Source organism: Leucopleurus acutus (assembly GCF_964270905.1).
Source record: "Leucopleurus acutus genome assembly, chromosome: 18".
In the NCBI taxonomy this organism is placed as follows: domain Eukaryota; kingdom Metazoa; phylum Chordata; class Mammalia; order Artiodactyla; family Delphinidae; genus Leucopleurus; species Leucopleurus acutus.
In genome coordinates, this window is record NC_139160.1 from 52560729 (window position 1) to 52704907 (window position 144179).

Below are 144179 nucleotides of genomic sequence, written 5' to 3' on the forward strand. Positions count from 1 at the left end.
GTGCCACAAACTACAGAGCCCACACACCCTGGAGCCTGCGCGCCACAACTAGAGAAGCCTGTGCACCTCAATGAAAGATTCTGCAGTCCTCAGTGAAGATCCTGTGTGCCACAACTAAGACCCGACACAGCCAAAAAATAAATAAAATAATAAATAAATAAAAATAAATCTTAAAAAAAGAAAAATATTTATGAAAAACTTTAGTTATTAAAATTATAAGGCATATTTAAAATTTCTTTTTGGTTAATTTTAATATTTGGTATTAGAGGAACTCTAAATTGAGACTGTTATGAACGTTTATTAAAAATTCTCCTGAAAATTTTGGCTATTTATTTTCCCATATGCTCACTCTGAGAATGACTTAGTTGACTCTGAAGATACTTTTATTTCTAATAAGTTATCAAGTCCATATGCCTTAAAGATATGATTTTACTTATTTGTCTGATAAACAAAATGAAACATTTTTTTCCCTGAAGAAACGAGTCATTGGTAGTCCTTAAGACTGAGCTCTTTGAACTGACATTTTAACCTCTCTAAGGCTAGCAAATAGATTGTGGGTGGAATAAAAAGTACATGTTTCACAAATGACTTTTGTCTTCCTTCATTGATCTGAGTACTTTAGAAACCAAAAATACCTTTTGGATATGCCATATGTATACGACCTAAGATGACTTTTCCATAAAGCAGGGACTACATTGCACACACTAGTCTGGACTTCTCCTGAAATGTATGGAACAGACTTTTTGAATTGCTTACTATCAACATGAATCATTATGCTACCAGCTGCCATTTACTGAACACTGACTATCTGTAAGGCACTACACAAGGTATTTTGTTATCTTATTAAATCCTTACTCCAGTCCAGTGAGCTGGGTAATTTCATTTCCATTTTACAAATGAGAAAATTTATATGCAAAGAGAAAATTCAACATGGCCAAGGTCAGTTGCTATATAAGTGACAGAGCCAGCTTTCAAATTCAGGTCTGCCAGGGGTAGTAACTGTGAAGATTTATAACATATAACGAAATATTATTCAGCCTTAAAAAAGGAAGGAAATTCTGACACGTACTACAACACAGATGAACCTGAGGAAATTATGCTAAATGTAATAAGTCAGACACAAAAGGACAAATAATGTACATTCCACCTGTATGAGGTACTCAGAATAGTCAAATTCATAGAGACAGAAAGTAGAATGGTGGTTGCTAGATGCTAGGGGGAGAGGGGAAAGGGAAGTTAAAGTTTAATGGGTAGGGAGTTTCAGTCTGGGATTATGAAGAAGTTCTGGAAATAAATGGTGGTGATGGTAGCACAACAATGTTTGACTGTATTAATGCCACTGAAATGTACAGTTAAAAAGAGTTAAATGGTAAATTTTACGTTATATATATTTTACCATAATAAAAAGTAACTCATGAAAACTCTTTAGCAGAGTTCTAGCCCATTATAGAACAAATACAAGGTTGAGAATCATAAAAGTCTCTACCTATAATAATAAATGGAAGTGGGAAGGGGAGATCATTAGTGAGATGACATTTAAGTGGTCAGACCTAGTTCTATTTATATTTAGGATAAATGAAGGAAAATTTCATAGAGAACTACTAGATATTTCCTAAACCTCATTTACAATGTGTGATATTTTGGTTACCTTTTGGCATATTTCCTTGTTGATATCAAAAATTCTTTAAAAAATAAGACAGCATCCTAAGAATGGATGCTATGCACCTATTACATAGCAATGAAATGAAGGCTTGAATCAATTATAGTCAATAAATCAATAACGAGGGCCTACTTTATGCAAGGTCCCATGTTAGGTACTGAAAGTAGACACATCTTATCCTCTACAGCCAGCCTGAAGGCAGGGGAAGTACAAAAAGCTGTAAAAAAGGGAGGTGAGCAGGCCAAACAGCTAAAGCCTTTTGAAGGGAGCATTGAAAGGAATAGACAGAGAGATGGCAGCCTGACACTTACAGGGACAAACATGCTCACTCTCACTCTCTGAAACTAAAGGTCAGGTATGAAAATATATTCAAATAGACCAGATGATGATGGATAGTTCTGCACCAATTTATTCCTCCTGACCCTATTTTAGAGTATGAGTCCCCCTGTCCCCACCTTTGGCATTTTGAATACACACATAAGAGAAGGAGGCAGAAAGTGAAGGTTTGGTTATGGTTATGGTTATGGTTACCCTTTGTATGGGAGTAGAGACAGAAAGTGGGCCGAGGGTATTTCTGGGGTTCTGGAAATATCCCATTTCTTAATGGGTACTGGTAGCATAGGTTCAGTTTATGGAAAATCTTTGTGCTGTACACTTAGGAATTTTACTTTTCTATATGTATGTTTATTTCAATAAAAAAATTGTTAAAAGTGAAATAAAAACCAACCCAGCAAATCCCCTTTCCTTCACTGATTTGTGACCTCTGGTAAATTCCTTAAGATTCTAAGTCTCAGTTTCCTGATATGTAAAATGGTAATAACAATAGCACTCACAGCATATGTTTGCTGTGAAATATAGTGAGATATATATGAAGCACTTAGCAAAAATGGCGGCAGCTTTCAACAAATGTTAGCCATTATTATGATAATTACAATGGCTGACAAATATACTATGGAATAGTTTTATTCCTGGATAACAACAACTGATGTACTTTCTATGGTTACACAGATTGGAGCTATTACTTATTTTATGATGACTCACGTAGAGCATAAGCCCAGTCACTTGGCCTAGTTGGGAGGCCTAACCAGCTTCTGTGTTCTTTTAGGTAGTCTCTATCTTCCCTATATTGTAATATTTATTCCACATTTTAAGTGTAAAAGGTATTAAACATCACTTTTTTTCTGGCAGTCACTGGAAAATGAAAGAAAGGAAAAGGGTCTTCAGAAACAATTACCCTTTTTATTTGTATGGTTACATTTCCTTTGAACTTCAATATAACCTGTGAGACAGATAAGGATCTGATATTAAAGATGAGTAAACCAGGGGCTTCCCTGGTGGAGAAGTGGTTGAGAATCTGCCCGCCAATGCAGGGTACACGGGTTCGAGCCCTGGTCTGGGAAGATCCCACATGCTGTGGAGCAACTAGACCCATGACCCACAAACTACTGAGCCTGTGCATCTGGAGCCTGTGCTCCACAAGAGAGGCCGCGACAGTGAGAGGCCCGTGCACCGTGTGCCCGCCGCAACTAGAGAAAGCCCATGCGCAGCAACAAAGACCCAACACAGCCAAAAATAAATAAATTTATATGAAAAAAGTCCAATAAGCCCACCAGAATGGCTAAAATTTAAAAGTCTGAAACACCAAACTTTTGGCAAGGTGGTGAAGCAGCCAAAGCTTCCATACATCGTTGGTCTAAGTGTAAAGTGGTACACTTGGAAATGGTACACAGACTTGGAAAAAAGTCTAGTGGTTTCTCATAAAATTAAGCATACACCTACCCTATTACCCAGTAATTCCACCAAAGAGAAATGAAAACCTTCGCCCACAAAATGATTTGCACAAGAATATTCCTAACCACTTTGTCCGTAAGAGCCAAAAACCGGAAACAATCCAAATGTCTATCAACAGAGCAATGGATAAACAAACTGTCCTATATTCGTACAATTTATACAATGAAATACTATTCAACAATAAAAAGGGATGCACTACTGATAAACACAATAACAGGATCAATCTCCTAAACTTCTTGCAGAGTGAAAGAAGCTTTGTAGACTATATGCTGTATGATTCTAGAATAGGCAAAGCTCATTCGAAGTGAAAAACAAAAACGAAACAGTATAGCGATCACCTGGTGGGTAGGAATCAACAGGGAAGGGTCATGAGTGAACTTTCTAGGGTGACAGTAATGTTCTTTCCCAGTGGTCAGGAAACTTTCTCTGTAAAGGGCAGAATAGCAAATATTTCAGGCTTTCTGGGCTCTGCCTCAAATACCTAATTCTGCCACTGTAAATGAATGGCATGGCTATGCTACCACAAGACTTTATTTACAAAACAAGAGTTAGAATGTAGTTTGTTGATCCCTGCTCTATATTTCAAAAGTGGTTTGGGTTACACAGATGTATGTACTTGTCAAAACTCATCTAATTGGCCATGGAAGATTTGTGCATTTCACTATATGTCAATTTTATCCTATAGGAAAAAAACCATAAAGAAATATTGAACTCTAGGCTGATGATAAGCATGTGGTTGGCAGTGAGGTACACTGATATCTGCAACTTATTTTGAAAGCTCAAAAAATAAGATGGAGGGGCTTCCCTGGTGGCGCAGCGGTTGAGAGTCTGCCTGCCAATGCAGGGGACACGGGTTCGAGCCCTGGTCTGGGAGGATCCCACATGCCGCGGAGCAACTGGGCCCGTGAGCCACAACTACTGAGCCTGAGCGTCTGGAGCCTGTGCTCTGCAACAAGAGAGCCCGCGACAGTGAGAGGCCCGCGCACCGCGATGAAGAGTGGCCCCGGCTCGTGGCAACTAGAGAAAGCCCTCGCACAGAAACGAAGGCCCAGCACACCCAAAATAAATAAATTAAATAATTAAAAAAAAAAAAAAAAGATGAGTAAACCAGCTCAGCAGGTTCAGTGACTTACTTAGGAGCCTCATTGCTAAGATATGGCATAGTTGGGACAAAAGCTATTAGAAAGTTATGTGGATCATTCAGGACGTAAATGAAGGCGATTAAGGTGAATAGTAAGAGAATCTTTGAGCAATGGTGTCCAATGGAACTTTTAGTGATGATGCAAGTGTTCTTTATCAGCATACTGTCCAACACGGTAGCCACTAAACACTTGTGGCTAGTGTCACTGAGGAACTAAATTTTTAATATTATTAATTTGAATTTAAATGGTCACATGTAGCTAGGGGCCACTGTATGTATGTGCAGCTGTATTGTCTCAGGAATCATGGTAAAATCCCATGGTCGGGGCTAACTTTATGTGTTTAGGTCATCTTATATCCCAACCTTATATGAATGGACACGTATGTATGTATGGGGTTGAGATTGTTTGGTGTTTAAGCTTGCATGCATACAACTAATGTTAGGTATCTACTCAGCTTTCAAAGACTGTATTTTTGGAGGGTCCATTTATTGTATTTTGAAAAGAAGATATTTTACTTGTTTCCAAAGCAGCAACCCCTGAGAGAATTAGCAACTATTTCAGAATTAATCCTTTTTGGTGGCAGTACATTTGACTATAATATTTCTTCCAAAGAAATTTTGACATGTTCAGTTCCTTTTTTTTTTTTTTTTTGGCTGCATTGGGTCTCCGTTGTGGTGCGCGGGCTTCTCATTGCAGTGGCTTCTCTTGTTGCGGAGCACGGGCTCTGGGTGCGAGGGCTTCAGTAGTTGCAGCAAGCGGGTTCTAGAGCGCAGGCTCAGTAGTTGTGGTGCACCGGCTTCGTTGCTCCGCGGCATGTGGGATCTTCCTGGACCAAAGATTGAATCTGTGTCTCCTGTATTGGCAGGTGGATTCTTAACCACTGCTCCACCAGAGAAGTCCCATATGTTGAGTTCTTGATGTGTCAGAGTTCTAAATTTTTGATTTTTATTTGTACTGTTTTGGATGGCTATTTCTTGCTGGATATGGTGGGAACAGTCAATGGAGTATTTTGGATTGTTTTATGAGTTACTGCATTTGAACCAAGCTGAAAGTGGAGTGGCAGTTTCGCAGACAGCACTCTAAGGCTGCATTCACCGCTCTGAGCCTCAGTCTCCTTGTTTTCAAAATGAAGCGTTGGTGATCTGGAAGGTCCCTTCAAATGCTAAAGTTTTATGGCTCCATGAAAACAAACATTTGGATTCTCTCTTTTCCAAACAATTGGATTCTAAAGAAATTTCAGGGGCCTATAGTGAGCCAAATCATCTGCCCCATTCAAACCAAAAATAAACTAAACTTGATTTTCTACTCTATGTGCTATATTTATGTGTATGTATGTGTTTTTGTAACATTGATGCTTTTCTTCTTAAAAGTCAGTATCTGGATGGTATGGTGTGAATGTTTGTGTCCCACCCAAATTCAAATGTTGAAAATCTAATGCCCAAGTTGATGGTATTAAGAGGTGGGTCTTTGGGACGTGATTAGGTTCAGAGGTGGAGCCCTCATGAATGGGATTAACGTCCCTATAAAAGAGTCCCTAGAGAGATCCCTCACTGCCCCTGCTGCCCTGTGGGAATACAATGAGAAGTCAGCGGTCTGAAACCTAGAAGAGGGCCCTCACTAGAACCAGATCATACTGCACTCTGATTTTGGACTTCCAGCCCCCAGAACTGTGAGAAATAAATTTTTATTGTTTATAAGCCATCCTATCTGTGGTATTCTGTCGTAGCAGCCCAAACAGACTAAGACGCTAGATAAAGAAGATTTGAGCTTGGTGTCTTTACCCTTATTGGGGAAATAGTGCCAGATTTCTCAGTGATCATTCTCTATAAGCAGAATTTACAGATATTTCATGGGAACTTTACATATTATTGACAGGTGAAGTGGGATACATTATAAATATTTTATTTATTCTAGGACATAACTTCCAGATATAAAGGGAATTCCACCCCTCCCCTCGCCCCCCTTTTTTTCATTATCTTGGCTTACTTTGGCTCTGTTAGGCCCTGAGTTTTTCCCCCGATTTGAATCTTAAGGCCAGGTAATGGCTATGAATTTTTTCCTAGTTCCAGAAAGGCAGCATCTGGTAAGTCACTCTGCCTAATTACTGTCATCATTTTGTCCCTTCAGATGTTGCATGCCCTTTATCCTCAGTACTGAAATCAGGCAACTTTGTTATATGGTGACCCTACTGTTAATGTTGTATTATGTTGTTAATGGTGAAGCAGCATACTGACAGCAGGCTGTTTAACAAATAAGGCCTTGTTCCTCTTATGAAGAAAGCAAGAGCATGATCTTTAACATGTCAAGAACACCTTGATATGTAGGAGCCATTTTTCTTTCCTAGTATTTTTTACTCTCCCACAGCTCCCACACACTTATAGTATTTGTCTTCTTACACGATGATCACACGTTAGTCAAGAGAAACCTGTCATAATAGGCAATATACTCAGTGCCAGCCCTGCGCTTCTGTGACGAAGGTGATTATCAGGCTTTCAGAGAAGAAAAGGAAACAAACAACAACACAAAAATGTCCTGCTTTAGTATGGTCAAAGAACAGCCTTCCGTATTCAAGGTAAAGCAAAGACCATTTTAATAACTTACAACTTAGCCCAATTTAAAATGTGTAAAATCCTTGAGGTAAAATGGCTGTCGATTTGCTCACATTTGTTGCTCATGACCACACAAAGGGAAAATGAAAATGCTGAATAAAAATATTGTAGCTTATCGAAATTCAAACCTTTTCTAATTGTTGCCTGGTGGTGCCTCTATACACAACAATACTTACACAAAAATAAAGCTGATAGGAAATAACTTAACATGAAAATTTATTTTAATTCTCTAAGCTAACTCTCTGGTACTTCCTCCCTTTCTCTCTTCTGTTCCCCCCCACACCCCGTCCTTTATTATACAGAGACAATTTCTGCTTGTAGCATTTAAATAAACAGGTGATAGTCAGTTTTCTTTGTAAACTTGGTTAGGCTATAGTCTCAATTATTCAATCAAACACTAATCTAAGCATGGTGTGAAGGTATCTTAGAGATATGACTAAAGTCCAAAATAAGTTGATTTTAAGTAAAGGGGATTAGCCTCGATAATCTGGGTGGGCCTGATTCAATCTACTGAAAGGCCTTAAGAGCAGAATTGAGGCTTCTCTGAGGAGGAAGAAGTTCTGCCTGTAGACAGCAGCTTCCAGAGTTCCAGCAGCCTGAGTTACAGATTTTGGACTTGCCTAGCAGGTCCCCAAAACAGGGTAAGCCAACTCCTTGCAATCAATCTCTTCATATCTATCTGCTCTTGGTCTGTCTCTGGTTGAACTCTGACTGATAAAGAACGTTAGCTATGGGGCTTCCCTGGTGGCTCAGTGGTTAGGAATCCGCCCGCCAATGCAGGGGACATGGGTTTGGGCCCCGGTCCGGGAAGATCCCACATGCCACGGAGCAACTAAGCCTGTGAGCCACAACTACTGAGCCCACGTGCCACAATTACTGAAGCCAGCGCACCTAGAGCCCGTGCTCTGCAACAAAAGAAGCCACTGCAATGAGAAGCCCACGCACAACAACGAAGAGTAGCCCCCGCTCACTGCAACTAGAGAAAGCCCACGCGCAGCAATGAAGACCCAACGCAGCCAAAGATAATAAATAAATAAATATATATTTTTAAAAAAGAACATTAGCTATGTTTTAGAGTCTTTCAACATACTGGAGGAGAAAAAAGAGACAAAGGAAGTAGATACCTGATTGTCAAGTTGCTCGCTTTACAAGATTTCCTCTCTAAAATTGTAGAGCTGAACAGATGACAGGAATGTCAGAACCAGTTAAATAAGGAACACCATGTGAAGCTAAAATGAGGTTCGAGCCTACAAACTGCTTAAAAAAGTCCACATACATGGTAACAGAGATAAAACTGCGGTAATAATTATGCTTATTTTCATTTACTAAAATGACGATAGTGTCTTGTATTTTCTAAAATCTACTTTAGAATTTAATATACAGAAAATAATGGCTCGTGAATTTTTATTAGGTAGAGATAGAAATCTTCAGACAGAGAATGTGATTTTACCTCTTTTTGATCATTCTCTAGATAAATACACAAAATCATACATATTCCAAATGCAACGAACTGTTAGGACCTGTGGTCACACTAACCATCAGTAGCTACTTGAGGAGTAGTTCTGTGTTGTAGAGGAAGGGATATAAAAACTAAAAATCACTGAAGAAGTAAGGAAAATTTGGAGCATTTGCCTACCTGTGATTTAGGCCAGTGTAGATGGTCATGTGCAGGCAATGGCATGTCTGCTGCTCTTTTTTTTTTTTCTTTTTTTTTTTGCAGTACGCCAGCCTCTCACTGTTGTGGCCTCTCCCGTTGCGGAGCACAGGCTCCGGACGCGCAGGATCAGTGGCCATGGCTCACGGGCCCAACCGCTCCACGGCACGTGGGATCTTCCTGGACCGGGGCACGAACCTGTGTCCCCTGCATCGGCAGGCGGACTCTCAACCACTGCGCCACCAGGGAAGTCCTCTGCTGCTCTTTAATTGGTGGGAATCTCAACAAAAATCCTACACATGTATACACAGTTTAGCATACCTGGTTAGAGGTTCAGAGGAGGATAGGGAGGATAAGAAATTGGTTTACTTCTGGAGCGAATGCCTCTGCTTCTGGGAAGGTAAGAGGGATTCCCAGTGGGAAGTATGTCCAGGCAAAGGGGTCCCTGTGACTTGGCTTGACAGCATCACTTTAAAGAACAAAATCAAAGTCATTCTTAACAGGAAGGCTGTAGATACATTGTGTCCACATGAGAAAATGGTAACAATGGAGGGTACTGAGGGTTATTCTGGAGATGAAACATCAATTATGTGAAAGGGCAGTTGTAGTCATTGAACATAATTTTGATAATAACATTCTATCACTTTATATCTTATAAAAAAAGAGTTGCCTGCCAACATTTCAGTTCTACTACAAGGATCAAGCCATCAGGCACAGCAATTGTCTTCTGACAGTGTGCCCTGAGGGGGATTCAGGATGGAGAAAACCAGAAAACATTCTGTGCTTTGAATATACTGGCCCTTAGATAGTTAAGATGCACATCTAAGGAAAAATTTCAAAGGACCCCAGATTCTTGCATCTTCCCATACGTAGATAAGCGCTAAAATCATTTTAACTTGAGATGTCTGTTCTTTGTGATTAGCAGTAATCTTTTTATGCTTGACTACATGTTTTTCCCAGCAAAAATAGTTCATAGATATCCTGGCTCCGCCCTTGCCTCTTCGGAGCAGTTCCTCAGAGCTATCTGAGAAGCTGTCTCAGAGCTGCAGTCCTCAGAAAGTTCCCTGAGTAAAACTTAACTCACAACGTTTTGCGTTTTTCTTTCAGTCGACAATATTGGTACTTGTCTAAGTTGGGCTCTCGAGGAAGCAGATGCTGATATGAAGTTATGAGTGCAGGAGCTTTATTGGAGAGTTAACATCTGTGAGAGCAAAAAGGATTGGGTGCGGAGAGCTGTCACTTCATACTGCAGAGCTGACAAATCTCAGCTAGTTCAGCAGGGAACTCTGAAGCAGAGATTGCCCCTTAAATGGGTCCAACGTGAGGCAAAAGTGGGGCTAGACTACTGCCTTGTTTAGTAAACAGCAGGGTGCAACCCTGAAGCCAGCATGACCTCAAGGTAGAAAGCCAAGCCAAGGAAACATCAACAAAACTAACAGCTGGATGGCGCTAGGCAGAGTGTGCTTTCATGACAGGGAATCCAGCCATCTTATCTCCATGTCTGTCACACTGGCAGTGTGGCACTAGTTAAATTTTTGGTGGCTGTGTATTTGGAGATGAATATTGATTAAGCCAGAACAAGAGGTGTTAGTGAAGTGTACTCTAATTCTAAAATCCCACTTGAGTTTATAGTGGTAGACCACCACCAATTCCTTAGGTAACTAGACTTGTCATCACCAAAAGATAAAATATCAAATTGTCGCCACCAAAAGATTAAATATCAACATCTCAAATGTTGCTTAAGGCCTCTAGAATGATAAGAATATCATTACCCCCATATCTTCCCCAAAAAGTTGCTCCTAGTGGGACAACTCAGGGCCTCTGCTTGTGATGGCCCATTACAGGTCACACTGGCTTCGTGGAGAAATGGGCAAAAGGAGCTCAGAGTAGCTCTTTGGAGAACAATGAGAATCTCTTATTTCATACAGATCAAGGAGGTGGCATTTAAGGAAGTCAGATTGGCTCTTTGTGACACATCACTTTTTTTGGTCTTCTGCAGAAGTTTCACAGTAGTGGTGGACAGAAAGAGACAAGACTTGTTTTGTTTGTTTCTTTGTTCGTTTTAAGGGTGTATTATACCATGGTGCCTAATATAGTGGAGGCTCTGGAGTCTGTCACTACTTACGAGTGATTTGGCTTTGGACAAGTGGCTCTCGGTGCCTTAGTTTCCTGATTTGTTAAACCGGGATTGCAATCGTGCCTACATCATGGAACAGTTGTGAGGATGAAATGAGATAACACGTGTAGTTCCTGGCTTGGGAAGGGCTCAATACGTATCAGCTGTTATTCTACTTATCTTTCCCCTCTTTCTCTTCCTCCTCTTCACTGAAGACCCCCTTTCCTGTTGAATTTTGTCACCTCTCTAGATTAGCAAAACATTTACAAAACTTGGGAGGAGAGTAAAATTGAAAGAATTTGTTACTCTAACAAGATTTAGGATGTTTGCTTTTTGTCAGGACATTGGTTTTCACCGGTATGTTCCCATTACTGTTCGGGTGTGCTAGGTGTAAAGAATGGCCTCTGTCCTGAGCAGCAGTCTATTTGAAAAACAAATGGACATATAAATGATTAATGAAAGTGCAAGTGCATATAAAAGTAAGTTCTAAATGAACCGTACAGACCATAAATGGTGTAGGAATCTAATTTCATTTTGCTGAACTGGGGGTTGTTTTGATCATTGAAAGGTGATACCATTTGGGGTGAAATTGTGAGAGTGAGCGCTTGTACAGTAACACAATGAAATGTCATGTTTATTATCTTAGAGTCTAAAACACATTAAGTTAGACCTAAAGAAAGTTTAAGGACATTTAAGTATGACAATATCATTGCCTCTTATTGTTAGCCTATTAATTAACACTCTCTAACCACCAGATGTGTCAAGACGGCAAAAATACGAAGAACTGCTCATCTATTTGAATAAAGCAATCAGAGGAAGGCTTACATTTTTTCAGCTGATCTCTCAATGAGTTTCTCTCTTTATTGTATTTTTGCTATTTTAATTAGGTGATCAGGCCCACCCAGTAGCCTTCTTCATTCCAGGAATCTCCTTTGGCGATTCAGGAGGGAAGTTAAGTAAAAAAGATAGCTGAGCCAGGTCACGTGGGATCATAGTTTTCAGGGTATAGAAAGCAGGTCTTTGGGTTAAAGAGTACGCTGCCCCATCATACTCTTCTACTTGCTAGAGAAACATGCTTTGCACCCCGTGGGAGATACTCACACATAGTAGGTCATGTGTGGTTAACCGGATACTGAGATCGACTGACAATGTTACACACGGAGTAATTCCTTACTGTTAAACCCTTTGGCATTATTGATATGAATATGACCACAGGAGTCCTATATTGTTTCATTATTTTCTTGTATCCTTCCAGCAACCTAGTGCTCTAGAGGCTAGAGGCCTCTTTCCTCGGCGAGATACATGAGTATGGCTGAAGAGTCCCTGTTGGAGTCTTAAATCTCTTACTACCAGGAAGGGGACAAACAAAACAAGCTGACAAGACATCCCTTAGCTCACTGATGATTCTGAATAAGAGTTTTAGGAAGGTCCTAGAGACGGATCTCTGTGCCTTGTCCTAGGCTGGGTGAGTAATACGAGGAAGTGTTGGGAAACAGGGTGACCTGTCCTCAGGTGTTCTAGGAATGCGTCCCCGCTCTCCTCGACATCTGTATCTGTGCGCTGTGACTGTGCCTGCGCGAAACCCGTCCAAACAAAAAGACCAATCAAAGACGGTGATGTTTTTTCCCCTGATCCTTTTGCCACCGCCCACTCCGGACAGGCTGAGAACCTAGATTGCTCCCTGGGACTTGCCTGACTTTTCCACCTCCACCCACCCAGCTAAACACCGCCCCCCGCCCCCCGCCAACTCGCGACGCGGATGGGACGGCGGAGGACCCAGCGAGCATGCGCGATCATCCCGAGCATGCTCAGTAGCGCTTGCGGTGCCTCGGACCTTCGGCCCAGAGCTGCGGCCGACGCGGAGGTTTCGGCGGCTTCTGCGGCCGTGACGGGAAGTGAGGTGGTGCGGCTGGGCGACCGCGGCGGCACAAACAGAGGCGGAAGGGTCGCTGCGGCGACGACGTCGTCGACCCGGGTGACCGAGGGGGCTGAGCGCCGAGGGCACTCGCCCGCTCGGAAGCCGGATCCCGAGCCGGGCAGGATGGATCATCACCAGCCGGGGACTGGCCGCTACCAGGTGGTGAGTTTCTGGCCCCAGCCCGGGCCTCCTGCGCCGCCGAGGACCCCGGGATTGCCCCCCGCCGTGGCCCCCAGAGTCCCTTTCCTCGGGTTATTCGCGGAATGGAGGACGTGCTGGCTAATTTATTTTTGGCTCTTCTGGCAGGACCTTGCTTCCTTCACACCTCTCGGATGGAGCCTGCCTGTGGCTCCTTTGAGACCTTTCTTTCCACACCCCAGTCTCCTTCGAGGTCCCCATCCCTCCGCTGTTAGATACCCCTATGCCTCCCTTTAAAACTTGTATCTGTTTTATGTCTCACTTTCTCGATCATTTCGTTATGCCCTGACCCTGACGCTTCAGAGATATTCCTGCGGATTGTATACTGGAAATGAGTTCACAATACCTGCTGGGAAGGTGTCGCCGTCATAGATGGAGTCGGTGGGGAGGAGGCAGGTGTAAGCCCTACGTAGGGTGGGAAGTGGATTTGGTAAAAAAAAAAAAATGTGGGCTTGAAAATCGTGCAACTGTAGAGAATAGTCGTGGGGCTGAACTTGTTTCTCAGTTCTAGTTAACCTTGTCATTTTGTCCTTTTCTGTTTTGTTAGAATTAAAAGTGATTGCCTTCTGTTTTCTATCACTTTTTTTTTGGGTAGGAGGGGAAACAGGAAGTTTTACTTAAAAAATGCTAATCTTGTTTGAAAATTTTTCTTTAAATACAACGTTTTCCAGCTTAACCGTATAAACCTTTGTATGTTGAAATGAGTGAAAAGTGCCCCTCTACGTTTTCCGTGTCAAATTTTCTAATTTTTTTTTCTCTGATACTAATTCCGGTGGTGTCATTGGAGATTCCTACGTAAACCTTATTTAAAAAATGGACCCAGCAATAGTTGACTGTTTCGTTGCAGCTAGGTAGCATGTTATTCTGTAAACTTTGAGGTGGAAATTTAGTTAAACCTATTTACTGAGGGAGAGGAGAAAACCATTAATATGGAGAACCGACGATGCAATTTAATAGTACTGTTTGTGAAATTTACAAATATAGATATGTTAGTGCAGATTTCATGTTTCAGATCTATTTGCACAGGAGACACTAAGTTGTGAAGTAAAGAATTTCTATTAATAAGTGTATTTTGACATATGCAAAGGCTACTGAAAGATGAAATCCCAATGTATGTAATTTTGCTTTTTTTTTTTAAGATAAAAGCTCAGGAGGCTTCCACTTCATCTGGTTTACATCCGGTAAAACCTCCAAATGATGTATATTCTGAATTCTGTGAAAATTTATCAGTATTTTTGGAATGGTTTGGAAAATATTGCCAGTTTGGGAAGGCATTTTTCAGGTTGTTAGTGTATACACATTTTATTTTTTAAGGCATTCCTATTTTTGCAGATGTTAGTAAAAATAAAATGCAATAGGTAAATATTGAATACCTATTGCATTTACTAGTGGGACTTCTTTTCTCTAATCTCTTTTCTTTCCTGTTGCCATTTGTTTCCCTTAATGGTGTTAACTGATTCGAATTCTTTCTCTTTGGGGGTTTTGCTTATCAGAATCCACCATGTTCACATATGAAAATCACTGCTCAAAACTTTTTTTTTTTTTTTTCGGTACGCGGGCCTCTCACTGTTGTGGCCTCTCCCGTTGTGGAGCACAGGCTCCGGACGCGAAGGCTCAGAGGCCCTGGTTCACAGACCCAGCCGCTCTGCGGCATGTGGGATCTTCCCGTACCGGGGCACGAACCCGTGTCCCCTGCATCGGCAGGCAGACTCTCAACCACTGTGCCACCAGGGAAGCCCTCAAAACATTTTTAATTGATGTATTTGTGCCTTGAAGTAATTTATTATAGTGTCACATTTGCTTTCAGTAGTTATGATTATTATTTTTAAGAATTCCTAACACCAAAATGTTGGAAATTGCTGTCAGCTTTAAGATATTTTCTTTTTCTCTACAACTCCTTTCAAAATAAGTGGACAGTATCATTTTTCTTCTTTTTTTAATAAATTTATTTATTTATTTTTGGCTGCATTGGGCCTTCGTTCCTTCATGCAGGCTTTCTCTAGTTGCGGCGAGCGGGACTGTTTGTTGTGTGCGGGCTTCTCACTGCAGTGGCTTCTCTTGTTGCAGAGCACGGGCTCTAGGTGCACGGGGTTCAGTAGTTGTGACTCACCGGCTCTAAAGCGCGGGCTCAGTAGCTGTGGTGCACGGGCTTAGTTGCTCCGCAGAATGTGGGATCTTCCCGGACCAGGGCTCGAACCTGTGTCCCCGGCATTGGCAGGCGGATTCTTAACCACTGCGCCACCAGGGAAGTCCCGACAGTATCATATTTTATTGCCTTTTTTTCCCCCCCAAACTGGAGATGTGTCCCACAGAGACTTTGGATGGGTGGAGGCATTCCTTCAGAGCAGAGGGCAAAAATCTGCCCTTCTAAAGATACTTCTTGCTTCAAGTAGGTAGGACATCAATTTGTTTTCCTTGTAATGTGAAGTGTTTGAAAATCTTAGTACAGTTTACATTCAGATTTTGATTCCAATTCCTGTGTAATTACATGGTAATTTCATCTGTCTAGAATAACTCTTAGTTTTGTTGAGAATGGCCTGATTAGTAACTTTACCTAGGTATATGCCCCCCACCCCAAACTACTGGAGATGTGTCCTACATAGACTTTGAATGGGTGGAGGCATTCCTTCAGAGCAGAGGGCAAAGGAAAAAAAAAAAGCATCTGAGTTGGTTTGCAGCAAGCTAGGGACCAATCTACAGCTTACAGCTCTGGCTTGTATAATGAACACAACTGTTGTGTGGCTGACTTTAACTCAATTTTGTTTTTTTTAAAAAACTCTGGAATGATTAATAACAATGGAGCAATAAACAGGTTCAGTTGTTGAATGTTTAGAGCTGACTAAGTAGGAGACAGGAAAACATGCTTGGTGTTGAAATGGTACACGATATTAATTTTCCACTTATTCATAGAGTTAAATTTTAGCTTTCCGTATTGGTAAGTTAATGGTGATGCCTAGGACCATCAGAATGACTTACTACCATTAACCAATTCACAAGCTTTATGTGGAAACTACTTTTTCTGTGATCTCTCCTCCATTGTTAAAAGCGTCCAAATTTTGTTAAGTGATAACAATGTACAGAGCTACAAATACAAAAAGCCTTGACTTGTTACCCTTCTAATTTCAGAAAAAGCCAGGTAGTTCCATTGTGTTATGGGAAATTCAATTTTGTCTGGTAGGAAATGGGCAGTGTTGCCAAACTATGAAGTAGGTGACTTGGCTTGGAACTGTTATGCCACATTCTAACTTTGATGTTCTCCCTTTTAAAGGTTTTGTGTATGTGAACCACCAAGCTGACTACTAAGCTTTCAGAGGTATTCTGTGTATAAGTTAAATTGGCACTGTGGATTGTAGCAGTAGTTTCCCAAACTGTGTCATTCAGAATGATGATAATAGATGGTCTTAGAAGATTTATAATATATATTAGCATATAAAGACATACATTTGTACATTTAAAACCATGAGAGCTTCTGCCGTAAAGACGGTGATTTGGATTTGTTTAACTTAGCTCTTCCTAAATCTTGACCACAGATTTTTAGAGAAAACTTTGATTATATTAACATTTCCAAAATGTTAGTTTTCTATAAAAATAATGAACTATCCATACTGTGATGATATAGATACTTTGCTGTTATATATGAATTAGAGTTGCCCTTGATAAATCAGCTGGTAAGGAGGTTGACTATTAATAGTTAACAAAAACCCTCACATCTTTTAAAGTTATCTGGGCTTATATTTAGGTTGTGCTGATTACAATTTGTGAGCCCTTGGCTTAGTTACATAGCATTTTGAAGCCTCAGTTTCCTCATATTAGTACCTACCTCATTAGGATTATTATGAGAATTATATAATGTAGTGCAAGTAAAAAATACAGTGTAGAGACTGGTACATGTAAATATTATGAATAATGTAAGGTAAATAAACTATGAAATATTGTATATATTTCAGTTTTTGCTAGTGACTATGTTTTTGTCTCTTGTTTTATTTAACAACATGAATATCAACCAGTTCTTTGTTGTCCATGTCAAGAGCAGTGAAAAGTCTTAAGATCTGATTTTACCGTGTTTACAAGCTGATAGTCTGTTAATTTTTCATGGTTGCTGGCAGAAAAACAGGAGACTCCCAGGTCAGAAACAAATGACATTATTACTCACAGCCCTGCAGACTCATGAACATCAGCATATTTGTGCTGGTTTTCCTTGTAACCAGGTCCCATGAGGGTGATGGGTCTAATGGAAGAACAGAGTGGATCACAGCTAAGGAACTCAGGACCAAGGGTCTAGCACTTTTTTTTTTTTTTTTTTTTTTTTTAGCAAGCTGCAAACATTGTAGCAAATAACAAACAAGCTAGTTCACCTCTCTCTGAGAGGCAGTTAAATGCTGTGGTAACCTTGACCTTCTTTCATACTCAGCAAGAATGTGCAGGGACACTCAGGCCCATAGCAGCCTGCCTTACCCAAGAGTACATTTTATGGATGAGATAATATATGGTGATTTTTAGGTGCAGTTGTTTACTTTTGTTTTCCATTTTAAAGAAGTATTTCAGTCTTTTACTTTATGATGCTCCCTAGTTTTGCCTTCCTCTCTTGGCCCAGCTAGATTCCTTTGATCATCACTTGTTTGTTTCCTTTGAACTTATCAATATCCTTTATCTGGTTTACATTCTTACCACACCTCTTTTACATCATCAAGTTCCATTGCTTAATCTATTAGGTACTTTTCAGTTCTCTTCTTGCTTAAGTTCTTTTACGTTGACATTGTGAACGTTCTCCTTGAAACTCCTTCCTCATTCCTGAAATGAAGGAGCTTTCTACTCTTTACTCCCCTGACTTTCCTTCTCTGCATGAACTCACTTTGTACTTACTCCTCAAATGTTGATACTTTCTATGGCATGGACTATTGTAATAGCTTGCTTAGTGCTTTCTTCCTTCATCTGACCATCCTTCTGTGTATTGTTTGCGCTGCATAAATTGTATTTGTAGAATATAAATTTGATTTTCATTTCTTTGCTTAAAAATCTTCAGTGGCCTCTTACTGAATATCCTCCCCTGCCACTTTAACATTAAAACTTTCAGGGAATTCACTGGTGGTCCAGTGGTTAGGACTCTGCACTTTGACCGCAGGGGGCACGGGTTCGATCCCTGGTCTGGGAACTAAGATCCCACAAGCCGCACAATGCAGCCAAAAACAAAACAAAAGAAAAAACTTTCAAATATATACAGAAGTTGAAAGAATTGCAGTTAACTTCCATATACCATATACCAGTTGTAGGGTCTACAATTCCCAACATTTTGTTGCATCTGTGTTATCGTATATCTGTCAATCCTTCTTCTTCTTCTTCTTATTTTTTGAGCTTATTTATTTATTTATTTATTTATGGCTGTGTTGGGTCTTCGTTTCTGTGCGAGGGCTTTCTCCAGTTGCAGCGAGCGGGGGCCACTCTTCATCGCGGTGCGCGGGCCTCTCACTGTCGTGGCCTCTCTTGTTGCGGAGCACAGGCTCCATACGTGCAGGCTCAGTAGTTGTGGCTCACGGGCCCAGTTGCTCCGCGGCATGTGGGATCCTCCCAGACCAGGGCCCGAACCCGTGTCCCCTGCATTGGCAGGCAGACTCTCAACTGCTGCGCCACCAGGGAAGCCCCTCCATCTTATTTTTTGAGCTTTCAAAATAAGTTGCAGATATCAGTGTACCTCACTGTCAACCACATGCTTATCATCAGCCTAGAGTTTAATATTTCTTTATGGTTTTTTTCCTTTAGGATAACATTGACATATAGTGAAATGCACAAATCTTCCATGGCCAATTAGATGAGTTTTGACAAGTACATACATCTGTGTAACCCAAACCACTTTTGAAATATAGAGCAGGGATCAACAAACTACATTCTAACTCTTGTTTTGTAAATAAAGTCTTGTGGTAGCATAGCCATGCCATTCATTTACAGTGGCAGAATTGGGTATTTGAGGCAGAGCCCAGAAAGCCTGAAATATTTGCTATTCTGCCCTTTACAGAGAAAGTTTCCTGACCACTGGGAAAGAACATTACTGTCACCCTAGAAAGTTCACTCATGACCCTTCCCTGCCCACCAGGTGATCACTATACTGTTTCGTTTTTCACATCGAATGAGCTTTGCCTATTCTAGAATCATACAGTATATAGTCTACAAAGCTTCTTTCACTCTGCAAGAAGTTTAGGAGATTGATCCTGTTATTGTGTGTATCAGTAGTGCATCCCTTTTTATTGTTGAATAGTATTTCATTGTATAACTTGTACGAATATAGGACAGTTTGTTTATCCATTGCTCTGTTGATAGACATTTGGATTGTTTCCGGTTTTTGGCTCTTACGGACAAAGTGGTTAGGAATATTCTTGTGCAAATCATTTTGTGGGCGTACGTTTTCATTTCTCTTTGGTGGAATTACTGGGTAATAGGGTAGGCGTATGCTTAATTTTATGAGAAACCACTAGACTTTTTTCCAAGTCTGTGTACCATTTCCAAGTGTACCACTTTACACTTAGACCAACGATGTATGGAAGCTTTGGCTGCTTCACCACCTTGCCAAAAGTTTGGTGTTTCAGACTTTTTAATTTTAGCCATTCTGGTGGGCTTATTGGATTTTTTTTATATGAATTTATTTGTTTTTGGCTGTGTTGTCTTTGTTGCTGCACGTGGACTTTCTCTAGTTGCAGCGAGCGCGGGCTACTCTTCGTTGCTGTGTGCGGGCCTCTCATTGCAGTGGCTTCTTTTGTTGCAGAGCACAGGATCTAGGTGCACGGGCTTCAGTAGTTGTGGCACCTGGGCTCAGTAGTTGTGGCTCACGGGCTTAGTTGCTCCGTGGCATGTGGGATCTTCCCGTAGCAGGGCTCAAACCCATGTACCCTGCATTGGCAGGCGGATTCTTAACCACTGCGCCACCAGAGAAGCCCAGGCTTATTGGATTTTGAAGTATAAATTTCTGTTCTTAACATACAGGTTCCTTGAATGGACATTTCCATACCTATACAATGCCACATCTTAGCAATCCCACCCCCCTCCTCCCCGCCCCCTTGCCTGTCTTAATTTTTATGCACTAACTGCTGGAGTTCAGCAGGGTATACTTATTATTAGCTTCAACCATAATGTCTTCTCTCTTACTTACTTCCCTGCCTTTACATGTGTTTATTTCTCACCTAACGTTCTGTACCACACCCCTGTGGTTTGTTTGCCTTATAAAATCCTGTTCCTAGATGTAAATACTCCTACGAAATTATAATTGGAAGAGGGAGGCAGGGTGAGTTTCTTGCATCTGTCATCTCTACATCACGGCAGAGGAAAAGTTGAGAATCACAGCATTAGAGAACTTGTTACACTGAATTGTGTTTTTGTGTATCTTTGTGTACCTTCTAGACTGCTGCTTTTCCTCAGAGGTGCTTCAGGGCTCTGTGAATGTCTGATTTTTATTTCATCTTTAATATAGATTTTAAACTTTTAAAATACTGTAACTCAGGAAATTCACTCTCAGATGTGTTTAAAACCAAGTTTCCATAGCTTGAAGATTAGTATTATGTTAATTTGTGTTGCCAGGGTAATTTGGTTTTGAATGGACCCCACATGGAAGTTTCTCTGGCTGTTTCTGTGCATGTAGCAATAGTAACTGAGAGTGTGTCATTAGTTTGATTGAGTACAGTTCATTTTAAAAAAATTATACAAACGAGTAAGCTACTTTAGAACACCTGAACGGTGCTGAGTCAGATGCTAGCCATCACTTAGGCATATTTGAACAGTACATGATCCAGTAATGGTGTAGTATTTGTGCAGTAACAAGTAAATGCATTGGAATTATATCCTGAAAATAACATATTATAGATAGTTTATGTATGTATCTTGTGTTTTGAGTGCCTCTTGTCAGATTTATACTTAAGATAAGGTATGGGAGCAGTTTTTAGATATCATTATTTTTTGTTTGTTTGTTTGTTTGTTTTGCGGGTCAGCGGGCCTCTCACTGCTGTGGCCTCTCCCATTGCAGAGCACAAGCTCCGGACACACAGGCTCAGCGGCCATGGCTCACGGGCCCAGCCGCTCCGTGGCATGTGGGATCTTCCCGGACCGGGGCACGAACAGATATCATTATTGATTAACTGTGAAACTGAGGTCCTATAACTCATTTATTCAATATTAATTTATAAAGTATCTCTGTCAGTCAAATTCTGTTTTAGGTGCTGGTGAACAAGACAGTTAAGTTCGTGTCTTATGGCTCATACTTTGGTGGAGGGGAGGCAGATAAATAAGTGAGCATAATTTCAGATAGTAATAGGTGGTTTAAAGAAGGTAAAGCAGGATGATGGTATAAGTAATACATTTTATCGATAATAAAATAGCAATAATAGAATAATAATATCTTTTTGCATTATGTCAGGAATATGCTGAGAGCTCTGCTATGTGCTTTACACACATGAGCACATTTATTCCATAGAATAATTCTGTGAAATAGGTAATGTTATGATCTTCATTTTGCAGATGAAAAAAATGAGACATAAAGAGGTTACATATATACAGGCATGTGTGTGGATCTAGGTGTGATGGATCTGGTATTCAAATCTTGGTGTTTTAGTTTTATATTGCTTTGTAACAAACTACTCAAAACACAAGCATTTTATTATGTTTCAAGATTCCTTGGTTTGGCTCTGATCAGCAGAGCGGTTCTTCTGTTCCATGTGATGTTAGCTGGGGCTCCAACCATCTGGGGACTTGATTGGGTTGGAACCTCCAAGATGACTCATTCCCTTCGCTAGCAGTTGTTGATGACTGTTGACTGGAAGCTCAGCTGGCACTGTTGAATGTTGATCATTTCAGTTCTCCTCTGTGTGTTCTCTTCATGTGCCCTCTCAGTGTGACCTTGACCTTTCACATCACAGAAGGAAGAGGAAGCTGCCATTCCTCTTAAGGCTTCAGCTTAGAACTCCAGAATGTCATTTCAGCTGCATTCTGTTGGTTAAAGCAGCCGTAAATCCAGCCCAGGTTCATAAGGAGGGGAAATAAACTCCATTTCCCAATGAGGGAGAGGCAGTGCATGTACATGGAGGCAAAAAATTGATGGTGGCATCTTTGGAGATGGTATGCCTCACCAGTGGGTTTGACTCCTCAGTGGATTGGAATCAGGATTATTAGGAAACTCTGTCCACTCTGCAGGTGTGACACTCAGGCCAAGACTTGATTGAAATGTTCTAGCTGATGAGTATTTCAGGTGTGATGAGGGCCTGTGGTGCAAATGAGCTTGTTGGTTTAAGAAATAAGAAGAGAGCTGTGTGCCTAGAGCAAGGTGAAGGGGGATGGCTCAGTGGAATGGGACAAAACAAAGAAATCAATTTTATGATAGATTTGATAGAAGAATGGAACTCTCGTTTGTAATTTTTGTTTCGTGAAAGCAGTCAAGTCCAGTTACATACCTTGCAAGGTGCATTGCCAGATGAAAATGTGGGGTCCCGGCCTTGGGTAGGAAAGCCAGTCTCCCCTTCCGAGAGGCCTGCTGTCTTAGCCCACAGCACCCCCAAGGGATTGCAGCCTCCATGCCAGGACTTGCTAGATACTGCTTTACTTGGGAATGTATCATGGTGACGCCAGCCTGGGATGGGCATAGCTACCACCTTGCCGTACTCCTAGTCAGGAGGTGGTGAGTTGAACTGAGCCAGGGCGTTCAGCTGCCTGAGAATCTTTCCTGGGGAGGCAGACTGCCTGTGAGCCGAGGCACCAGGTCCCTGGCACATGCTTTTTGTCCCATTGGAGTTCACTTATAAAACTTGGATTCAAAGATAAAATTATTAAGAATTGAAAGGTGACCATAGAGCATTAAACCCCAAGCATGAGGCCCTCCTGAGACAAGGTTCCACGTGACTGCACTGGCCATGTGTTTGTGAAGAGGGCCCTGAAAGGAATCTCACTATGACGGTGGTAGTGGTGGTGGTGACGATCTAGAACCAGGGGTCAGCAAACTTTCCAGTAAAGGACCAGATAGTAAATATTTTAGGCTTTCCAGGTCATGTGGTCTGTGTCACAGCTGTGTGCCAGATCTGCTGCTTTAGTGCAAAAGTATCCACACTTAATATGTGTACAAGTTAACATGGCTGTGTTCTAATAAAACTTCATTTACAGAAGCAGATGGTGGGCTGGATTTGGCCTGCTAGCTGTAATTTGCCCACCCCTGGTGTAGATGAAAGAGGAATGCACCTCATAAAGGCCTTCAGTTTGGGCCTGTTGCAGGATGCTTCTGACAAATTTTTATTTCACTGAGTCTTGAAATAAACCCTTAGGAACGTGGTAAAGATTGTTTTGCATCACTTACTTTTTGTACCTGGTAATCAGGCAGGCACTTGGTCTATCACTAGAATTGGTGTGGAGACCCCAGTTAGAGTATAAAATTTCCTATGAGAACAGCAAAGACAAGTTTCTCATGTCTGATGGAATCTTCATTCTGTTGGAGTGGTCACCTCATTGAGGCCATTTAAAATCACAATACCCCCTTCACAGTACTCCCTAGCCCCATTTCCTGCTTCATTTTTCCCATAGTACTTATCACGACCTGATAATTTCAAATCTTTTACGTGTTTAATTCCTACCTCCTTCTTTCCCCTGAGTGTAAGCTTCATGAGGACAGGTATGTTTTGTTCACTGCTGTATGTTCCAGTATCTGGCATATGGTGGGCACTTAGGAAGTATTTGATAAGAATGACTGAATGAGTGGTGCTAGCTCAAGAGCAATTCCATAGACTCAAAACCTTGCTTATGTTATTTTATTCTCTTATTTTTATAAGAATTCTTTTTTTTTTTTTTGCTACTGAGACTTGGGCTCTCTCAGATTGTGTGTGTGTGTGTGTGTGCATGTTTTGCATTACCTTACAGCTTAACAGTATGTTGCTTAGTGTCTGTGTCTCTCTCCTCCTTCCTTCTCCCCTTCTCCCTCTCTCTCTCTCTCTCTACACACACACACACACACACACACACACACACACACACACACACTTATTTTTATAAGAATTCTTTTTTTTTTTGCTACTGAGACTTGGGCTCTCTCAGGTTGTTTGTGATATATGATTGGCCCCATAGGGTTGTTCAGTAAGGAACCCATGAAGCCATGTGCAGTGGTCCTGCTTAGTACCTTCATTGACTGTGGAGTTGTGGGTACTGCTTTGATTTTTCTCATCTGCTTTATATTGACTACTTAGAGACTATTTTCTTTTTATTCTTTCCTTAATGTCACACCTACATGCTAAAACACTGTCTGATTATATGTGTATTAATAATATATTATTTTAGAATTTTATACATATTCTACATGTGTAGGCCTGACTTAAATTTAAATAACTATGGAATACATTCTGCTGACCTTATTAAATGTAAATTTACTCAAAAGATCCTTGTGATTAAGGCTAGCCTATCTACCATTTGGTTATATAAATCATCCTCTATGTTTTCATGCCATGTTGTTGTTATGGTTTCTTCCAAAAGTTTGATCACTTAGCTGGAATTAAGGTGTAGGTAAAATTCTTGTTAAAGACATGCCAAGTGCAAGTTGGGAAATACTGCAAGTAGTCTAAGATTTACTATCAGATTATTTCAAGGTTTTGACTTTTAAGATTTGAATATCAGCGATTTAGTATTTTAAAAGTTTAGAAATGTGCTGTGGTTTAGTTTGTCTATGATGTTTCTCCAGACTTACCCTTTACATTATGTAAAGAAATTGTGCTATTTGGCAGAGGCTTTGAGAATAAGGAAATAAACTGGATAGTTTTACTTCTTTACTAATTTTGAGGCTCGTAGGACTTGTAGCCTGTTGGATGTTAGACTGAAGAAATCCAATAGTTTTTAGAGAACATTGTTCTCGTTTGGGTAGGGCATTCATTTATATCAGCATGACTTTTTGTGTGATTTCCCCACAAGGGGAAGGATTAACACTGGAAATAACACTTGAGACCCTTTTAAGTTTTTGTTTGTAACCTTAGAGAACAACATGAGCCTCCGCTAACCTCACCTTGCTTACTTTGTTACTGCCCTGCACGAGTGCCGTGTCTTGAACTGTAAACTGTGATACTTTTGTTCTCTTGCCCTGCTCCTCTCCAGGCACCACTCCCGACCATGATCTTCCCTGCCTTCGGACTCTTCTGGCTTTTGAACATGTGATTGCCCTTTTTTCTTTTCGTTCTGCTTCCTCCGGGATGAATTTCTATTCTTTATTCAAATCTGTTCAGATGTTCTTTTCTCCAGAAAACCTTCCCTCACCGTCTCCATTTCCTCCCTTTTTTTTTTACCAAGTTCAGTGTATTCTTTTAACACTGTGCGCTTATCCCTATCATAGTCCTTATTCCATGGTATGTATTTTGTAGGCTCAGTGGGAAGTAGGGCTTAGGTCTATCTTGTTTATAATAGTATACAGTGTAGTTCTGGGCCCATTATATAGTGCCTCGTAAATACTTACTGAAGAAATAAATGAATGCTGTTTCTGAATGATTTCAAGTGTATCCATGAGGTTACTGATATATTTATAAAGTGAACAGTTTTCCAGAGTTCTCTTATGTAAAAGTAATAGTATGTTGCCCAGCCCATACAGTGTTGATATTCTGAATATCCATAATTAGGGTATGTACTTTGCTTTTAGAATAGTACCGAGAAACCTGTTTAGATGAATTCTGGTAGTTTTACATAATTCCTCATCTGACTGGTGACTTGCATTTGCCAGATAATTAACCATGGGTAGGTTATTTGGCTTACTTATGGAAAAAGGAAAATAAATTGTTTCCAGATATTGTGGAAGTAGTTATGATCATTTTCTTCAACCGTCTCATTTTACAGAAGACTGCCTGAGGGAGGTTCTGCTTAAGGTTATGCAGCAAAGCTTGGAGGACAAATTTTATTCTATTACTTGTAAACATGTCAGCTGAGTTAAAAGGTCCTGGGAAACAGAACTTTCATTATAGTTAACTTTCTTTAATTGACGGCGATGCCAGACATGAGGAGTACGGATGGTATAGGATGAGCCTGGTAGTTTCCAATCTTGGCTTCTCACTTACAAGCACTGTAACCTTGGGCTGATTACTTAACCTCTGTCTGCCATAGCTTCCTCATCTATAAAGTAAGGATAGTATAGGTACTTCCCTCATAGAATTATTGTGAGGATTAAGTGTATGAAAAGCTCCTAATATTTGGTTAAATTGATAATTAGTGTTCACATTTTATGACTTTTATTTCTTTATTGATTTTAAATTTTTTAATTTTTATTGAGGCATAGTTCATTTACCATGTTGTGCTAGTTTCAAGTGTATAGCAAATATATATTGATATATATATCAGGATATTGAGTATAGTTCCGTGTGCTATACAGTAGGTCCTTGTTGTTTACGTATTTTACATATAGTAGTGTGTGTATGTTAATCCCAAACTCCTAATTTATCCCTCCCCCACCCCCCTTGTGTATCTGTTGTTAATTCTTTGCAGATCCTCTGGTCATTTTTCAGAATTTGCTTTCCAGCTACGTTTTTTTTTTTTTGCATGGTCACATGCACTGGATAAGTATTAGTTCCTTTATTTTGTTCTTTGAAGACATTCTTCCTAGAGCCCTCCATCCTCCTGTTTCTATCTGTAGTATTTATTCTCTAGGCCTAGTACACAGCTGTCATACTGAGACTTCCCTTCATCACTTTACTATGTTGGATCGGCTATTTCTTGAATTCCATTTGATTTCCATTTATTTGGGATTTTCTTGTATATCTTTTAAAAAATTTCTAATTTAATTTTTTTGTGGTAAGAGACCGCACTCAGTATGGTCTCATTCCTTTTCAATTTATTGAGACTTGTTTTATGGACCAGTATATTATCTTGGTGATGTATTATGTGTACTTGAGAAGAATGTATATTCTTGAGTTGTTGGATATAGTGTTGTATAAATATCATATCAAGTTGGTTCATAGTATTGTTCTGATCTTGTGTCTTTACTGATTTTTGTTTTTGTTTTTGTTTGTTTGTTTTTGTTGTTGTTTTTGGCCACATCACACGGCTTGCAGGATCTTAGTTCCCTGACCAGAGATTGAACCCAGGGCCCGCCAGTGACAGTGCTGAGTCCTAACCACTGGACTGCCAGGGAATTCCTTGCTGATTTTTGTTTTTGTGTTATTCTACTAGTTGCTAAGCAAGGGGGTGTTAAAATCTGCTGTGGTTATGGAGTTGTCTATCTCCCTTTAATTATCTCAATTTCTTGCTTCCTATGTTCTGAGATTGTTGTGAAATGCCCCTCTTTATCTCTGGCAGTGCTCTTTGTCTTCAAGTTTGTTTTATTTGATATTAATATAGCCATTCCTGTCTTATTTTTTTTTATTTCTCTTCTTATTTTTTTCATGGCATATCTTTTTCTGTTTACTTTCAACCTGAGTTCTTAATGTGTGCCTTTTGTTGGTGGCATATAGTTGGATTTTGCTTTTTTATTCCCTCTGACAGCTTCTGCCTTTTAACTGGAGTGTTTGTATTTAATGTAATTATTGGTATGGTTGGTTTACTTCTACTGTTGTATTATTTGCCTTCTGTTTGTCCTCTTTTTTTTTTCCTCTTTTCATCCTTTTCTGCTGCCTTTTGGATCATTTGATCAAAATAATTGTTTTAGTTTCCTTTTCAAAATTTCTATTGCTTTTTTAAGCTATTCCTCTTTATATTATTATTATTAATTAATATTAATAATATTATTATTTATCAATTATTAATGTTAATATTATTTTTATTATTTTTGTGCTTGCTCTAAGATTATAATAACCAGTGAAAAGTTAGGTATATATATATAAATATATATATATACACACATATATGTTTAACATTAATGTCATATGACATCATGTAAAAAGTAGAACTTTGTGACTGTATACTGTGTACTCCCTTCCCCCTGCCAAACTTGACGCTATAGTTGTCATATGTATTACCTGTACATTCACTGAAATCCCCAACAAACGTTATCATTTTTGTTTTAAATAGTAACACATTTTTTTTTCTTTTAAACGTTGAGCTTCCTTTAATTTATTTATTTTTATTTTTGGCTGTGTTGGGTCTTCGTTTCTGTGCGAGGGCTTTCTCTAGTTGTGGTAAGCAGGGGCCACTCTTCATCGTGGTGCGCGGGCCTCTCACTGTTGTGGCCTCTCCCGTTGTGGAGCACGGGCTCCGGACGCGCAGGCTCAGCGGCCATGGTTCACGGGCCCAGCTGCTCCGCGGCATGTGAGATCTTCCCGGACCGGGGCACGAACCTGTGTCCCCTGCATTGGCAGGCGGACTCTCAACCACCGCGCCACCAGGGAAGCCCTAGAGTTGGCATCTCTTGATTGCCTTTTCCCTGTGGAGTGATTTATATTTCCTAGTATTTTGTATTTCTGGTAATTTTGGATTTATACTGGATCTTCTGAGTGTTTTGCTATGGTACTCTGGAAAATGTAAATACTGTCTCCCATTCTGTGTGCAGTGGTTCAGATCTAAGCTTAATTCCTTAGGCCTTTACTCATCTGTTTTAGTTCAGTCCTACACATGCATGGTTCAAGGGGTAGTGATTTCCCCTCACTTTCTGGCCTGCCTGGGCTCCATTTGTTGCATGCTTCCTCTGGCTAGAAATAGCAAGGGTTCTACTGAGGTTTTAGTAGCCCAAGACGAGGTGTCTCTCCACAACTATGGTTCTGCCTTGCAGCAAAGCTGCAAAAAGAACAAAAAGGGAAAACTCTTTGTGCAGGTTGCTTCTCCAAGGTTTAATTTCCCTCCAAATCCCTATTTTCCTTAATGTTCAGAATGCTCAGATAGTTGTTTTTCATATTTTGTTCAAGGTTATAGTGGCTGTCAGCGGGAGGGTTGGACTGTTGGGGGCTTATACTGCCATGCTGAAACTTGAGCCAACTAAAGGTTTTTGAGGTTTTTGTTTTTCTACTCCCTGTATTAACTTTCCTTCTAATATTTTTGTTTTGTTTTTCTTTCATGTTTCTTTAAATTTGGGTGTTCTTTCTTTGCTTATTTATATTCTATAAGCTGTGTTTGTGTGTTTTTGACTTGTTAATCAAGGCTTGTGTCACTTCTTGGCGAGCCAGCCTTTTCATTGGGGACCTCCCAAATGTCAGGGTCTGCCATTTAGTTAGGAAGCTATGGCAATAGTTAGGTAAGCAATAATGGTGGCTTGGATTAGATAATTAGTGGCATTAAAGAGAAGTAGATGGGTGAATTCAAAGGTGTGTGTAGTGTATGTGTGTGTGTGTACTTGAATCAGCATCAGAAATACTCATAAGGGTAATCTTGTGGAAGGGTAGATTACTACCTGTGAATTTTTTTTGGAGGCATCTTGACATAGAAAGAGTCTGAATTTAGAGACAGTAAAATCTGAAATTGAATCCTGTCTTTGCCCCTAAGTGTGTCAGTTCAGTTATTTAAAGTTTGTTCCGCCATACTCACCTCAGAGGATTGTTGTAGGAACTAGAGTAGATGCTATACATAAAGTGTCTTTGTTTTGTTTTTTTAAAGTAACATTTATTGGGCCTTTACTATGTCAGGCATTATTCTAAGTATTTACAGGTGTTATTTTTTGTAATCCTTGTGAAAGCCCTGTAAGAAAATAGACTCCATTTTGTAGATGATAAAAATGAGGTCCAAGCAGGTCACAGAGTTGGTAAGTGCTGGAGTCTAGATTTGAGTCTTAAAAAGTTGATTCCGAAGCCTTTGTACTTAACCAGTATGCTTCATATCCTTAGTCCAACATAGGTGGTTGAGGATAGTCTCAGAACTGTTCGTGCCAGTATTTTGTTAGTTTGCTTATTGGTACATGATATATTCCTATGTAGTGCTTTTCATTGACTTATTAATTAAAAGCAAAAATTACTGTAGTATGTAATGAAATATTTTTAAGTCCTCTTTTATCAATGTTTAGCATGCTAAAACATTAAGCATACTAACATTTATCAGTGTTTTAGTATGCTAAAACATTTAAGGCTTCTTCTTTAAAGGAGAATCCAGTCTTTCAAAAGATAAAGTTAAAAACTTAGTTTACCAGAGTTTCTACCCCTCCAAAACTATTTGGTAAATTCGTTTTATTATGTGTGCTGAGCTGGGTTTGCTGACAGTTGGAATTTGAGTACCATAAAGAACCACCTATGCAGTTTCTCTCTGGATAGTATTTTCGCTCTGGTTTCTTCAAAGGCACAAGTTATAACATATTTTTGTCTTGTGCATCTTTGCTCCTAGTGCAAATCCATGCAGTAATGAATTCACGTGTGTGTAAATTTTTACTAGAAAAAGTCATGTCAAGTGTTGTGGAAAATCTTGGTGTAACAGTGTTTTTTTTCTTTTTTTTATTGATAAATACCTTTAGAAATATGGCATTATAGTGATCATTGTAACATGAGAATAAGTATGCAGAAATAAATCAGTTTAGGGACACATAAATGTCAACTTTTTGAGAGAGAGAGTGTGTGTGTGTATTTGTATGTGTATTTAGCTTTTGATATTATGAAATTATTCAGATTATGTATTTACTTTTGTCAGCCAGTTTTTGAGGGTTTGCTTTGGCATGTAACACTTTGATGGATGAACCCTTTAACTATTGCTGCCAATGGCATCTTGGCATTTTCTGTGCTTCCTGGGTGACTAATCAACAACAGCATGTCTTGGTAATTGATTTTACTGTATTTAGTTTTGCTTGAGGATTCCGTTCTTAGCTTCTCTGTGTTTGCTGAGGAAAGAACAAAACTAACTCTGAAGAAGGTTCGTATTTCAGGCCTGGTCCTTGCTGGTGTTGGCTCCCTGGTTTACCTGTGATACAGTATGCAAACTTTAATTTTCTTTATTCCCCCTGTTGCCACTCTAGTCATACTGTATTATGCCCTTGCCTCAGAACTCCTAGTTGTTAGAATTTAGAAGTTCTAGGGACTGATGGGTTGGGATTTGCACCTATTTCCTGCACCCATACTGTATTAGGCATTTAGTAACCATTGGTTGAGCGACTGATAACTGGCTGACTGACTGAAAATGAATGAATTGCAGAAAGAAGATGAGGCTCGAAGACTCAGTCAGAGTTATACAGGAGGTGGTATATCTAGAACTCAAATTTAGATTTTTTGGCATCAAACTATCTTCTATTCATTTAGCAACTACTTGATTATCTTAAAGAATGTGAAATCAAACTAGACAGTACACTATAGTAATTTTTTAAACGACAAATGAATGCTTGTGATAGTAACTTTAACAGTATTACATGGGATTAGTTGTCTTATGCCTTTGCAAATGAAACTAAATCAAACTAATTAATGACGTAGACTGGAGCTTCAGTGTACTCTCTGTGTAAGAGGCAGTATCCACAGCTCTGGATTCAGTTTTTGCTAAGACTCTTTAAAGTTGGCAGAGGAAAGTAAGGACCCCTACAAAAGAAACAATGAATAGTCAAAGGTAGGAGGAAAACCAGGGACTTCCTTGGTGATCCAGTGGTAAAGAATCCTTCTTATAATGTAGGGGACGCGGTTTTGATTCCTGGTCAGGGAACTAAGATCCCCCATGCCGCGGGACAACTAAGCCCACGCGCCACAACTACTGAGCTTGCGTGCCTCAACTAGAGAGCCTGCGTGCCACAAACTACAGAGCCCACGTGCTCTGGAGCCCACATGCCACAACTAGAGAGAGAAAACCCTCACGCCACAACTAGAGAGAAGCCCGCGTTTTGCAACGAAGATCCCGTGTGCCGCAACTACAACCTGACGCAGCCCAAAATAAATTAAATAAATAAATAATAAAATAAATCTTAAACAAAAAAAGGTAGGAGGAAAACCAGAGGGACTACTTCGCTGGCAGCTAAAGAAAAACCAATTAGAACTACACTCAACTGTGTTGAATGTACACCATACCCTCCGTATTCTTGGGTTCTGAAATCTGCGGATATGGAGGACAGACTGTACTATGCCATTTTATATAGGGATCTAAGCACCTGTGGGCCTTCAGTATCTGCAGGGTGGGAGTGGAGGGTCCTGGAATAAATACCAGGATATCCAGGGACGACTGTATTCAAGATTTTTGATAGGATGAGTAGGTTCTTGGATCTAACAATTAGAAGGTCATTGTTCTTAGTAAGCTGTTTGAGTGAAAGCCAGATGGTAATGGATTGGGTAGGAAATGGGAATTAGAAGTGCACAAATTTGTTTTTTTCTTCTTCTAGGATGTTTGTTATTGAAGGAAAAGAAGGACGAGATGAGATGGAAATAGTTCAAAAAGCACAAGATAAAAATTTAAATTTTAGCTGTGGGCAGGTTTTTTCTAAGTATGGTGTGAATAAAATATACATGTGGGCAGAGAGAAAGAAGTTAGTGGAGAAAAGAAAGGAGAGACATATCATAAAGAAAAAACAAACAAACAATCCTTTGGGAGGCAGGATCTTCTCTGTGCAGTTATTTGGCATTTAGGAGTAAAGAATATAAATGGAAGCCGTACGCTAAATTTAGAGCTTCAGGGGAGAGAAACTGAAGGAGTTTTTGCTTGAAATCCTGTTTTCCTCTGAGAAGTAGGAGGCAAAGATTTGGACTGAGAGTTCCATGGTTGGAAGTGGGGGATAGAAGAGTGGCGGAGCTGAAACGCCTGCCATGGTGATGACTAGTTCTGATGGCCCTGCTGGAATTGGAAACTAAATTTGTACTTGGCGCCCGTCTATACAGTTATGGGATTTGCTTCTCTCCTTCTACCAGGAGATAGTAGACAGACTCACCCCAGATTGGGTGTTGGTGGGGTAGCTGTGGCAGAGGATATGGGAACTAGGAAATTGAGGGTGAGTGTCATGCAGGTTTTTCACTTTATAGTCCAGGCTACATAGGATGGAAAGTAAACCAGGTGGCAGCAAATGGAAGGCCCAAGGAATAGACTAAGTGGAAGTAAGGGAGTGAAAAAGGCCAGGAGGTTGTGACCAGGAATTAAGAGGTAGAAATCTAATAGTTTCTAGTAGAAGCAGTTCTAGATGACTCTCAGGTCAGAGAAGTAGAGAACTGATGGAGTTACTAGACCATTCAACTTTGCATATTATTGCTTCCTGTTTCATAGCTGGAGTGTTAAGTTGGTTTAGCTGTCTTGTATTATAGTAGGAATAAAGGTAGAGGAGATGATATTGGAGGTAGGGGGCTGGCTTGTAAGTTTTACTCATTGGGGAATGATTTAGACCCTTGTAAATACTAAGAACAGGATGAGAGAAAGTCTGGCAGGCTGTATAGACAGTGTGAATTTCGAGAAAGGCTCTTGATCTAGCATTGGCTGTATCCAAGAACATTTTCTTTGTCTTCTTGTTTCCAGATAAGGGGTGGTGGTGTGAGGATTAACATTTCGCATTTGAGAGGCTTTTGAGGGATGTAGTGCCATCCAGGGAAACTAGGATTTTGATTAAATGTAGAGAAATCATTTTGTACACTGACTGAAGGTGTAGAGGTTTTTAATGATCATATAGGTCTCTAGTGATAGAGCGGAAGTTAGAAGATGGGATTGTAGCGTTTTAAATTAATCTGTTTGTTAATACAACATATTTTTTTTCTATTTTTTTGCCATATAGCATTTTGTTTTTTTAACTTTATTTTAAAATAATTTTAATTTTAGACTTACAGTAAAGTGTGGAAAAAATAGTACACAGATTTCCTGTACACCATTCACCCAGTTTCCTCAAATGTTGACGTTTTGTCACATATGCTTTGTGATATTTTCTTTGTATATATGTGTATATATACACATACGCTATATTTTTTTCTGAAGCATTTGAAAATGAGTGGCAGACATGTTATCCCTTTACATCTAAATATTTCAGTGTATATTTTCTAAAAACGACATACTTTTACAAACTATTGTGCAGTTATCAAAATCAATGACATTTATGCAATACTGTAATCTATAAACATATTTTACCAGTTTCCCTACTAGTGTCTTTTATAGCAAAAGAAAAAACTTATTTTTAGATTAGGATCTAGTCCATGATTAGCTATTGTGCTTAGTTAGTGTCTTTTTGTCTCCCTTAAGCTGGAACAATTCTTTAATCTTATTTGTCATGGATTACATTAATGTTTTGGAAAGATTCCTATCAGTTATTTTATAGTATACCCCACAAAGTTCCTTTAAAAAATTATACTTTCACCCATTGGTTTTAGAACTCATTGTTTATGATTACCTGAAAGAGTTATAACGATGGTTGTCAAATGGTGATTTCCTAATTCTGTCATTTCTTCTGCATTTATTATGTAGGATTCTATAAGGAAGAACTCCTGTAGCCTCCAGTTTATTTATTCATTTATATTAGTATGAATTCATGGATTTTAATTTTATTCTATTGATTATTGTCTCATACTATCATCATTTTGAGGCTCAGATCATCCCAGATTTGACTATCTGCTCGTATGTCCTTGGGACAAGTCCCTATCATTTTTGCACTTTCCTACCATATAGCAGTTAGATAATGTGAATGTATCTGCTTTCTAAAGTTTAGTTTGGATGGAGGAAGCACTGTCTATGCTTTATATGTAGGGCTGCAGTGGAAGAATGGTGACCGATGATACAACAGTTATTGCCACAGTAGCTTACTGCTGCTATGCTGAGTGCTTAATGAGCATTTTCTCAGAGTTGTTTGTGGAAAGTTTGTGGAGGTTTTTTATCAGCTGGACATAGAATGAAGCAGTTGGAACATTGGTGGTGTGTTGCTCACAGTGTTGGTGTGCCATCCTCATTGAAGTTCTAAGGAATAGATAATATTAGTGACTGTGAAAATAGATTATGTAGACGAATATATAATGTGATTAACAACTAGTTAAGACAGAAGGGCACCATGAAGAAAACTCTTGTTATAGGTGGGAAAGAGACAAAGAGAAAGCCTTTATGAATCATTTTGACCTCCAAACGAGTTTCACTAGAATATCATAACACTCAAATGGTTACATGCTGGTATTACTTTATGTATTAGTACTGTTAACTGGTTGATGGAAAATAACAAGCATCATCTATCTGGGTTTATGTACCTTTCTTTTCTTGTAAAGACAAGAATGATTATGAAAGGTTATTGAATGGATATAAAGTCTGTGGTGATTTTCTTTCAGTTTTAGTGTCATTGAGCAATTTTATAAATGTCAGTTTTCTAACGTGTAGAAACTTACTCCTATAAGCATAGATGGAAATCTCTTTATCACATATGTCCTACATTAAGAACAAAAAAAGATTGTTTCATACTTTCTTTCATCTCTGTTCTAGAGAACTTAGAAAAAATACAGAAAAGTTAAAAAAAAAAACCCAACAAAATACAGTTTTCAAGCACCCATGCTACCCATTTGTCTGTTAACAATCATTTTGAAACTGTTAACAGTTCATCTTATTTAAAATAATATGAATAATATATGATTTACACACACACAATTTTGTGACTTCTTTAACACTGTATCATGAGCATTTCCTATTTCATTAAGTACCCTTTGGGAACACCACCTTAAATGGCTGTATAGGAGTCTATTATATTGATACAGTGTGTTTATTTTATTTTGGATGAATAGATTGTTTTCGGTTTTCCATTTTTATAACACTATGATGAACAGCTTTACAAAGAAATCCTGTTTTAAGTTTCTGATTAGTTTCTTTGGATGTAGAATTTAAGAATTCTCTTAAAATGAGAATTACTAGGCTAAAGTATATTTTTATAAAAAGGGATATATACTTATTTTTTTAAATACAAGCAGTGTAAGTACAAAAGAAGCAATCTAGGCACCCAAATCTTACCAACCAGAAGTAAATTATGTTGACATTTGGTGAACACATTTCCATTTGTGCTTATGGACAAGAATAATGTAATAAGAATGGGACACTACTCTTTTTTTTTTTTTTTTCTCTCTCTCTCTCTTTATTTTTTTTTGTCTGCACTACATGGCATACGGGATCAGATCCCAGACCAGGGATCAAGCCCATGCCCCCTGCAGTGGAAGCATGGAATCTTAACCGCTGGACTGCCAGGGAAGTCCCACTATTCTATTTTTTTTAAATGAGAATACAAAATACGATTTTGTTTGGATTTAACAGCAAGGAAAAAAATCCTTAAAGAACTGCTGAATTCTAGATAAAGGTTTCTTTACCACAGAGTTGTTAGGTTCTGTAGGATTTCACTAAAATTAAGAGTATAAAAATCAGTAAGAAATTGGAGTAATTTTTAAAACCTCATGTTTTAATTTTAGATATTAGAGATTAAATCCCTGCTGTGAAAGATGAGGTGAGTGGTATTAATACTTTCTCTCATGTTTTCTTTCCCCAGTTCCTGATTTTTATGTTGCTTATATTTTTCTTTTTCGGGTTTGCTGTCTGTTTGCCAGCGGCTATTTATTTAGTCTTTAGCTCAATGTTTAGCATTAGTTCTGTCTTTGAAAGGACTCAGTGCTAACCACCATATCTTTTCTCATTGCTTTTCTCCTTATTTACTTTTTATTTGCTTAATTTTATGATTGCCTGGTTTTCATCATGGAGTAGTTTTTCCCAAGGATTCATGGATGGTATATATACTTTATACATGGAAGACAACTTGGCTAGCCGGCTTTTTTTTGTTTGTTTTAATGTAAATATTAAAACTATGAAACATTTCAAGCATAAAGGAAAGTATAGAAAATGATGTAAAAGATATTTCTATATCCACTGTGGAGATAACGGATGTTAGCATGTATTTGTTACAGTATTTTACTATTTTATACTTTTTCAGCTTGCTTTATTCACTTACCGTGTTTTAAAGATTTATCTATGATGACTCATGTAGGTCTAATTAATAAGTTTAAAATGAATTGTTATACAAATAGTGGAATAATATTTATTCATTTTGTGCTGACCAGACAGTTGTTATCAGTGTCTCACTATTACAAATAGTACTACCATGAGCATTCTTGTATGTGCCTCTTTATGTGCAAGTGTGAGAGTTTTCTAGTATTGATGTTTACAAGTGGAATTATTGGGTCCTACACACCTTCAGCCTTACTAGGAATTGCCAAATTGATCTGCAAGGTGGTTGAATGAATTTATATTCTTACTAGCAGTAGTTCGGCTTCTACTCCATTCTAACACACCGTTTTTGCGTCTTTAATTATTAGAAATATTTACTTTTTAAATTAATAATTTATGTTCTTCCTGTGTGCTGTTGTTTCATTTCTTTTGTCTAATAAAATCTGTTTTTCCTAGAGTCTTCATTTTTATTAACTTATATCAAAAGGTCACCCCTGTTGTGACCTGTTTTTGGTTTTTGTATCTCTATTCTTTAATAGTAAACTACTTTTTGATGGATAAAAGTCCTGTGTATGAACATTTATTACTGTTCTGTGCTCAAAGTCACTGATGCTTCTTTCTTCAGTGTGTAGAGTCTCAGGTAGTTTTTGCATTGACCTAGCCTTGCCAGCTCTTTGATTTTGTGTTGGGAGGGGGCAGCTCTTTGTGATTTTTGTGACTTTCTTTACTATTGACTGTCTTGTCTAGCTGTGGTAAGAATGTCTCTAGAGTAGTTACTCTAAAAACTTGGGTGATGTGGGGATGGAATTTATATTCTTCTTTAGCATGTATTAATTCAGTTATCTGTGGTTTTTGGATAACACCGTTAGTTTAATTCAGTAAGCTTTGGGGGACAGATATTTACTTATTAAGTTATGGTGATTGCCCGCAAAAGTTGAATGATTAAATATTTCAGGTTTCTACTATGTGTAAAAACACCATGGGAATCATAGAATATATGAGTTGTGATTATTGATCTTGAGATGTTCAGTGCATCCATTACTTGACCAAGCTCTCTCTTGCCTTTTGGTAGAAGAAAAACTCTGGGAGGCTTAGGGGACTGCATATTTAATGTGAAGCTTATTCTGTGTCCTAAACTCTGCTACCTGTTTTAGGGGATACCACGATGAATAAAGCATACTTCCTAAATTTCACATGCTTATGATCTGACTAGGAAGGTAATAATATTCCCAGATCTAATTAAAGGGTCTCTAAGCTTCTAGGGACTCATGAAGTACAGCACAAACTTGGAACTGATAGTTTCCTGGAAGGAAATGGTTGCAGTTAGAGTTTACTAGCTCTTGTTTTTTATTCTCATGCCTGAATAGTTTTGCTTTTAAAACCTCTTGAATGTTCAGATTTTGATTGCTAGAAGGGGGCTAATTTTAATATTATTACTATACTTTAATATCTGAGATTCACTTCTCTATTATGAAGTATACTCTTTAGCCAATTTTGCTTTTTAAACTTTACCAGTTATGACATTTCCTGACTTATTTTGGTGCATGCAGGTAAAAAACTTTCTGGAGAATCTGTCAAAGGGTTCTTATTTAATTTGATTATGGAAACAGAAGAGAACCTTGCATTACAAGTTGCCATTGTCATTATATTTATCATTGCTTATGTTGGATAGGATATGTTGACTGAAATAAACATGCACAACATAAACGTTGTGAGTTCAGTTTTATTCAGGGACCTTACTGAGGACTATAGCCTGAGAGATAGCCTCTCAGCTCCAAGGAACTGCTCCAGAGAGGTAAGGGAGGAGCCAGGATGCCTATGAACTTTATTTGCTGGGAAAACCAGGTAGTCAAGATAAAAAGATTACTGCTAAGCACAAAGAAGACATCTGAAGTGAATGATTTTGGTGCTTTTCTGTGTATGGGAAGATGCAAGAATCTGAGGTCATTTGAAATGTTTTCTTAGATATGTATCTTAACTATCTAAGGGCCAGTATATCCAAAGCACAGAATGTTTCCTGTTTTTCACCATCCTGAATCCCCCTCAGGGCGCGCTGTCCCTGGGCCGTGGCAGTAGCTAATGGCTTTATCCTTGTAGAACTGGAATGGCAGGGAACATTTATTTCTTTACAAATACCAGTATGTTAGCTTATAAAAATCAGAACATTGAGCTATTTTGAAAACTCAGGGTTTGAATAGTTTTGTAAATACAAACATTATCATTAAAATTTTCTTCTGCTTATAAAAAATGCGTAGGGGCACCTTCTCCATCGGGGTTTGTAAATTATGGCCCCCAAACCAATCAAGGAAATCTTAAACCCTGGAATTGCTCTGTATCATTATTTCCACAGCAGTCTATATCCTCTAAGTGGATAATCTTAGCTTATTTTATTGCCCACCTTTGACACAGGCACCCTGCCCAGGAGGAAGGCCAGGCTGGTTGGGAAGCAGTTGCAGTGCCAAAGGAGAAAATTATCCTGACCAACATAGATAGTAGGGTGGGCTCAGTCCCACCCACATTACTGTGAATCTGTAATGAAAGAGGGATGGAAGGGATTTGAGGGAGACAATCACATGTCTGCCACAGATAACTTAATTGCTTAAGACCACAGCGGTAGTCATCAACAAATATATCTCCAAAAGCTGCTTGAGTTGTAGAGGACAAAAACCCAAGTACTGGCCAGATTTGAAAAATGCAGTCTTTTAAAAGTAAACTTAAAATATGTTACGTAACACATATTTTGGTATAAAACCACGAAAGATGAGGCTGAAGCTGAACATCTTCCTATGATAAAATATATAGACAACTATGGCATACATTATGGTCTTTTCATGCTCAATTCATGTGTGCTAGATTGAGAAATTAGCGGGAGACCGAGAAGGTAAGTGGGGGATGGCAGGGAGCAGTGCCCCGTAGACAGACAACCTTAGATGAAAGTATGAGAAATTGCCAGCCCAGCCGCTCAAATATCTTTTTCTCCTTTCTTTTTTTTCTTTTCTATCTTTTTTTCCCTTGGACTATGATAATCTGTGTTAAGATCATATTGACCTATTGCTAAAGAGGCATAATTATAGGGCAGATTTGTAAATATGTATTTTCTTAGGTAAGATCTGAGTAAGCTAAATAGAATTTTGAAAAGTGTATCTTTCTGTTGATATAAACATTTAAGAATAAGGTCAAGTATTTGTCATTTAATTAAAGGACTATGAACACGACTAATGAGTGTACCATATAGAGGACTTTGTATTCAAAGAGAGAATCTTAGAATCTAGCCGATTTACATTGCAGTTTTAGCATATAAAAAGGAATTTAACTGGAGGCTGAATTCTTCTGAAAATAGCAATTTATATAAGATCTTTATCCCATCTGTTTGGTTTCTTTGTTCCTTGGAGGTCATTGGGATGTAAATATACTCTAACTTTTTCTCCTTTAACTTACTAAGGTAATAACTAGCTGTTACAGACTTCACAGTACTTGGGTTATAGCAAGGTTATTTCTCCAGTCTTTCCATTTTATACTGTTGTGACTGGTGACCTATATTGCGTTTCCTTTTAATTTTAACCAAAGTTGATTCCAAATACTTTGGAGCTTATTTTTATAGTGTTCAGCAAGACAGACATAACCTCCAGTTTCGTAGAGCTCTTACTTCAGCTGGAAAAACAGATTGTAAATGAATGAGCACATAAATAATTGCTATTGTAGTAAGTGTGCTAAAGAACAGGGTGCTTTAAGATTGTGTCCTAATCTACTTTTGAGAGATAGGAAAGATTTTCTTGAGAACTTGATTTTTAAAAAAAAATTATTTATGTATTTATGGCTGCGTTGGGTCTTCGTTGCTGAGCGGGCTTTCTCTAGTCGCGGCAAGCGGGGGCTTCTCTTGTGGAGCACAGGCTCTAAGGCATGCAGGCTTCAGTAGTTGTGGCACGCGGGCTCAGTAGTTGTGGCTCACGGGCTCTAGAGCGCAGGGTCAGTAGTTGTGGTGCACAGGCTTAGTTGCTCCGCGATATGTGGGATCTTCCCGGACCAGGGCTCGAACCCGTGTCCCCTGCGTTGACAGGCGGATTCTTAATCACTGCGCCACCAGGGAAGTCTGAGAACTTGATTTTAAGCTAAGACCTGTACTGTGTGTAGAAGTCAACTAGGCAGTGCAGTATGGGAGGAAAAGAATTGTACATAAAGAGCTTAGAGCCCCTTTTTAGTATGTGATTATGTTTAATGTTGTTTTAAGAAATGAATTAATGAGTGGGTATCTAGGTCAGAAGCTCAGAAGAACTGTCTAGTGTGGCAATATAAATTTGGTCTTATGTTCTTTAATCACTCTGTTGCCCCATTAATTATCCCCCTCAATTTTTCCTTTAAAAAAACAGATACAGTTCCTCATTTGCATTCTTCACATATATTTTTCCTGTGGTTACAGTTTCAGATTGTGTCATTTTTAATAGAAAGTTGTATATACATAAACCCAGGGAAGCTATTATAGTGATATTACATTTTCTGTGGAAAAAGCTTTTTTATCATAGGATATAGTGTTTACCTTAACATTGTTGCCTGTGAGACATGCCAAACCAGAAATTAGAGGACTTTTGCGTTTTGGTTTTATTTATTAAAAATTAAAAAATTCAAAGTAATTTATGCTTAGGGTGAAAAATCAAATAGTAGAGAATGATGAAATCTCTTCCCCACCTGCAGCTCTTTGCTGTTTCTTGTGTGTCCTTCCAGAAATTTTGATTGCCTATATGTACTACACAAATAATCTCTTATTTATTTATTTATTTATTTTGGAATTTGTAGGAAATAGCTTTTTAAAAGAAAGTTTTACTGAAATATAGTTGATCTACAGTGTTGTGTTTATCTCTCTCATTATTTAAAAAGACTCAGTTATACTGTATATATTCTTTTGCACCTTTCTTTCAGTTGACATATCATGAGCAGACAGTAACAGTTAAAAAATGAAGTAAGAATCCTTTTTGTTTAAAAGACACTTTGTTATATCTTGATAAAACATCTGATGATACTTGGTTTTTAACAGTTGTTGTGCAGACTTGTTCAGGTGACAGAGCATCTGAAGCCCACTGTGTTCTTTGTAGAACACCATGAAATAATGATATTCTCTCATACTAACAAGAAAGGTTTTTACGAGCAGAAATATGCCTGTATTATATTATGAAATATAAAACTGTAACCAAACTTCTGTACTTCCAAAAGAAGAAGCTGAAAATTATGCACGGCAAATATTTTTCCTTTAATATTTACTTGTTGCTTATGCGCTCTTTCCTAATCATTTGTATCATTTTCGAATCATTTGCTAATCATTGCTTTATCATAGGCTAGTTCTCAGAAGAAAGGTATCCAGAGACAGCAAAAGTTTAGTGGAAAAAATTTGGTGGGGAGTAAACCTCAAATTAAGATTCTGTTCATTTGCTTAATGGTATGTGTGTGCGTGAGGACGACTGCTGTAATTTAGTGTTATTGGTAGAAAATCTAGCTCCCTTTGCTAAGCAGCACTGTTTTGTGGGACTCTATCTTCTGAGCTATTGGTTTTAACACTTGGGCTGTTTGTAGAAATTTCTTAGCACCTTATCCCTAGGAGCATAGATAAGGTAGCTCACTTTCTTCTTGGGTGACTAAAATGAGTAGCTTGACTCTACAGATTGATTTTACTGCAACACATACCTGTTTGCTTCTCTAAATCAGGTGTTAGATAAGGCAACATTGAATGATAGAGGCTACCAGAGGTTTTTTTCTAGAATCATGTTATCTTAGAGTCAGAAGGAACCTTTGTCATCTACTAATTTTGTACAAACGCCAAGAATCCCATTATATGTCAGTTGACCGACCGTACAATTTTTTTGAGAATTTCTTTGAGAATTTTTTTGAGAATTTAGCGTTTGAGAAAACGCTAAATTGAATGGGGCAGTGACACAACAGGTGTAAAGTGGGACAGTCCTGGAGAAAACAGCTGTATGGTCATCCTAGTTATAAAACAGTCTTGCCAGATAGTCAGTCATACAAAATCTGAAAGGATTTGTTGCCCCACAGAAAACCTAGTACTCTGAAAATTTAAAAGTTCTAACTAAAAATGAAATTTTTTTTTTTATTGAGCTAAAATTTATCTCCTTGCAACTACTAACTCTTCTTCCCAGTTTTGCCCTTTGATAATAAATGTAGTCAGAATATGGCAGTATACAACATATATTAGTTCTTTAGAAACTTTTTAAAATAAACAACTTTAGAGATAGCTCGGTTTTTATTTCCCAAAAATCTTACAGTTCTGCCCTGTAGTTCAATTTCTGTGCCCAAACTGAAACAAAAGAAGAGAAAAGAAATGAGAAGAAAGGTGAAAAAAAGACCATGCAACTGGCTAACCTACCAGGCCCTGGTACAGGGCACTGTTCACTAAACAACACTTGACTGCACTTCCATAATTCTCATCTTGGTATGTTTAGAAAACATTCAGTGAGATCTCTAGCTTCTCAGAAATAAAGTTTCTAGTTATTACATTAGTATTTTATCACCTTAAAATAGAATAAAGGGATATGTATAGGAGACACGCCAATTAAAGTAAAAGAAACAATAGTTTATACACAGGAAGGCTAGACCTCCAGCTAGCTAATCATAATGATTACAGTTTCCTTATCATTAAAAATACTTAATATACATCTATAAAAACTAGCGATAGATAGATACGTTTAACAAAGCCCTCTTGTCATCCTTTTACCCTTCGGACTAAAAAACTGTGGTTTAGTGTGCAACTTTTCATCACCCTGGTCACTAGATTAAAGATATTTTAATTTTCACGTGCTATTGCCCACATTTTTTTCCAGGAGGCTCATAAATAGGACAAGCTGGGAGGATAACTTTCTTTTCTTTTTTTTTGGCTTGCGGGATCCTAGTTCCCCAACCAGGGACCGAACCCTGCTCCCTCTACAGTGAAACCGCCAGGGAATTCCCTGGGAAGATAACTTTTGAGGTGATGTGTGGATGGAACACAGAGCCTGGTTCATTACTGAATATATGTAGGTCCCACCCCACTCCTCCCCCACCCTTTTTTCTTGCTGTTTAGGTAATTGTTATAAAATGTAAAATAGAACCATTTAACAACATAGCAGCATGATTAAGGAAAAATTTCTACAAATTGGCATTGTCTAATTTGATAAACATGTAACTTAATTTGAACCCTTGTAAGAACTTAGTTAAAAGGCAATCAAATGTCGAAAAAATTAAACAATAGCCAATCTAAGAAAATGGAAAATTTTTCCCCCTGCATCGGCAGGTGCGCTCTCAACCACTGCACCACCAGGAAAGCCCAAAATGGAAATTTTTATTCAAGCCAGTCTAAGGATTATAAACCGGGAGACAGTCTTTCAGAGAGCTCCTAGGGCTGTTCTGCTGGTTAGAGGTCGAAGCACAGTTAGTTATATAAGTTTTTGAGACAAAGTAACATATTGGCAGTTTACATAGTGCAACAAGGTGAGTAGTGGGGTCATTGTGACTCTTTACAGAATTGAGAAAGGAATGTTATCTCCTAAGGAGTTACCTTGCTGGCACCAGATGGAAATTAATTTTTTTGAGCGAGGAGGCATTCCTGCGTCTTCTAAGGGGATCTAGTTAATGTATAGTGCAGATGTACAATGCACACTAAAGAGGAGGGGGTAGTGCCTCAAATGGCAGAAAAATTTTTATGTTAAAATTTTTCTTGTCCTTCCTTAAAAGTAATTTTGTCTCATCACACAGTAGGTTAATTTATGGAGACACCAAAGATATCAAAATACAGTGTTGCATTTAAAGTAAATTGGAAGTTCTATGCTACAGTGGGTAGAGATTGTTGACTGAGTTATTGGGTTTTATGGTTAACACAGAGCAACTGTTCACTGTAATTAATATACATATATATATATATATATATATATGGTTTTTTTTTTTTGGCTGTGCTGTGTGGCATGCCCGGATCTTAGTTCCCCGATCAGGGATTGAACCTGTACCCCTGCATTGGGAGTGCGGAGTCTTAACCACTGGGCTGTCAGAGAAGTCCCCTATATTATAATTTTGTAAAAATAAAACTGGAGTTATTAGGTAAGGCAGTTGAAATAAATTGGTGTGTTTTATAAGTTCCAAAGCTTTACTTCTGAGATCATATGTAAAAGTATCTGTAGTTATTCTTTTTATTGTAGTTATTTGAATATATTTTGACAGGTTTAAGAAGAGAGTTGGTCATTCTGGGGAGCGTATTTGTATATTTGATGTGGTAGGGGGTGTTTCCTGTGAGGAACTAGAAGAGAGTTGTTTGTCATGTAGGATTTTCTCTTTAGTACATTTCATCTACATTTGCAGTATTAATAGTAGATATGGAAAAGTGGCTTCCTCTTTTTTGACACCTTCATTATTATTTGTTTAGTAATATTAATTACTATATATACTAAATATACTAATATATTCTAAATTACTAAGTATATGCTAAGTATTTATCTGTACTTTATTTGCCTTAACTTGTTCATCTGACTTTTTTTTTTTTTTTGCGGTACGCGGGCCTCTCACTGTTGTGGCCTCTCCCGTTGAGGAGCACAGGCTCCGGACGCGCAGGCTCAGCGGCCATGGCTCACGGGCCCAGCCGCTCCGCAGCATGTGGGATCTTCCCGGACCAGGGCACGAACCCGTGTCCGCTGCATCGGCAGGCGGACTCTCAACCACTGCGCCACCAGGGAAGCCCTCATCTGACATTTTTGCTCTTAAAAGTGTTGTCAAAGATGACTACACTGGGAATTCTCCTGGGTGCCTTGTAATGGGAAACAGAAGGTGCTTTATGACACCAGGGCAGAGTGTTGCTATTCAAGAGGGTGCTCATTTAGTGCCTACTTGGAAAAGTGCTGCAAGTAAATAAATGTAAAAGCTCATACAGAGTTGACTTTATGTTTATTTGACCTTAGAATTCAGTTTCTGTGAGTGGATGCTATTGTATAAACTTTGGTGCTGTTGACTGAAGAAAAACACATAACCTAAAAATTGCGAGTTATGTTTTATTTGAGGACCGTACTGAGGATTATAGCCCCAGAGACAGCCTCTCAGATAGCTCTGAGGTGCTGTTGCAAAGAGGACGGCGAGGAGCCGGGGTGCACTGGAGTTCTTGCTGGGGTGGTGGGGGAGAGTAGGGCATGAGAAGATTACCGCTGATCACACGAAACAGACATCTTAAGTTAATGATTTCAGGGCTTTTCTGTGTATGCGGAGATGCAAGAGTCTGGGCTTATTGAAATTATTCTTTAGATATGCTTCTTAACTATCTAGGGCCAGTATCCTGTTTCTCTCCATCCTGAGTTCCCCTCAGGGTGCACTGTGTGGGGTTGGCTGCAGTGGCTGATGATTTGATGGTGGGCAACATTCATTGTTTACTGGAATGGCAGGCAACATTTTTTGTCCATAGTGTTATGGAAAAAGTTGTCTTCTTAAACTTGAGATGATTTTAGGTTTGTTTATACTGTTTTGTTAAAAGTTATAATACCTTTATGAACTCCCAAAAGTGTTTTGCTAGTGTAATCGCTTACCAAGACACATGCAGACAGCAGTGAAGTAAATTGACCTCCTGTTTTACTTGGCATATTTAAAAAAATTCTTTAGAGGCAAGTGAGTGACTACTTATTGGACTGACAGAGTACCACATAATTTCTGCTTTTGAGTTTATAAAATAATGTATATTAAATAAAAGGGAAGAAGGATGGAACTAGTATTTGTTAAATGCCTTCTGTGTGTTAGGCATTATGCTGGATGATTTTCAAATATTATTTTACAATTCTGTGAGGATTTTGGTTGCATTCAGAACTTACATATGGAGACACTGAGGTACAGAGAAAATAAGTTTATCGAAGCTCCTAGAAAGTGGAGTAATAATTCGCCTATTCTTTCTAAAATCCAAAAATGCATTGTATCACAACACACAGATTTGCTCTGTGACAAAATTTCTTTCCCTCCCTCCCTCCCTCCCTCCCTTCCTTCCTTCCTTCCTTCCTTCCTTCCTTCCTTCCTTCCTTCCATATAAATGAAGTAAGAGGTGTGCAGCCACACTGCTTGGGTGTGATTCGTGGCTTTACCCTTGCTAGCTGTTGTGATGTTTGGCAAGTTACTCTAAGTCTCTACACGTCCAGGGTGGTTTTGGTTTGGTTTTTTTTCTTTTAATCTGTCAAATGGGGATAACAGTCTAATAGTCTCTATCTTACAGGTTTGTTGTGAGGATTGAATGAGTTAAGTGATAAAGATCTCAATATAGTGTCTAGCATTTCTTGAACTTTCAATAAATTGGTTGTAATGACATTTTTCAGAATTTTATGTGCACACTGACTTATTTTGCTTTATTAGTAATTCTTTTGGTACTTGGGAAAACCTCCTCAGAGTATTCCATGTTTTTGGAATGTATATATATTGTTATTCTATTTCATTAATTCATTTTACATTTTTAGTTATTTTAGATACTAGTGTAATAGATATGGTATTGTGGTTGTATTAGAAGTTTTCTTTGCAGTACACAGTGACTGATGCGTGGTAGACAATATTTATTGTAGGATTGAGAGAACTTGAATCTATTTGTAATCATGACTTTTTTCCTCTATAAATCCTAACAATTTGAACTTCATCCTTATTGTAAAGAAACTATAAAAATTCTAAACTTCTTAATGACTGATTATGTCTCTTAAAAATTTTGTTCATCTTTTTAAATGCTATTTTACCTTGTTTTTAGCTAAAAAATGATTCTTTGCCTGAAATGATCTTTAAAAAATTTTTTAAAATTTGATTCACATTAATGTTTTCATTTTCCTTTGTTCTCTTAGCTTCACAATGAAGAGGATAATTCAGAATCATCTGCTGTAGAGCAGCCGTCAACTTCAAACCCAACACCACAAAATGTGCAGGCTGCTCCTTCAGCATCTGGACTTGAGACTGACTCTTCTCCTCCACCTTATAGCAGTATTACTGTGGAAGTACCTACAACTTCAGGTATTGTTGTTTTTAGTGTGAAACAACTAGTAATGTTTTTTGTTTTTTTTGTGGTACGCGGACCTCCCACTGCTGTGGCCTCTCCCGTTGCGGAGCACAGGCTCCGGACGCGCAGGCTTAGTGGCCATGGCTCACGGGCCAGCTGCTCCGCGGCATGTGGGATCCTCCCGGACCGGGGCACGAACCCATGTGCCCTGCATCGGGGCGGACTCTCAACCACTGCGCCACCAGGGAAGCCCTAGTAATGTTTTTAATAGCTCGATTTTTTGTTTTGTTTTTACCAGTATGGTTTTGTGTAATTATCAAGTCTGTTAATGGGCTTCTTCGGTTTTATGATTATTTTAAAAAAAGTTTTTCTAAAGATAGTTTATACAATATTTCATAGATTACCTGTCTCATTGTTTTAAAAATTAATTTAAAAGTGTAGCTTGTTAAACTTTCTTATGCTTACTAGAATCCCTTCCCAGTGGATTAGCCATATAACTTTTGGAATAAATAACCATATATACATATATATTCATGCACACATATAATGCATACACACATGAATATATAAACATACCCATGTGTGTGTGTGTTTACTTATATAGTCATAAACAAGGTATTATTAATGATGAATGTGAGAATGTGGTAAGTACATGTGAATGGAGGTGAAGCATACACATAATGTCCCCTCTACTCATGGTAATATTTCCTGGATACAAGGCAGTGATTACTGCTTGCTGCTCATCCTTGATGTGATTACTGCTTGCTACTGCTTGATCTCATCCTTGCAGGTCATTCTGAAGAACTACCCTCATCTATTTCTCTGGTCACAATTTGTATTTTCCCAGTAATGCTAAGTTAATCATTCTATGATGGAAGATGCTGAGAGTGAAATTGCAATCCCTTTGTTGTGGCTACTGTTGCTATTGCTGTTTAACAGACTACCTCAAACCTAATGGAGTAAAATAACAATCATTTATGCTTGTTAATTCTCATGGTTTGGGGGGAAACTGGGCTTCTTTATGAAGTTCTCTGCTAGGGTCTCATGTGATTGTTGTCTGATGGTGACTCTGGGACTGGAGGTAATTGCAGGCTTCCTTATTCACACGTTTGCTGGCTGATGCTAGGGCCTCAGCTGAGGCTGTTGGCCAGAACAACTGTATGTGACCTCTTGTTGTGGCCTGGGCTCTTCACTGAATGGAGGCTGGCTTCTAAGAACAAGCATTCTGAGAGAAAGCCAAATGGAATCTGTGACATTGCCTCAAAAGTGACAGTGTCACATCTGTCACATTCAGGCTGTTAGAAGTGAGTCACTTAGTCTCTATTCAAGATTATTGAGGAATTAGTCTCCACCTCTTCATGGGAAGAGTTTCAAAGAGTATCACCACCACAACTGTATACAGCCTCTTCCCTCTACCCCCCTCTAGAGCTTCTCCTTTGACAGTCTTCCCCATTTCAATAAATGGCTCCAACAGGCCAGAAACCTGGGAGTCATCTTTTTGGTACCTTATTGTAAAATTACATGGTTTTTCTCCTTCAATTTTTGTTGTAATGAAATGTATTATTAACAGATTTCTTCTTTAAGCTAATCCATCCCTTTATTCTTAGAATAAATTCTTTTTGTCATCATGTTCTAGTCTTTCCTGGATTTAAATTTGTTAATATTTTATTTAGAGTTTTTGTGGCTTTATTAGTGTGATCTATGACTTTATGTGCTGTCTTTTTGGTTTGGGTATTAATATTGTGGAAGCAACATAAAGTGAATTGAGAAGCTTCTCATTTTTCTGTGATCTGACATAGTTTTGATAATGTAGCATGACATTTTTAAAGGTTAGATAAATTTCAACTGTGAAACAAGTGGAGCCTGGTACCTAGAAGTTCAGTTTTCTCACAGTCTCCTCTGTGATTTCTGGTCTTTTTAATTTTTTCACCTGTGCTAAAAGGCCATTCCTGACTATAATTGAGCACAAGAACTGAGTAATTCTAGAATTTGGGGTTTCTGTTTAATGAAAACTGTTGATATTATTTTTCTTCAGCTTCTTAGTCAGTGTTGTTATATTTTAGGCATGGGCCGTGCCCGTTTTCTGTGGAGATTATGTTCTTCAGTAGGTCACCTTATGGCTGCTTTTATAGATCTGAGCAACGTCAGTTATAAAAGGTGACATTTGCATAGTGTTGCACAGTTCACAGAGTCCTCTTGAATACTCTTCTATTTCGTCCCATAATAGCAAGTAATAGCCTCGCTGGGTCAGTTTTATGGATGAGAAAGTGGAACTTCACAGTGCTTAAGTGATTTGCTTGAGGTCACATAACTTCTAAGAAGAGGAGCTGGGATTGGAGCTCCCCAGACTTTAAATTCTGTGGTTGAGAACCAACCACTGCCTCAAAGGGTAGAAGAAAAGTAAGGAAAATTAACAAGTGAAAATTAAAGGTGCTCCTTCCCAACTTTCACCTGTTATTGGTGGAGATATTTTTTCTATCTTGGGTCTTAAAATTTTTCAGAAACTTACACATCTATTTTTAATGTAAGGATCGCATCTCCTTGGATATATATATATGCCATTGTTCCAGTTTTAAAAATGAATGTTATTGCTTAAATTCATAATCATGGTTTTTACTTAAATTTTGCTTCTACTCCCATCTTCAGAATTAAAGAAATCAATTTACTTGACGGTATATGGTGTTTTTACATCCTAATAATAAGTCTTTTCTAAGAATTTATGACTCTTGTGACTTTTGGTGGATAACATTCAGTATTATACTCCCACTAACCACTTCCTGTTATTAGATTGAAAATTGCCTAACTTCAGATCCTTAGCTCTTATTGATAGCATTAAAAATACTTATTTTAAAACCTATGTACAAAAAAAACCTATGTATATTAAAACACAACAGGAAAAATATTGCTGGAGTGCAGTGTTTTTTCATGTGGAAAATGCAAGAAAATCTGATAAAGATAGGTAAAATTGTAAAGAATATGGAAGACGTAAAAATGCTGTAGTTATGATAGAGGAAACCACAGAGGTGATGTCAAACGTTGTGGTGTGCACTACTTTTAGAATCTGCCTGTTTTTTATGTCGGTGATTCTAGCGTAAGTCTAATCAATTGATTGACCTGTGTGTATGATTTTACTTATACCAAAGTTGGCAATAAATGATGCAGTTTTTTTAAAAAATTAGCAGTCTATATTTAATACTGCAATATACTTCTGGAGATCATATTTCAAAAATAGCTTAAAAATTGGGGAGGGAGAAATTCTTCTAAAAAAGAAAACCTAAAGAACTAGGTAGATGGGGGGAAAATGGGAGAAGGGACAAGAGTAAAAAAAGAGTTAAAAATCATCAATCTTTTAGCAAAGAGAAATACTGAGTTTTCTTAGGAGTTGTTAAAATTGACCTGTGTAGAAAAATTAACGTCTTATATATTATCAAGTAAATATGAGAATAAATACATAATAAAGTATTTGGAGTCAGGAAATCCCTGGCTTCTGCCACTTCTTGTTTGTGTGATACTGGGCAAATCACTTAACTGAACCTCAGAGTTGCTAAGGTTAATGTATTTAGCAGTGTTATAGTAAATGGCTAGTGCTGTTTCAGTGTTTGTTACCATTATTCCTGATATTTTTACTTTTTGTCTGTGAGATTATGGGCAAATAAAGTCTTTGAGCATAGCAGTAGGAACATAGAGGATGCTCATATATGGTGAGGTGAGTTTACCTCCTTTGTGTTGCCCACATTTTCAGAGTCTCATTCTTGATGTTCTTGTTTGGTATATCAGCCGTTACATGACATTTGTCAGTTCTTTCTCTTGATAATAAATATAGGACTAAAACAATATATACGATGTAGTAGTAATTTATATGTTATATAGCTTATAACATAGGACTACAAATAGTGATAGTCTTTAGTGGCGTTCTGTAACTTACTAAATTATGTTCTGGCTATAAACATAATATTAGTTTGTTTTAATGGTTATCTTTTTTAAAAATCCTTTTCTTCAGATACAGAAGTTTACAGCGAGTTTTATCCTGTGCCACCTCCTTACAGTGTTGCTACCTCTCTTCCTACGTATGATGAAGCTGAGAAGGCCAAAGCTGCTGCAATGGCAGCTGCAGCAGCAGAAACATCTCAAAGAGTAAGACAATGTTATCATTTCCTTCTGAGAATATTATTTGTGTTAATTGATATGTATATTCAGTAATATCAAAAGTAGTTCTTTGTGCTTGTAGTTTTTTTAGTATTTACTACTACTTATTTGTGTCATCATTTTTTGGCACTCTCCTATTTAAATTTACCTTCTGCATTCCTTGACCTTCTCATTCGATTTCGATTTCTATTGGTCTTCTCCTGCACCCACCCTGGTCATCCTAGGTGGAATCTTTACCAATAATTTATCATTTCCTAAGTCTTGATTTCAGGCATCTCATGCACTAACCTTCACCCCCCATACTTCCGACTCCCTCATTCAAGTTACCCCCACCCCGTTGACCTCTTCACTGTCAATGAAGTGTCTTCAATGTCCTTATTTCCCTTCTTATATAGTTTAGATTCTGTGGTCCATAACTATAATTATAGATCTTTTTTTTCTATTCATTTTTTATATATTAGCATAGCCAGTTTCGTGACTCTATGAATGAACTCAAGGTAGGTTAAAGACACAAAGAAGGAAGTTACCAGGCCTACAAAATTATGTTTGTCAATTCACTTTTTTTTTTTTTTGACCTTTGAACACATGCCACCCTAGAATTTGGGAATGATGGTCAAAGATTCCACCGCCCTTTGTTCTCCCTCATCTCCCTGTCTTAGTAATAGAGTCAGTGATACACTACGTGTGTTATTTCCTGTTCTGGTAAAAGGAGTGGCTGTCTCAGTAATGGAGAATCAATGAGATGTATGTATGCTATTCTTCAGTCAGGTAAAAGGTAGAAATTATTTACATTTTAATGTGACTGCAAACAGGACTAGAGTTTGTTACCTTTATTTCTTGCTTTAGTCTTTAGAGATGTCAGATTCTGGGTTAACCCCATTTTGTTCAGGAAAAAGACACAGAAATATCACGTGTCACAGGAAAGCTAGAATTAGGTGAGGGGAAAAGGGAGAAGAAGGTGCTTGTATGTATAGCATTCTTGTCCTGCTGCCATCAGGCCAGAGCCCAGCACGTAGATTATTTGATGGGTAAGCATTTTTCCTGGACAGGTTTCTTTCATCAGCCACAACCCTCTTCAGACCTGCTCCCACTCACATCCTCCAACACACACAGAGTTAAACGTCATCATAAATAGTTTTGAGCACATAAGTAAAGGTAGTAAACCTCAAATTTATTATTGATTTTTAAATAATTAATTAATTAATTAATTGTTTTATTTTTGGCTGTGTTGGGTCTTTGTTGCTGCTTGTGGGCTTCTCTCTAGTTGTGGCGAGCGGGGGCCCCTCTTCAGTGCAGTGCGCCGGCTTCTCTTGTTGCAGAGCATGTGTTTTAGACATGCGGATTTCAGTAGTTGTGGCACACGCGCTCAGTAGTTGTGGCTCACGGGCTCTAGAGCTCAGGCTCAGTAGTTGTGGCACGCAGGCTTAGTTGCTTCGCGACATGTGGGATCTTCCCGGACCAGGGCTCAAACCCGTGTCTCCTCCATTGGCAGGCGGATTCTTAACCACTGCACCCCTGCACCAGGGAAGCCCCTATTATTGATTTCTTTTCCTTCTGAGGGGGAAGTAAGTTTCTGTTAAGACAGTGGCATAAATATAACTCAGTCAATAAGGATTTTTGATGTTGGGAGGGGAGAATTATGGAGAAGGAGGATAGATCTATTAAGGTGTGGAGTTTTTACTAGTGCATGTGTGTTTGTACATGCATTATATTTACATGCACACACTCTCAGTGAAGTAGGACAGTAACTCCTTTTCTCAGGGAGTGTTTTTCTAGGGACTTTGGAAATGGTAAAGGTCCTTAAAGGATGTTTAGGGCCTTGGGTCCTCTACACAGTTGGATAGAACTCTAAAGAGAAAGTAGGAAGCATTAAGTCTTGTTCTCTGTGCTTTGAGGTAAGCATAAAGGTGATTTTACCTTTTGGAAAGAAAACTCTGAAGTGTTACTATTAAAAACTTCATCATTTCCAGTGTCTTGTTTTTAGAAAGTAATGTGATTCCAAGCCTGAGCTGGAATATGTCCATAAAGAAAAGTTTTCTGTTTTTACCCATTTCCGATACCATTGTAACTCTAGCTTGTGAGAATTGTGGAAAATTTTATGGAAAGCAAAAACAGAGTTGTATGAAGAGACTAACTTATAACTTAGGTCCTTGTAAAAATATCTTTCAAATTCGTCCCTTTCTATCCCAGTGCTCCAGCACTCTCTTTCTGCAAAGTGCCATTCAGTATGAATTTCTATACCTGATTCAGATAAAGAACTGGTCTGATTAGCACTTGAGTACATTCAGTTGTAAATGAATCTCAGCTGGATGAGCTGAAAGTTTATTTCTTAAATCCAGTCTCATCGGGGGAATATAGGTAGCCTGGAGACTTGGAAACAATACTGTTTTCTACTATTTCGTATTTCTCATGAGTAGGGTTGCAGGTATGATTATGTGATGACTCATTGATCTACTGAAGTGTATTGCCCATTTTTAATATTTCTCTGAAAAATATTTGTTTCACATGATTCACTTTATAAAACTTTTAGAACATGGCTTGTCAGTTAGTCTCATATTATGACCATATGTAGTGGATAGTGTTCATTTTTTTGTACCTTGTTTAAAATTGTGTGTCAGTAACTTGTCTTTTGATGTAAAAGCTAGCACTTGATAAATTGTGAACAACTCCAAGACGACCTTGTGTTTACATTTCTAGCACCTTGCTATTATCTGGCACATCCTTGGTGTTTAATAAATAACAGTTAATGAAGTTAATGAATGCTTTCTTTAAATTAGCCACTGTGGGAAATTAGAAAGAAAAATACGACTGTTGTCCTATTACAGCTCTTCGTTTTAATTTTTTTTTTTACCAATTTTAGGGTTTATAAGTCAGTGTTTAATGTAATTGAAATTATTGCATAGCTACTATCTTTTATTTTTTAAGCATTTTATGTAAATATTTTTCTGTTATGTTAATGGTTGAGTGAAATTCCATGGAATCAATATACTATAATATAATGGCCACTATATTATAGTATATTGTTCTGAAAAGAACAATTAGATTCTGAAAAGAACAATTAGATTGTTCTGAAAAGAACAATTAGATTCTTTTCAAGAGTGTTTGTGTTTTCCAGTGTTAATGTTGTAAAGGACATCTTTGTGCACATGTCTTCTATCTTTTTAAAAATGATGTCCTGGGCTTCCCTGGTGGTGCAGTGGTTGGGAGTCTGCCTGCCAATGCAGCGGACACGGGTTCAAGCCCTGGTCCAGGAAGATCCCACATGCCGTGGAGCAACTAAGCCTGTGCACGACAACTACTGAGCCTGCTCTCTAGAGCCCACGAGCCACAACTACTGAGCCCGAGTGCCACAACTACTGAAGCCCGCACACCTAGAGCCTGTGCTCTGCAACAAGAGAAGCCACCCAATGATAAGCCCGCGCACCACAACAAAGAGTAGCAGCCCTGCTCGCCGCAACTAGAGAAAAGCCCGCACACAGCAACAAAGACCCAATGCAGCCAAACATAAAAATAGAAATAAATAAATTTGAAAAAAAAGTGATGTCGTATGATAAAATCTCTTGGACTGGTGTTTCAAAAAGAGTATGAAATTTTATATTCTTGCCATCATATTGACAGTGTTATTTTGGCCTTCTACTGTGCTTTAATGTTTATTTCTTGAATTAACTTGAAATGATATAAAAATTCATTAATATGTATTTAATCATGGCCAGTTATTAAATTGACCATAAGACCATAAGGATATATGATTGCAGAGTTGAAGGGATCTTTTTGCCTAAATAATGAGCAATATGGTTTTGAAAGTCTTTTTTTTTTTTTTTAAATATAATTATTTATTTATTTTTGCCTGCGTTGGGTCTTCATCGCTGCGCGCAGGCTTTCTCTAGTTGCAGCGAGCAGGGGCTGCTCTTCGTTGGAGTATGCGGGCTTCTCACTGCAATGGCTTCTCTTGCTGCGGAGCACAGGTTCTAGGCGCGCGGGGGGCTTCAGTAGTTGTGGCGCACGGGCTTAGTTGCTCTGCGGCATGTGGAATCTTCCTGGACCAGGGCTCGAACCCGTGTCCCCTGCATTGGCAGGCGGATTCTTAACCACTGCACCACCAGGGAAGTCCCTGAAAGTCTTTTTCTTTCAGAAAAGAAATATATGTAGTGAGACTACCATTATCGCATGGAAAGAACATTGGTATCCTGGATTTAAGTCCTGCCTTGACCTAACTAATTATGTGATTTGGGCAAGGCACTGAGCTTCTCTGAGCCACAAAATTGAAAATTAACACCCAACTGAGGTTATGTATATGTAACATGGAGATAGTGAGTTTGTAAATCAGGTCATGTCAATCATTTGATCAAAACTCTGTAAGACCTCCCAGTTCACTCAGTAAAATCCAGGGTCCTTTAGTGGACTCTGGCTTTATTTCTTCCTGTTTTCTCTCTTATTCACTGTGGTTTCAACCATGTTAGCCTCCTCACTATTTTTGTAACATGCCAGGTCTGATTCTCTCTTAGGAACTTGGCACTGGCTTATCCCTCTGCCTAAAACACTCCTCTATGAGATATCTGCATGGCTGACTCTCTTACCTCTCCTTTAATTCTTTGCTCAGTGTCACCTTAATGAGGCTTATGTGACCACCATATTGAAAACTGTAGCCCTTACTAAACATTCTAAACATCCTTTCCTTACATTTTTTTTCCTGAACATCCTTTCCTTACTTTTTTTTTTTGCAGAGCATTTATATACCTTTTGTATAAGTAACTTATTTATTATGTCTTTATTTATTGTCCAGCTCCCCTCACTGGGATATAGGCTTCAGAAAGGCAAGCATCTTTGTTTTACATACATTCATATATCCCAAGTACCAGGAAGCAAAGTCTTATGTAGAATGGGTGTTCTATCAATATTTGTTGAATATTGGAGGCAATTAGTGATAACAGACTTTGTACGTGCTTCCAGAGAAGTTTCTCGATATTTATAAGCAACTACAGTAATGTGTTTGTATATTATTTTTGTACACAAAAGTATTGTACTATATAAATGATTTTCACTTAATATATTTTGGAGATTGTAATTTATTTTTAAATCTTTACATTGCTTTTTGAATTTCATTGTTTTAGATATACAATAATTTATTTCATTGATCTCAAGAATTATAAACGGTCTGAGATTTTAGCCTACTTGCAAGGTAACTGATTAGCTTGTCACAGTTTTGTGGATGCTTACAGAAGACACAGGACTGCTGGGTCAGAGACAGGAACTTTATTATTCACAGCAGTAGTAGTAGCCAAGGTATTAGCATTTTCTCATGGCAGTTTCCTGAGCCTCAGGTCCTGCAGGGCAACTCAGAGAGGGCCAAGCGATGCCTCTGCTTGCAGTGTGGAACTCTGAGTTCAGGGGAACCCAATATTTTCTAATGGCCAATAAGCATGCCTACATCTCTGCTCTGGAGAGAGATACTACTTCTCCCTCCCAAAGCCATCTACTATATAAACATCCTTGAAAAGATAATACAGAAAAAAGGTAGCCAATGCCTCTACCTGGGAGACATGTAGAAACATGAAAGACTCACAGAGAATTATCTCCTGACAGTTGCCCACTATTGATGGGCATTTAGATTGTGTCTAAGTTTTTGCTCTTATTAACATTGCTGCAGTGAATTATCTGTAATACATCATTTCTTATAAGTATATTTCGTGAGCTGGAATTACTGTGTCGGAGGATGTGTACGTTTTAATTTTTGATAAATATTGCCAAATTGCCAACCATAGAGTTTGTACCAATTTAGAGTTCACCACTGATTATGAAAAATCCTCTTTCCATTTGACACAGATGCAGCAGTGTCACATCAATCTTTTGTGATGTCATTTTCATTAATTCGATGTTATTCAATTTTTATCTTTTTTTTGTGTTTACTTTTAAAGTTACTCTTTTTAGGGGTGCCCATGAAAAATTAATACTTGCTAATGTTTTTTGAGTACTTATTATGTATCAGGTACTGTACTCATTATCTCATTTTGCCTATACAGTACATTGAGGACATTAGATTTTATTTAAATTTTTATCTTTACACTTAAGATAATAAAGTTGTAATTATCAATAGTTTAGTGAGCTATTCTAATAGTTTATGTTGTACAGATTCAAGAGGAAGAGTGTCCAACAAGAGATGACTTCAGTGATGCAGACCAGCTCAGAGTGGGTAATGATGGGATTTTCATGCTGGCGTTTTTCAGTAAGTGAAAACTGAAACTATTTCCAAACTATTTGTTTGCATTTATTGGTTGTGTATGTATTTAAAGTAATATAGACAGTGAGGGAAGGCAGATATTGTCAGTGTGTGTCTTACCTTGTTTAAAATGTAAATTGATCCTGACATTTAACTAGCTGTGATCATATGATACAAATCCTAGAATTTGTTAAAACACTTATCAGGAAACTTTGTATTGCAGTTATTATGCTAGATGCTGACTGTATAAATATATAAGCATATTTATATATATATAAGCATATTTAAAGCTAAATATAATTTTGTATGTGAAATGCTGCATGTCCATTTGGGGCTATAGGAGCATGTATAATGAAATGATAAATTCTGCTTTTGGAGCAGAGGACTTCCACTTGAGTGTCTTTAAACAGGAGGACGGTTGGAAAAGGAGATATTCTGGGGAACTGGAACAATGTGATTTTGAGACACAGGAGTATGAAGTTCTGTCTTATTTGTGCAGAATGGCAAGTAATTAGAAGACCAGAAACCGTAAAATTTTAACTTTTTGCAACATTCTTAAATTAACATTTGACTTTATAAAGTAGACTTAAGCTACTTGTGGAAAGACTTCATTAGAGTCTTCATTATTTCAGTTCCTATCTCAGGAATGGCACATAGTACACTCAGTACATAATATTATGACACTCAAACTGTTTAACTTGATAAAATAATTTTTGGAAACCCAGTATTCAACTAAGTACATTTATTAGATTATGGTAGGGTTAATTTCTGCCCTCAACCTGGTTAAATGACCATGCTTTCATACCTTCTTTGATAGAATGCTGATTTAATTTATTTCAGCTGTAGAGTTAATTTTGAAGCTAGAACTGAGGAATGTTTTACCTATGTAAAGTACCACATTCAACTTTAATAACAGACCAAAAAAAATAGACAAAATAGAAAATACATACTTCCTAAGTTGAGTTACTTTTGAGTCTGAAAATTCCCTTACCTTTTCCTCCATTTTCAAATGGTTTCTTGCTTCCTTTCCTTATTTCATTTCATCTACTGAAGAATAGTAGTTGAACCGCTCAGAAATGTGTGTGTGGATGGGCAGGCAGTTACATTTTTCTCTTCAGATTTACTAAATTATATTCAGGTTGGCAATCAGCTAATGTATATGCAATTTTTTTTTTTTTTTAATGTTGTACGTGGGCCTCTCACCGTTGTGGCCTCTCCCGTTGCGGAGCACAGGCTCCGGACGCACAGGCCCAACGGCCATGGCCCACGGGCCCAGCCGCTTCACGGCATGCAGGATCTTCCAGGACCGAGGCACGAACCTGTGTCCCCTCCATCGGCAGGCGGACTCTCAACCACTGCGCCACCAGGGAAGCTCCCTGTATATGCAATATTTATGTCTTGTGGTTTTAGTTATAATTTGTAGTTAGATATGATGTTAAGTATGATGAAAAGGAAATGAACACTTTGGCTACAAATAACTCTGTTTTGTACTGTTAGTCTAGTGAACTTTAATTTTTTTCTTAGTTTAAGTTCAACCTGGTAACCCTTTATATTAATAACAGGCTTCCCACATATTTTCTTTACAAAAAGAGTAGCGTAAACATTAATTCCGTTCATGGTTATGTCTTTTAAGAAATCTTCATTGGAAAAAGAAAGAATTTAAATTTATTGTAGTTATTTATAGTTAGTATAAATACCTGTTTCTTAGGAATAAAAACATGTTATTTGACACCATCTAATTATTTGACTCAGAGCTCAGTTATTATCTCTCCATTTCTATATTTCACTTAACCATGCTATCTTCTTATCAATCTTTATTTTTTAGATGACAGCATTTCACTGATACATCAGTGTTGTAAATGCACAGTAACCTAGGCACAAAAATAAGGTTGACCTTATTTTTGGCCACTGGTGCTACATTAATTAATATGAATATAAATATTTACATTTAATATATTAATGTAAATTACCTGCCTTTTATTACATTTTTACTAAATTATGTTTCTACAGTTTATATCTTTATGCTTACTATTCTACAAATACTGCACCAGTATTATAAGAGTAAGATTATAAATTATTTTTCACCTTCATTTCCTGATACATTTCTTTGGGTAGGGTGTAGGCCAGTACTTCAGTTTATTTGCTTTAATGAGCATAGATTTATTTGTAGTCACTACCATCTAGTGGCTGTTCTACAAATTGCAACTTGCTATATTTTCCAAACTCTAAACTATCCAGTAGCTATTGTCTATGTTCTGTTCTATTGTCTATTTCTAAGGTCTGGAAATAGATTTTCTTTAGCATGGTTTATAATTTAAGCATTTCAGGTTATACAAGTTGTGCAAATAAAACTGCAGTGATTATCAATAAGAATATTTCAGTTAAAACCTTCTGTTGGTTTAATTCTTTCCTTCTCTGTTTTCAATGTCTACAATTCAGTCTCTTACCACATGTAACCCTAAAAAAAAGTTTACGTGTAAATTTGGTGAGATAATTGCTTGTCCATGTTCAGAAAATGTAAAGAACGAAATGTGTGTATCCCCTGATAATGTTTTGCTTCTCCTAATCCCTTGAAGTGTCACTGAAAAATGCCTTATGTGTGCCTTATGTGCTTGTATCTGAGCATACTTTTAAGAGATTTTGTCTCTAAAAGAATGGAATAGAAGTCAGTTATATGTTAGTTAAAAGCTAGAAATTAAAGTTTGGTTCGTTGGATAATTGACGTTCTGTGGAAATGACCTTGAACTCTAATGCTTAAAAATGTAATGGATTCTGTTTAGAAAACTTTTCTAAGGTTTAGCCTTTTGTACTGTGTGTGAATCTTCACGTCAGCATGCTATAGTACTAATTAATCACTGGCATTATTCCCATTTTAGACTTGAGGGAAACATAATTTAAAAGATATTAAGTTACTTGTACGTAACTTTAAAAAGAATTAGAAAGGTGTTTTGAAACGTGAATTCTGATTTGTAAGAAATTGCCAAACTGTCTTTCAGTTCTGTTGCATTCCTACCAGCAGTGAATGAAAGTTCCTATTGGTCTGATCCTTGTCAGCATTTAGTATTAACAGTTTTAAAAATTTTAGAAATCTAGGGCTTCCCTGGTGGCGCAGTGGTTGAGAGTCCGCCTGCCGATGCAGGGGACACGGGTACGTGCCACGGAGCGGCTGGGCCCGTGAGCCATTGCCGCTGAGCCTGCGCGTCCAGAGCCTGTGCTCCGCAACGGGAGAGGCCACAGCAGTGAGAGGCCCGGGTACCACAGGAAAAAAAAAAAATTTAGAAATCTAATAGTTGTGTGGTAGTATCTCTTTGTGATTTAATTTGCATTTCCCCAACGATTAGTGATCTTGAGCATCTTTATTCAGTAAATTCTTTCAAGTACCTACCATGGATGAGTCATAAAAGTGACAGTTCTTAGAGGGGTTATCTGGGCACTACACATTGAAAAACAATGCATTGATGACTTATTCTGTTCATGTAAAGCTATGTTTTTAGATGAGGTCACATACTGTAAGTGAATCCAGAAAGGGGGGACATCTAAGAGTTATAACTACACCTTAAGAAACTCATAATATTTGTGAACATTTTATTGAATTTGTTCTGTTTATAAGAAAAATAATTTTGTCATTTCATTGCTTATAATTTAGTGGAAATGTCTTAAAATTAATAAATTGTTAGCTTTATGTTTTTCTCAATGGCTGATAGTTTAAACAAAGAGAATTGCATGAGGATAAGATAGGAATTTGCCTTTATGCAGTTGAGAATCAAGTATAGTGAAACTGATTATTCTTTGGGAACTTACTGTGTTTGAAACCTGGTGCATTTATATATAATGAGGATTTTTCTGTGATAAAAAATTTAATAAGTGCATAATGTTAGTATATTGGTATTCATTCATTTATGATACTCATTTGTTTATTTTCAAAGCAAGTATCAAAATTTAATTTAAAACTTTTTAAACTTTTCATTTTGAAATAATTTTAAATTTAGGAAAAAATTGTAAAAATAGTACAATTGCCATATAACTTTCATTTTCCAAGTGTTAACGTATGTAACTTCAGTCCAATGATCAACATTAGGAAATTAACATTACAAAATACTACTAACTAGTTTGTAGACCTTATTCACATTTTGCCAGTTGTCTCACTGATGTCCTTTTCTTGATCTAGGATCTATTTCAGGATTACACATTATATTAGTTTCTGTGTTTCCTTAGTCTGCCTCAACCTGGAACAGTTTCTTAGTCTTTCTTTGTTTCATAACAACTTTGATTCTTCTGAAGAATACTGGTCAGTTATTTTGTAGCATGTCTTTCAGTTTGGATTTAGCTCATGTTTCCTCATGATTAGATTCAGGTTTTGCATTTCTTTCCTTTTTTTTTTTTTTCTTTTTTTCCCCCTCAAGAATACCACAGAAATGATGTGTTCTTTTCAGTACATCAAATCAGAAGCAATGATCTAGATATGTCTTATTACTAGTGATGTTAACTCTCGTCAGGTTAAGGTAGTGTCCGCCAGCTTTCTTCACTATGAAGTTACTCTTTTCCCCTTTATTATTTATAAGTATCTTGTGGCTATTGAAAATTTTAAAGTGTAGCCTTACTAGTTAATGGATAAACTACAGTGTACAATATTGCTTTCTAGATTATTCTGCTAACCTCTTTGGGTAGGTGGGAGGTGTATATAATGAAAAGATCATTGGATATAGGCATAAAAGACGTGGATGCTCCAGTCCCAGCTATGCTTCTTACTTGGCTTGTGACTTTGTGTGGAGCCTACCTGTTCTCAGTCTTAACTTGTCCTTCTGTTCTTGTCTTCTTTCTTAGGCATGTATATGTTCACCTGCCTCTACTACACATTATTTCTTTTATGGATTTTACATACTTAAGGTTTAGTGTACAATTTATTAAATTCTCTTTTTTGACAACTGAGACAGACATGTCCTAGAGGATCCAGAATTGAATGCTTTGCTCTTTCTGTACTGTAAAGACCTCTTCAGCTTTACTTCTATTTTGTAGGCCAAGGGGCATAAAAAGTGAATCTATTTATGCTTCAGTAGTCACAACTTCTCTGTTATCCTAGTGCTTAAACCAATTAAAGATGATTAAGTTATGCATTTGTCTATTCAGGCTGCCATAACGAAAAACCACAGTCTGGGTGGCTTAAACAATGAAAATTTATTTTCTCACAGTTCTGGAGGGTAGAAGTCCAAGATTAAGGTGCCAGAAAATTTGGTTTCTGGTGAGGGTTCTCTTTGGGCCTGCAGTTGGCTGTCTTCTTGTGGTGTCCTCACATGACCTCTTCTCTACATGTGTGCAGAGAGAGCGAGCTTTCTCGTGTCTGTTCCTCTTCCTATAAGGACACCAATCCTATTGTATTAGGGCTTCACCCTTATAACCTTATTTAATTTTAGCCACCTCCCTAAAGGCACTATCTCTAAATACAGTCACACTGGAGGTCAGGGCTTTAATCTATGAATTTTGAGGGGACAGAGTTCAGTCTATAACAAATTATATCACATGAGCACAATTTATAGGAATTCATACTGCCGGCGGAGAGCATAAAGAAAACATGGTGGCTCATTAACTACTTTTTTGTTCTTTTGAATCTTATTTCTCTTTTGGCTACAATGATACATATAATAGATATCGGTAAATCTGATTTTGAAGAAATTGGACAGTGTTTAAATTATTTTTTCCCCAAAGCTAAACATACACATACTCAGGTGAAAATACACTTTTGGAATGTTTTGCTGTTTTGGGTTTTCTCCATCAGTGCCTCCTATGTTTCAACAACACGACATGCTTGCAAAATGATAGAATGTTTATAGCACACTGAGATAAAAGAGTAAGGTGCTCAGGACTGGTGGCAGTCTGTCCTCTGCCCCAGACCTCACCTGCCTGCCCTAAGGGCTGAGGAGAGACATATCTCAGCCTGTCATTAACACATAGGTAGCAACCGGTTGGGAATCTCTACTGCTGTTTGGTAATATAAATTCTTTAGTTTAAATAGATATAAAATTATTTTTTGTTATGTGCTTTCCCTAACCTAACACAAATATTAGCCAGTTTGATACAGAGTGGCTATGTGCAATAGATTATTCTACAATGATGGAAATATCCTATCTCTGTTGTACAGTACGGTAGAGAGTAAACAAGCTTTATTTATAGTAGTGTCTCTTGAAATCGTTTTGCAGGAAAGATGGGACCTAGTGTGTAATGTGAAGAGATCATTTTGTATGGGTAGTGATGATGGCTAGCATTTTTTTAGCAGTCACCGTGTGCCAGCTTCTGTACTATGCTTAAGCTCTTTACATTCTCACTTAATCCTCTTATCAATCTTGTGAAGTAGGTACTTAAAGATCAGAGGACTGTGGCTCAACAGAAGTCAGCAGTGAGTCCAAGGTCATATATCTAGTAGAGTGAGTACGATGTGACTCAAACACGAGTCTCTTATTTCAAAATTGATTTTTCTGACTATCACACCATATAGTACAGTTTCCCATAAATGATCAAAAAAGCTGCGACTAGAAAGTATTAGGAAGGAAGAAATTAACAGGAGTAGGGGCATTACTTCGAAGAAATAGCCATTTCATTTAAACTTATCCTAAAATGTTTCCTCTTTGTCTTTAGAATTCTGAAAAACTAGAATTTCTCTAGGTAATTTACTTTATTCTCCCTGAGGCTTGGTTGGAGATATTTAGGGTAAGAGGCTGGGCACTGAACAAGATTTAGGTTCAAACTGATCTTTAGTTTTATTATTATTACTATTATTATTTTGATGATGTTGCTGTCTTGGACGTAAATAAGGTACTCTGATTATATCTCAAGGACCTATGTCAGAATGGTTTCTGCTATGAGAAATAGAAAACCCTTACTCAACTGTTTTAAATAGTTAGGAGATTATCTCACAAAACAAGAAGTCCCTGGATGAGCAGACCTCAGGCACAGACCATATCAGTGCTGTGGCTCTGCTTTGCTTTACTTCGGTTTTCTTCACTCCCCCACTATTTGGAGTGATGGTTTAATCCTCAGGCTGATAGCAAGCTCCCTGCAGCAGTTCCAGGCATTACAGTTAAACGTGATACCCAGTGGAAGAAGGGCCTTTTCTTCTATTCTTTTTAAAAAACTTTCATTGTAGAAATTCTCAAACTAGACAAGAGTGTAATAAACATCTGTGTATCCATCTCCCAGCTTCAACAATGATCAATTCAAAACCACTGTTGTTTTACCTATATTCCATCTTCCTTCTCCTTGCTGTGTTTTTAAGAATGTTTTTCAGAAGTCCTATTAAAAAAAAATTCACTGGCAAGGGATTTGGGCCTTCTGTGATTTTCCCAGACAGGACTCACCTTTGGGGGCTAAGTATGGGGTCCAGCCTTTCCTAAAAATACAGGCTCTAGAGGTCGGTGGGTTCCTGGGAAGGGGAACAACAGGTTTTGTTAGGTAAGAAGAGAAGGCAATGAACAGTATCTGCTCTGGGAACAATAGTTTATAATTTATTCGGCTCATCTTTAATATTGCTTTTTAATTTGGCTGGCTGATGATGGCTTAGACTAGACTTTTTGGGTAGGATCACATGGGAGCTACATTGTGACCTAATTTTTAACTGGTTTAAAAATGCAGCTTCAATAACAAATGTATGTATAAAAGAAAAAAAAATGCAGTTTCACCTTTTGGTGATAAGCTGTAAGGTATTGATTCTTGTTGACCAAACTGACAAGAAACCAAGCTTACCCACTTGTTAATGTATAGTAAATAACTAATACATTTGCAAAAGGTAAACTATAGTCTATAAACAAGACTTAATTAGTACAGAATTAAGAGAAAGAACTGCTGTTTCCGTTGAGTTATGAAGTATTATTGATGTTTATATTATGTCTCTGTTAGTTTCCAAAGTGTGGTTTTTAAAATAATTATTTCTCTTGCTTTCAGTGGCATTTATTTTCAACTGGCTTGGATTTTGTTTATCCTTCTGTATCACCAATACCATAGCTGGAAGGTATGGTGCCATCTGTGGATTTGGCCTTTCATTGATCAAATGGATCCTTATTGTCAGGGTGAGTGTCTTGATGGCCTCTATCACTTTTGTCTCTAAAATTAAAATACATAAAATTTCCTATGTGGTTCAAAAATGTTCATTTTGTGTATATGAGCTCAATTATTTTGAGACTTATTCTTAACTTCTATCCTTAACTATCATAGTGATCTCTGTGGTGTGGACATTTTATGACTGTATTATATGAGAGCTTGTTAGTATGTGGAAAGAAATTTTTGTTTGTTTGTTTTTAATTAATTAATTTATTTTTGGCTGCGTTGGGTCTTTGTTGCTGCCTGAGGGCTTTCTCTAGTTGTGGTGAGCGGGGGCTACTCTTTGTTGCGGTGCGTGGGCTTCTCCTTGCGGTGGCTTCTCTTGTTGCGGAGCATGGGCTTTAGGCACGTGGGCTCACTAGTTGTGGCTCGCTGGCTCTAGAGCGCAGGCTCAGTAGTTATGGCACATGGGCTTAGTTGCTCCGCGGCATGTGGGATCATCCCGGACCAGGGCTCGAACCCGTGTCCCCTGCATTGGCAGGCGGATTCTTAACCACTGCGCCACCAGGGAAGCCTCAGTAAGTGGAAAGGACTTTGAAATCAGATAAATCTGAGTTTGAATCTCATCTTTTTGTATTATCAGTGTTCTAACTTTAAGTTTTTAAATTGTTCTGAGCATTAGTTTCTTCATGGTAAGCTGATAATATCTGCCATTCAGCATTTTTGTGAGGCATGAACATGACATATTGAGTACCTTGCTCAGTTGCTGCACAAGTATATGTGCTCAGTAAATCGTGGCTGCCACTATTGTGATATAGTGTAGGTCTGCCTGAAATCAGTTTTAAAACATAAAAATTTCCATTGGTTAGTGAAATTATCATGGACTTAAATATCTTCTCACTGTTTCTTTTTTATTTTTATTTTTTCTTTTTTGGTAACATTAAGAGCTAAAAAAGTACAGTACAGGCCTTTGAGGTGGTTATGAGAACTCATCTTTTTTTCCTTTACATTCCTTCTAAGCCTTTCTTCTCATTTTCCTGTTGTTCCTGGAAATCACCCTCTGTCTATCTCGTTATCATTTACGAGGTAGTGTGTAGGGAGATAACAAGAAGTCCTTTTCTTTCTCCTATCTCAACAGCTTTTCTAGCCCCCGAATAATTTTTTGTACCTGTTGTACAGGCAGTAGTATTGTTAACATAATCTTCCCCCAGCTCCTTTCCTTTGCCTCTTGAAGGCCCCTTTTGGCTCCTTTTTACAAAGCTTTTCTCCTGATTTCTTTAGGTAAGGCTAGGAAAGTGGCTTTGTTAATTAATAACTCTTCTTAAAAGTTACCCACACATTTAAATGCTATATACAACTAATAAAATATATACTTTCTACAAATCATATATATTTAAACATTGATTTCTAGTTGAATGAGTCAAGTCCTCCTGAAATTTTCAGTAGAATCATATACTAATATGTCGGCTTTTATTAAGTGCTTCACACACTTCAGTTATGCACCTACGTTGTCAAATAGATTAAAAAAATTACCCATTATAAAAATATTAAAACTTTGAATTTTATGTGTTTCTTCATTATTTTTAAACTTATTTTATTACTTCCCAGGGTTTCAGTAATCTTCTCATACGCTGTCTCTGTTCAGACTAGATTACAGGATTTGGTTATTAAACAGTTGATTCTTGGTGGGACCTGTGGACTGGCTTCTTCTAAGGTGATTAAAACCTGAGCCATTGTAAGAACTGCCCGCCTGGCAATTACTTGTTTCAATTTCATTTAAAAAATGTAGAGTGGGTTCCCACCATTAGCATAAATCTGTTAGGTGTTATGGGGCATGCAGAGATAAAGAGACAGCCCCTGCCTTTGCAGAAGTTATTACTAGAAAATCTCGAAAGAGTTGGAACTAGGTAATGTCCAACCTTGGTTATGTTAGTAATAGAATTAATTACAATTATTCAAATGAGATTTCTTGTCTAAGTCACAGAACTCAGAAAATGATTTGATTTTCTCAATTATCCTGAAGTTATTGAATTGCTAGTATCATTCTACATTCATAAAAAAGAAATTAGTGCATTATATGCAACCTTTGCCTCTAGGATATTAGGGCCTAATTCTCTCTTAGAATCCCAGGTTGAGAAGGGGTTAGATTGTCTAGTAATCAACTCCAGTCAGTGTGATAAGATGGGGACCTTAAATTCAAAGACTGGAGTTTCTCAACGTTTTGTAAGGTATATAAGAGCGTCAAGTTTAATCACTGGGACTGTTGAGTTTCCTTTTAAATACCTTTACTGAGTTAAGGTTAATATTATACCTGTAGTGTATATTGAGAATTGATATAAGAGAAGGATTTAAAAAAATCTTTTGTTATAGGGCTTCCCTGGTAGCGCAGTGGTTGAGAGTCCGCCTGCCAATGCAGGGGACACGGGTTCGTGCCCCGGTCCGGGAGGATCCCACATGCCGCGGAGCGGCTGGGCCCGTGAGCCATGGCCGCTGAGCCTGCGCGTCTGGAGCCTGTGCTCCGCAGTGGGAGAGGCCACAACAGTGAGAGGCCCGCGTACCAAAAAAAAAAATCTTTTGTTATAAAATAACAGTAGCCACCATTCAGTGAGTACTTACTATGTTCCAGGCATAATTCATTACAGGCACTAAATTCTTTAGCCCTGTCTGTATCAGTGATGCTGGAGACAAGCCAGCCATTTTATTGATGATGAAACTAAGAATAAAAAGTCTAGTAACTTGCTCAGCGTCCCACAGTTTGTATGTGGATTTGAATCTAGCTTGATTTCAGTTCAGTGCCTGTTCTCCTAATTCTCTACTGCCTCTGTAACACTGTACTTTGACTTTTATTATAATGCTTAAGGCAATAAGTTTCCCTTGTAGTTCAATGCTGAGAGAAAGGTTTTCTCCTGAAAGCCTGGTGTTTCTTTTTATTAGATAATAAGCAATTTATAAATTAACTGCTGCTTTTCTTTTTGTTTCTGAGCTGCTGCGAACCTCATATTTAGTGTAAATATCTTTAGCCCAGATTCTGATATTATTTTTAAGGCTTTTGATGTTTCTATTATTTGTTTTAAAAGGCATATATATTTTATTAAAAACTGACAAGTCCTTTAGAAAGTAGACAGGATGTAAACAATAAAATACTGGTGTCATATTAATAAAATAAAATCAGATGAATTCTTTTTTTTCAAATTTAAATCAGATAAATTCTTATTGTTGGTTAATTTATTCTCCAAAATTTGATTTCTGCAGCCTGCGGTTGACCAGTCAACATGAGTTATTTAGTTATTTTAAAAAAACCAAAAACACAGCTTGGCTCAGCCCTATGACTTTTAGTATTTTGAAACACTTGACAACTTAGTAATGAGCCCCAAAGCTTATTAGTTTATCCTTTTTACATGGTGAGTTTTTCTCTTTGACTTCAAAGTGAAGGTAATTCTATTCTTCACTTGGGAATAAATAAAGAATAGCTGCAGGTTCGTATTTTTGGTGAAGAATGACATTGTTCTTTTCTGGTTGCCTCTTGTCGGGTAATATTATATATTAAATATATTTTAAATATTAGAAATATATATTTTTAAATATATTTAAAAATTAGAAAGTTAAAAATGTATTGTTTAGGTTCTTTATTCCTTTTGTTCTTATAATCTCTAAAACCTGTATGAAAACCTTTTATTTCTGATTATTAATCATTTGATTAAAAAGTAGTGTAGTGCTTTACTACTTTACAAGCTATATTCCCACAATTTTCTAGTTCTCCCTTTATTGTACATATTTTAAAGGTGTAGGAGTATGTGGGATTTGCATCTATGATGGTACTCTGAAATCTCTAATCTTTGTAATTTCTAAAACTCTAAGCTGAGAACTTAGATCATGGTTCATATATTGTAAATACTTCCTGTGAGAATAATTTAAAAGCTTTTAAAAACAGATTTAGATAACCTTTAGTGGATATACTTCCTCACTAGTAACATTACAATTTGTAAGCGTTTTTGTTATAACCACACCTATAAGATTTTTAAGCTTTTATGGAAATTACCAATGAATAGTTGGAAATAATAACCTATAAAGTTGGAGATAGATACATCTGAGGACAAATCTGCATTTAACAAACTCATTTTTAGTTAAATCAGATTCGGTTCAGAGACCAATGGAAACAGAGTAGATTAAATAAGCAGGAATATTAGACTGATTTAAAAAGAAAACTTTTCGAAGGTAATAAATCATCATGTCCCTAGTCTAATCAAGGAAAAGATACCTGTGTCCAATATCATCAAACCCTGCCTTCCGTCTGCCTGTTCATATCCTCACTTCACAGAGAATATAAACTGTCTACCACGGCCACTAATAGGAGCTGTTGAAATGCCGCTTCAAGGTTCATTTCGCTGTTCTCAGCTCACTGTTGGGAAATGAATGCTGGAGCATCTAGTTTGAAAATAAAAAGACTCTAATGAGTTGGGGGTCTTTATGTGCCTAGTATTCTTGGCAGTGATTAACAGTAGGGGGTGTATAGAAGGTCAAAAGCTCTTCTTTTTAGAGGTCAGCAGAACATCCCCATCTGATAAGATTAAACTAATGTGGCTTTTGGTGTTAATATCTAAAGCAGCAGGTTGCTGTAGTGTGTTTGGGATGGTGGTTGTGGCTTTGAGAGATTATGAAAAAGGAACTGACATGTGAACTCCTTAATGAGAAAATGTTGGATTCAGATATATAGCACTTATCTTTCTTCTTTACGAGCAGTTTGAAACTATTTTTTGTTTCTAAAAGATTTTGCATAAGTGTGTTTGCTGTTATTTTTTCTCAAATAATTATATGTGTATGTCATTAAGTATTTTTTTCTTTTCTGTTTTTCTTTTTGTGCTGTTTTAAGTGCTAAAGGTTATTTGAGGTAAATCATTCTGAAACTAAGACTTATGATTTTCAAATTTAGGTACACAAATACGGTTAATATATTTATGTTCACTCCACAGTTTTCTGATTATTTTACTGGATATTTCAATGGACAGTATTGGCTTTGGTGGATATTTCTTGTACTTGGTAAGTTTATTCTTAATGCATTTCAGTATGACTAATTTGCATTTAGTTTAACTTTGATGTTTCCTAAAAATGTGAGATGTAAATATACTGTTTTATAATTTATGTGGAAAAAAGGTTTTCTGTTGTAAAATTCTCATATCCAAACACTTATATCATCTTGGCTATTCAGATAATTCTATGTAGCATTCTGGATTTCTGATTTAAAATTCAGAGCCTGTCAATTTAAAGAATCAGTGGTTGAATGATAAGTCAATCCTACAAAACTTGAAAATCCTAAAATGATTAAAAAATAGTTACCTTCAGCATTTATTTTGGAAAATATACATGCATAATTTTCTTTTAATGATCGTAGGAAGTGTTGAGAGGAGGATAGTTGGATATTCTGTCCATTCTTTTATTTTTGGATCATTGAAACATTCTTTACACTTTGGAAGTGTACCCTGCATTAATCATTAATCAGTCAGGCATAAGGAAAGGCTTCATGCCTAATGATCACAGTACTTCTGTTGAGTTTTCTTCTTACAAGGCATGTCTTTTATTAATATTGATGAATTTTATGGATTTCCGATTTACAATCCCTTGTGTTTTCCTCTTTAGATATATGATAATTAAGTTAATCTTAAAATCACATGATACCTTTAATCCACATTTCAAATTTATTTACCGACATGAAGAATACATTTTGTTTCTTTTTAGGTTTAAGAGCCCACATTTCTCTAGTAACATAATTATACCAGAAAATAGCATTTCAGTAGGTGGCAGTGTTCTCCTTGAGTTTATATTTAGTCCTGCTGTTGCATCTTTTGGATCTTTGGGGAAACAAAATCTTAGTGGTCGGTTAAGGTCACTAAAAATCCTAGATTGTTTCTCTAATAATTATAATGAAATTATTCTAATGTTGTGATTTTGTTGGGCAGGCAGACTTGTACAAAAGTTTAGCCAGTTTTTTGTATTGGTAATTGTTTTCTGACTGATTCTGTGCTCATTATTGAGTTTCTTCCTTAAAAGTGAAAAAATTGATAAAGTCTTTTAGGTATTTAAGCATATTGAATGAGATACTTGCTTATAAATATTATTAGCGGATTGAGGAGCCTTCGGAAGGCAACTGTGAGACAGAGTAGAATGCAGAGGGCAGCCCCAGTTCCATATCAGAGCCATAATCTAGCATTTAGGGGAATGTGAAAACTTAATTCATGATCAAAATGTTCCTCTCACATAATACTCAGAAGAGTGTTGAGCACATCATAGAATGCTGAGAAACAATAGCTGCTGAGTGATCGGTTTCTAGATGTGAATTGGCTTATTTTGGAAAATGCCTGAGCAGAACAAAATATGTCTTAGAATCAGCAGCTTCATAGACAAAAGAAAGGATTTCACAAATAATTTTGGTGTACATTTTTCAGTAGTACTTTTACGTTTGGATCACAATATCATTATCTTTGAACAGCATCTGGAAGGGCATGAGGGGAGAATTCAGAGCGGGGGTCACAAGTGGAAAGAGGATATAGGAAGCAGATGGGATCAGATTTAGGTGAAACTTATACCACTTGTTTAAGTCATTATTTGTATATCTCTTCTATCTTTCCTCTCTAATTTATTATAACCATGCTTCTTATTTTAGTGCTTCGATTATTGTCTTAGAATTGGGTTACAAATTTCAGTTGAGACTTTACATTTTAAATTGACAGACTCTTCCTCCTGGTGAGGAAAGTTGCATGCGTACATATCTTTTGGTCCCTGCCCTCCCGCCCACCATTACCTAGTTAAAAATTTACTGGAGTCAATAAATGTTGCCCTTAGAATTGTATGCTTAAGTATATCAAAGACTTAGCTCTACTAATAATGGTAATGCTTTTTATACTTAGCTAATATTTTTCACCTGAAACTTTGAAGCATTTCACAGGCTTTGTTTAATTGATTACTAAAGATACCTGTGATTATTATAAATGATTATTAATGTAAATGATTATTATTTAAAAATACTATTTTACAGAGGAGAACACTGAGATAAATAGAAGATACATCTCAAATCATTTAAGAAATCACTAGTGGCTGCTTCCAAAGTCTTCTTTCTTGATTTTTCTCAACTTAATTTTTATTATAAATTAGTCTTTTATTACTTGAAAATAATAACTAATAAGTAAATTATTTACATAATGCACATATCTCTAAATACAAATCTTGCAGATGACAGGCACCTGATCTTGCTAGACAGGCTTGTTATTGGTTTTATCCCACAATTGTTAGCAATTACATGCATATGTTCTCTCTTGAATACTTTATATCAGTAAATATGTCTTAGTTTGCTTAGTAGTTATAGTAATTAAAAAGTTTGGTATAAAATGGGACTTCTATGAGTTGAATCAGTTTAAATGCATTAGGTAGCTTTGCTTTTTAAGAAATAATTTAGTAAGTGTGTATTTTTGTGTAATTTTGGATTTTCATGGCTGGATTTACTTTACTTTAGATACATCTAGGTGTAACAAATTGAAAGAATTTGGGGGTGGCAGTTAAATTTTATTATATTTCCTTACAATAGATTTGTCATTATAATGTAAAATATATTATGGAATGACTGTAATCCTACACGTTAAATTCCTTAGACCAAGAGGATCTTGTTTATAATTGTCTATCTAAAATGTATTGTGTCCCCTTTCTGTGTAAGAACATAACATATCTGTATTATTTCAACCTTCTCAGGCCTGCTTCTTTTCTTCAGAGGATTTGTTAATTATCTAAAAGTCAGAAACATGTCTGAAAGCATGGCAGCTGCTCATAGAACAAGATATTTCTTCTTATTATAGAGGTAAGAAATATTAATATATTAATTGTTTATTCCTTTTGTATTCAAATTCACCAGATGCATATTAAATGCTTAATGTGTACTCATGTTGTTTACTCAAATTCAGCATATTTAATAGATTTTTATACTGTTAACAGTCACTTACTGAAATTTAAGAAGTTGTGAACTTTTAAGATAACTTCCATTTTAAAAATTGAATTTCATACATTTTAATTTTTAAAAATGTATTATGAGTAAACTGAAACTTTAAATCAGACTTTTAAATTTCTTTTTAAAGCTTGACCACAGGATGTATACGAAGTAACCACCAGCACAGCATTTGAAAGCTTGAAAAACAAAATATGACAAAGCACTTACACAGAGAGAATGGGCATTTTGCATAAAACAGTGTGAAATTCACATAGATATCTGGTGGATAAAACAAACAAAAAAACAAATCTGATTGAAAAGCAACTTGCCATGCACTGATCTTAACAAACTGGATCAATGAATAAAAGTTGTGTGAAGAAAATAGGAGCTTTGTTACTATTTTCTTAATGTGTGCCAGTTTGTATCAACAACCAAGGCTGCAACTTGAATAAATGGGAATATAAAGAAATGAGCAGAGGTTGTCTTACTGGTTATCCAGTGAGTTTCTGGAGGCTGTGTCTATAGTAAAGGCATTTATTTATTGTGCAACTAGTAGATCTTCACATGAAGAGACCTCATATCTCTACTCGCTATACTATTGATACTTTTAAAGCAAGTACCATACACTTCATTGATTTGAACTTTTAAAGTAGTTGAACCGCATAAGCAAAATGTCTACTAAAACACTTAACTTCTGGATGTATCTTTAAGTACAAAATGCTTCAAGTTGCTATGACTTAAGTATAAATAAATTGTATGGTTTGTGATTTGGTTGCTTAAATTTTATGCTTATATGAGTTTTACATAAGCTGACATGATTTACTTATTTCTGCTGAAGAGAACAATGATTACAATTGCATTTCTGGATTATATTTAAATATCACTTTAAATGTTCCACTAAGGTTTCTTCCTACCCCTAGAAGATGTCACATTTTCTCCTTAACTGGTAAAATGTCTTTACAAGCAGTGACCTTAAGAGTTTGTCGGCATTACCTGTAAGATAAAAGGCAAAATAATTTTACTAACTTAAATGATATTCTGTGAATATTCAGTGTGATTACCTTGTTTGCATTTTCAAGAGTTTAAACTCTAATGTAAATATTTTCTAGATGGTTAGAAGCCTAAACTTTAGAATATATTTTGATATATGCTACCTTATGTCATTCTTATCAAAAGGATATTATATACTTGATGTAATACTGCTTATAAGATCGGTTTTCATTATGCTGTCGTTTAGATAATTGCAACTTAATACATTTTAAGGCTAATTCTTTTTGTCCCTAGACTGCATCGACCAGACATTCCTTTCTTGTATCAATGTGAAATTTCCAGATCGTCTGTAAACCTGCAACTTTAATAAGATAGAAGACTACTAAAAGCAGAAGACAAATTAGTGAGGAAAAGATAGAGCTTCATAACTGAATGGCAGAGTGGTTTATGCTTAAAAGCCATTTCTGTTCATTCTCTTAAATATTTATATTTCATTTGTTTTGCACAGTTGCATATGTGCCCATTTAAAAGATTTGGGTATACTTGAAAGAAACCATAAAGTGGGAGCAGTAAAGTGCAGTCACATTTGATTAATCAGTGTTTGATATAATTGAAAGAGTTGAATGATAAACAGTCTTCCAGCGTGTAAATGCCATTGACTTCTGACCTGACATTTAACATAATAAAAATGAAACTATTAACCATGTCAAATACTTTAGTTTCTGGCTCTTAGATTTATCTAGTAACTCTACACTTGAAACATCCTTTGTTATATATAAAGTTTTTCGAAACCTGCAGTGCTGATTATTAGGCTTTGTCAGATTGTTGAACCAATATTTACATTATTATTTAGCAAAACTTTCTGTAAATAACCATGCATAAATTACTTTCTGCATCTTTTTCTTAGAAATTGTGTCTAGATAGATATCTCTTCATTCATTTTAAATTAAGTGAACTTAATATATATAGAAAATTTGGGTGTTAAAGATAGTTTTAGGACAAATTTTAAGAAAATGTGGGTATGCCACATGTCCTTTATAACAAAATCTTTTTTTTTTTTTTTTTTTAAAGGGACTTGACAGTTTTAGGGTTTCTCAAATGAGAAGTTTGGTTTTTAGCATTGTTCATCTTAGAGATTCTTGCAGGAAGAGATTGTATTAGATAGTATATTTATTTCATTTAAGACATTTTTGAAAATTAATTTTCTGAATAAGATACTCTCATTTGCATTTTGTCTTTTAAAAAGCCAATAAAAAGTATCTTTAAATATCATTGTAATATTTTTTCCTTTAGATGTATAGTTTAATTTAGCAAATAAAAACTTGTGCTTTTAATAGCTTCTTGCTTTCTGATTGTAGGATTAACCTGTAAAAATCATTTCCTGAATTGAGATATGTGAAATACCTGTTTTCAAGTTATGGAAATGTGTCTGTGGAATATAGGGGTGTGAGTGTGTTGCGAGAGTGTGTGTGAATATTATTACAACTGGAATCTATTTTACATTCATAAGCTACTACATTTTACAAATCATTTTATGTCTCATCTGTTTTCTCTTCAGTTATATCTTTGCTTTTGAAATGCAACATTAAAAATGATGGGAATTATCTTTTAAACTTAAAAATCAGTTGATACAGCTATATAGAACATATAAAATATATTGCTTGTTTATTATTAGACACTGACTACTAAAAGATACATCTGAAACTATTCAGGGTCATTTTTCCATTTCTGAAAAAATAAAATTTATTACGCTTTATAACTTTTTTTGTATTTCTCTGTATTTTCTGATTTATTTCATTGTCTTTGATAAATAAAACATGTTTTGTTTTGCTAATTGAGCCTCCTATTTTCTTGTTTTCCCTCATTTATTCTCCTCCCCTGCTAGAATTTTTATTGTTTGTTAAAGTACCTGTGTTACACCCATTGAAGTAAAACAATAGCCTGGGGTAAAGAAACAAAATGTTTGATTTAGTTGCCTGATTTGGAAATTAATTAAAGTTAAAATTTACTTAGAAGAAATGTGAACTCATGCTAGGTCTCTTTATTGCACATTAATTTTCCTGTAGACCTGTACTTTGTTCTTTGTAATAGTTTTTAATGAAATTAAGCTTTGATACATAGTAAGTTAAAATATCTAGATCATCTATCATACATCAATTTATTAAAATTTTATTTTTGTTTCTGTGGCGTTAATACTTAGTTTCTGCATGTGGATGTTGACCCAATGTCAAAACTTCACTTTTTGTTTTGATTTTTTCCCCCCCCAAATCTGTAAGATTCAAGTGTGATGTTACCTGATCCTCTTTAATTGGTACAATTCATTGGTAGTCTTAAATCTCATCATCCAATCAGGAGAATCAGAATATTATTTTAAAAAACAACATTCTCTTCTGGATTTATCAGATCCTACATACTTCCCTTCATTTCCTGTGAGCTTGGACAGAATAGCTGCTGTTGTGTTTTGGAGATACTTAATTGCCTTTGCACCCTGCCTTAAAGATTGAAAATCAAAATCCTTGTTAGGGTATCTATAAACAATTTTTGAATGAGTGTGAACTGGAGCTCGGAAGTTAATACAAAAAATATATTACATTATTTCTATTATATTTGAATAAGCTAGTTATGGCCAGAAAAATCCATTTTTATGTTTTTATGAAGTAAACTGCATTTAAGGTAAAAATACATTTTCTATATAATGTGTTCAGGATACATCTTAGAAATTAAAAGACAAATTCTATTATAGTTGGTTAAAATGAAAATCTCTTTTTAATAGAAAAAAATACTAATCTCTAGCCTTTTGAGTCTATAAGCTATATCCCATGCCTTTGAAGTTCATAAATTTTAACCTGTTAAGAAAATAATCACTAATATTTCCAGCAAAACCTCTGATGACAGGAAAAGTGGAGTTCAGAAAGTCCAGTTGGAGAAAAATTCAGGGTTTCTTAATTTAATATAATTTTTTTCAACTGGTCTATACTGTCCCCAAAAGCACAAAGGTAATGATAGTGCATCTGATACTGTATTTAACTAGAGTGACATATATATCCTGAGTTTGCTCATAACAGATCTGGTTATTCCTATTTCCTCACCTTATGTAGTGCCTCCTCTCTCATAAGTGTCCTAATTTGGAGGAGAAATTATATGATCACCCTGTATATAACTCTATACTGTGCTGCGAAGTGACTGCCTAAACCCACTGCCCTTTGAGAGAAGTAACTGCAGTATTAGGGCAGGAGTCACCTAATCAGCCCTGCCTAGACACCCATTTTTTTGGCCTGTAGAACACACATGGTACTATTTTTTTTTTCCTTTTTTTTAAATAGAAGTTGTATTGGAATGATTCCGCTTATGGTCAGTAGTAAACAGTGAGCTTTTTGTATGTTTAAACTGCTGTTAATTGTTATTTTAATTGTTTGCTATTTAATTCTTCAAATAGTCATGAAATATTAGTGTATTATATTCTAAAACCTCATTCTTGATAAAGTTCAACTGTTAGAGGATAATGTGCCATTTAGTATTGAATGTCCTTGCCCATATATAAAACATGTTTTATATGTGTTAATAAAGTTCAGTAAATGTGGAAATGTGAACCTGTCATGCATGTTTTTCAAAATCAGTTTGATTCACAATATATTATCGCCACCTTGGCCTCACAAAATGTTTATATGATCAAACTTATGTTACATGAAAACAACTGGCATGGAATTAGGTTGGAGTGTGGGAACATCATTTAACTTGTCACAGTAATTTGTATGTTGGGAGATAGATTGCAGTTTAATTTTAATAAATGCAAAAGCATCAGCTTTATGAAGATAATTTATGTTTCTTTCTACTTTGCAAAAGATTAGTCGTCACCATAGATCAGACCTGCTTATGGGTGTGTGTTCTTATTTGGGACATATGGCCTAAAATACAACCTTCCCTAAAGTTATTTAGAAAAACAGAAAAAGCTCATTCCATACTTCGTAAAAGTTAAGCAGTTAAAAAGAAAATGTTTATTTTGAACTCAACATGTTTGCTTGTTTTCACTTTTCTTTCTTGATGTTTTCAACTTAGCTTTCTTTTTTTTGTTTGTTTTTGTTTTGAGAGATTAAGCTACCTGCTTCTAAAAAACCCACTTAGTTTTCATGGAAACCATTAAAAAAAAAAATTCAGCAGCTAAATAGGGAAGAGATAGGGCTATTGCCCCTTTAACAGCTGAGGTTATAGCAAGCCCAGATCACACATTGGTTCACATAATCTTGGAGGTGGTTTTCCTCTCAAGCTTGCAAAACAAAAAGAACAAACAAACCCACTTTATTACTTTCCTACTCCTTCGTGTTTGTTTTAATTAAATCAGTGCTTTACCTTTAGTGACAGCGAGAAGGGCCACAGACTATCCTTCCTTAAAGCAGTTTCTTTTCTTCTTTTAGCTTTACGAGAAGCATAGTGAGATCAGCAAGTACAACAAAAGTTTGCCCAAAGCTCAGAAGCAATCTGGAGGACTCAGAATGTGAAAAGTAACAAATAACCTTGTTGGAAAGATGAACTCTTCAGAGGTATAAGAACTGTACTTGTGCATAAATCCCTAGTGTGGAAATACGTTATTTCGTTTCCATCAAACTGAGTTTTCTCAGCCATGTAAATTCCTGCATAGTGATTTGGTTTGACTAACTGGCATTTGGGCTGTAAACCTTTAATTCCCATTTTATTCATTCAGAGAGAAGACCTAAAGACCCTTAATTGCTGGCAAGCGTTGGTGACCACTCATCCTAATATAATAAAGTGTGAAATATCACTTCCTAAATCCAGATTTTTAAAATGATGAGACTGTGGAAAGCGTCAGTTCACTGAGATTTATGAACCTTCTTTTTTCAAACGGGATAAAATCAAACAAAAGTTTAATAACATGTATACGTGGGAAAGACCCAGAAAAACTGAGTAACTCGCCAAAATGGCTGAAACCCTCACCTTAAATACCATTTTCAGCTGAGAGTTATGAACTTTTAAGAGACAGCTGGGTCATACATATCCCTAATTCTACAGGATCTCCAGAGGTGAATTTTTGATTGAATGATTCTTTGAATATCTCTCTAGAGCTGTGATTGTTATTCAATATGGTGCATTATAGTCAACTGGGAATTGGGGGGAAATTAACATCCCAGCCTCAATTTCCAGAGGTTCCAATGCAATACATCTGCCCTGTGACAGCACATTTCCTTCCCATAGTTTGAAGTTGTGGATTTTGGTCTAGTAGTCCTGCTGATGCCTCTCTTATCATGTGTTTCTCTCTATATCTATCTCCTTGTGTACAAGTGATAGGAAGTTACAAGTGTTAGGATCAACACATAAGTCAGACTTTGCAGGGCAAGGAAAAGGCACGTAATACAGATCTCAAACGGTTAATGAGCATTTCTGGAGTTCTTGCTTCATGACCTCTCTCACTTAGAGCCTTCTGGTTTTCCTGCCTTTAAACACACAGTGTGACTCTCTGCAGGGCTGTATCTGCAGGGCAGTGTGGGAGCGTTGGGACAGAATAGAACTGTTTGTGCTGAGAAGGCAGTTACTTTCTCCATAATCCTGTAAAGTGAGCAGAATTGGATTAATTACCATATAGTTGATTTTTCTCGCCTCAAAAAAGTATAATGTTTTTCCACTAGTATCTTCCCTTCTCTATCCTTGAGGAGCCTGTGGATGACTAAGAGAGGGAGCTTTGTGTAACAGAAAGACCGGGTTTTAGAGCTAGATTACCCCCGGACTCAAATATCAGCTCTCATGCAAGCTCAGGCAATTTGCTTAACTGACACACCTCAGTTTCCCCATCTGTTTGTTGGGAAGCACAATATGTACCTGAGGATTAGGTGAGATTTATGCCAAAGAAAAAGGTAGACACTACATCTTTCGGCTCAGTGTGTTTGCTGACTGGGCTGCCAGTTAGTGTTAGCAAATGCCTCCAGGACCTGAAGTAAGCCCTTGCCTGATGTGGGCATTTTATCTGCCAGTCCCTTTGGAAAGGGTGATTATAGTAGCATCACGTTGATCGAGTGCTGGCTCCCTGTATCTCCTCTGTGGCAAGTGGAATTAAAGCAACAGTTGCCTAGATGACCATTGATTTTAAGGGGCCCAGTTATGCAAAGAGTGGAAGCGCTCCAGCTGGTGGGGCAGAGGAAGCGCGCACACGTCTCTGGGCTGAAGCTCGGAAGCCTACAGGCCAGTCTCCTCAGAGTTCCGCTGTGAGTTGATGAGATGCTGTCACTCTATCATTGGTGACTCATTGCTTTTGCTCAGGGAGCCAGTGCACTGAAATCCTGGTTGGCAAGTGAACAGAAAATAGGTTGGTGGGCAGGTGGTTTCTGATTCTAGAATAAATTACTTCACCAGCTTTCTCTTATGAATGATGGGTTCTTAGTCTTGGATTTATTTATTTTTTTAATGTCTATGACTTTGAAAGGGAAACACATAGATTGGAGCCAAGTCCCTTGGACTCTACCGTGATCATAGTTGGGGTGAGATGTTATTGAGTGTCAGTTCATAGTTCTTGAAGGGATCATGCTGTTGCCGCCACATGAAATCCATCTCCTACCTTATTCCTCTTACCATCTTCTTCCAAAAGAGCTTAAATTCTCTCTTTGGGGAAGCCTTTCTCATCCTCCTGCCCTGACTCTGGTCCTCTTGGTTCTTAGACCCCTCTATTATTCCCGTCAAGGCATTTATGACACTGCGCCATCACTGTTGATTTTTGTGTTTCTGTCCCCAGTGGTGGATATTTTCTCGTATTCAGCTTTGCTTACCTCCCCAGCACCTAGCACAGATCTTGACAAATTGAATGAATGGATGGCTGGGGTGGGTGGCATAGCTGCTAGGGCCGGGATCTGTGTGTGTCCCTGGGTATGTAAGATGCTTTCTGCCCTTTAGCTCAGAGGCTAATGGAAGCAGATTTATAAACCGAAAAAGGTGCTAACGTGAGATAGATGGGAACAAACATCATGGGTCTGAGTAATTGATCTCTGAGAGAACTAGGGCACCCTTCACTGCACAGATGACACTGGAACTAGATCTTGAAAAGATGGAAGTGTGCAAGTATGTTTAAACATTTCATATTTTACCATCTCTTTGCTCCTGCTCAGAAGGAACTAATTCTCTTTTCAGTTCCCGTGATACTGCACCTGAACCTCTTCACCTTCTATTCTGGGTCGGAGTAATTTGCATTCATGCCTAGTCACTTCCACTGAGGGTAGGATCCAGGCCCAGTGTAACTTCATAGTCCAGTGTGCCCAGCACACAGTTACACCTTTAAAAAGTCAAGTCCGAGATTCTCCACCTGTCGTTGGAGCTGTTCACTTTACCGCTTGACATATTACTAACTTCAGAAGCCAGCAATAGTATAAGCACCCTCTTCTCCAAATATACGGGTACAAGAAGTATAGGGAATCAGTTGTGATATCTCCTTTTCACATGTCTCTCAACTCCCTCTCCCTCTCCAGAAGTAACCACTGTTAACTATCATATACTCTCACAGACGTTTTCCACATACATTGTTTTACTAGAATGGCCCTGTGTTCTGTGATGTCAGCATGACTTCTAATTTCATCAAGGTGAGATGTTCCCAGGCACAATGTTGGAGAGAATGTGCCTTTTTCTCTATATTCCAGGAGGCAGCTCTCAGGGGAGAGTATTATTTCTTCCTGCGAATGTAGTTTACTCCTGAGAAACCAAGGCTTATTTCCGTGGTCCTTTAGTCTCTAGATGAAGGGTGACTTGTGGCTTCAAGGCCTTTGGGAGCTGGGCTGCTCCAGGATCAGGTATTTGCAGCATTTAAATGTCCTGTCTTATGATCTCTTACAGCTGTTTTGGTGAGAAATTCTCTAGAACCAGGTTATTAGGTGGAAAGGGGTTGGGGTTGATGAGGATAACCAGCCTGGGTAGGTTTAGAGAAGAACAAAATGATTCTGGGTTTAAAGTTAATTTTCCTTGCTTCATTACCAAAATTGTGTCCCAGGGTTCTCTGACTAAAGCAACAGATATTTAAAGCCCCTCCTTTCCTTTTCCCAAATTTTTCCTGCCTTGGGCTCAAGTGTGACATCTGGAGCTTAAGCAGCTATCTTGTGCCATTGAGGCAACAGTTGGTAGACTAAGTATGTAGAGTGGTAAGGAAGGAGGAGCCATGAGGTTCCCTGACATCATCGAGCATTGCACCAGCCCTGGACCCACCTACCTTCCAACTTTTTGCTCAATGAGAAAAATAAATTATTTGCTTGGTTGTTATTAGTCAAGTTTTTTACTACTGATACTTAAGAGCAATTCAAACTATACACAGGCATAACTATCTGTTTCCCCAAAATTGACAGGAGAACTGCTCAGGCCATCAGAAGCCACCAACATGAAAAAGAAGTTAGAAGTCTTGCATGCCCACAGGGTTACTGACCATCTAAGCTCCTTGCACCTGGTTTATTGATTGTCAGTCAAGTCATTGCAACAGCAGTGTGAAAGCAGTGGGTTTACATCTGCTTTACTCTGCCCCTTCATTCTCTTGATTTTCCAGTTGGGAGCCCCACAGAGTGACGAACTTCTCAACAATTGCTTCTAGATCTGGGCTTAGTGGAAATGTCAACAGCAACAATTTAACCACCGTCTCAAAGATCATTCAGTGCTACCCACACTGGCCATCAACAAAACCTTGCCAGGGGAAGCAGGTGCCATTTTCAAATCTCTGCTTGGTAAAACAACAAACGGAAGTGGCCAGCTGAAATAGGCACTCCCTTTACAGTGATCCAGCTCCCAAATGCGTGATCTCGGTTTTTGTTTTTAGAAATGAAACTATAAGTCTGATTCTTCTTTTGAGTCAGGAGGGTTCTAGGTAAAGACCCTGCTGCTCATACGGGCCTAAAGAAAACCCACAGTCTCCACTCTCACCTGCCCTGGTTCTGCCCTCCGGTCTAGTGCGAGGTGGACGCTGAGCTTCACGGGTTGTCCACACCAGGAAAGCCTTGCACAGATGCCTCCCCATAGTGGGTTTGCAGTGATTACTGCGGCTTTGAGTGCTGCCTCATGCTCCCCCTTAATTTTTTTTTTTTTTTTGTGGTACGCGGGCCTCTCACTGCCGTGGCCTCTCCCGCTGCGGAGCACAGGCTCCGGACGTGCAGGCCCAGCGGCCATGGCTCACGGGCCCAGCCGCTCCACAGCATGTGGGATCTTCCCAGACCGGGGCACAAACTCATGTCCCCTGTCCACTGGCAGGCGGACTCTCAACCACTGCACCACCAGGGAAGCCCTTCCCCCTTAATATTAATCAGAAATACATTTTTCCCCACCCCAAATTCTCTCCCCCAGACAAAAATAATTTTTACCAGAGAAAAGTTAAAGCAATAAGATATAAAGAAGCCCTACAGAGATAAATACCTCTTGTCTGCTCAGGGTCCAGATTCTGAAACTGACCACACTCTCAACTCTGGGTAGAAAAACCCTGGGACTGTTCACACTTCCTTGTTAACAGTGATGACCTCTTCCCTGCCTTTCTCTCCCCCTGTCTCTTCTTTGTTCTTACCTCCCTGCCTTCCTGACCTTTCTTCCTTTCCCCCTCCTCTCTTACCATTTCTTGGCTAACACAAACCTAGTTTATCATTGTCTGAAGGCAAGAGTAAAGGCTGAATATAAAATATTCTGCAAGAGAAATTACTTGTAATGTGAGCTTCATCCTGTGTATTAACTTCAGCCATTCATCTACAGTTGACAAATCTCTGGGTCCTCAAATTCTGGGAAAATGTTTCCAATAATGCTAATATCTTACATGTTTGTGAGTTTTGTTTTTTGTTTTTTTTTTAAGATTTAATGTGTACTTTTGGAAGGGGTGGGAGGTCACCACTTTTGATGTTTCATCTGTGTGGAGGGAATGTAATTGGTATAACTCCTGACCTCATCCACCTCTTTATTAGCTCTTCCCCAGGGGAATAATTTATTTCATGGGTAAATCTGAAATGTAAATACCTGGGTATGCTCTGCTCAACTTGTCTTCTTCCTCTCTGCAGCTAGTGGTTCCCAGGAATTCCAGTTGTGCTCTGTTCTCCAGGGATGCTCTGTTCCACCCCTGCCCAGGGAAGCCAGCCACGGTCCAGTACTACCTGGGGAGAGTACGTCTGCCCAATTCTGCCCAAATCTGGGGTTCCTCAGAAACTCACAATATACATCCCATTAGGTCTGCTGTTGACTAGATGTCCCATTAGCTGTCTTCAATACACATGCCTCAAACGCAAGACTATCTGAATTCTTATATTTGAAGTCTTTTAGGGCAGGATTTTTGGACAGATCCAGCAGGCAGAAAATCAGTAAGAACAGAGCTGAACTCAGCACCACCACCAATCAACTGGATATGATTGATATCATAGACTACTTCATCCACAACAGCACAATACACATTCTTCTCAAGTTCACATGGAACATTCACCAACATAGACCACATTCTGGACCACAAAGCACACCTCAAAAATCTAAAAGGATAAAAATCATACCATGTTTGTTCTCATACCATGGTGGAATTAAACCAGAAATCAGTAACAGAAAGATAACAGGAAAATCCTAAAATATGTAGAGATTAAACAACACACGTCTAAATAACACATGGGGGTCAAAGAAGAAATCTCAGGAGAAATTTAAAAATATTTTGAATTAAATGAAAATGAAAACACAAGTTATCAAAACTTGTAGCAAAATTCTGATGCAGATGTAGTGAAAGCAGGAATTTTAGTTGTATTTAGTGGGAGGAATAGGGAAAGTATGTTTACTCCGTCTTCCTAGAAGCTGGAGTCCTCAACTGAAATCTTTTAGGCAGTTTTATTTTATCTAGAACAAAATCTGAAGAAACTGTACCATTTATGAGATGACCACAATTTACACTCAAATTCCATTTAACTTCAAAGCCCAAATATTTTGCTCTCAAAACAGTTCTGACCAAATATGTGAAAGTCTATCCTAGGTAGGATTGCATTAAATCTATATAGATCTAGTTGGGAAGAAGTGACATCTTGATAATATCGAGTCTACCCATCCATGAGCACGGAAACTCTCTCCATTTATTCAGTTCTTCTCTGATTTCATTAGTCAGAGTTTTGTAATTTTTCACATATAGATCTTGCACATATTTTGCTAGGCTTGTATCTGAACATTACGTAGAACATAGCTAACTAAGAAAAGGTGGAGGGAAGAAGGCAGACCAGCCAGGAACCTTGGGACCAAGGAGACAACATGGGGGTGAGTTCCCTGAGTTTTCCTTGCTTTGTATATCCCAGACATGGAGCCAAAGAAGCCAGCATCCCGGAAACACTAAAGGCCACAGACACAAACAGCCCCCAGCAAAACTCTGATCTCTCTACAAAGGACCAGGAAAGGGCCAACCTAACAAGACAGAAAACTGTTAGACAATAGCCACTCTGCTGCAGCCAAACACACAGAATATAAACATGGTTTCATTGCTACCTTCACCAACGAAGTGAGGAGTCTAGACTTCCATGCTTGCCAGGCTGTAACGAGGCACCCTCCCTCCACTGGGCTGAGAAGGCCAGGTAGGGAGCTTGCACTTGGGTGTCAGAAGAGGCCTAGAGGGGAGTTAGGACTTTCGCCATCCAGTGATAAGAACACCACCCCTCCTCAGGGTTAGTGGACACCATGTGAGGAGCTGGAATAACCTTCCCTCCTCAGCAGTAATGAGGAGGCCCCCTCCTTGGGTGTCAGTGCAGGCCGAGCGGGAGACCTGGGCTTCCACTCTGCCTGCAGTAACAAGGCAGCAACTCCTTTTCCTGTCCAGAGAAAGCCCTCTAAAACAGAAGGTACTCATTAAGATCCAGTCTCAAAACATAATGTGAAACTTCCAGGTTTCATTCAAAAATCTCTTGTCATATAACAGGGATTTCAATTGTGTAGTTAACTAAAAATCTAAACCAGGAAAAATAATGTCAAGAAATTCTCATGTGACTGTTCAAGTAAGTATGTAATCTTATAAGTCATTTAGAGTGGAGAAAAATCCAAGCAATTTTAGTCATTGGCTATTTATTTTAATGTATCTCAAGAATGCTAATAGAAGCAGGTAAAGCCTTATGATTATTAAGCCCTGAACTTGATGCTGTGTGGAAAGTATAAGAGCCAGAGCCCTCCCTGGTGATGGGAGCTTGGACGGGGAATTCTAGGAACAAGGTTACCCAGAGAACTATGAAGTAGTGACCTTGAATTATGGGACTAAAGAGTCCAGAGGTACAGTGGAGCCCATAAACTGAAATTTTTCTAAAAATACCTGGGAAATAAAGCTAGCAAGATTCTTGGAGGTAGGAATCATTTTTAGCTTTTACTGGAGAAGTGTTTTATGCTTTCCTAAGGAAGCAGATCATCTATTTAGTTGCCCATGTCCATAAAAATTAAAAATGCTTTAAAAAATCTTAGATGTTTCCATCTCTAGTGTATATTGTTGTTGATCATGCCACAGATTTGGGGGTGACTTTTGAAAATCTTTAAAAATGGAAAAGATGACATTCTTAAGTAAAGAAAATAAAAAGTACTGCTAATTCCTTAAGTAATTTATTGTACATCCCTCTTCTCCTCCAGGTCCAGCATTCTTTAGCATTCACATATCTGTAAAAGGTGCATGAGAAATGAATAGTTTGTTGAATTGTGTAACTGAGTTTGTCTTCCTTTGATTCTTGAGTGTGTTTACTTAAGGGTAAGGAGTAGCTGAATGTTCATTGAGGAGTTAGAGGGGTATTTGAAAGACCAATGGTTCACGTAAGCTTTGGGTTCTGCCGACGCTTCTGCCCCCCCAGAATGCTCTATAAAACCCCGGGATGAGCCTTCCTGCATTTACCATATAAACTTTAATGAGTGACCTATTTGCAAAACTTGAAACTTTCTTCTTGTAACTTCTTTTTCCTTGTACTTCCCCTGCTGAACCTTACCAAATCTCTCTCTCTCTCTCTCTCTCTCTCTCTCTCTCTCTCTCTCTCTCTCTCTCACACACACACACACACACACACACACACACACACACACACACACACACACACACACACACACACACACACACACACACCATACAGCATAAAATCTTAAGTAAAAAGCCAAACCAAAACCAAAACACACAACCTCCCCCCTCCAAAAAAAGAAAAAAAACACCCAGCATTCACAGCAGCAGTCTACCGCACTTTTGTACTGTGATTTCAGAATGAAATTAATGAGGCATATTAAGTTTTAAAAATAGTATCTACTTTAGCGAACGTGGGCATTCTAGACATAAAATAAAAGCTTCCTATTAAATGCTAGAGATTACCTAATTGTCGAAGTAAGGACAAAGTGATACATAATGATACTTAGAAGCAAAAGGAATAAAGACTTAAAGTTTAAATGTTGATTTAAAGTAAGCTACTAGAACGCATTAATGCTATTCTCCATCCTTTAAGACAATTTTACAAATAGAGGAAATGTTTTATTACTTGTTCACACAAAGCAAATCCACCCAACCCTCAGTGTGTTTTCCTTCTCATTGTTTGCTTTGTCTTTCCTCTGGAATCTACATACAAGATGTAAACTAAATTCAAATCTGAATGAATGAAGACTAAAATATGAAAAAATGATTATTCAATTATGTTGCATTAGTAGATCAGTCATTATTACAACTCCCCAAATGTGCACATTTATGACAAAGAGCAGCACAATAAAAACAGGGTACTTTGAGATTCTTTTTGTTGTTGTTATTGTTCTTTAGATACTTTTCAACTATTGAAACCCCAGCAAACAATACCAGTATAGTTTGACTATTAAAAGCTCTAATGTTCTGAAGAAAACCCACTCTTTTTCCACATACTCTTTAGAGAATAAGAATAAATACTTTTTCAATGAGAAACTCATGTCCCCTATAATTAGAAAACTTCAGTGCTCTTTTAAAAAATTGCAGCAAAATTTAACATCATTTTATAAATTTTTGAAAAAAAAAATCACTCCTAATCTCATTACCTCAATACAATTTTCATTTTGACACTTTCCTCCCAGGTCTTGACCCCACGCAGAGTTGCCACAAATTTTCAGGCAAGTTGTGTTCTCTTTTTTTCTAAAATATGTTTTACCCTCAATTTTATTTCTATACAATTGTCATAATTGTAATTTGTAGTAGTTTTAATAATCTCATTTATGGGAATTTATCACGTGGAAAAAATTCAACTGAAGAAAAAATTCTTTATACAGACGTTCATGACAGCTTTATATGTAATAATTAAACGATGAATACAATAATTGTCCAGCAGCGGTAAATCACAGCCTATAAACTGTATGGAATATGACATCAGTGCTTTTTTCAACAGTAGCCAAAAGGATGAAGATTCTGATCATGGTTCTTTGGTCAGCTCCAGGGACCCTAATGGTCAAGCTGACTGTCACAGCAGGCTGAGTAATCTTACGGCAGTGCCTTGTGTGTATTGTCTCGAACAAAGAACTTCACTTGACAGACAGAATGGGAGGAGAAGAGTAACGAATAAGGGAGCCCCAAGGATGGCCCAACCATTCATTGGCATGTAGAGCAAAAGAGAAGTGAAATTTGCCCCCAAATTTGGCAGTGCTACAAGCAGAAATGAGTTGACAAGTTGCAGACTTTATTCTTTCCCATCAAGCTCTTATATAAGGAAGCACTATTGTGGTGAGCTGACCTAGGTCACCTGGCTCTGAAATCCAGGATAGGAGAAAATAACCTGATAGGAAAAGACACTGTGTGGAGGGACTGTATTAAACTGCATTGAAACGCTGGATGCAGGCAGCCTGGGTAGGGCTGTTCCCATATAGGGCAAAATATTCAGCTCCCAGTGCAAACTGGAAATGTTCTTCAACAGAAAGAGGCAAGGTTGTGACTAATGCCCATGTTACTGTTGCAGTCCTGATCTACATCCACATCAGGACTACGTCAAATTGGCCGGGCAAATTGGAACTTTGGATTTTTGTTGGATAAGGTTGTTCCATTGGAAATATACTTAAGAAATGTTTTAACTTAACATCATATCTTTAACAAAGAGCCCTCACAATATGTCAAAATTAAACTGAAAATAAAAATGAATCAGGGTTTTCATGAATAAGTTTGCTGTTCATCAATACATCATCAATAAATGTTCTATTTCACTTATTTAAGATAAGTTAAAGGAAAATGTCTTACATTTTCTCATACTTATTTTGAAATAAGATATCAAAATAATTGCAAACTTTTCTTTAGTGTAACGAGATGATAACCTAAAATATTAATCTATACTTCTTTCCTTGATCTGCCTGTGAGTCATACCATGCGTTCTCTAGCCAGGCAGCAGGGAAGGTAGTACTAAGTGTTCTCAGCGTCTGCTTATTAGAACAGCAATGCCAGGACTATCAAGTAAGGGTCTTGAGTAATAAAAAAAAGTCAATTTTAGTTTCATGTTCTCAAATGCACATATGACATTCATGGCAGGGACAGTAGTTGAAGATAAAAAATGTTGAGTTGTAAGAAAATCAGTGTCAAAAATCAGAACTCTGAAGGACCCAAGTATAATAACCCTGTGACACAAACAAGAGGCATAGAAGAGTATTGGACAGATCCAGGTAACGCCCCAGCCCCATGACTAGGTAAAGTTGCTACAGTTGGGGGAGATGAAGAGAGTCGGTAAGAGAGGATACATGGTGAGGGGATACGTGTAGTTGTAGTTCATTCCTTGATGTTTTTTGCATCAGTCTCTCTTTTGTTGAGGTGTGCTACTGCTTTGGAGTTTTGGTTGCATTGAGGATCTATGTCAGCGTGCCATTGTACACTTTTCTGTATGTTTTCTATATATTTATTTTACGTTTGTATATATTGTCTATTGTTTATAAGTATTTTGCCCTCTGTCTCCTCCCTTCCGTCCACTCCCTTTAATGCCTGGGCCTTCGGCCTACAGCCTCTTATGGACTCACTTTCTTCCTCTGTGGCTTCAGCTTCCAGAGACAGGAAACGAGAGGGGTTCCCCTAGTGTGCTTTAAAACCTCCCTAGAGGTCCCTCAGAGATTTGCCCTCACATTTCTTTGTCATTCACAAACCAGTCACTGACAAAGGCAATCTCATTATCACAGCAGAGGCAGAATTACCCAGCTTCCCCTGAAGCATATGGCTTCCCCAAATGCAGACTAAGGCAATTCTCTCTCAGAAGGAAGTGGAATAAGAAAAGAGGGCACCTGCCACACAACCAAGATTATGGTTGCGATGAAATGATGTGAGATATGTGAAAGAACAAAAAATGTTCTTACAGGTTGAGAACTTTGAAGCGTAAAATATAGGATATTTTCTAACTACTAGCGTGCCAGGTTTCAAGGATAACTATGAACAACATTAAAATGATTAATCTTTTTGTAGACATGTTCTATAAAAAACTGGCACTTGAAATGTGCCTCATCCAGTACCCGCTGTCCAGAATCCAGTGGAATGTAGGATTTATGGGCAGTCTGTAGCAAGAAAGAAAGTTCTTGTAATTTCTGCTGCTTTACTGTTGCAATAAAAAGTTGCAGGTATTAGACTTGGAAACTGAGGTGGCAAACTAAAATTTCTGTTCCTCCTGTGACCTTGGAAAAATAAAACTTAGGAAGAAATCCATCCATCCATTTGAAGTCTTCTAGGAAAGATTACCTTGGTCAAATAATTTGAGCAAATCAAAAGCATTATATATAGTAATTCTATAATTATTAATTGGTAATAGAAAGATCATTATATTAAGTATAACAAACTTTCTAAATATATTGTCTGATATCTAGATAAAATTAGAGAGCACTTTTATTTTAGCAACAAGATATGGTTTAAAGATTTAATTTATGTTACATAGAAAAATATGTTATATCTGCTGAGAGCAACTTTATATTGTGGCAAAAGACATTTTGGACACATTTCTTTTACTTTGTACTCAGAGCTGAACTTGTGGACTTGGTAGTGTTATTGTCAGTATTATACATCCACAAGGTCTTTTGATGCCAGAGTAAAGAATGGAAAAAATATTAAAAATTTTATAATAGAGTTTTATAAAAGAATGGTGGCTGGGAATGAGGGATGGTGGTAAAACTGAGCAAATGTATATAACTTGTCCATATGTTGTGTCCATTTAAAATTAGAGATCATAAAAAGAAAGAAATCAAACCTTTTATCCTCTTTCAGTCCATAGATTCTTATCTTTTTTTTTTCAGATGAGGTGGGGAGGTAGAGAAAGGAATTATAGACCGAGAAAAGAGCCTGGGCAACGGTAAGAAGGTGAGAGAAAACAATATGTGCTAAAAACTCAAGCAGTTTAGTGTTTCTGTGCAAGAAGTAGGGTGTGATGAAAGAAGAGCGTGGAGACTTAAGTGGGACAGGTGACGAAGTCCTAGCACAAGAGATGGGAACCAGAAGAGCTGAAAGAGGTCAAAATGTGGGAGGAGAGAGGAGGCTCCTGATGGACCAAGTTTCCTAATAGGACAATGGGTGATGGAGTTAAGATTCCAGACGGTGGGATCTCCTGGGTGTGGATGTAGGAGAGCTTGTAGAGGATGAACAGGTACGCTCTCATTGCCATTCATCTCATTCACAGGAGACAGTTTTCCAAATTATGGTATACCTACTGATGGTAATAATTGTAAGTGGTGTCTGAATGAACATTTCGAATAGCTGTGTTATAGAAAAAATATCTTGGGGACTTCCCTGGTGGCATAGTGGTTAAGAATCCGCCTGCCAATGCAGGGGACACGGGTTCGAGCCCTGGTCCGGGAAGATCCCACATGCCGCGGAGCAACGAAGCCCGTGCGCCACAACTACTGAGCCTGTGCTCTGGAGCCCACGAGCTACAGATATTCAGCCCGCATACTATAACTACTGAAGCCTGCACGCCTAGAGCCCATGCTCCGCAACAAGAGAAGCCACCGCAATGAGAAGCCTGCGCACCGCAACGAAGAGTAGCCCCCGCTCGCCGCAACTAGAGAAAAGCCTGCACGGCAACAAAGACCCAACGCAGCCAAAAAAAAAAAAAAAAAAAAATCTTGTATAGCACAACTGGGACCCTTCCGGATGTTATTGCCAATAAATAAATAATTAAAAATTAAATGATTTAAAGAGACATACTAAATGATAGTTCCAGGGTAAATGATTAGAGCAAAAATCATGAAGGTGCAATGTGAATGAAGGAGATTGGGAAACCTCACTTTAAGAGGTGAAGTAAGGTGTTGAGTGGAGAGAATCCAGGAAGGTGTGGGGCTGGAGGAGTGCAGTAAAGGCTTGGAATAGCCACGGTGGGAGTGGGCTATGGAGTTCTAGAGCAATGGAAGAATTGATGGGCAGTGTGGTGGGCCCCGTACTCCAGCCAATCTATGTGGCTGTACGAGTTGTTCCAGCAGCCCAGCCACCTGCAGCAAGGACAGTGAAGACAGCATGGATCCCAGGATGGGGTTTTGCTTGGCTTTGAGCAAAGGTTGAAGACGCAGGGGAATTGAGATAAACTGAGAAAGGGAGCCCAGTGATCCAGCATGTAGTGCAATTCCATTTCTGGGGATATACCCCAAAGACCTGAAAGCAGGGACACCCACGTGCATAGCTGCATTATTCATAACAGCCAAAGGTGGAAGGAATCCAGTGTCCATCCATGGATGAGTGGACAAACAAAATGTGGTATATACATACAATAGAATATTATTCAGCTTTAAAAATGAATGAAATGCTAACATATGCTACAGCATGGATGAAAGTTGAAAACATTATGTTAAGTGAAGTAAGCCAGACACACATAAAACAAATACTGTATCATTCACTTACATGATGTATCTGGCATTGGAGGAGGTCATTGAGAGGATGTGACCACTGGTTGACCCAGTAACTGGACCAGGGCGGTTGGAGACTCTTCACACCCTCCCCTGTCCTTTGAGTGTATGTTTCACCCACTGTTCACACAGTGGGAGCAGTTTTCAAGGATGCAGGCTTGAGAACAATGTGGTGTTGAGCTTATTCAGATGCATACCTGACTAAACCCCGTTAAGGATTCTATACACACTTAAGATGCTGGCGGGCAGGGGCGGACAGCTACTTGTCTTGCGGCCGCCAAGGCAAGCCTGGTAAGTAAATTCCCTTGCTTGTTAAAACTGCCACCTACCAATCCGGAGCGGGCTGCCTCTTTCTTTGGCTTCTCCTTGCCCTCTGGGTATGGGGGCTAGTTTTAGATTTCACCCGGGAAGCTCCAGAGTTTGCCATTCCACAGTTGGTGAACCAGCCAGGAGACCGAAGAAATGAATCTTGGGAAAGAGGCATCTGTAGGGAAAATCCCAGGTTGGCTGTTGACCTCCGTGTGGGGAGAGGTGGCCTGGGTTTAGATGCCCGTGGACCACCGCGCGCGTCTGGGGAAGCCGAGAGCGCCGGCTGGCTTCCCGCGCTGGTTTGAGGAGCTGTGCAGGACACGCCGCGGGCTGGAAGGAAGCGAATGGCTGCACGGCGGGCGGCTTCTGCTGGACTGCTGGGTGGCCACCGATGCCCAGCTAGAGGCTGAAGCTGGAGTTAGAAAGCGGGAAGAAGAGCTGAGGTTACAGGAGGACTAGCTCTGGGCAGGCAGACATGGTGGAGAGCAGGACGCGAGGCTGAAGACCTTAGGTGTGGTTTTAAAACCCTAGGAGGGTGCTACCTGCCACGGCTGAAGGTCCGAGGGCTGGTGACAGAGGCTGATCGGGAGGATACGAGCTGGAATCCCTGGGAAAGTGAGGAGAGTGAAGGGGAGGATGCTGTGACTGACAGTGAAACGGATGAAATGCCCCCTAAGACATAGGTGCCATGGGACCCTAATAGAAAGGAAAGCAAAAGCACAGCGACAACCCCAGTCGACAGGGCAGCCCCTAAGTCACGACACGTTCATGATGAGAAAAGTTTCTCCCACTGAGCTTATTGATATAGCTGCTAAGTTCCAGCGAAAGGGAGGGAAAGTAAACAGGCAAAGTTAGTGTAGCTATGGGAACAGTGGCATTTTTATGACTGGGTAAGAGGCAGAGAAAATGAGCAACATAGCCACACACCCTGCCCCTCAGTGTTGCCTGCATGTTCCCCTGGGTGGGGTCACAGTATGTCCTCACTCTGTTACAGGTCGGATTAGTCTAGCCTGTGGGGAGGCTTGGCCCAATGAGGGGGCCCTCGCTAGGCATGTGGGATCCTGGAAATTTATAGAGGAGGTGCAATAAGTTCTTAGGGAGCTGGGAATGAGACAGACCAATCACACCCCTGTTTTTGAAAGCCCCGATCAGGCCACATTCACTGCAGGAATGAAGGCTAAAATACTCCAGTCTGCCACCAGCACCCAGCTTGGACACTGATATCCATGCTGAGCCCCTTGGTGGGCAAGATATCTGTGATGCTAGGCAATCTACTGTTGATCTAGGGGGGAAATGACAAATCCTTGGAACGGGTACAGGCTATGGGAGAGACCCAAGGTAGAAAGGGAGCTCAGAAACCCGAAAGGCTATACCAAATGGCTGTAAAGAATCTTGTAAAAGTAATGCGGAAGCGAATGTGGTTTGACCTCATTGCTGCCAGGACCCACTTGAAACACAGTGTTGGTCTCCTGTGGAAACCCTTAAAACCTGAACAGTGCAGACCTGCCCATCTGCCCCTACCATCCCCGATGCCCTGCCTGCTCCAGCAGAGGCCTCAGGGATACAGTCCTATTCAGGGTGCCCCCTGCCACCATGCCCCGAGTATAGGATGCAGGCCAAGATCACCTCCAGGTGACGGCCATTGGAGGCTATCGGAGGCATCCTGTTGAGTTCACTATTCACTGACTCCCCCAGAAGTAAACAAAAGGTGACATTTCTGGTTGACTGGAGCCAAATGTACTCTAATACATGGTCACCCTCTGAAGTTTTCTGGTCCCTTTAGTGCCATCAATGGTTATGGAGGGCGAAGGTCCCTTTGACACTGCAAGTTGCGTGTTCTCCCCCTCGAGAATACGAGGTTTTTATCTCTCCAATACCAGAGAACAGATTGGGCACTGATATTCTACAAAATCAAACTCTGCAAACCTCTGTCAGTGAATTCTGCCTCCAGGCTAGGGTAATCAAACCAGTGCTGAGGGGTATGCCAACTGGGAACCAGTAAATCTACTGCCCCTGGGGAAGAGTGGTAAGTGTCAAACAATGTTAACTGCCTGGGGGCATAAGGAAATAAAAGAAACCATTCAAGAACTGGGTATCTTATGTCCTGCCCTTAGTGCTCTCAACAGCCCAGTATGGCTGGTGAAAAAGCCAGATGGCTCATGGCAGATGATCGTGGACCACAGAGCACTGAACAAGGTACTGCTCCCACCCAAGGGGCTGTGCTCGACATTGCCACCATCTTAGATATCTTGGCTGCTGTCCTAGGAATGTACCATGCTGTCCCAGACTTAGCAAATGCTTTTTTCAGTACACTGCTGGCCACCTAGTCATAAGATCCATTTGCTTTCACGTGGGAGGGGCAACAATTGCTTCCCCAGGGCTACCTGACATCCCATGTATGTCACGGGATGGTAGCCCAAGATCTGGCCCTGTTCGTCTTCCCCACTTCAGAAAAATGGCCTGTTACATTGATGATATAGTGTTAACCTATGAAGTCTTGTCGCTGCTGCAGGACCTTCTGCAGACTCTACTGGAACATCTGTGAGGGAGAGGATGGGCGGCAAACCCACAGAAAACTCAAGGCCCAGGCACCACTGTGAAGTTTTTGGGAGTCGTTTCATTGGGCAAGACCCAGAGTGTCCCATAAGCTGTGATTGATAAGGTGCAAGCCTGTCTAACCCCTAAGAAGGTGAAAGAAGTGCAAGCCTTTGTAGGAATTCTGGGGTTTGGGAGGACTTTTATTCCCACCTGGCACAGTGCCTCTGTCCCTTATACCTCCTGGTAAAGAAAGGGCACATGTGGGCCTGGGAATCAGAGCAGCAAGCTCCCTTCAAGCAGGCAGAAGTGAACTAGTGAAGCAGATGAAAGCTCTGGGCATCTCCCAAGCAGGCTACCATTTGAATTAGAGGCATGTGTGACTCTGGAAGGTACGGGTTGGGCAGTGTGGCAGAGACAACAGAAGGAGAGAGCACCCCTAGGATTTTGGTCTCAGTTCTGGAAGAGGGCAGAAACCTGATACCCCCAGAGAGCACTAGCTCCTTGCTGTGTACAAAGAGCCCCTCCAGGTACAGCCTCCCATGAAGGAACAATATATCCTGGCAAGAACTTCCCTTCCTACCAAGCGGTGGGTTAAAAATATGTTCTGTTGACCTACCTCTGTCATGGCTTAAACTCCCACGTTGATTAAGTGACACACCCATTTGTCGCACAGGAGCACCCTGCCCGCCAGCCCACTGTCTCTAGAAACGTGGGTGCTTCCAGGCCCTGTGGAGTATGTGGATCCTCCAGATGCCCCTCCCCGCCCCATAGCTGTGGCGGCCCCTGCAGCCCTTAGAGACGGAGGGGGGAAACTCCCACTGATGTCTGGCGTGCAGATGGTCTAGTTGGGGCCATCTGTCCACACGGACTGCAGTCTCTATTAGCCCAACACTGACACCATCTGGATGGAAACAGGAACGAACCGCAGCAGCCAGTGGGCTGAATGGGGCAGTCTGGCGGGCGGTCACTCAGAAGCCCTGGCCGTTAACCCTTTGCACCACTCATTGGGCTGTTTTAAAGGGGTTAACCCTGTGGCTTGGACAGTGGGAAGCCGAGGGGTGGATGATCATGAATAAGTCCTTGTGGGGTCAGGATGTGTGGAAAGACACCCTCACTGTCTTCCTCGTCCTGGCTCATAAGGTGCTGACACCCCCTGGCAATCGGGAAGCTGCTGCCCCAGCCTGGGTATGAACCCTAGCAACTGATCCTTCAGTAGACACAGCAGATTAGGGACTTAGAAAAAGTGGCAACCATAGCACCTGGGCAGGATGGCATGTTGCCAAGGATGCCGGCTTGCCCTTGATAGACAGTGATTTGGTTAATTTGGTAACAGCACGTTCTGTGTATTCTAAACAACACCCATGGCAACTGCCAAAGGAGTCTGAAGCCGTTCACTGGAGTTTCCAACCAGGGACAGATTAGCAAATTGATAATATTGGCCCCCTCCCTCTCTGAGTGAGGGCTCTAAATATGCCCTGTTTTGTGTGGACAGTGCATGTGGCCTAACCCAAGCTTTCCCCTGCTGCCATGGAAACCAGGCTGCCACCATTAGGAGATTAGAGAAGCTGAATACCACGTACAGATAACCTCATCAAACTGATAGTGATCGAGGGTCACGTTTCAAAGGTCATGATGTGCAAGACTGAGTAAAAGAACATGACGCTGAAGGGAGGTTCCATCTCCCCTATGACCTGCAAGCAGCAAGGTTGGTAGAAAAGGAAGAAAGGAATATTAAAGCAGCAGCTTAAATGGCTAACAGGTAAAGCCGCCTTGGCGTAGTGGACTAAAGTACTATCCCAGCCTTTATACATTCGCATGAGCAACCAGTACAGCGTTGCCCCATATGCCCTGGGGACCCCTGCTGAAACACCCAACACTATAAAGTTATGGAAGTCACGGGAAACAACCACTGTCCCAATTCTTACCATGGATCAACGTGCTAAGCTGCGGTGAACACCAGGTCCCATCATGCCTGGGAAAGGCGTTATCCACTGGAATTTGCAATGTGATGTCCCACGAGGATGGATGGATTACTTTGCACCCTGGCCGAGGGGGAAGCCCTCAGTTTTTACTGGGATCCTGTTGTCTTGCTGCACACCGGATCTGCTGAAATGCACTCTACCTGGAATGGCACGTGCAGCACTGAGAGACGGGAGAAGGTGCGGGTCCTCCCAGTTTTGCCTCCCCAGGCCAACATGGAGGGTCTGCACAACTGGGTCAGACTTCTAACGCTGCAGCCCCATTAACATCTAAGGGTCAGGCCGCAAGCGTAATTCTTGTAGAAGGGGAAGACCTTCGCATGCAAGTTCTTACTAAATATCTGTCTTTTCAACATTTGACTTCTGCTGTCCTTATGGTGTTTGGTCACAGAATGGGCACCTGATGGAAATAATTTTCTTCAGCGGGCCCACTTGAATGCCTGGCAAAGGAATCAATCCAGCTATTGGGTATGTGAGCAGCTGCCCCTCTCTAGCTTGTCAGGATTGCCACGGTGGGCATCGCCACTCCAGGAAGGGGATTGGAAGGCCCTAAAGCAGTACATTAAGGAAGAACAAACTAGGACTAGCGCTCTTAATTCGTCTGATATCACCCATACTGATCCGGACACCTGGCCTGTGACACACACTATCAATATGCATGGGTGTTCTTTTTCTGTCAGTTAAACTACACAGGCAAGCATCAACCTACTGACCGACAGGGCCCTAAAAATTCCATCACCAGGCCGATGGGTAACTATACTCAGACTTGGGGTGGGTTCATGTCACTCACCCAGGTAATAGACATTTGAGCACGTGGGCACCCCTATGTTGGGAATAGAAAAATCACTTTAAATAGAACCAACACAATTGTACCAGGAATAAGGGATGGATATCACTGGAACGGTGCAGTCATTCTGTCACATTAAAGGATAGTGACTGGTGTGGCATTGACTTGTTGCACCGCTCACGCCCATATATTTATAGGGTCACCTCCAGTGGGACCCAGTGGTTACATGGTACACATCTGTGGCTGCGGCTGCCACCTGGGAGATTGGGCAGCTGTGCCCTGGGTTTTCCCTGGGTGCAGGAGAGAATCCACCCCATAGTAACAGACATTGCCAACCTCCCTCTCCTCAAGGCCAGGTGTGCATGTTCCCTTTTCCACTGGTACAATCATTTGGCCACCATCTTTGTCCCTTCCATTGGCCTGGAACAAGGCTTAAGTAATACCTGGCAAAGCCTGTCATTACTGAATACTGAAATCTCTAATGAGAAAAGCTGTCCTCCAAAACAGGATGGCCTTGGACATTATTACTGCCTCGCAGGAGGCACCTGTGTCATTATCCAAACAGACTGTTGTGTGTTCATACCTGATGAGTCTGCTCATGTGTCATCTTTATTAAATCACATGAGGACACTAGTGAACACTCTGAATGATCTGACCCCTGGCCTAGGGGACTTAAAAAATCAAAAGTTTGGATGATGGAACTCTTAATGGAAAAATTCTTACTTATTTTGGGAATTATTTTCTTAATCTGTCTTTTCTCTTGCACGTGCCTATATCATTGCTGTGGTATCGGCCTCCAGTGCAGCCAGAGGGCCACCGAATGAACTACCTCCACGCTAGTGACACCCCTTGCTGACCGCTCAGGGCACACTGCAAAAAACGAGGGGCCTGTAAAATTGTAAGAGCAGGTTGTGAGGGGTAGCGGGTTGGAGGAAGTCATCGCGAGCACGTGACCGCTGGTTCACCCGTGAACTGGACCCGGACAATGGGAGGCTCCTTACCCCCCGCCCCTGTTCTGTGAATGTATATTTCACTCACCATTCCCACACTGGGAGACATTTTCAAGGATGCAGGCTGGAGGGAGCAGTGTGTTGTTGAGACCATCTGAATGCATACGTGACTGAACCCCCTTAAGGCGTCTGTATAAACAGTTAAGATGCTGGCGGGCAGGGCGGACAGACACTCATCGTGCGGCCCCTAAAGACAAGCCTCATAAGTAAGTTCCCCTGCTTGTTAAAACTGCCACCTACCACCCTGGAGTGGGCTGCCTCTTTCTCGGTCCCTCCCTGCACCTCCATGTAAGGCGCCGGTCTCAGATTTCACTGGGATGCTCCTGAGTTTGTGAACCAGTACCTAGGATGGTCAAGTTTGTAGAGCCAGAAGGTAGAAAGGAAGCTACCAGGGGCTGGCAGGAGGGAGAGCGGGGAGTTATCGTGGATGTGGAGCTTCAGTTTGAGTTTGGGATGGTGAAGACGTTCTGGAGACGAATGGTGGTGATGGTTGCACAATACTGTGAATATACTTAATGCCATTGAACTGTACTCTTCAAAATGGCCAAAATGGTACATTTTACGGTATATATATTTTATCACAATTAAAAAAAAACCCAGACCATGAATGTATTAACTTAATAAGAAATAACCAACGTGGTAACACAGTATTGATGTCTTGCAGACTCTGCCTTTACCACTTGGGCCCCTGAAACAGCCCTGACTGCACTGAGGGTGTCACAAGATCTTTCAAAAGCTTAACTCTCTTCACTTCTCAATTGACTCCCCTCTCAAAGAGACTCAGAATCAGGCCTGGGTTGTATAAACGATGCCTGTCCTTGTTCTGTACCTCTCCCTCTCCTCAGGAGCCCCAGCCCACTGTAAATATAACCTCCACCTCCTTCTTTAGCTACTTTTCTTGTCCCCGCCATCACAAGAAAAGCCAGGAGATCACATGCCAATCAGTTTAAGAGGTGCCCACAGGGGTCACCAGTTCCCTGTTTCAGGATCCAAGTTTGAGCCAGGAAGGATCCACTAGTAATAGAAAGACAGATCATATTATGCTGAAATTAACTTTTTACTTTGTGTTTATTCCCCTTACAGGAAGCTAGTAGAAGGGAGGGGCCTGACTCAAGTGTGTGTATTCCTAGCGCCTAAACCTGTGCCAGACATATAAGAGTAGGCGTTCAGCAAATCTGTTCAGCTGACCTGGGGATATTCAAGCCAGTTAAACTAATTGAACTAACGTCGAGTAATCCCTATATTACTTATCATGCTGTGTAACAAATTACCTGAAACTCAGTTGTTTAAGATAAAAATAATCATATATTAACTTTTATGATTTTGGTGTGTCCAAAATTCAGGCATAGCACAGGAGCGATGGCTCCATGGTGACTGGGGCCCCAGTGGGAAGGCTTGAAGGCTGGGGGCTGGAATCTTCTGAAGTCTCATTCATTCACATGTCTGGTGCTTGATGTTGGGTCACCACCTGTGGCCTTTCCATGTGGCCTAGGCCTCTCCCCAACATGGTAGCTGGGTTACAAGGGTAAACATTCTAAAGGAAAGAGAGAAAGCCATATATTGCCTTGTATAACTTAGACTCAGAAATAACATTGCATCATTTTTGTAACATTCAGGACAGTTACAAGGTGTGCCTGGGTTCAAGGAAAGGGAATGTGGACCCTAATGGAGGTGTGTCAGTGTCACTTTGTAAGAAGAGTGGGATGGGTTATACATTAAACGTGGCCATCTTTGTAAATTACATTTGCCATAGTGACTATAGTGGGTCAGGCCCTGTGTTAATGCCTTTTCCTAGGCTTTTCTGTAGAATATCTACTTAAGTTCTTTTAGATGATTGAATAGAAATTAACAATAGCAACATTCTTTTGCTCTTGTTCTTCTAGTTTGAGTTCTCATAAGTCTAAAAAAGCAGAAAATAATTGGCCATCTTCTTCATGATTCAATGTTGATTTACTTATTAATGTGCGTGTTCAACAAGTGTTGATTGAACACCAAAAAGCCAGGCACTAAGGTTGGGTGCTGAGGAGAGAGGTGAACAAGACAGAAATGGTTTCTGCCCACGTGAAGATTGTGGTCTGGCTGGTGATGGAAGAAGGCCTTGTGGCCATCATTTTATGTATGTGCAGAGTTAAGACAGAGTCAAATAATAGAATCATAGATTGATAAGGATCTAAAAGACTTTCCTGAAGACCACCCTTCTTTCTTGGTAGGGCCATGTCAACCAGATGGCTGGCCATTCTAATTTTAAAGCTATCCAAGATATGAGAGGAAGTTTCTGATGAAAAAGCCTCATGGCAATTTAAGCTAATTTTTCTCTTATGTGGTTTCTGTGAAGCCACAAACGTAGTCAGGTCTCTCCTTACAGACACTTGTTACATATTAAGTAGTTTTTATTGATCACTTATTAGCTTTTTCCTCTTCTGGATAACCTTTCTCAACTTCTTAACTTTTCTTCATGGGGTGATTATCTATTCTGTAACCATTTAAATATTTTGTCTTCTTTCTGTAGGGAAACTCAGACTGTACAAAGAATTTTGAATAAAGCCAAGAAGCCAAGAAAGTGAAAGGATAGCTTTCAGGCCTACAAATGCTGTATTTCTGTGAGTACACATGGATCCCACTGACTTTTAATGTGATACCAGATTGTTTGTATGTATCTTGAAGTTCATTGACTCTTTGATTCCTCTTCTTTGTAATGTGGGTTCCAACTCATGCTTGTAACCTTGCTCTAGTTTGTGCTTTGCTCTTTTTAAAATTTTTTATTTTTTATTGAAATATCGTTGATTGACAATATTGTATTCGTTTCAGGTATACAGCAAAGTGATTCAGTTATACATATATATATTTTTTCAGATGATTTTCCATTATAGGTTATTATAAGATATTGAATATAGTTCCCTGTATAAATCCTTGTTGCTTATCTATTTTGTGTACAGTAGTTTGAATTTGGTAAGCCCATACTCCTGGTCTATCCCTCTCCCCCTCCCTTTTTCCTTTGGTAACCATAAGTTTGTTTTCTAGTTCTGTGAATCTACTTCTGTTTTGTATATAGATTTGTTTGTATTATTTTTTAGATTCCACATATAAGTGATATCATATGATATTTGTCTTTCTCTGTCTGACTTCACTTAGTATGATATTCTCTAGGTCCATCTATGTTGCTGCAAATGGCAATATTTCATGCTTTTTTTATGACTGAGTAATATTCCATTATATATATGTATATATATATACACCACATCCTAAACCAATCATCTATCAATAGGCACTTGGGCTGTCTCTGTGTCTTGGCTGTGGTGAACAGTGCTGCTATGAACATTGGGGTGCATGTATCTTTTTGAATTAGAGTTTTCATCGATTCAGGATGTATGCCCAGGAATGGGATTGCTGGATCATATGGTTTGTGCTTTGCTCTTTGTGTGTGTGTTAAGTGTTTTGATATTTTTGTGCTTTGTTCTTAAATGTCCATGTTAATCCCCACCATCAGAATTAATACCTTAATTAAAATCAGTGCTGGGATCCTGTTTTCTTGTTTTGCTACTTTAAATATTTTAGCATCCTTTCTGCCCTAGCTTTGAATGTTTGAATTTAATGTGTTTAGAGAAAGCTGTTCTAAACACCCTTGGAACTAGTTTCATTCATTCAGCATTATTGAGCACCTACTAGGGGCCAGCCACTGTGCAAAGTGGTAGGGGTCAAATGCTCAGCAAAACCAGGCGTGGTCCCTGCTTTCTCAGAATCTAGTGTCTGGTCAGGGAGCTAGACTTAATTAACTGAGTTACATACCAAGAAAATGCTTGCTTAATAAGAGACAGAACTGTGTGCTGTTATAGAAAGATGTTAGGCAGAGATATTTGGGCATTTTAGTCAAGTGAAATTTTAATTTTTGAACAGTTTTAGATTTATAGAAAAATTGAGATGATACTACTGAGCTTTCTTATCTACCTGGCACACAGTTTCTCCTATTGTTAACATCTTACATTAGCATGGTATATTTGTTACCATTCATGCACCACTATTGATACATTATCATTAACTGAAGTCCATAATGTATTCAGATTTCCTTAGTTTTCACCTCATGACCTTTTCCTGTCTAGGTTTTGTCTAGAATACCCCAGTACACTTAATCATCATGTCTCCTTAGGCTCCTCTAGGCTGAGACACTTTCTTAGACGTTCCATGTCTTTGCTGACCTCGACAGTTTTGAGAAGGTGCTGGTCAGGTGTTTGGTCAGGTGTGTGTTTGTAGAATGTCCCTCAGTTGGAATTTGTCTGCTGTTTTTCTCACGATTGGACTGGGTTGATGTGTTTTTGGGAGGCAGACCACAGAGGTAAAGTGCCATTCTCATCACATCCAATCCTTGTGACTTATCAGAGTTGATGTTGCCATTGACCACCTGATGGCGGAGGTTGTGTCAGGTTTCTCCACGGTGAACTTACCCTCACGATCCCACGCCATCCTCCTGGAAGGTTGTCACGGTGCTCAGCCCACACGTACGGTGTGGGCAGTTACGTGCCACCTCCTTGAGGACAGAGCATCTCTGTAAATTATTTGGGAATTTTTCTGTGTGACGGATTTGTCTTTTCTCCCCCAGAAAGTTTATTTGAATAACGAGCTTTGTCATCTTCCAGCCACGTGACCTCTGGCAAGCTGCTTTACCTTGATGAATTTGTCTCCTTATGTTTAAAATCTGTCTTCTTCACATAAGTTTTTGAAATATGGAAGTCCAGAACGCTTTGTGCTTTATGAACTGTGACTATACGAGGGCTTTAGTCATTGTTTCTCTTAGTTCATATTTCTCGTCGCCCGAGAGAGCCTTTCCTGGGGGTGACCTGTGGGGTGCTTTCCCCCTGGCTGTTGGGGAGGAACTGTGGTTTCAGGGCGTGGCTGCTGGTTGGGGACACAGACCCTCGGGCCCTGGCTGGCAGTTCTGCGTATCTTGAAATTTCTTACCTTTCTGCCAGGAAAGCTCCTCACCTGGGTGATGGCTGTGGTTAAAATTACCCAACAGAAAGCTGTTTAGGGCTGTTAACCAGGTCAGAGGTATGAGGAAGAGAAGGGCTTTTTCTAATCAGGGAACAGGCAGGAGGTCAGGAGCATTTTGGTCCCAGGATTTCAGTCGAGGCCACCTTCCCTACTACCCTTTGGGGCATCCTCTCTCTCTCTTTGCTTCTCCCTCAGACTTTCTTAGGAATATTTTTGGTTTCAGATCTGTGCAAGTTCCTCACGCAGTTGCCCGTTGTGATTAGGATGATTGTCTTTATAAAAGACACTTGAAAGTCAGGTTGGAACAAGGCACGCGGCACGGTCTCTGCAGAGGATGTTAAGCGTGTTGACTGGAAGCCTGCCTGCCAGGACAAGATCCCTCTGCGAACACGGCACACAATCTGCTATTGTCTCTGGGGATAAGACGGTGCCAGTAAAAAATGCGAAGTCCCAGCCAAGAGGAGGAATACTGCCTTAACTGCTTCACCACTAAACGTCATTAGGGGAAGGGGGAGAGAGGGCCAAAGCCCTGTCCTTGGCTTTTAGCATGCAAAGACACCCAGAGCACAGACGCGAGTGACCAGAGCAAAGCCCGTCGCCTGTCCTGGCACCGTGGAGCCGGTGGTTCCCTCCCAGGTTGGCACCTGTCAGCATCAGAGCTCCTCTCTCCGTTCGGAGCCTTTCTGATGCTGCCAGTGGGGAAAGCCAGGGGCCCCCTCACTTTCCTTTCTGCCTGCTTGTCTTGGTCCCAGAAGCTGTTACCTCAAGGATATCCCTGTTCCAGGACTTGGTCTGCATATCCCTTATGCAGACTGCCAGGTTGGCAGTATTTGGGGAAATACTGGCTTCAGCCACTAAGGGGGTACAGGACTGAGCCTCTGGGGCAATGGTTCCCAGTGGTTCAGAGTTCCCTCTTCTCCCTCAGGACAACAGCCTTCAGAGGAGAAGTTTCTGAGTCACCAAGATGCTTAGCTAGGTCCCATTCTAGTTTCATGCACTACAAGTTTGTCTGTGATGCTTTGTGGACTGTCTGTGGTAAAGGGATGTGCAAATCTGCTCTGGTTTTAAAGTTTGGGTCTGATCCTTTCCATATCCGAATCATAACTGGGTCTGGTTGCATGATGGTTTCTTTCCTTCTAGTTCTCTCTCTCGAGTGTGTCTGCTCACCTTCCAGAGAAGGCTGGACCTCACATGTGAACAACTGTAGAAAGGCTCGAAGATGTTCTCTTTCTTCAGAGAGAATTTCTTTAGATTCTGGAAGGCAGGTAGTAGACAAGCAGATCACCTTAAACCAATTAGGGAACAAGCTGACTTGGGGCTGAGTTCCAATCTTTAAGGCGTCTCTACTTGGGGTTTGCCCTTACTTGAAGGTGTAGGAAATCTCACTTGAAACCCTGACATGTTTGCCTGGGCACCTCCACGTTGGCAGCCCCCATACTCTTGTTTTTTTATTTTTTTGATCTCCCAGTGCAGTAAGGCTGCCAATAGCTCTGCTCAGTGTTTCAGCCACTTAGCAGAGCACCTTTCGGATCTACTTCCTCCTCTCTTGGACTGCACCACAGACGAAGGGATGAGTGTCTCAAGAGCAAAAGCGGCTTATTTTCCTGTGTTTCCCTTCTCTCTAGGATCTTGGCTCCTCACACCTTGGGTCTCCTGATGGTCTTGAGCTCCCGTTGTTGACTCTCCTGTCCCGTGAGACCGTTCACGGTTGTGCTCAGTTTCTTTGCATCTCAGCAGTCACTTTCTCTCCGGCTTCTCAATTAACTTTCCTTCTACCAAGGATCTTGACCCCCTCAAGCTTTTGGCTACTTTCGTAGTCCTTCAACATAATTAAATAGGCTGTGTGTGTGTGTGTGTGTGTGTGTGCGCGCGCGTGCGTGTGTGTGTGTGTGTGTGTGTGTTGTCCGGCTTTTCTGGTTTGATAGAAGTGGTCTGCTATCAGCCAGATAGCAACATCCTGCCCTCGTTTTAAATGCCACTGGTGGAAATATTCTACACTTTCCCTTCCTTCTGCCTTGTTTTAAGCCTTTAGTTTTAACCCAAGGAACCAAAAATATACTTGTTTGACTTATAGCTTAAATGTAACAGGTCTCATATTTGGGATTGTGGATGTGTTTCTAAAGGACAGGGAGTCCATATTTCTTGCTTCTCCCATTGTGACCTACAGGTTAAGTGCTCTAGAATAAAAGCATTTTATAGTTACCATCTTACTGGTGAGAACTTCCCACTCCCTGGGAATCCAGCTGAATCATTCGGGGTGTCAGCCAGCCAGAGTTTTCCTGCCTGACACAGAAGAGACCATCTACATCTCACTTGAGACGAAGGAGAAAGGAAGCCAAAGGACAGATCCCTTCAGTTTCTTCAGCTCTAAAATGAACAGGATGATGCTAGATGATCTTAAAGTCCCTTCTGTTGGCGAGCCACCTTCATTCTTTGGTTCCTTTATTAAGGATTTTGTTGATGTCTGCATCTTTGTTTCCTCTGGCTGCTCACATGTTCAGTGGTACTGTAGTCTGGGTTTTGACGTCTGCATTAATTCTGTGCATCACTATCTGAGTTTCTTAGGGCTACCATCACAAATGACCACAGATTGGGTGGCTTAAAACAACAAAAATTCATTCTCTCACAGTTCTAGAGGCCAGGAAGTCTGAAATCAAGGAGTCAGCAGGGCTGGTTCCTTCTGCAAGCAGAGGGAGAACCATCCCGTGCTGCCCTCTTAGCTCCTGGGGGCGGCTGGCAGTTCTCGACTTTCCCTGCCTTGTAGATGCATCACTTCAATCTCTGCCTCCACCTTCCCTCTGCCACCTTCTCTGTGTCTCTACATCTGCTCCTCTTGTAAGGACACCAGTTCTTGGACTTAGGACCCACTCTGAATCCAGGTTGACTTAATCTAAAAATCCTAACAAAGACCCTATTTCCAGTTGGTCACATTCTGAGATTCTGGATAGATGTGAATTTTTGGAGAACACTATTCAACCCTCTTTAACCACCAAAATCAATCTTAAAGCAACAAGCTTTATGAGGCAGGAATTATGTATGTCTTGTTCACCGCAGTATCCTCAATGCCCAATTCAAGGCATTTAATATTTATTGAATAAAAGAATGAATAAAGTGGAAACAGGGTCTAAGTGGTAGGAGCTCAGTACATGTGGCCAGCTGTGTTCAAATTAAGATGTCATCATGGGCCAATCTTCTATGGTGCTTGCTTTTTGTGAGTTTTTAATGTATTTCTATAAGGTTTTATGCTCCATTGGGTAGATGGAAATGCAGTCCCTTAGTGAAAGGTGTACTACTTTGCAGTCTACTTTAAAAAAATTCATCTTTATATTATTTCCTTACTTTTACTTTCTTTTATTCTTATTTCTCTTTCTTTTGTTTCCTTCCTATCTTCTGTTGGATGAGTTTACTAGCACCAGTTACAAGTCCTCTGTTTTCTGCCCAGTTCTCCTTCCTTTTCAACTCTTTTTTTCCTTTTTTCAACTCCTTTAATTGTGCTTTTAAAATATACGTATACACACTGACATATACAAACTACTATATATATATGTATATGTATACACACATATATGACATATGCACACTACTATATGTAAATAGGTAACTAATAAGGACCTACTGTATAGCACAGGGAACTCTACTCAATACTCTGTGATAACCTATATGGGAAGAGAGTCTAAGTAAGAGTGGATATATGTACATGTATGGCTGATTCACTTTGCTGTACAGCAGAAACTAACACAACATTGTAAATCAACTATGCTCCAATAAAGACTAAAAAATATAAATGGATGTGGAATGTAAATAAATAAACATATATATATATATAAAATAAATATATATTTCAATAAGACTTAGATGAAAGGAATCCCAAGCGTTTAGGTAGATTCTAATCTGAAAAAAACAGAATGATACTTACTGATTTTATAATGTTTCCCCGAAGAAAGAAGTAGCTCATTTTGTATTTTAAATTAGTCATCAGAGGAAAAGAATTCCATGTTTTCCAGCATCCAGTCTTTTAAGGTATTACTGTCTGCATCGTTTCTAAGTATTAAACTAGGACATAATGAGGGAGGCAACATTATACATAATAAGCTGCTAGCCATCCAACTAAGAAATCCTTTCTCACGCTATTTCCTGCAGGGTGAGATTGTACGGATGCCTGCAAACATAACTTGCCGCACTGTTTGAACATCCCTATTACCTTTCTGAGCTTCAGATCTAGTTCTTTGATTTGTTCTCTCAAGCTCCTTAAGGCTTCTTCTGTGCCAGTTTGGATGGTATTTAGGAATCTGGATGAATATGCTCATTATCTAATACAAAAGTGACATAAAACACTCCTGCCACGAACTCTGCCACATAACCATACCCTGCTGAACTCCCGTGATTCATTCGGTACTAGATTAATAGCATTTATGTTATTCATAGATCTCAGTTGACCTTGATCTGCTAGAAACTCCCGCCTTTTTATCTCTGTTCCATACTGGGGAGGTTTTGTCCCACACGAACAATGGTTCTTTTGTACATCAAAGCACGTGCCCCGCACCCCGGCAGCATCTCGAGTTTTAATTTTCCTTGCATGCATAATATGTATCTCTCCTCTGTTCAAAGTCTGTTACTTCTTACCTATGTTTAATTGATGGATAATAGAATTTTCTATTTATTTCGCAAATGAAAAGTACTTAAAAATTAACCTTTCAGTATCTGAATAATAAAAGAAAGACTGCAGCTTTGTGAATGAAAATGTTCACAAGTGATTTTGTCTTCTCTTTTTCAAATTTAAAAAATGCAGAGAAACGCAGAGATTAAGTCTCACATATCTCTGTTTGTCCAGCATCTCTCAAATAACAGTATTTATTTGTCTCGGAAAACAAGAGTTTTAAACACACTGAGATATCTGTATTTAGGTTGAGTATTAAATATATATATAAACACACACGCACAGAATCTTTCTATGGGAAAGATACAGACATTGAATGAAGGTTTGTGGGCAATAGTTGAGGGTTTAATTCAGTGAGTCAATTCTGCCATTCCTTTTAGAAAACGTCTTTGAAAAGCACTTACCAAAAACCAAACAAATATGCACAAAACAAAACAGAATCTAAAAACAAAACCCTCATAACACAGGAATTACTCTGTAACGTGAATCTTCCCTACTCTCAATAAGATACCTTAATTATAAAGTACCTGCTTTAGTGGGATGAATTGGGAGATTGGGATTGACATATATACACCAATACGTATAAAATAGATAACTAATAAGAACGTGCTGTATAAAAAAAAAGAAATAAAATTAAAAAAATAAATAAAGTACCCCCTTTAATTAGCTTACTTTTTTGTAATCAGTGAACACTTACCTGGTATTTAGTAGTTCTGTGTAAAATATTTGTTCTCCAGCAATTATTCTAGTGGCAGCAGTAGGTGGGTAAAATCTTCTAAAATTTTCTTTCAAGGAGTCCAATTCAGAGTGTTAAAACAGTCTCTTGTTTTTACTTGTGGACTCAAATTTTTATTAACTTATTGAACGTATTTATTGTTCTGGTATGTTACTTCTCTGTGAGAAGGCATAACTGTTTCTGATAGCAAGATGTGTAGTGAGAATTGTCTACCTTACTTAAGAAAAATTATCCGAATTCTTAAACTTTAGTGTGAATATATGGCACCTGGGTAGCTTTTTACAAATGCAGATTCCTGGGTTCTGTCTTGAGAAATGATGATTTAGTAGATCTGGGGGTAAGGACCCAAGTCTGTGTTTTAAGAAATCAGCCCTGTTGATTCCAGTGTGCTGAGCTATAGATCATATTTTGAGAAACATTATTTTAAAATATTATGGAGCAAGGAGCTTGGTTCTATTGCTGGGGAACTTAGCGTCCGCAGGTTTGAAGGATGCAATGGAAATGTATTCTGGAATGCTAATGTTGCACCTGGAGATGAAACAAAGATACATAAAGTATATAAACCAGGTAGAAGAAATATTTCACAGGTCTGGATTTTAATACTTTGTCAAAAGCAGGAAGGGAGAACCCTTGCAGGGACTGGTGTTGACGGTGGTATGGAATGCAGAATGTTGGCTGAGCTGAAGGTGGTAGGGCATTTTCCTCTTTACCTCTGTTGGGCTTATTTAAAATGAGCTGGGCCCCACGATTACTCATGCAAGAGACTGGGACAGGCTAAAATGGCTCCATGGGAATAAAATTATTCGCCAAGCCATCTACGCTTGTTTTTGTTTTTTAAGTCTTCCCATAATTGTGCCATAGGGATACTTTGGAAATGAAGTGATTGAAATCAATAGTTTAAAACTCCTCCAGGGATAAATTTCTCATTTCCCCAGATGAATAGATGTGGGCTACTCATAGTCTGGATTAACATAATTAGTGCAGCGCCTGTTTTAAAATTAGATCATATAGTTAATTGTTTTTCACCTACATTTGGCTTTAGTTAATTACAGGAGATAATAGGTGTGAAAGTGCCTGGCACAGAATCAGGTGTATGTTAAGTACTGAGGTCCAATAGCCTATTTAGGATCGCCTCTTGGATAACTTGCAGCCATCTCAAGCTCAATATAAGCCAAACTGAACGATCTTCTCTGCCTCTTCTTCAGAGGTTCCCTAAACCAACCAGTTGCTCAAGCCAGAAACATCTGTTGCATCCTTGATGTCCTTCTCCCCTCCGAGTTTTATCAATTACAAGCCTAACTGATACACATCTCTTAAGTCATTCACTTCATTCATTTATTCCTCAGTAAACCAAACAGTTTATGAAGTTTCTAGGCGGCTTATGTGTAATAGACCTCGAGGTCCAAAGAGCTTAGTACATACAAGGAACAGAGAGGGTCGGTGTGTAAGCGGGGAGGAAGGGGGTTCCAGAACGTGAAGGGCCCTTTAAGCTGTCTTAAGAGTTTTTGAAATTTTATCCTAAGGACAATGGGAAAAGTTTGAAGAGTTTCAAGTGTGGGAGTGACATCATCAGATTTGAGTTTTAGGAAGAATGCTCCCTTCCTTTCTCTGATTCCATTTGTCACAAGACTAGATCACAAGCATTTTCCCCCTGGAGTATTACAACCAGTTTCCTCGCCTCGTTCCTTCTCTCAAAAGCATGCTCCAAACTGCAACCAAACAGAGCAAAATCCACAAAAAAAACCCCTAGAAATCTGAGGTTCCCACTCTTGTTTCAAATCTTCTAATGATTTCCCAATGCCCCTAGGATACCATCCAAATCCCTTGACAGGGGTTCCAAGGTTTAGGGTTCCTGTTTACCCTTCCAGCCTCTTCTCTCACCACTTTCCCTCTCACACACTCCAGGTATGCTCAGTTTCTTTCAGCTATTCTAACGAACCGTACTCTCTCTCACCCAGACCTTCCTGTTCTCCATGCCTGGGCACCAATCCTGCCCAGACCCATTTGGATGGTGAATTCAAGCTTCACTTCTATAGTTTTTTTTTTTGCGGTGCGCGGGCCTCTCACTGTTGTGGCCTCTCCCAGGCTCCGGACGCGCAGGCTCAGCGCACGGGCCCAGCTGCTCCGCGGCATGTGGGATCTTCCCGGACCGGGGCACGAACCTGTGTCCCCTGCATCGGCAGGCGGACTCTCAACCACTGCGCCACCAGGGAAGCCCACTTCTATAGTTTTTGACTCCGTGAGGTTTCCTGCTCATGATCGCCATCTTTCCTAGTTGTAACATTTATCACTTTTCCCCCGCTCGTCCTGGTTGGTACTTCACCACAGTTCCTCACATAGCCCTGGCCACCCGGCAGGCTCTCAAGACACATGGCAGGTTCTCAGTACACACCTGCGGAATGAATAAATGAGCAAATGCCTACTAGCTGCCTTCCCTTTGCTTTTTACATCATATCTTCCTTCTAAGAGTTCACTGGGAAAAGGAATATCTCAACAATAACATACTTGCTTTGTGTTTAGATGACAAATTTTACAGGGTTGGGAATAAGGGTAACCACGTTAAATTTTAGACAGGGATGTAGGATCTGATAGATTTGGCAAACAAGGAAAGACTTAAGGGAAATTATTTCTCTTCTAAATGAGGGATGCTAAATGATTGTTATATGGAACCGATTTAATCCTTTGCCTAAGGTTTTCACTTATTCCTTTCACAATCATAATAATTATTATTTGAAACATGCTTTATATTTTATAAAGTGCTTTCCAGACACCTAATCTCATTATCCTAACAACCCTATATTATTATTACCCATCTCATGCATTAGGAATTTGAGACCTAGCAATGATGGAAAGTGATTGTTCAGCGTAAGTGGTAGACCAGGACTTGAACCCACACCCTGACTTCAAATCCAGGGCTCTTCTGCTGTATCACACTCCTTCCCTAAACGCCTGAAGGCAAGAACCAAGCTAGTTACTTCCGGGCACGGTTTCATGTGCATCATTATTTAATTCAGTAAAAGTTGAAAACAAATGGGAGGAAAGGAAAAACAACAGGGAACTTGACTGCTTTGGCTGAGAACCAGATGCATCTCTGAAATATTTGCCTGTAGAAGGAGCCCTAGCAGTGTGGCAGATGTGCCCCACCTGATGTGATTCTCACTAAGCAGGTAATCACCTGAGGAGGAAAACTCTTTTTTTTTTTAATTTAAATTTTTTTCTTTTTACATCTTTATTGGAGTATAATTGCTTTACAATGGTGTGTTAGTTTCTGCTTTATAACAAAGTGAATCAGTTATACATATACATATGTTCCCATATCTCTACCCTCTTGCGTCTCCTTCCCTCCCATCCTCCCTATCCCACCCCTCCAGGTGGTCACAAAGCACCAAGCTGATCTCCCTGTGCTATGCGGCTGCTTCCCACTAGCTATCTATTTTACGTTTGGTAGTGTATATATGTCCATGCCACTCTCTTTGTCACAGCTTACCCTTCCCCCTCCCCGTATCCTCAAGTCCATTCTCTAGTAGGTCTGTGTCTTTATTCCTGTCTTACCCCTAGGTTCTTCATGACATTGTTTTTTTCTTAGATTCCATATATATGTGTTAGCATATGGTATTTGTCTTTCTCTTTCTGACTTACTTCACTCTGTATGACAGACTCTAGGTCCATCCACCTCACTACAAATAACGCAATTTCGTTTATTTTTATGGCTGAGTAATATTCCATTGTATATATGTGCCACATCTTCCTTTTTCTTTTTTCTTTTCTTTTTTTTTTTTTTTTTTGCAGTATGCGGGCCCCTCACTGCTGTGGCCTCTCCCGTTGCGGAGCACAGGCTCTGGACGCGCAGGCTCAGCGGCCATGGCTCCCGGGCCCAGTAGCTCTGCGGCACATGGGATCCTCCCGGACCGGGGCACGAACCCGCATCCCCCGTATCGGCAGGCGGACTCCCAACCACTGCGCCACCAGGGAAGCCCACCACATCTTTATCCATTCATCCAATGATGGACACTTAGGTTGTTTCCATCTCCTGGCTATTGTAAATAGAGCTGCAATGAACATTTTGGTACATTACTCTTTTTGAATTATGGTTTTCTCAGGGTATATGCCCAGTAGTGGGATTGCTGGGTCGTATGGTAGTTCTATTTGTAGTTTTTTAAGGAACCTCCATACTGTTCTCCATAGTGGCTGTACCAATTCACATTCCCACCAGCAGTGCAAGAGTGTTCCCTTTTCTCCACACTCTCTCCAGCATTTATTGTTCCTAGATTTTTTGATGATGGCCATTCTGACTGGTGTGAGATGATATCTCATTGTAGTTTTGATTTGCATTTCTCTAATGATTCATGATGTTGAGCATTCTTTCATGTGTTTGTTGGCAGTCTGTATATCTTCTTTGGAGAAATGTTTATTTAGGTCTTCTGCCCATTTTTGGATTGGGTTGTTTGTTTTTTTGTTATTGACCTGCATGAGCTGCTTGTAAATTTTGGAGATTAATCCTTTGTCAGTTGCTTCATTTGCAAATATTTTCTCCCATTCTGAGGGTTGTCTTTTCGTCTTGTTTATGGTTTCCTTTGCTGTGCAAAAGCTTTGAAGTTTCATTAGGTCCCATTTGTTTATTTTTGTTTTTATTTCCATTTCTCTCGGAGGTGGGTCAAAATGGATCTTGCCGTGATTTATGTCATAGAGGGTTCTGCCTATGTTTTCCTCTAAGAGTTTGATAGTTTCTGGCCTTACATTTAGGTCTTTAATCCATTTTGAGCTTATTTCTGTGTATGTTGTTAGGGAGTGATCTAATCTCATACTTTTACATGTACCTGTCCAGTTTTCTTCCAGCACCACTTATTGAAGAGGCTGTCCTTTCTCCACTGTACATTCCTGCCTCCTTTATCAAAGATAAGGTGACCATATGTGCGTGGGTTTATCTCTGGGCTTTCTATCCTGTTCCATTGATCTATCTTTCTGTTTTTGTGCCAGTACCACACTGTCTTGATTACTGTAGCTTTGTAGTATAGTCTGAACGCAGGGAGCCTGATTCCTCCAGCTCCATTCTTTGTTCTCAAGATTGCTTTGGCTATTCGGGGTCTTTTGTGTTTAATACAAATTGTGAAAGTTTTTGTTCTAGTTCTGTGAAAAATACCAGTGGTAGTTTGATAGGGATTGCATTGAATCTGTAGATTGCTTTGGGTAGTAGAGTCATTTTCACAATGTTGATTCTTCCAATCCAAGAACATGGTATATCTCTCCATCTATTTGTATCATCTTTAATTTCTTTCATCAGTGTCTTATAGTTTTCTGCATACAGGTCTTTTGTCTCCTTAGGTAGGTTTATTCCTAGATATTTTATTCTTTCTGTTGCAATGGTAAATGGGAGTTTTTCCTTAATTTCTCTTTCAGATTTTTCATCATTAGTGGATAGGAATGCAAGAGATTTCTGTGCATTAATTTTGTATCCTGCTACTTTACTAAATTCATTGATTTAACTCTAGTAGTTTTCTGGTAGCATCTTTAGGATTCTCTATGGATAGTATCATGTCATCTGCAAACAGTAACAGCTTTACTTCTTTTCTGATTTGGATTCCTTTTATTTCCTTTTATTCTCTGATTGCTGTGGCTAAAACTTCCAAAACTATGTTGAATAAGAGTGGTGAAAGTGGGCAACCTTGTCTTGTTCCTGATCTTAGTGGAAATGCTTTCAGTTTTTCACCATTGAGGACGATGTTGGATGTGGGTTTGTCATATATGACCTTTATTATGTTGAGGAAAGTTCCCTCTATGCCTACTTTCTGGAGGGTTTTTATCATAAATGGGTGTTGAATTTTGTTGAAAGCTTTCTCTGCATCTATTGAGATGACCATATGGTTTTTCTCCTTCAATTTGTTAATATGGTGTATCACATTGATTGATTTGCGTATATTGAAGAATCCTTGTATTCCTGGAATAAACCCCACTTGATCATGGTGTATGATCCGTTTAATGTGCTGTTGGATTCTGTTTGCTAGTATTTTGTTGAGGATTTTTGCATCTATGTTCATCAGTGATATTGGTCTGTAGTTTTCTTTCTTTGTGCCATCCTTGTCTGGTTTTGGTATCAGGGCGATGGTGGCCTCGTAGAATGAGTTTGGGAGTGTTCCTCCCTCTGCTATATTTTGGAAGAGTTTGAGAAGGATAGGTGTTAGCTCTTCTCTAAATGTTTGATAGAATTTGCCTGTGAAGCCATTGGTCCTGGGCTTTTGTTTGTTGGAAGATTTTTAATCACAGTTTCAACTTCAGTGCTTGTGATTGGGCTGTTTATATTTTCTATTTCTTCCTGATTCAGTCTCGGCAGGTTGTGCATTTCTAAGAATTTGTCCATTTCTTCCAGGTTGTCCATTTTATTGGCATAGAGTTGCTTGTAGTAGTCTCTTAGGATGCTTTGTATTTTTACGGTGTCTGTTGTAACTTCTCCTGTTTCATTTCTAATTGTATTGATTTGAGTCCTCTCCCTCTTTTTCTTGATGAGTCTGGCTAATGGTTTATCAATTTTGTTTATCTTCTCAAAGAACCAGTTTTTAGTTTTATTGACCTTTGCTATTGTTTCCTTCATTTCTTTTTCATTTATTTCTGATCTTATCTTTATGATTTCTTTCCTTCTGCTAACTTTGGGGTTTTTTTGTTCTTCTTTCTCTAATTGCTTTAGGTGCAAGGTTAGGTTGTTTATTCGAATGTTTCCTGTTTCTTAAGGTAGGACTGTATTGCTAGAAACTTCCGTCTTAGAACTGCTTTTGCTGCATCCCATAGGTCTTGGGTTGTCGTGTTTCCATTGTCATTTGTTTCTAGCTATTTTTTTATTTCCTCTTTGATTTCTTCAGTGATCACTTTGTTATTAAGTAGTGTATTGTTTAGCCTCCATGTGTTTCTATTTTTTACAGATCTTTTCCTGTAATTGATATCTAGTCTCGTAGCGTTGTGGTCGGAAAAGATACTTGATACAATTTCAATTTTCTTAAATTTACCAAGACTTGATTTGTGACCCAAGATGTGATCTATCCTGGAGAATGTTCCATGAGCATTTGAGAAAAATGTGTATTCTGTTGTTTTTGGATGGAATGTCCTATAAATATCAATTAAGTCCATCTTGTTTAATGTATCATTTAAAGCTTGTGTTTCCTTATTTATTTTCATTTTGGATGATCGGTCCATTGGTGAAAGTGGGGTGTTGAAGTCCCCTACTATGAATGCGTTACTGTGGATTCCCCTTTTATGGCTGTTAGTATTTGCCTTAGGTATTGAGGTGCTCCTATGTTGGGTGCATAAATATTTACAATTGTTATGTCTTCTTGTTGGATCGATCCCTTGATCATTATGTACTGTCTTTCTTTGTCCCTTCTAATAGTCTTTATTTTAAAGTCTATTTTGTCTGATATGAGAATTGCTGCTCCAGCTTTCTTTTGGTTTCCATTTGCATGGAATATCTTTTTCCATCCCCTCACTTTCAGTCTGTATGTGTCTCTAGGTCTGAAGTGGGTCTCTTGTAGACAGCATATATGTGGGTCTTGTTTTTCTATCCATTCAGCCAGTCTGTGTCTTTTGGTGGGAGCATTTAATCCATTTACATTTAAGGTAATTATCGATATGTATGTTCCTATTCCCATTTTCTTAATTGTTTTGGGTTTATTATTATAGGTCTTTTCCTTCTCTTGTGTTTCTTGCCTAGAGAAGATCCTTTAGCATTTGTTGTAAAGCTGGTTTGGTGGTGCTGAACTCTCTCAGCTTTTGCTTGTCTGTAAAGATTTTAATTTCTCCAACAAATCTGAATGACATCCTTGCTGGGTAGAGTAATCTTGGTTGCAGGTTTTTCTCCTTCATCACTTTAAATATGTCCTGCCAGTCCCTTCTGGCTTGCAGAGTTTCTGCTGAAAGATCAGCTGTTAACCTCATGGGGATTCCCTTGTGTGTTATTTGTTGTTTTTCCCTTGCTGCTTTTAATATGTTTTCTTTGTATTTAATTTTTGACAGTTTGATTAATATGTGTCTTGGTGTGTTTCTCCTTGCATTTATCCTGTATGGGACTCTCTGTGCTTCCTGGACTTGATTAACTATTTTCTTTCCCATATTAGGGAAGTTTTCAACTATAATCTCTTCAAATATTTTCTCAGTCCCTTTTTTTTTCTCTTCTTCTTCTGGAACCCCTATAATTCGAATGTTGGTGCGTTTAATATTGTCCCAGAGGTCTCTGAGACTGTCCTCAGTTCTTTTCATTCTTTTTTCTTTATTCTGCTCTGCAGTAGTTATTTCCACTATTTTATCTTCCAGGTCACTTATCCGTTCTTTTGCCTCAGTTATTCTGCTATTGATCCCATCTAGAGTATTTTGTATTTCATTTATTGTGTTGTTCATCATTGTTTGTTTCATCTTTAGTTCTTCTAGGTCCTTGTTAAATGTTTCTTGCATTTTGTCTATTCTATTAACAAGATTTTGGATCATCTTTACTATCATTATTCTGAATTCTTTTTCAGGTAGACTGCCTACTTTCTGTTCATTTGTTAGGTCTGGTGGGTTTTTATCTTGCTCCTTCATCTGCTGTGTGTTTTTCTGTCTTCTCATTTTGCTTATCTTACTGTGTTTGGGGTCTCCTTTTTGCAGGCTGCAGGTTCGTAGTTCCCGTTGTTTTTGGTGTCTGATGCCAGTGGCTAAGGTTGGTTCAGTGGGTTTTGTAGGCTTCCTGGTGGAGGGGACTAGTGCCTGTGTTCTGGTGGATGAGGCTGGATCTTGTCTTTCTGGTGGGCAGGTCCACGTCTGGTGGTGTGTTTTGGGGTGTCTGTGGACTTATTATGATTTTAGGCAGCCTCTCTGCTAATGGGTGGGGTTGTGTTCCTGTCTTGCTAGTTGTTTGGCATAGGGTGTTCAGCACTGTAGCTTGCTGGTCGTTGAGCGAAGCTGGGTGTTGGTGTTGAGATGGAGATCTCTGGGAGATTTTCGCCATTTGATATTACGTGGAGCTGGGAGGTCTCTTGTGGGCCGGTGTCCTGAAGTTGGCTCTCCCACCTCAGAGGCACAGCACTGACTCCTGGCTGCAGCACCAAGAGCCTTTCATCCACACGGCTCAGCCTCCTCAATTTGGGATGATTCGTTGTCTATTCATGTATTCCACAGATGCAGGGTACATCAAGTTGATTGTGGAGATTTAATCCGCTGCTCCTGAGGCTGCTGGAAGAGATTTCCCTTTCTCTTCTTTGTTCGTACAACTCCCGGTGCTCAGCTTTGGATTTGGCCCCGCCTCTGCGTGTAGGTCGCCGGAGGGCCTCTGTTCTTCAGTCAGACAGGACGGGGTTAAAGGAGCCGCTGATTCGGGGGCTCTGGCTCACTCTAGGCCGCGGGGAGGGATGGGTACGCAGTGGGGCGGGCCTGCGGCGGCAGAGGCCAGCGTGACGTTTCACCAGCCTGAGGCGCGCCGTGCATTCTTCCGGGGAAGTTGTCCCTGGATCCCGGAACCCTGGCAGCGGCGGGCTGCACAGGCTCCCCGGCACGGGGGTGTGGATAGTGACCTGCGCTCGCACACAGGCTTCTTGGCGGTGGCAGCAGCAGGCTCAGCGTCTCCTGCCCGTCTCTGGGGTCCGCGCTTTTAGCCGCGGCTCGCGCCCGTCTCTGGAGCTCCTTTAAGCAGTGCTCTTAATCCCCTCTCCTCGCGCACCAGGAAACAAAGAGGGAAGAAAAAGTCTCTTGCCACTTCGGCAGCTCCAGACTTTTCCCGGACTCCCTCCCGGCTAGCTGTGGCGCACTAGCCCCTTCAGGCTGTGTTCACGCAGCCAACCCCAGTCCTTTCCCTGGGATCCGACCTCCGAAGCCCGAGCCTCAGCTCCCAGCCCCGCCCGCCCCGGCGGGTGAGCAGACAAGCCTCTCGGGCAGGTGAGTGCTGGTGGCGCAGATCCTCTGTGTGGGAATCTCTCCGCTTTGCCCTCCGCACCCCTGTTGCTGCACTCTCCTCCGTGGCTCCGAAGCTTTCCCCTTCCGCCACCCGCAGTCTCCGCCCGCGAAGGGGCTTCCTAGTGTGTGGAAAGCTTTCCTCCTTCACAGCTCCCTCCCACTGGTGCAGGTCCCGTCCCTATTCTTTTGTCTCTGTTTATTCTTTTTTCTTTTGCCCTACCCAGGTGTGTGGGGAGTTTCTTGCCTTTTGGGAGGTCTGAGGTCTTCTGCCAGCGTTCAGTAGGTGTTCTGTAGGAGTTGTTCCACGTGTAGATTGATTTCTAATGTATCTGTGGGGAGGAAGGTGATCTCCGCGTCTTTCTCCTCCACCATCTTCCCCCTCTCCTGGAATCTCTCTTGAAACACTTTTTTGACTAAACGATTTCTGCATGTGCCATACATTGTGCTGATGATTAAAGGGCCTCTCCTGCTAGTGTTGGAGGGTCTGCTGCAGAGGCGGAGGGTGGTTGTGGCTCACCGCAGGGACAAGGACACTGGCAGTAGAAGTTCTGGGAAGTACTCCTTGGCATAAGTCCTCCCGGAGTCCGCCATTAGCCCCAGAAAAGAGCCTGAGGAAAACTCTTAAGGAGGGAGGCTTCCAGCTGCTGTCAGAGTTTGCAATCTTTAATAGCCAATCAATCAACAGAAGAAGATAAAGATTCAACTGGGCACTTAATGAGATGAAAGGAAAAATAGAAAGCAGAGGTTGAAAAGAAAAAGAAAGAGATAATTCTTGTCCTGATGAAACTTGTAATCTTTGAGGGAAATATTAAGCCCTCAAACCTCTACCAACACCATGAGAATAGCTATAATTTAAGAGCAGATGATTTAGGAAGAGTCTGTGCCAGTGGTTCTCAACCTTGGCTGCATATTAGACCTTTAAAAATTCTTTAAAAATTCTGCTGCCCAGACTGCAGCCCAAACCAATTAAATCAGAGTCGCTGAATGTGGGACTCACGCATCAGTAGTTTAAAAAACTCTTCGGGTGATTCCAATGTTCAGGCAAAGCTTAAGTGTGAGAAATACTGCTCAGAATACTCTTTTAGCTGATTTAAAAGGAGTTATCCCAATCTTAGTTTTACGATCCCTGATGCGGTATTTCAGATTATTTTAAGAAGTGCTGAGAAATTCCCAAAATATTGAACCAAAACTTCATTTGAATCTACTTTCACTAAGTGAGCACATTGCAACAACCAATGTCCACTAGAGCACTCATTAAAGCCCAGCACAAGGCTAACAGCTTTTTCTAATTTATCTCATTTAAACCACAGTCCTTCCTTGGTATCTTGGGGGACTGGTTCCAGGACCCGCGATGGATATCAAAAGCCGCTGCTACTTAAGTCCCAAGGTGGGCGCATCCATGATTCTGCGTGCGCAGACTCAGCCAAGGAGGGGTAAGTAGTACTGTCGTGTTTATTGAAAAAAATCCGCGTACAAATGGACCCCTGCAGTTCAAACCTGTGTTGCTCAAGGGTCAACTGTAACTGAATACTCACAGCCCTGAGGTTTCATTGTTATCTTGTTTGATGATGAATAACCTGAGGTGCAAATAAGTACATTACCTGTTTAAACTCATATAGCTCTCAAGGAGTGGCAGAGACAGAATTTGAACTCTTTTGCCTGAATTTACGGTTATCAGTTTTTAAACCATTCTGCATATTCACCAGGGAAAAGAGATGATATTAAAGCAAATAACAACAGACCTTATATCCAGATAGGCTGGGCCTTGCTGGGACTCACTTTACAGCTAGAGTACATAGACTTAGGTTTCATTTCTGCTGCTACTTTCAAAACCTTCAAAAATATAATTTTTAGGCCTCAGTTTTCTTAATTAGAAATGGAAGATGACGTTATTTACAAATTTTATGTATTTTTTTTCGTACATACTTGTCCTTGTTGAAAAATTCAGAAAGTTCAAAGAGGCATTTAGAGAAAAGTAAATCTCCTTTCAGTTCCTATCCCCCAGCCACTGGTTTCCTCCAGAGACAGTGGTCTGGAGGTTTTATTGTATTCCAACAGGGAGAATGGAATGACCATAATCGATTTGCACACTTCAAGACTAATCTCCTAGGGCTGGGGAGAGGATTAGCGAAGTACGGCCTGTTAGCAAAACAGATGTTGGAGAACGATCATCATATAGAAAAGCAAGAGTGCTGCCATGGTTTAGATGACTTGTCACTTATTTAAGCAATGCCCTACTGATGGCAATTTCCAAACTTTTGCTAATACAAACTATGTTACAGTGAAGATCTTTATGTAAATATTGTTTTGCACATATGCAAGTATTTCCACTGGATGAATTCCTAGAGGCGGAATTACCATAAGTATGTGCATGTAAATTTTGATAGATATTGCCAGTTGCTTTCCATGAAGTTTGGACTCATTTACACACCAGCAGCAGTTTAATTCCTGGTTCAGTATATACTTGCCATCACTGTACCTCATCAAACTTTTTGAACTTTGCTAATCTGGTGGGTGAAAAATGGAATTTCAGTAGAGTTTAGCATTTTAAAATTACTCTTTATTGAAGATCTTTTCATATTTTTAGGAGACATTTGTATTTATTCTTTAGTGACTAATCTGCTTCTAAACTTTGCTTGCTTTTTGTTGGTCTTTTCTTATTGATAGTTAGAAGGTCCTGGTATTAGAGAAATTAGACTTTTTTTTGACATGAATTGCAAATATTATTCTCAGTTTGTTTTGGGCATTTTCTTTCTTTCTTTTTTTTCCTTAACTATTACCTCTCTGATCACTAGACAGACTGCAGATTAAAAGCTTTAACCCTACTATGGACAAATACATATAAGGAAATATATTCTGAAAGTTTTCAGATTAACTAAATTTTCAGTGGCCCACATGTTTAACCACCCACATCCATAAAATCTCAGTTGTGTTGTGTTATAACGTAAGTTTCCGTACTGAGTTTTAAAGAGTTTTGTTTTAAGGTTACTTATTTATTTAACTCTAACTTGGATTACAATCTTTTCTAAAGAATGATGATTAGATCCAAAATTAGTTCCTTACCACCATAGGTATGGTGTCTCAAAAGCATTTTCCACAAACCATTTTGTATCACATCACATAATAAATAAGTATATCTAGTGTTTTTATCTCTCTACTTCTTGTGAGTGTGCAGCCTATTCCAAGAATGCCACTTTTCTTTTTATAAAAAAATTACTTAATGACCCCTTCACTCATTTCACCCATTCCCCATCCCCTGTTCCTGCTCTTGCAGCCACCCATCTGTTCTTTGCATTTATGAGTTTGTTTTTTGTGGGTTTTTTTTTTGTTTTGTTTTTGGATTACACATATAAAAGAAATCATATGGTATTTCTATTTTCTGAATGACTTCTTTCACTTAGTATAATGCCCTCAAGGTTCATACATGTTGTTGCAAATGGCAAGATTTCCTTCTTTTTTATGGCTGAGTAATATTCCATTGTGTGCACGTGTGTGTGTGTGCATGCGCACGCATGTGTGATGTGTGTGTGTGTATATATATATTTTATATCTCACATTTTATTTATCCAGTTATCCATTTGATGGACACTTAGGTTATCTTGGCTATTGTAAGTAATGCTGCAATAAACACAAGGGTACATATATCTTTTTGAGTTAGTCTTTTCATTTTCTTCAGATAAATACCCAGAAGTGGAATTGCTGGATCATACAGTAGATCTATTTTTAATTTTTTAAGGAAACTTCATACAGTTTTCCACTGCAGCTGCACCAGTTTACTTTCCCATCAGTAGTGCACAAGAGTCCCTTTTTCTCCACATTCTCACCAACATGTTATTTATTGTCTCTTTGATATAATATCCATTCTAACAGGTGTGAGGTGATATTGCATTGTGGTTTTGATTTGCATCTCCCTGATGATTAATGATGAACATGTTTTCATGTGCCTGTTGGCCATCTGTATGTCTTCTTTGGAAAAATGTCTTTTCACATCTTCTGCTCTTTAAAAAATTGTTTTTCCTATAAAGTTGTATGAGTTCTTTATATATTTTGGATATTAACCCCTTATCGGATATATGAATTGCAAATACATTCATTTGTTCAGTAGGTTGCCTTTTCATTTTGTTGGTGGTTTCCTTTGCCATGCCAAAGGTCTTTAGCTTGATGTAGTCCCCCTTGTTTGTTTCTGCTTTGGTTGCTTTAGCTTTTGGTGTCAGATTCAGAAAATCATCATCCAAACCTGTGTCAAGGAGCTTACTGACTATGTTTTCTTTTACAAGTTTTATGGATACAGGTCTTAGGTTCAAGTTTTTAATCCATTTTCAGTTAATTTTTGTGTATAATGTAAGATAGTGGTCCAGTTACATTCCTTTGCATGTGGCTGTCCAGTTTCCTCAACACAATTTGTTAAAGAGACTGTCCTTTCCCCATTGTGTACATGAATTGCAAATAATATTTCCAGTTTGTTTTTAGCATTTTGACTTGATTTAATGTATATATATATATATACACACATATTTTTTTACCATATAGAAATATTCTATTGTTATTTCATCAAATTTTGTGGTTATTTTTGTTGTTTTATTTCTAATTTTTTATTTTCTTTTTCATTTAGTTTATCTAATTTAAAAAATCCATGTGCATGATTATTAGAATTAAGCTAAATTTACATACTAATTTAGGAAAAATCCAAGTTGATACTTTTGCCTTTCTATCAAAGAGCATGGTATATCTTTCTTTTTTTTTTTTTTAAACCTAGTTTTTATTTTTAAACTAAAGATGTTTGATTCTACTTCTCAGGACAAATTTGTATTTAGGAAATAGGAAAAAGTGTAATTTGAATCCCCCCCACCAACTCTTTTTTGTTTATGATCTTAGATTTGGTCAAAATATTTTCCTCAAGTCACTCACCAATTTTGTAACAGACATTAATGGAAAAAAATTAAGTTTACTGTCATGAAGTCTCGTGAATACTTGGTGCTGGAAGTCTGAGAGGGTAGATGAGTCCTTGCAATGCCAAGTCTACTTTTTTGTACTGAGAGACTTGGCTGGGAAACATCAACTATAAATACTAACTAAACAGTCCTTGCGATATCACAGCAGAGTTTTGCAAGTTCTGCTGGTGTGTCCTGTGGCTGTATTTCCCAAAGTTTAATATACCTTGTTGTGGCCTTGAGACTTTAATAGCAATGCCAGGTCATCCAGTTCAGGTAACACCATGGCAGTCAGCATATTAACATTTCATAACCAGCCTCAATTTCATGCCAACATTCAAAAAGGACAACCTAAACAAATACTTATTTACTTGTTTAAATCTTGTCTTAAATTCTGCAAACGAATCCTGAATCTTTTTGAGGTCAGCTTGGTGAGTAATAAAAATATTCTTACCGGTGTTGGGCATGCGCTGTAATCACAGTGTCATTGTTTTGGGAAGTACGGAGATTATGGCTAAATAATCCTTTCAGTTTGTAAGGAGCCACTGTGTAATCTTATGAAATAGTTCTGCCATCTTCACATGCTCTGGCTTGCCATTAAGTAAAGAACTTCCTCTCACACCTAACCAAACTTTCTGGATTCCTCACTGCTCTAAGTTTTAGAGCGCCTGTTTCTCAGAGATGTACTTGTTTCAGTCGAAATTCTTCCTATTTGTACCACATGTGCCGACACCTCTGTTCTAGAGATCAGCACTTTTTCTTTTAAAAAAGTATGTTTAATTGATCGTACTTTGGGGACAAATGGAAAATTTGAGGTTAGTAGTACATTAACCTTATTAATTTGCGCAGATTTTTTGGGTAAGATTTATTATTTATTTGTTTTAGTTATTTATTTATTTTTGGCTGCGTTGGCTCTTAGTTGTGGCACGTGGGATCTTCATTGAGGCCTGTGGGATCTTTCGTTGGGACGCGTGGGCTCTTCGTTGCGGTGTGCGGGCTTCTCTCTAGTTGTGGTGCGCGGGTTCCAGAGCGTGTGGGCTCTGTAGTTTGCGGCACGTGGGCTCTCTAGTTGAGGTGCGTGAGCTCAGTAGTTGAGGCACTGCAGGCTTAGTTACCCCATGATGTGTGGGGTCATAGTTCCCTGACCAGGGATCGAACCTGCATCCCTTGCATTGCAAGGCAGATTCTTTACCACTGGACCACCAGGGAAGCCCCTTGTGCAGATATTTAATTTGGGAAAAACCTCCTGAAATATATTTGCTACCTTTTAACATTTTGCTATATTGCTGCACAAGGTCCAATCAGGACCCATCGGAAGTAAACCTGAATTTCAAAACCAGATAGAAGGAGGGCACTGACTGCTTTTTATTTATTTGATGCTGCACAACTTTGAGGAACTCATCCCACTATCTGCCCATTAACTTGGCCAACTTTAAGTGTTTTTCTTGTTGTTTGTTTGTTTTGATTTGATTGGTTTTGTTTTTTGGTCCTCTAGGAAGAATCAGAAAGAAGGAGTGATTGATTGTTTTGGTGACTAGGTCCAAGTCCAAAATAAAATAGGGTTATGGGATAGAGAGGGACTAGGGGATAATGATAACTTTAGGTAGCATGTTCAGGGAAACATAGGCTATCTGAGCAGAGACATGGGCTCCTGAGGGAGTTAGCCACATGAAGACATGAGGAAAAAGCTTCCCAGGCAGAGGAATAGCTAGGGCAAGCCCCTAAGGTAAAGTCAAGCTTAGTGTATTCAAATGGAAGGTGGCAGTCTCAGGACAGACATCAACTCTTAGCAACAACGTTAATGTCCTTGCTAACCATTGGTGATGGCCACTTCTGTGAGCTACAGTGATGTAGCCACCATTTTTGGCCTCAGCAGTGACAGAGCTGTCACTATAGAACAGGAGAGAAAGAAAATTGTGGATGGCAAATTGTAGCCAAGAAGGCCCTTCTTGGGGACTTTTCATTTGTTGAGGAATTTACCATGGGTTGCACTTTCTCAATTGGCATAGAATTGGAGAATACTCTTCTCATGACCCTATTTTTATCTCCAGGATGTGTTCTCTGGAAAGCTGGGGGTTATATAAGAAAGAGTCATTTAAAGAGGACTTCTGTATTTGTTGGAAAACCATTGTCAAGAACATTAGCTATTGAACCACACAGTATAAAATCCTAGATGATATTAATAATACTATTTTAGTCAAGAAATTGATGTGCTTCCACTTCTACATTCAAAGGATCAACATAGGTGATTGTGTTTCTTATTTTATCCCTACCTCTCAGGATGATCACAGATAAATTTCACTCTCAATTATGTTTTTAGAATATTTGCTTTCTCCTCAATACTTAAGTTTTTATTTTATAATTTCATTTCTTAATCAGTGTTAAGATGTTAAGATGTCTTTTTCTGTTGGGTTCTTCCAAGCTTTTTTATTTTTGAGAAAGACGAGGGACTTAAATAAAACATTTTATGGTAACACAATATTGTATTATAAGTATCCTAAGTATTTTCTATACTGTGCATTATGGCACAAGGATTTTTCTACATGTCACTAACCTTTTACTTTGAAATACTTCTCATTCTTGAATAGGAAAAAAGAGAAATTCAGATGATTAGATTGAGTTCTTTGTCTTTTGCCCTTTTTTTTCAAATAGAAAGGTTTGGGACACTGGCCATTTTGAGAACTGAGTGCTTTTGGAAAAATTATACAGCCTAGGTGAGGTTAGACGTGTTTTTGGAATGAGAAACTTGTTGACTGAGTAGAAAGAGTTGAAAGGAAGTTCTGAACTAGAAATATGAGCCCATGCCCTCCAAATACTTCCTCTAATATATTTAGAATAAAAATTTCTTTAATGTGATGTTGAGTTCTATTTTTTCCAAACCATTCTTTTCTTTTAAAAACTTCCTGGTATAGCATGTGACATTGTTTTTCCTAAATGTAGCATCTGTTACCTCTGATATTATTCATGTATGAATAACCAGTAAACTTGATGGCATAGAAAAAAATTACTATTTCTTAAAATTTCAGATGTGCTAAGATGAAATTACTAAATAAGTAATAGGAGGGATCCACCTTGTATTATGTCACTATTTAAAGAAATCTTCACAGATGGGATGACCTTACTTGTTGACTTTGTACTTTAACTTATTGGTTTTGATTTGAGACTCAGGGGAGGATTTATTTTCCTTATTGGGAAAATCTTAGAGCACAGTCTTGTGATAGTTCCTAAATAACAGTTTCAATAATTTCTATAGTATGAATAACTCATTGAGAATATGTATTTTTCTTTCTCTAAGTCAATTTTTACACTGAAATAATAAATTTTCTTTTTCCAGTTCAGTAAATCTCAAACAGACAAGGTTATACTATATAACCTGTTAACTTATCAATGGAAAGTTCCAGATCTAAGTTGCTAGTTTGTATTTGTAATGAATGTGCTTAATATGGGATTATTGCATAAACAAATTAATGAACAAAAGAAATAATCCTCCTTCAAGTTCTGACCCTTTTGGGCCTGGTTCTATGTCTCTGTTACAAATTAGAAAATCACCGACATCTCAGGAATATTTCCCCCACGGTCTGAAGCACAGTTGACCAATGACATATGCTACAGATGGTAGTTGCTGTAGATCTGGTGTGGGCATTCTGTCTCTGGCCAGCTTCGTATGTATGCTAAAAATGTCTGAAGTGATCTGAGATAGGTTTCACACTGAGTCTCGCCTTGTACAAACTTAGTCTAAACTTGACACATTTCTTTGGAGTGTTGCTATATAAAATGGTGACATACTATAAGTCACCTAGAGCCACAAGCCTCCTCAATTATACAGGTATTAAACTTCTGAAGATAACTTTTGAGAACTTTGTAGTGTATTTATTCTCAATGTTATAAAAGCTGGCACTGTATACAAATGAACCAATTTGTGCATGTCTACAAGAAATGTTGTATCAGTTTCACTTGAGGTAGAATTCTCTTGAAAACCAATAAGTAGTATTCTTTTTGAACATTATGTTTGTTCTGATTAGAAAGTTACATGTTCTGCTTAGATTCACTAATCAAACTTCAGAAGCCTTGAGTGTTTCCTGGAGGTAACCCTGAGCCACAAACCTATGTTATGATCCACCCCATTTTAGAATATGCTCCATCTTAGAACACAATACTCTGTCACCATTTTTTTCAACTTGATTTATAGAAATTTCCTTGTTTTTCAGATTAGAGCCTTTCTAAATGATCAGGTCAACTGACCATTTTAATAGGTGGAAGGTAGTCATGGTTGCCAACTGAGAGGCTTTTACAGATGGAATCAGCTCCCAATTTATTTACTGACCTAATGGCACAGTGGACTCCACAGATCAGTTTCAGTATTTTGGAAGGCTTTTGTGATTTAGGACATTGCTGTGTTCACCAAAGCAGAATTTGAAAAATTTACACTAAAATATACATTTGAGAGTTCATCTGCCATCCGAATGAAATCCATTAATGATGTTAGTACATTAACATCAATAGCTCTGATTTCTCTTCTGTAAAATGAGGAAGTTAGACTGAATGAGTTCCCAAGTCTATGTGAGTTCTAAAATTCAAGATTTTAAAATACAGTGTAGCTGCCATTGCAATCTTAAAATTTATAAGATATAGTAGACTCTTGATATTCAGGAGGGTTGTGTTCTAAGATCTTCATGAATTCCCCAGTTCTTGGATATGGAAAAACATCACATTTCCTAAGTATAGCTTCATGACGCAAGTTAACCGTCTCTTCAATATTAGCTGAAATTTTATATCTCACTTAATGGACATCAAAAAAAGTTGAGTGTGCACGATGACTGGTAGAGAAAAAGAAAGATTTATTCAGCTAGGAGTGCTGGGCTGTTTCCTAGATCTCAAATCTGGCTTTACATCGCTTTGATCTTGGGAACTGAAAAAAAAAAATACTGGTGCTCAGGCTTTATCTTAGATCCATTGATTCAGAATCTGACTGGTAGGTAAGTACCCAGATAGCTTTAGTTTTAAAAAGCTGTGATTCTGAGACATAGCCAGATTTGGGAAACACACATAGGTCTAGCTAAGAGATTTTCTTGAAATTACCAGCCTTGTTATTTGGTGCCTTGGGAAAAATACATGTCACTTATTTGAGTTACTCTCTAAGAGTTTATACCTCATGTATTTAATCCTTGAATGCCAAAATTCTACAGTCAGGATTCACAGTACCAGGTGGTAGGAATCCTGTATTCTGTTTGGGATAGATCACATCTTTAGGGATGTTAAGTTTCAGGCTGCATGCTTTCCAAGAGAACACTGACCTCTTGAATGTGCCATCTGGTACCTCCACTCCATGCTACTCTATTTCAGGGGAAATGTGTCAGCGCCTTTAGGTGGCAAGTTAGTTAGATCATTAACAAATAATACGATTCTTACATTATCATTCTTGCCTTATTGAGAATCAAATCCATCTTAATTCTTGTGGGTAAATATATTCAATTGTGGGTAAAATATACATTTTTATTCCTGACCTCATTTGATATATTATGTTTACTGTTTAGCTGACTTTTGCATGACTGATCCAATATCTATACCATTTTGGAGGGCTATTATCTGCTTTCACATTAGAACATAAATTATCCCAATAACCAAGAATAGATACAATAAAAAAGACTGGGCTTATCACCCTAAAATACAAATATTTAATAAAATTCTAAGGGCTTGTTTCCTTTTTTGGAGGTAAGTGCTAATTTCGAATTAGCATTATATTATGAAGAGAGTAAGTGGCTTGTGCCAGCTTAACATCTAAAAGAAGGCCCAGCCCACAGTAGAGGCTCGATAATAATTTATCGAATAATTTAATATGTTTGATTTGAGTTTTGACAATGAACACTGTTTTGAAAGTATATTTTAAAATTTCATTTGTGTTCATTCAATAATTTTTTGGGATGATTTACCTGAATGACTCGGGGTGCATCCGGCCTCAGGGACTTCAGAGACTAAAACAATGTTAGGTCTGCTATCCCCGCTCTACTTCTCTCTGCTTGTTGGCCACATTCTCCCTATTTCAGATGTGCTTCCTTCATGTGGTTGAGAGCAGGAGGTCATGGCCACAGGCTGCTTTAAGTTAGTGACCCCCCCCCCCCGACCCCTTGGGAAGAGGGAGCTCCTTCCTGTGCAGGGACCACACAGGTCACTGCTTGGGTCACATGCCCACCTCTGTGACTAAGGGCATGTGTGATACCCATGACTGATGAACTGGGATTAGAAGTTGGAGCCACACAGAGTGGGGAGCAGGGGAAGAGTGCAGTAGTTCCTCAAAGAAGCAGGAGTGTTGCTACAAGAACGTTGAAAATGAGACCAGGCAGATGAAAGAAATAGGTGTCTGCAACACATCTTCCTGTTCACTGGGGTCCGAGCTAGAGGGTGGTCTTCCTGCTTTGAGTGCACTCAGTGAAGTGGAGAGAAAGACATGTAAACTGACAAATAGCAGTTCAAAGGGGAGGTGTCTAGAGGGGAAGGTTCAAGGTGCCATGGCCCAGAGAAGCCCGCTTATCTTGGGGAAGACAGGAATCCCTTCTCAGAGAGGATGTCATAAAGAGTGAATTGGAGTTGGCAGGGAGGGTGTATGTAGCACTCAGTAAATATTTGTTGGGTGAATGGATGAAAGAAGGTTGAGATAGCATTTGAGGCAGAGTGATCAGCTTATATAGAGGCCCAGGCTGTGAATGGTTGTCGTATTTGGGGAGTGGTGAGAAAGACATCGTGTCTGTCCTTTCAAATGAGAGGTATTTAGAAGAGAAGGTAGCGGGAGGAACTGAGTCTTGAGAGCTCAGCAGGTCCTTTCATTTATTCAACAAGTATTTTTTGATATGGCAAATACATGCCAGGCACAGATAATAAAAATAAAAAGAATAAATCTAAAACAATTAAATTTTGTTTGGTATGTGAGAATGAAGAGTCATGTGATCAGATTTGAGTTTTAGAAAGAAAATTCTGGCAGCAATGTATAAATGTGTCTTTCCAAGGTAAGGGAAGATATTTATTCATTTATGCATTCATTTTTACCATTTATATTCCACTCTAGCATGCCCACGTCTCTGAGTCTTTTGACCCCTTCTTTACTATTAACCATGATAGTTGTGGCATTTCTACTCATTTAGTGAGTGCTATCACTTTCTCCAAGCTTCCCAGAGCCATCCTAGCAATGTATGAGTATTATCTCCCTGGATCCTTGCCGGTATGTGAAGTTGTGTATCACAGAAGAGTGCTGCCATCCTAGAAACTCTTTCTAGTCCAGTTGTATGTTCTGCTCCTATTGATGTGGTACTTGGAATTCCATCTTGTACTCCTCCAGTTTCTGCTCGTACATCTTTGGGCCCTGAGGCAATAGTTATTGTCTGGTGGCCAGGAAGTGGGAGTAGATCAAGAATGCTCTGTGTGTGTGTGTGTGTGTGTGTGTGTGTGTGTGTGTGTGATCTTGTAAGGCAGAAGTTCCTTCATAATTTTTAAGAAAGGGAGATCTGTCACTAGTGATGACATATTTAAAATCATTTACAAATCAAATGGAGTAACTGTGGCTCAGGATCCAAAATGGAGCCGAGTGGCCATTATGGGTGTGGTTTCAGACATGTTTCTGCATCACTGAGAACTTGAATTTTCTGAACTGTATCAGATTCAAGGATACCACCAGCTGTTCTCAAAACAGTTATCTGCTACCAGCTCCTAGCTGCAACCTTATGGTCTTGAGGTCTCCCCTTGTTACTATGTGACCAATCCTTGTTTAACAAGCACCCTTACTTCTTGCCAGCTCCAGTCCTAATTCTTGACAAACAATTTGTGCAATTTTGCAGTTTTTGCCTAGATAAGCCTCCTCTGCTTTGTAGTCCAGTGGAACACAATTTGAATACTTCTCGAATCTCTGTCTCCCTGGCTAGAGTCCTCAACTTGGCTCGAACAAAACTCTCTTCTATTCCTCATCATAGATTGTTTAGTGACTAGTTGCATTGACACTAGCCTTTAACAGGGAGGAGTGGACCACTTCTGCAGGCCCAGAAGTCTCAGGAAAATCTTAGGATTTAAGATTTTTTTTAATGTGTCCACTCAGATATCTTCACCCCATATCTTACGTTCCCACTACTTCAGAATCAGAGCCCTGACCTTGGAGTCATGAATGGGTCAAGATTGAGAATACAACCTCTCCTGGAGCTCTGCTGCTCTTAAAGTAATTCTGGGGTTGGATCCTAAATTTTTCTTGCCTTCTGGTTGTAAAAGCTGAGAGTCTCTTTGTGTACAGCTTAAGGAGTTCCCTGGCGTGAACAGTTATACTTTAATTGGTGACAGTCACTCTCAGGAGTTTATGGTCTTTCCCCAAAGCATCTATTGATCCCAGCAACATGCATCCAAATGTCTGATATGTGGCATCAGCGCATGCATTCCCTGGCATGGTATGGAGGCCCAGATCTCCACTTGGGAAAGTTTTAACAATTGAACTGCTACCTGTGGGAGGGGCTTTCTGTGCTCTCCCTTCTCCCAGTGAGGCAGTCCTTATGTCCAGCAGGCCAACTGTTCATCCTTTTACAAAATCCCTTCCCGGATAGGACTATATTTATAGTCCTTAAATATACAGGACAATATTTAAGCAACTGACCTTTCATGATTTTGAAGACTTTTGAGAGAGGAAGCATAAAGTCTGGATTACTGGTAGCATTTCTTCCACATGCAGTATTTACTTTTGCCAAGTCATTTTGTGACCTTGTTATTTCTAACAAAGCCTGAATTATTATAAAAAAGAACAAAAAGCTTACTTTATAGAATTCCTTCCCTGTTACAAATAATTTTGTATATTCTTTCATATTTTTACAAACATTTTCTTATTTTTTCATTGCCCACTTTTAAAGACAGGACACCAAGGCTTTTAGAAATGACTTATCAGAGTCCACACTTATTGCTTCCTAGAGCGTTTGACCTTTCCAAATACTACAAGACTTTGGATTTGTTGATGGTCTTTTGCAGCCAGATAATTTAGCAGTGTATCTATAATTCAGGAACAGAAGGAGGAGTGGGGAGAGTGGAGGAGAGAATGTGAAACTTTCTGAAATAAATCCAATTACATGGCATAAAAGAAGAGAAGCCTCATTTTGCCTTGGGCAGCAAAATACCTTGGACCCACGCTGGATATAGGAAGGGGGAAAAAGACCAAAGGGATGTGAAGAATTCAAGAGATTTACCCCGGGGTAGGGAAGTGATCCTGATGAAATGGCACCTGAAAACCACATTTGTTCTGGGAGGCTGAGACCAGGAAAGATGTAGACGTTTTCTTGGAAAACGTTCCGACAAGGAGTCAGGGAGATGATTGAGGGGGCTGGAGGGACTGACTTAAGAGGACACGTAAGGGAATTAAATAGGTTCATCTGGGCTTAGCGACAGCAAAGATAGTCTTTGATAACCATCTGCAATTATTGGGATGTATAAATACCAAGGAAGGTAACGTGCTGCTTGGGGTGGAACAAAAGAGTATAATTACCTGAAAATTAAGGCAATGAAAAGAAACCTGAATATGAAACAATTCATGTTTACAAGAGTGTTCATGGCAGATCTGTTATAAACTTTGCGGCTTTAAAGGACCAATTTACCAGAGAGAGAAACTGTAGAACCTAGTTTATTACCTCAAAAAAGAATCTGGTTTTAATGCTATAAATTGTATTGAACCTGAATTTAACTATTATCTAAAAGAAAAAAAGAAAACACTACAGGATTGCACTAAGCAGATGACGTGGTTATTTAGCTGGGTGCCAAAGACGCCCCTTTTGCCATTTATTCCTGACCTGTAGAGTGACCCTAGGTGACGAGAAGACACTGGATGTTCTCTGCAGCAGGGAGGTTCAGTGACCTAAGGAATGGTTGACAACCAGAGACCCCTGGAATGGTCAGCAACGGGGCAGTGGTTGCGCAGGGCTGTGGTTTCTTCTGTGTGCCATGAAGAAGGAACTATGCCTTGTCAAACCATCTTGTGTCCTTGATGGTAACGTTTAACCTTCACTTTCAGATTCTGTCCTTGACATCTGCTATTTTGAAGTGCAATCTTTACCTCTTTGTGCATTGTATGCTGTTTTTGATAAGCTGGTTAGAAAATTCTCATATTTTGTGAATATTTGCATTTCTTAACTATTACTTATAAAGTATTTTGAGATGGTGTATAGAATTCCTGATACATGCTTATTTTCACCTACACCCATTAGGGGTTGATTTGCTTTTTTTTTTGTTTTGGTTTTTTGGGTTTTTTTTTGATTTGCTTTTGAGAGGAATTTGAGTCCAACCGTGCTTCTCAAACTCTTTGTGGTGAAGGATTAGTTTCTTTAACGCTCAAATTTTTGTGGGCTGATATACTTTTTAGAATACAGTGAAATTAATTATGAGGAATGAAATGAAAACTCCCAGGACAGAGATCAGCTCTGTGCTCTGTGACCGCCTGGAGGGGTGGGATAGGGAGGGTGGGAGGGAGGGAGACGCAAGCGGGAAGAGATATGGGAACATATGTATATATATAACTGGTTCATTTTGTTGTGAAGCAGAAACTAACACACCATTGTAAAGCAATTATACTCCAATAAAGATGTTAAAAAAAAAAAAAAAGAAAACTCCCAGGACATAAAGTACAAACCCTAATTTATTTTTTAGATTCAACAGACAGAATGTGCTTTGTAAATTGCTATAAAGGTTTCTCAACACTCAGTTCTGTGTTCCACAGAACAGTCTAGGGTTCTACATTTGATTTTTGCCATTTGCTGATCATGGTGCCTATGGCAGCTCATTTACCCACCCAGCGCATGAGTTTTCTTACCCCTGAAACGGATCTAACAGCTCCTGCTCTTTCTCTTGGGCCTGGTGAAGGTCATGTGGCAGGAAGGGAGGAACTTGACTTGTAACTAGTGAGGTGCTGATTTCACATTACAGACCATATGGGTGAAATGGTTCCTGTGGGATGTGCTTGAGACAGTTTTTATTTGTTCTAGCAAAGAAGTGAATTTTTCATTGAGTTAAATCTTTTACAGTTAAGGAATTTCCTTAAATTCCAAACTACTTAATTTTGAATGTTTTTCTTTAAGGAATATTTTTTTTACATTTAACTGGGCAGTCAAATCTTAAAGCCAGGGAGCCATTGGTGTAGGTCTCAAGACGTTATGTGTGTCAGGATAAAGTACAGGATTTTTCAAGTCATACACATTGACCCCTTGCCCCAGATTCTGACACACCTCCTTCTCCCCAGGTGGGATATAATTTTTCAAAGTTCATATGTTATGCCTCTTCCCTAAGGTTTTTGTAAGTGTCTTATAGGTACACATTAAAACAACAGAAGGGAGGAGGGATGGGGCAGGGTTCTTTAATAGAATTCAGTATCTTAGTAGGAGACGCATCACATTTTTGTGGTCAGTCTTCCCATTCAGCAGGAATGTGAGGGACTTGATATGGCAGTTTTTCATGATTGCAGGTCTGAGGCACAAACATAGGATTAAAGTGGAAAGACTAGTTTGTAGCAGCGTTGTTCACAACAGCCAAACGGTGGAAGCAGCCCAAGTGTCCAACGATAGATGAATGGATAAATGTGATACATGCTACAACTGAATATTATTCAGCCTCAAAAAGGAAGGAAATTCTGACACATATGCAACATGGATGAACACTGAGGACATAATGCTAAGTGAAATAAGCCCGACACAAAAAGACAAATACTGTATGATTCTACTTATATGAAATACCTAGAGAAGTCAAATTAATGGATATAGAGAGTAGAATGGTGTTTGTCAGGGGCTGGGGGGAGGGAGTTGTTGTTTAGTGGGTATAGAAATAGAGTTTCAGTTTTCTGCAAGATTAAAAGAGTTCTGGAGATTGGTTGTATGTCAGTGTGACTATACTTAATACTACTGAACTGCACAGTTAAAAATGTACAGTTTATATTATGCATATTTTACCACAATTAAAAAAAAGAATATAATAAAAAATCCTAGGAAATTAAAAATTCCTGTGGTTTCCAAATCTTTTTTCTTTAATTTATGACCTTGCATAATCCACTGAATGATTTTTGAACTGTAATAACCTTGGTATTAGGACATCAGGAATATAATTTATACAGTTAGAAATATTATCTCTCCAAATGACCCTCTGCCCATCATCAAGACTGTGTAAAGAGGGTTGTGGAAAGGCTAAAAAAGGCTGCTGGAACTTATCCGTTTGCTGGAACACATAATGCGTATATCACTTTTCTCTGATCTTGGCCACGGTAGGGTACAGATCTCATTAAGGTTTTCACTATCCTTTCCTCAGTGTGTTTTCTTCACGGGTTTTCATTTCTGTCAGTCAGTGTCACCTGGCACTTCCGGTCTCATCCCTGCTTGACAAGGTTAAGCCAGGTGATGATCTGCAGTTCTGTTCAGCTTTATTTTCCATAGATTTCTCCTGATAACCGTAGCATGAACTCTAGAGTATGTGTTAGGAACTGAAAAGAAGCCAAAAGGTTTTTATTAGCATTTGTATTCCTCCATTCAGTAATTTTCTGAGGGACAAAAAGTGCCAATGTCCTCTATGAAAAATATAGTTGGGAGAAAAGCATTTTTTTCTCTTTTGCCCTACATTAAATAAAATTCAAAGTGTAATCTTACTGATGACATCTGCCTTTTATGCTGTCTCCAAATCAATGTTTTTACTGTTTCCCTTTATCCACATTTTAGAATATAATTAAATATTCTGCTGTGGGGAATTGCTGTGGTTAATTTGATCGTTAAGCTTCAGTAGACATTCTAGGAGTATTTGCATCTGCATCAGGTGTTAAAATAAAGATAGATAATGATTGCTTTTACTCAATTATTTTGTGTTGGATAGACATAAATATGACCAGTGTATATTTTGATTACGCTCAGATCATAACGGAAAAATAAATGTAAATCCTCTGTGCTAATTATGGCCCTTCCTTTTCTACTGCACAGAGGATGATGTTGGTTAAGTCTTATCTCCTTTCAGAGCATTGTTAACCAACTCATTTGTCCAACTCAGCTGATACATTATTTTCTCGGTATTTGGAGACCGACATACTAAAAGACCACAGGGAACTTTATTTTGCTGTTTTCAATAACTGGAGCAGATTATGAGTAGTTCCCTTAAACCAAAGTCCAAAGCTTTCTAACAGTTTGTAGGACCCATACCTTATCCTGAGTTAGGAGGTTCTGAAAATAAAGCAGCTTTCCAGAACTCATATTTGGGAACAGTTAGCAGGATAAGGATACCACCTGCACATCGTAAAGTCCGTTCTGGCCATGAAACAAGATGGCAATTCCTGCTAAGCTCTAGGGATGGAGTGAGGAGAGAGAGATCACTGACATGGAGGGGATGGAGGGGAGAAAGTGAAAACTGAGGATGGGCCTGTGTGAAGCACAGTCCTTTCCCATAAGTTCACACATCAAGGACAGACTTGGGTCCGGCTCTAGGGAGGGGTCAGTATGGACATTCTTCTCTGCCAGGGAGAGTTAAAGGTACATTCTGATAGTTCCTTTTCAGTGATGGCAATGCTCTGTATCAAAAGACAATCGCATTATGAATTTGCGTTTCGTATCAACGAAAGGGCCACCAGAGAATTGAGGCCACAGAAACACAGACTGAATTCTGCAGGAACCAGCTGGAATTGAGAGCTAGGGTTCTTTCTCCAAAGAGAGCTTTGAGCAAGAACTAGGATCTGGCTACCTGAAGAAAATGTTTTCAGAGCCCAGTTACAAATGTACTGGGATGCCCGTGCTCACTGATCCAGGGAGGAGGTGGCAGCTGGAATGGGGTTAGGACAGGTAGGACTTGCATGAAGCAACGTGAGGTAAGATTGAGAAGAAGATTGATTCTTCTCCCCTAGTCCTTTCTCCCACCCTGTAGTCAAGTCATTTGACTCCCACCTGCTGGTCTAACCTTACCTGAATTCCAAGGTTTATTTTTGACTTTAAATCAGAGGTCCCTGTAGGACAGGGTTTCTTGACTTGGCAGTAAGTCATTCCTGCTGATTAGGGGGCAGTGATCTTTTAGTTCTGATAACTGAGCTTCACTGTCTCAGTAACTTTCTGGAACTCTGTTGTCTTCTTCTTAGAGCCCCCAAATTTATCCAACAATTACTTATTGAGCACCTACTATCTACCAGGCATAGGGAGTACAGCAGTGAGTAAAACAGATAAAAATCTCTCCCTCCCCGTGATCTCTAACTCAGAGGTTCACCTGTCTGCTGCTGGTGTCCCTATGCTGAAGCTAATTGATCTGTCTTGATTGCAAGCCTCTTCACCTGTGGGTCCCTTATGGCTGCCATTCCATCCAGGTGTTTGATTCCCTCCTTTTAGATTTCCTACATCTATCCGACTGTTCTGCTGCTACCCACCTAGGCTCTGGCTCTCTGACTCTCATTCCAGCACTGGCTTTGCCCCACTCACTCCCCACCCTCACCTCTGTGAGCACACCTGCTTCCAGGTGTGTCTTCCCGAGTCCGCCTCATTCATCCTGGTTAACACGATCCAGGACGTAATGCCAAAAGGATGATCGTTTTCCAAGTGCAGTGTCATGAGAAAGTGTGTGGGCTGGAGACGCATCTCGATTCAAATCCAGCTCCACTATTTAGCAAGTAAGCCGAAACAAGTTGCTTAAACTTTCTGAGTCTGTTTCATTATATGTGAGTTGCTCAAAATCAGGGTATTTGAGAGGTCTAAAAGGGAGACCACACATCACAGAACTCAGTGATGGTTCTGTCTCCTTTGGACAGCCTCTTTGTATCATTTGATAGTGACAATAACCACGGAGAGAAAACAGAGCAGGGGTAGAATTCCTATTCTGCAGATATAAAAACTAAGCCTCAAGAGGGTTGTGAGTTACTCACATCAAATAGTTATTGGTCAGAGGAGGAACTAGTATGAAAAGCCAAGACTTCTAACTCTGTTCAGTGCTTTTTTTCATTAAACAGTACTGCTTTTACCCCCCCCCCCCATAAATAAATAAATAAGATGAAACAATATAAAACTGCAAAAACAATTCTACCACTACTTATTATATTTTTAAAAATCTTGGTTAAAATGGCTAAATAGCTTGTGTTTCTTCTTTGCTTACTGTCAACTTTTTCTTGTTAATCTGAACATAAATGCTATGTGGGAAGGAATAAGAGTCATTGTTCAATAACCAAAATGTATTTAGTTTTCACCACGTAGCAGGTCCTGAAAGTATTTTAAATGTTGACTCATTTACATTCCTTATCCACATTTTAGGATAATAGAACTGAAATAAAGAGAACTTAACAGGAGCCCGTGTTTACAGAGCTAGCAAGTGGTTGATTGTGTTTGACTAATGTCTGCCTGGCATTGGAGATTAAAACTGCTTATTTTCTTAATTATCTCTTTATATAAATATTGAGTATACTTTTAATTTATTGCTATCTGTCTTAGCATTTTATACTGGTAAGTTAAATATCTGTTTATACTAACTTGGAACGAAGAGCACAGAGCCAGCACAAAGTGAAAAGAGGACTTTGGATTTCCAACTTACTGCTAACAGGAACAAGCTTAGAATTCTACTCTGCTATAACCTTGGGCTATTTTTATGGAAAAGGAAGGATGACTCAGAGGGTAGAGCCAAGAGCACAGAACCAGGAGTTATAGAGAATTATTCCCAGGGAGTAGGACTAGACTGGGCTATAATCAAGAAAGTGGTCCTAGCATGGGCTAGGTGGCAGACAGAAGAGGAAGGGAGGAAAAGAACTGTAAAGGAAACAAGCACATCACTTATTTCATATGATTTTACAGTCTTTGTGCAAGAAAGGATTTTTTAAGACGTTAAACATTCAAACCATACATAGAATAATTGATGAATTACCACATTAAAATGAACAACTTTTGATAACTACAAAGAAAATGAAAAGATGAGCAAAAAGCTGGGAGAAGATATTATGAACATCTACAGCTACAAAGGATTGGTACTGTAAATATATAAAGAGTTCCTACTAATAAAGAAGAGAGACATACACAAATTTCCTCAATAGTAAAGTAGGTAAGACATGAACAAACTTGTCTTTTATAGAAAAGGATACTTGACTGGCTGACACACATATGAAAATGTTTACTTTTATTAGTAATCACTAAAATGAAGCATAAAACAGCAATGAAATACCATATAATACTTATCAAACTGGCAAAAATGAAAAGTTAGATAGTACCAAGTGTTGGAAAGGATGTGGATCAATGGAAACCTCATCCACTGCTGGTGGGAGTGTTAACTGGTAGAGTGTCTTTGCAAAAGAGTTTACCTCTATCCAGTAAAGGTAGAATTTGTGTTTAGGACCCTTTGATAAAACTCCTGGAAGAATTCCTGCACGGCAACATTATCAGACATATACAAGAATGTTCATAGTAGCATGATTCTGAGGAGTTGAGAACCAGAAAAAAACCCCTAAATGTTCACCAACTATAGAATGTATAAATAAATTCTGGTGTATTTATACTATATAGCAGTATATATAAATGAATGAAAGCTACAATGTCAACATAGATGAATCTTAAAATATATTAAGTGGAAGAAGCAAATCATGTAAGCATGCATACTCCATGATTTTATTTATGTAAAGCTCAAAGCTGACAAAACTAACAAATTGTTTAGTGATCCACGTATACAAAGTAAAACTATAAAAGGAAAGGAATGATTAATAAATTCAGGATGGTGATTGTCCTTGGAGGGAAGGGAGAGGTGTTCAAGGAGGGGCACCCAGGAGTCGTGTGCTATATTGGTAACATCTATTTCTCTATATACATTCTATATAAAATGTATACAAAAGAATGTTTTATATACTATTTGGTAGGTAGATTATAAAAGCATTTTTCAATGAAAGAAAAATATTGCCTGGAAAACAGCTATTTATTAAAAACCTCTTGCTCTTGTAGCTTTGTGACAAAAGCATAGACTATAGTCTCTCCCTGGTTTGTTATTTAAAATGACCCAGGATTTTTTAAAAGAAGACATTTCACTGTTTAAGAATGGGGTCATGAGTTTTGAAGCTGTTTCTCTGATCAAGAGAAAAAAAAAAAGTGAAGATAATAACTTGGCTTTGGTTCCATCCCACACTTAAGTTACTAAAGAACATTAGTCCACACTCGGCCATCTGCCATGCAATGTGCAACCAGGGCAGGGAAAGTAACTTGTGTGAATTCAGAGACTTATCTCTTTGACATTCTGGCCCAGAAAAGAGAAACAGAAATATAGTACTGTCCATTGAGCCAACATTTTCCCACAGTCTGTTTCAAATTTCATAGCTTTTGTTACAAGTAAGTTGATAATATCAGTCCTATTCCCAGTGGGCAAATGTTAATGTCATTTAAATAGAATACGAGGAGGGGATTTGATGAACCAAAAAACTTGCTGAAGGTATTGAGACATTGAAAGCGGAGAATGCAAGAAGAAAGCAAAGATTCTTTGCCCCACCATTTTGCAAATTATTTAACCGTGTGCTTGAGGGAGGGAAAGCAAAGAGGGTCTGTCTTTAATTATTTTGCTTTGCTGTAAGTAGGTGTAACTCTCTCTAGAACACCGATTTTATTTTCTTTCTTCTTTCTCTTTCTCTGTCTTTGCTTTATTCCTTCCAATCTAAAATAATTCCTCTGAATATTCTTGGTTATAAGAATTGGATAGGGACAAAGTCAAGGTTAAAGATTAAGTGGGGTGGTTATAGATTTGTTTTTCCCTTTTGTTTCAAATACTGATCACCGCAGGCTGGGTGTGAGAATAACTTTTTTCACTGCCACTTGCTTCAAGACTTAGAAACAGAATAAGCAAAGTATGTGACCTAAATTGTGGCTTTCCGATAGAAAGACTTTCTGTCAATTATCTTTTGTAAGTATTAAGTCAATGTTAAATGAGTGACAGAACTTGAGGAAACAAGAAAATGGGAATGTAATATGGTCTTTTTTGATGTATGAGGTCCTGTTCTCACAAACACAGACGTGGCTGTGTTTCTTCTATTCATATCTGCGTGCATGTCTGTGCAGCACAAAGTGAAGGCGATATTTGATGAGTATTTAGGATATTTTATGCACTACTAATTTGAATGCTTGGACTTACTACTTTTTGTTTGGTCGTGTAAGAGGATAAAAACATCCATGTTCTAAATTCTAAAATGTCATTCTGTGGTTTGGAAATAAGATTTTTTACGGTATTTCAGTTATAGGTAGTAAAATAAATAATTCTGCATGGTTGCTAAAAGGAATGGCAAATGCATTGTATCAATTATTTTTTAAAAGACCTCTACTCATGCCAAACAAAGAGTCACAGTAATTCTACTTTTCTTCTTGTAGAAAACAATTGGGATAGATTGAAATTTCCTAGGAATTTTTGACTGCAAAACAAGTTTCCATATGAAACCTGATTGATTCTCCAAAACCATATTCTAATTAGAAGAAATGGAATTTAAGAGAT

General features: G+C 38.9%; 1 protein-coding gene across 4 annotated transcripts; it reads left to right on the plus strand.

Annotated features, from left to right (window-relative positions):
• Positions 1-12731: 12731 nt before the first annotated feature.
• NDFIP2 (Nedd4 family interacting protein 2) lies at positions 12732-79899 on the plus strand (the record flags this gene model as incomplete). 4 transcript variants are annotated; one of them, XR_014326919.1, is made up of 9 exons in its annotated part: positions 12732-13052; positions 47627-47792; positions 51779-51912; positions 58054-58147; positions 66074-66198; positions 71140-71206; positions 73907-74012; positions 79541-79666; positions 79765-79867. XR_014326919.1 is itself a non-coding variant. In XM_082859595.1 (8 exons), the coding sequence occupies 7 exons, from the start codon at positions 12732-12734 to the stop codon at positions 74008-74010; spliced, it is 1011 nt and encodes a 336-aa protein (XP_082715721.1). In that variant the 3' UTR covers positions 74011-74012; positions 79541-79899. The 4 variants fall into 4 exon arrangements, 3 of the variants coding, with proteins under 3 accessions (XP_082715721.1, XP_082715720.1, XP_082715722.1); XM_082859595.1 differs by having other exon boundaries at positions 79541-79899; XM_082859594.1 differs by lacking the exons at positions 79541-79666; positions 79765-79867 and adding an exon at positions 75423-76900.
• Positions 79900-144179: the final 64280 nt, after the last annotated feature.